The sequence below is a fragment of the Mauremys mutica genome, chromosome 3 (assembly GCF_020497125.1).
Source record: "Mauremys mutica isolate MM-2020 ecotype Southern chromosome 3, ASM2049712v1, whole genome shotgun sequence".
Classification (NCBI taxonomy): Eukaryota; Metazoa; Chordata; order Testudines; family Geoemydidae; genus Mauremys; species Mauremys mutica.
Window position 1 is genome coordinate 207127862 of NC_059074.1, and position 122454 is coordinate 207250315.

Sequence of the window (122454 nt, forward strand, 5' to 3'; positions counted from 1 at the left end):
TTCGTCCACTTCTCCCCAGCTGCAGCGTGGCCAGCCGCCGGCACCAGCTGGGCAGCTCAGCTGAGCTCTGGAGTCGTCCTGCTGCCGCTTTTTGAGAGGCCCGGCAAGGTGTGTGGGGGGGGGTCCTGCTGCAAGCTCCAGGGCTGGTCAGAGGTGAGGTGAGGGGGCAAGTGGGGCAATTGGCCCGGGCCCTGCAGGGGCCCCTGGGCCCTCCCCCGCTTCTCCCACCCCGAAGAGCTGCAGCATGGCCAGCAGCTGGGCAGCTCAGCTGAGCTCTGGGCTGCTGGCAAGGTAAGGGGGCTGCAAGCTCCGGGGCCGTGGGGGGGGGCAAGTGGGGCAATTTGCCCTGGGCCCCTGGCCCCATGAGGATGTCTCCCCCCAGTTACCCCTTCCGCAGAACTGCAGCATGGCCAGCAGCTGAGCAGCTCAGCTGAGCTCCTGAGTCGTCCTACTGCGTTGAGCTGCCGGCAAGGTAAAGGGGGGAGGAGGCTGCAGGTTCTAGGGTTGCCGGGGGGCAAGTGGGGCAATTTGCCCCAGGCCCTTCAGGGGCCCCAGGCCCCACAGGTATGTGTCCCCCTGCCCCACCCCCTCCCCCGCTCCCCCCTCGTTAAATCAGAACTTTTTATAGGGAACCGGTTGTTAAGATTTTGGCAGCTCATCACTGCCCCCAACCCTACTGTGATGAGCTTCTGATGCTACTAAATAATGCAGCCACACCCCAAAAACCCGCCTCTGTTTGGTTTTGCACCTAAACTGAACAGTGTTTCTAACCATGCTGCACAATTGGCCTGCAGTGGGGCAGTCTGGGAACAGGATTACAACATGGCAGGTCCACCTACAATGCAAAACAGGTGAAACCATTTGAGGGTAAAAAAGGTGTGCGGACTGTTACACCAGATGGGCTCGCCCTGTCTATGACTAGAGAAAAAAGCCTGTTCCGTGTAGCCATTCATTGAGGAGACGTCTGGTGTTTTCATCTTGGCGCCTTTAAAGCCAGTCAGCTCTGCAACAGACTGAACTTTGAGGGGGAAAAAACTTTAATAAAGAGCAAACTTTTTTGAGGGTTCACTGTTCCTTTAAAACCAGGCACTTCTGCAACACGCTGAACTTTGAGGTGGAAACAACTTTATTAGCCAGGAAAGGGAACTAGCGCTAAATCTAGGCCTTTGCTCACATTTTATTATCTGGTTTTGCAGTGTCAGCATTTATTCCCACCACTCTCCCTTGTGTTTAGTTGACTCTCTAGTCTCTCTTAACTAAACCTCTTGGTGTATTACAAGGGCACTGTGATTTTACAGGAGCCGTGGTTTAAGGTAAAACGCGGGCCCACGGTGCCTTTGGGGGCAGAGGATCTGGGATTACCTGTGAGTAGCCAGTATCAGGCGCTGGCTATCACAGGGGCACGCGCCAAGGGGACTCAGGTGCACCTCTTGTTGACCGGCCGGGCTAACCCGGGGCTGGCATAGCCCAGAGGAGCAGGCTTGAGTGGCTGACAGGCTGGTGGTGTCGGGGACCTCCCGCCCAGCCACCACAGGCAAGGCGCCATCTCATTAGAGGCAGACGGTAACAAGGTGACTCACAGTTCGAGAACCGTCACAGGGTGAGCAGAGTTACCCACAAGGCCCCGGGGCAGGTTGGGGATGGGGGAATCACAGTTACCCACAAGGCCTTAGGGCAGATTGGGAGGATCACAGCTAGGGTGTCCAGATAGCGAGTGTAAAATATCAGGATGGGGATGGGAGGTAATAGGAGCCTATATAAGAAAAAAACCCCAAAATTAGGACTGTCCCTATAGAATCGGAACATCTGGTCACCCTAATCACAGCTACCTATAAGGCTACGGGGTGGGGCTAGGGGATCACAGCTACCCATAAGGCCTTGAGATGGAAGAGGGATTATAGCTACCCACAAGGCCCTGGGGTGGGGAATGGGGCTTCACAGTTACCCTCAAGCCCTTGGGGCGGGGGTGAGGTTTGCCACTGTAGCTTTGCAGAGGGGCAGTGACAGCTACAGGGTTTAATGTCTCTCCATTCTCAGCTGGCATGACCCAGGCTCGCTCCATTGACGTCCGTGTACACTCGCTGAGGCTGTGGCTCCGATCGCGGCTGAGGAGGCAGTTGGGGGGGCGCGGGGGTCACTCTGATGTGCACACTCCCTATTACTGCCCCTCTCTTGTCTGCTAGGAATGCATGTAAGGGATGACCCAGGCCTTGCTAGGGTGCGGTGGCTGATTCCCTGTCTCTGCTCCCCAGCACACGGGCAGCCCCAGACTCCATCCACCACACCCCCACAGCAGGGCAGCTCCACTTCACCCCTTGGCTGCCACACGACAAAGGGAATCGGCAAGGAGCACGGGGCAGGACCCCCTTGAATGTGTACTGTGCCCTCCTGTTACTGAGGTGCATTGGGTACGATAGAGCTGTATTTACGGCCCTGAGCCAGGGCCCAGTAATGTCGGTGGGCGTCTCTGTGTTGAGCCCTTAGCGACAGCTCAGGCAAAGCCCTGCCTTGCCTTCAGTGGCAGTTTTGCCTGAATAACGCATGCAGGATTTGGCTTCGGCTTCTCGTCTCCTTCAAATAGCAGCGCTCAAAATCGGAGCCCCGGGAGTGAGCTGAAGCTTCTTGGGCCAGTCATGGAGCTTTACCGGCTCGTATTATTATGGGGCAGACCAAATACCACCCATGTCAGGGGAGATTTCCTAAGAGGAGAGAGCCTGTTATAAACAATGTCAGAGAAAGGTGCGGCTCGAACTGGGGGTCAAGACGGCTGTTGGTAAATTGGAGAGGGGTCAGAGAAGAGCCACAAGAATGATAAAGGATTGGAAAACCTGCCTGATAGTGAGAGCCGCGAGGAGCTCAGTCTATTTAGCTGAACAAAGAGAAAGGTGAGGGGAGACTTGGTCACAGTCTGTACGTAGGAGGAACAAATATTTGATGATGGGCTCCTCAAACTAGCAAATAAAAGGGCTAACGAGATACTGTGTCCGGAAGCTTGAAGCTAGAGAAATTCAGACTGGAAAAAAGACGTACATTTGCAGGAGTGAGTAATTAACCAGTGGAACGACTTACCCAGGGTCGGGGTGGATTCTCCATCACGGACAATTTTTCAATCCACAGTGGCTGTTTTTCTAAACAATTGACTCTGGGAGTTATTTGGAGGCTGTTCCATGCCTGTGTTATGCAGGGGGTCAGACTAGATAATGACAGAGGTTGCTTCTGGCCCTGGAATCTATGTACCTAGGAACCCATGTTCCCTGCCATCTCTCCCTCAGCAGGGACTATTCTTGGGGTCTGTTGTGCTTCATGGCACACCCCAGGGATCCCAGGAAATGCTGTGATGCCTGGCTGCTGTGCAAAGGCACAAGGGGGGCTGCACATGTCTTCTCCATGGAGCAGCTGGCCCACTGTGACTAATGGTATGTCTACACTGCAATTAAAAACCCACGTCTGGCCCGTGCCAACTGGCTCCGGCTCACAGGGCTCAGGCTGCTGGGCTGTTTCATTGCAGTGTCGACTTTCAGGCTTGGGCTGCAGCCCGAGCTTCTGGGTACCTCCCACCTCGCAGGGTCCCAGAGCCTGGGCACCATCCCGAGCCCGGACGTCTACACTGCAACGAAACAGCCCCTTAGCCCAAGCCACGGACAAGCTGCAGGTGGTCTAATTGCAGTGTAGACATACCCTAGGTGTCTTATTGAGGAGTTAGAGCTAACTGCATTGTGGGATTTACTTGCAGAACAAGACTCTCCCACCAGCAAGCAAAGTCCTTAGCCATTCATGTAGATTTCCTCCCACAATAGTGACACACACACACACATCTATAGGCAGCACAAATGCCTGCTTCTGAGATTGCTTATTAATAATACCAGTCATTAATACTCGCACACCATTCCAGTGCCTTTCCTCTGAGGATCTCAAAGCACCTAGGAGCAATAATTAATGTTGTCTCACAACCCCCTGAAAAGTAGGGAATTGCCACCTGACTTATTTGCTTCCATTTACAGTTATTTCCTTTGGGCACTGTGGTTTCCTGTTAGGACAAATTGCTGAGAAGGTAACACTGGCTGACACCTCTGGATGGAAAATTGGATCTTCATAAAACAAGACTCTCACGTTGCTCTCTGACCCTGCAGTGAAGTCCTGGCCCCATTGACATCACTGAGAGCTCGGTCATTGACGTCAGGACTTCACTGCATAGGTGTAAATGGGACTGAAGTGGTGTACAGCCCTGGTGCCGGCGCTCTGCACAAGGATGGATTTCAGCACGTGGAGCAGGTGCTGGAAATGGGGCCGGCTAGTCACGGAGGTGAGGGGCGTTTCACTGCACAAGCGGCAGGAGATGTGTGAACTAGCTCAGAGGAACTATAGTTCTAATCAGACCAGAACAACAGAGAAACCTAACGAAAAGAACAATACACAACAAAGCAGCTGTCATAAGAAAACAAAGAGACCTTTATATTTTCCAATAAGTTAGTTCATGCAACCCCTACCACAAGCATATGTGACCATACAGCCAAAGAGCCTTTGGACATGACCAAAAGCTGAGACATTGTGATACGTGGGGAAGAGAAAATGTCGATAGGCTGTGGAGGACTGCTTGAACAAGCTTTCCCCCAAACGATACTGCTTTCAGACAGAAAATACACAATACTGTATAAAAATTAAGATTTATAGATTTATAAAACAAATATCTTTTAAAATTAACATGAAGCGGTGCCAGGCTCCAAATGACCTACATTTACACTGAATTATGTTCTTAATCCTATTAAACCATTGTTTTAGGTACACAAAGTCCGGGTGTCACTGCTGCTTGTCTTAGTCAGCCCGTTTCTCTCTTTGACAGCAGTCTTCAGTGGTAGTAGATGCTGAAGGCATGTAAAATATACAGCAGAGCCGTGATAAAAGCAAAGAACTGAAAGGAAAAATGGAAAGAACATTACTTGGCAATGAAATTACTCTACCGATTTCAGCCTTATGTTAATCTATGTCGTTAGTGACCCCTCCAATGTCCTTTCTTCAGTGGATTTTATGTCCTTAAAGTGATCCTGCCAATCTATTAATGAATAAAATCTCAAACTCAAACCGTGGGAAAGCTCCAGAGCAGAGTTGACTGGAAATCGGAATTTTCTGTCTTTCCTGTCCCCAGTTATGAGGAAAAGGCAAAATATCAAAATTTTTCATGGACCAAAAAGTTAAAAAAAAATTCAATTCAGAAATGTTTTTGTTTTGTATCCACCTGAGCCGCCACAGTGTCTCATGGGAGTTGTAGTTCGGGTGCTTTGTGCCCTGACTTTCCTATGGCTGGATGACATTTCCCATGGTAAACTGCGGCCACGGGATCCTATGAAACACCTCTGCTGTTCGGCCAAAGGGGAGACCACGGTGCATCATGGGAGATGTAGTCTGGCCAGGGAGCCCAGTGGGGAGAATAAGGGCACGAGGCTCCCAACTACAACTCCCATCAAGCACCATGGCAGCTCAGGCAGACTCAGATTAAATGTCACTCTGACATGAAACTAAGTGGTTCAGTTCAGTTTGACAAACCAAACTGTTTCGATTTGGGATGACCTACCTGACCTGAAATATTTGGCTTTGATTTTTCCAACAAAAAAACCCTGAAAAAATTTCAGCAATGTTGAAACTTTCCCATGGAAATTACACAGGAATTAGAGGTGCCTACAAGAAACTGTGGCTAATCAATACTCTAAGCATTCAGCTTACCGAGGCAGCGACATTGATTTGATAGTAACGAGGACTATATTGTGCAAGCACTTCAGTCTCCGAGCGGATTGTTGCATTAGCTTGTAAGACCGCCGCGCTCATATAGAAAATTGCAGTGGCTCCATGATACAGACTATCCTGCAAAACAAGAGACAAAAGAGGAAGGTTTGTGATGTTGAAATACACATTCACAGTGCAGGTACCTCCTCCTCACTTACATGACAGCTGTACTTTCCAGCTCAACAGCATAGCTATGACCCTTCAGCTGTCCGGCGACTGCTTTTCGGTTCTACACAATTGGGAAGGATGATGCCTGCATGACTCAAAAACATCTGGAACAATTTTTCTCAAATGTTCCACAGCAACTAAATCTTCTTTGGGCTGGGACCAGGCATGTGACAGTCAAGCCCAAGAGGAAACATTTTGCACGTCACAAGCAATTTAAAAGAGTTGGTTTAGAATGAAAGTGTCTTCCCAGGCTTGCAGTGAGTGATGCTACACTATTAATAGAAGCAAAAAAAGTACATTAATGGCTTGTTACGTTTTCACAGTTAATAATCACAAAAAGATAGGAAAAGCCCAAGTTAAGGTTCAACAGCATCATTAACTCACCTGTATATTTTATTGTATATGTTTACTAGACATCTGCTTATATGCCCTACATCATCTCGACACACTCTCAGACAATGACATTACCCTCATAGCATCCCTGTAAGGCAGGGAAGTATTGTTAGGCCAATGGACAGATGGGAGCAGAGAGACATACACCAGCTCACCAAGGAACTCTACAGCAGAGCCAGGAATTGAACCCAGATTTCCTGATCTTGTGCCTTAATCACACCACCAACTTTCTCCTTGAGCGTAGTGTTTCAAAGGGCAATATGTTATGTAGCAGGAAACGAGAATAGAAAATGCTGCATATGTTCAATGTAGCTGAGGTGATGCTGCTGCAAGTGTAGATTCTGCATGTTCAACTTGAGGTAAGCAGAATCGACGGGGCATTGTGAGTTCCTACCCTTTCTGCTGCTCTCGTTTGGGCACAGAGGGAGGTGTTTTGCAAGACTGGCTTGGCAGAGCAGTTGCCCATCACGTTACATTGGGATGGCTCATTTCTGCAACAGTGGAAGAACGAAACTCTTTTAAGCAGCAGCTTAGAATCTGCAGGCAAATGCGACCAACGTTGCAAAGGCTCTGAAATCACAGAGCCCAGGCTACTGTTCTATTGGCACCACAGAGTCCCAGTTTTGTCACACCACTGTCTTCAGCTGCTATAGCGCTAGCTCTGCTCAGAAGGACATGGCTAGAGCTTTTGTGTTATTTTCTTTTCTCCTTTCTCTCTCCCATAACTTAAAAATGACTGAAGAGGTTTTCTTCAAACTTGAAAAAAAAACACCACCCCCTTTCAGCCCAAATGATAAGCTATGAGCATGTGAAAATAGATTATAATTAAAACTCTTTTGTAGCCTTAAGTACACCGGGGCACCTCACATCCTGTTATTAACCAACTGGCTTTGTAGCTACAAAGGAAGTACCAAGAGGTTTGGCCCAAACACCAGAGGGTTCAGGTGGCCCTGCATCTACCCTATTTTCTATATTCTAGTTGAATTGCATCAGTTTCACATGCAATGTTAAAAGAAATGTCAGAAGAACCAGTAAGAACATTGCAGAATGACCTGGGATGATTCCATCTGCCGGACCCTTTGTGTGAAAAGATCAGAAAATGCAGAACACATGGAAAGTAGATTCTGGAGTCAACTTTCTGCTTGAGAGGTGAGACCTGAAGCTGAAAGGCAGTCACAGGAATGAGAAGAGCCACCACCGGCAGCAACACCCGGAATAAGTGAGTGTGTTCTTACCACTACTTTCCACGAGTCACTGCTTCTGTGAAATCCAAACAGGTAACACAACAGGAACATCAGGGAGAAGAAAAATGAACTCAGTGAGACGTACATAACCCATCCCTGCAGCATAGGGAAATACACTGTGGTGGCAGCTACGAGGATCCAGACCCAGCATCCAAATATCTGCCAAAAACAAACGAGAAACCCAATGAACTCCATTGAGAGCGCCAGTTTTGTTCTTGTTCATACATTGCATTTCTCATTGTCCCTAGCTTGGTTGTCTCAATATTAAGAGACAATACACCAGGCCTACCAGCTCTGCCCTCATTATTGTTAGTATGACAGCAGTGACAAGAACCTCACTGGTGCCTAGGCCGCATGTGCTGGGTACTGTAGAGACAGCTGGTAAATTATAGTCCCTGCTCCAAAAAGCGTATAGCCTGTGAGTGCTCCTTGGGAGAGGAGTATTGGAATGGCCCCACACAGAGGAGCCATGATAAAGCCACACCCCGTGAGTATGGACTACATTCTTTGTTCCTGATCGCATCAAGCCCAGTAAGAGTTGACCCAACTCTTCAACCAAAACTCAAACTGAGATTTTTTTCCCCCACACAACACAGAGTTAACCTGTGGAACTCCTTGCCAGAGGATGTTGTGAAGGCCAAGACCATAACAGGGTTCAAAAAAGAACTAGATAAGTTCATGGAGGATAAGTCTATCAATGGCTATTAGCCAGGATGGGCAGGGATGGTGTCTCTAGCCTCTGTTTGCCAGAAGCTGGGAATGAGCGACAGGGGATGGATCACTTGATGATTACCTGTTCTGTTCATTCCCTCTGGGGCACCTGGCATTGGCCACTGTCGGAAGACAAGATACTGGGCTAGATGGACCTTTGGTCTGACCCAGTATGGCCGTTCTTATGTTCTTATGGGATGTCTTCCTAAAAGATACATTCTAATTCAGCTACAAGTTATTGGACTCAATAGTGTTCACTTATATAGCAGAGCAGAATAATTCTCTCCACTGCAGGAATCACTGGTGAGATTCTCTGACATACAATATGCAGGTATCAAAGTAGATGGTCACATTGGTCCCTCCTGGCCTTAAAAAGCTATGACTATGAAAAAGTAGACCTGATCCTTTTTCAACATCCAAATCTTGTTTGGTTAACTTTAAAATTATGACTTGCCATTTTCATGTCTCTTTTCGCTTCTAGCCAGGATCAAATGTGGATGGGCTGAAGTACCAAGGAAAAAGCACAAGAACATTGTGACCAGAAGCATCAGCAATTTCACAAGCGATCAGTTCTCCACAAGGTTTCCAGCATAATTTGTCAGAATCAAGAGGTTTGGATAAGCTCTAGTGTCTTTTGGATCTTTACCCCAGCTGGGTCCTCTGCAATTCATCATTGGTGTATGTAACTCTGTGATCCCAATTCAGCCTGTCAGATTTCTGAACTATCCTTGCCAAACTCACAATATGAATGCAAGGAATTTCTCAAGTGAAAACCAGTAGGAGATCTATAATGTCTGCTGAGCAAGAACTGGAACTGGAACAGAGTCATAAAATACCAGGCACTGGCATATACTGCAGAGCAAAAACTTGGAAAGGTTCCTTCCTATGCTACTTTTCCTGGCTGATATCATGCAACCAGCATATCCCGGTAAGAGACTGTGGAGAGGAATTTTATTAAGGGGAAAGGGAGCAAATGCCATGTAGAAACGCGGATGAAATTCATACCAAAGTACAAATGGTATTTCCACTCCCCCACTATACGAAGTAGGATACTGAGATTTGCAGCCCTCTCTCGGATTCAGTGAAGGGGCAATAGATGAAGGGAGATAAACACAATGTACTGCAGGCCTTCAATCACATCCAAGGCTGGATCTTGCTCCCGTTGAAGTCAGTAGCAGTTTTGTCAGTGATTTTGAAGGTTGCTGCAGGGAGCTACGTATGTTGGAAGAGCAGGACATTTTTTTTAGGTGGCTCAATATGGATTTAGAGGCCTGTTGTTAGATATTCATATTTTAAAAACTTGACCAGCAAGCCTTGTTTCTTGAAAGCTAGATCTGGTTGGCCTCTGCCTTAAAGTTCAGAGTCCACTAGTCACAACCTCACAATATTTAATGCCTGACTGGAAAGTGCTTATCTCCTCCATTATTGCGATTTATTATTTGTATTTCGGTAGTGGTTAAAAGCCCTAGTCATGGACCAGCCCCCCGATGTGCTAGGCGCTGGACACACCCAGAACAAGGAGACGGTCTGTGCTCCATGGAGCTCACAGAGATGAGGACAGTGGTCCAAGACGCTGTACAGCATAGCAAAGACTAGAATATGGCGATGACATTTGAACATGAGGGGAATTCAGTGTACTTCCCGGTTATGCTAAACCAGGCCATTTTCAAGCGAAATCGTTTTCGCTGTGAAAGAAGGCTCTGCAAACCGAAGTCTTGTGAAATTTCTTGCAAATGCCAATTTGGAGCTGGGGAGGAAACGGGGTCTATGAAAATGGGCAAAAACTTTCTGCATTTTCACACAGGTCTGTTCCATACGGTCACGAGTTTGTCCCTTCATAGCCTTACCCTCACCCGACTGTGCAATGGGGCGCCGTAGCATGCCGGGCAGTGCTATCCCCCCTAACAATCACTATCCTACCGCCAGCTTTGGCTGCGTGGTCTTGAGGGCCAGCGCTGCTGAGAGCACGTCATTCTTTTGCCAAGCGGTGGTGGATTATGGCTTTGCTCTTTGTGAAGGATGGCTGGGATGATGGAGCCCGACTCGGCACACCCTTCCCCACAGTGGCCGAACGGAGCCGCGAGAATAGTCAACAACAGACAACGTCATGTAGGAAACATTATTCACACCCACAAGGCTCCAGTCCCCGCCCTCAGCTGTCATTTCTTCTACCTGCAGAGCATAAGCTGTGGGAATAAGAGGCCAGGGGCGGCTACGCCTCCCCAAACAGCTGACTCGCTGCCTTTGGAGCGCATTGCCGCCGAAAGGGTGGGTGCCCCGCCCGGGGCCCTGCCTGCCCACCCTGCTCTTCCTCTTCCTGTCCCTGTTCTGCCCGCACGGGAGTCTTGTGGGAGGGGGTGAAGAGGCGCGCGAGCGAGGGGTGAGCAGCCAGCCGGCTCAGCTGCCCAGCTGGTGGGCGGGGAGAGTTTGGGGAAGGGACCAAGAGGTGTGAGTGGCGGGTGGAGAGGGAGACGAGTGGGGCTGGAGCAGGGGCGGGCCTAGGGGCGGGGCCAAGGTCTGGGCACGTGCAACCTCCCCAAATGGAGGAGTCATGTGCCGCCCATGCTGCAGGGTATTCAACGTCCTTTCCAAGCCATCCAGGCTCCTGACTCATAGACTTTAAGGTCAGAAGGGACCATTATGATCATCTAGTCTGACCCCCTGCACAACGCAGGCCACAGAATCTCACCCACCCACTCCTGTAACAAACCCCTAACCTATGTCTGAGTTATTGAAGTCCTCAAATTGTGGTTTAAAGACCTCAAGCTGCAGAGAATCCTCCAGCTAGTGACCCATGCCCCACGCTGCAGAGGAAGGCGAAAACCCCCCAGGGCCTCTGCCAATCTGCCCTGGAGGAAAATTCCTTCCCGACCCCAAATATGGTGATCAGTTAAACCCTGAGCATGTGGGCAAGACTCACCAGCCAGCACCCAGGAAAGAATTCTCTGTAGTAACTCAGATCCCACCCCATCTAACATCCCATCACAGACCACTGGGCATACTTACCTGCTGATAATCAAAGATCAGTTAATTGCCAAAATTAGGCTATCCCATCATACCATCCCCTCCATAAACTTATCAAGCTTTGTCTTGAAGCCAGATGTGTCTTTTGCCCCCACTACTCCCCTTGGAAGGCTGTTCCAGAACTTCACTCCTCTAATGGTTAGAAACCTTTGTCTAATTTCAAGTCTAAACTACAACTGAAAGTCACAAATGTCAGGATCCATCCAGTGCCCATGGAAGTTAATGAAAAGGCTCCCTCTGAGAGCAGGACTGGGCTCACACGGGATGGGAGAAGGGTGCAGTGCTCATGAGTGCCTCTCCCAGGACGTGATCTTTGATTCCTGTGGTCAGCGCCCATCGTGGAGAGAGAACGGGCTTCCAGCGTTCCCTCTGGGGAGGAGACGAATGCTGCTGTTGTGAAATAGCTCTAACATTGTTCTAATCCTGGCCAGCGAGGGCGTCACACTCTGCTATGCACAGGCAGCATAGGTGGGACCATTTATTTATTTATTAGCCATGACAGGCAGTTTAGAGGGGATAATTGCACTTTTCAAGCAGTTGAAACCACTTGACCTTCATCTTTGTGCTGCACAATCCATCCCGAGGCACTGACTAACTGCTCAGAAATGCTGCGCCCGTCATATCTTACTGCTTCCCTAACACACTCTCCCTCCTGGCCGCTCTCTTTCTTCCACACCCACTTCTCCTGCGCCCTCCCACTCGGATCTCCACCCCACCCACTGCTGCACCCAACTTAACAGAGTCAAGCAGATGCTTTTCATTTTTCAGTGGTGAGCAAATCAACCACTTCACAATTTGTTTACTTGTATTCAACTTTCAGGAATGCCCAACTGAATGGAGTAAGACTTGTTCTATAGACCTCTGATGACTATATTAATGAGTCTATGGGTTGATTTATGAACTCTAGATGCCAAGAGATCTTAAACCTTAATTATTCTGGAACTTTCAGATGGAAGAGGAGGGAAAAGATCTGAATCTAGGCACACCGGGTTCCTTACTAAAGGTAAAGGTCTGGAATAAAACCTCAAGAACAGCATCAAACTGGGAGGTGGGTACCATGCATACGTGTTGGCCTTCCCTTGTACAGGCTGCGGAACAGACATTCTGTTATGTTCAGGATAAAATTAAATGTAAGAAAAGAAATAATCTGCCATCGACCCAAGCTTACCAGGTGTCACCCATCTGCCACATGGAGACCCTTGTAGGTCTAATATACTCCAAATCCTCCTGCAATGGCTGTTTCTTTTGGTCACAGGTTCACGCCTGTCAGTTCTTGGATGGACTCTCTCCGCCTAGATCAAGGCTATTATTTTTGTGTAGTTTCAAGTCCTGTGTTTGCTAAGGCCTTTGAACCAGGTCATGTCAATCTGTGGACCTCTTCCTGGGAGTTGAGAACCTCTGCAGTGAAGCACATTCCCCTCCATTATTTCTCAAGCTCGTTGTTCTCTTGCTGTCCAGGGTCGCACATGGAACATTGGCATTTGCCAACTTTTGAGTGCTTGGCTTTGCGACCTTCACGTTCTTGTGACATAGCGTTTGGTGGTGGTGTCTGTAATATTTCATTACAGGGGCTGGGGAGGTATTGAGCTGTGTTATACTGCTGCTACAAAAGCCACAGAGAAAGCAAAATACATCCAAAGACTTGTTACCTGCATTGTTTCAGCATTAGTGACCCTCCTTGTCTTTACTTCCATCAGGAAGCGTCCTTTGACTTACCCAAATCACCAGGAATAGAGTCTCTAACAAGCTCACAATTACATATAACATTTAGGAGCCAGGCGAGTTACACCAGCATCAAAGAGGTGTGAGAGATCTAGATTTCCTTATCTGGTGCATAAGCAATGAGAGACTGATCCGAGGCCCGTTGTAGTCAGTGGAAAGATTCCCATTGACTTCACTCCAGCTTTGGATTGGAGAGTCTTATAGCTTTGTGAAACTCGCACTTGCACTTCACAGAGGCTCAAGGGAGCATTTCTTTGGTTTCAGTCCACAATGGTTCTACATCAAAACATCAAAGTGAAACCCAAGTCAAAACTCCAGTCACCAGGGTGGGATCACATTGAAAGGAACCCCCTGAGCTGGCTTAGGTTCACTCAAAATGCTAACAAAACCCTAGCAAACCTTCCAGTGGGCTTGGTGTGAATCTTCAATTTCTGATCAAACCGAAAAACAGGTGAGCATCAGCACAGCTCTATCGTACTGCATGCGCTTAAGGAGGGTGTCTCTGCCTGAGTGCTTCCCGAGTCGTCATTCTTTTGGGAAAACAGAAGAAAATGGCCAGGTGTGAAACAGATTGTGGGTCTCCCTGCGTAGTACCACCAGGACTGGTTACCACACTGTGCACTCACTTCCTCTGTCCCGTGTTTGCCATAGCTCTCTGGTCACCTGCCGCTTGTAATCCCCTTATCCCAGCCCGTGTTTAAAGACAAAGCAGAACAGACCTGATTTTTGGAAATGTTCTGCTACCATTAAAAGACCAATAGAAATAAGGTGAACTATGGCCTGCAAAATCAGCAGAACCCATTGAAGCAGGAAGGCAATGATGGAGCAGGGCATGTGTCAGATGTGACTCTGAAGTCAATCAACAAGGACGAAATAGGTCACAAGTGAGAGAAGAATACACGGAAGGTCACAGATGAGGTTTTTGGACAAGAAAGTGTAGTTAGTATTTGATGTGATTCAACAGGCCTTGTGTTGCAGAAGGCAGCAGAGGGAACAGCACAATGTAATGGGGTTCAGAGGGAGCTCCCTGGACAATTCATTTGAAGCAATGCCAAGGAGCCGTGTATCCAACTCCTCTTTATTAAGTGGATCAGGCATTATTAGGTTATACAGCAAAGCAACCAGAATTTCTAAGCCCTGGTCTACACACAGCCCCGGGGTCGAACTAGGGTACGCGAATTCAGCTACGTGAATAACGTAGCTGAATTCGAACTACCCTAGTTCGAATGACTTACCCGTCCAGACGCTGCGGAAGCGAACTCCGCGGCTCCAAGGTCGACTCCACCAACTCCTCCTGCCGCGGTGGAGTACCGGAGTCGACTGCGGCGCTTCCGGAGTTCGAACTATCGCATCTAGATCAGACGCGATAGTTCGAACTCCGAGAAGTCGAACTCGCCGCGTCGACCCGCGTGGTAAGTATAAACGTACCCTAAGACCAAACACCTGGAAGGGGGAGCTGTTATGTCCTAGGGGCAGCCGGTGTAGGAAGCAATCACTTGAGGCCAGAGAGCAGACAGCTAACCAAAACCTCCATTTTATTTACAGAAACAGAGAGCTCACTCAGCCGGTTGAAACCGGCTGAGCTATCCCTTAATAGTCTAACTCAGTTGCCATAGTAACAAAACCCATGACAACCAAATACACAACATATTCCTCCCCCCCTAATAAGAACATCCCCTAAATAAAACACACACTAAACTAGAGAAGGAGGGTAGACTGCCTCCATTCCCAGCTAAACCCTGGGGATTATTTTGCCCCATAACCGTGGGTTCGCCCTAACTAAAGATCCAGCCGATGAGGAGGCCTTCTGTCTCTAGGTGGATTACGGCGAACTTCTGGTGTTGTTGCACCCGAAAGTACTAGGGGCTCAGGGTCCGCAGCACGAATAGGTGAGGAGGTGGTATCAGCTCGTGCTGGGCAAAGGGGTATCTCAGCTGCCGGCAGTAATGGAGGAGAACAGTCAGGAACAGGTGACTCATGATTCGGTATCTCTCCAGGAGGGGTGAAGTCAGACCCCTCAACTGCAGATGGGTCCTGAAGACTGGCATGACCTGGCAACAGCTGATCTACATGTCGCCACCAGGTAAGATTCTCTGCAGTCCAGACTGTATAGGAAACAGGTCCTGTTTGAGTGATGACTGTGGCCGGGACCCATTTAGCTCTGGAAGTATAATTCCGAGCCAAAACCGGCTGCCCTGGGCTAAAGGTTCGGTCTTTTGCTCTGGGTGCCCGTCTGATTACTTGATATTGCTGCTGATGTTGCACAGTTTGTCTGGGTTCAGAAGGTTTCAGCAGATCAAAGCAAGTGCGCAGCTGTCGTCCCATCATTAGAAAGGCTGGGGAAGCCTGGGTCGTAGCATGAGGTGTGTTCCTATAGGAAAGTAAGAAGGTATCCAGACGCTTTTGAATGGAGTGTTGTCCCTTTGCTGATTTCAAAGCGTTTTTCATTGTCTGCACAAATCTTTCAGCTAATCCGTTGGTGGACGGATGATATGGTGCTGACGTGATGTGGTGTATCCCATTTGCCTTCATAAAATTTTGAAACTCCTGAGAGACGAACTGCGGTCCGTTGTCGCTCACAAGTTGTTCTGGCAGACCAAAACGACTAAAGAGTCCTCGTAGTTTTTGGATAGTACCCTCTGCAGTAGTGGACTGCATTATAGAGACTTCTGGCCATTTAGAATGGGCATCTACTGACACCAAGAACATGCTTCCTTCAAGGGGGCCAGCAAAGTCAACGTGAATACGTTGCCACGGGTTTTCAGGCCAGTCCCATGGGTGTAGGGGTGCCCACTGGGGTGCATTTCTTACACTCTGACATGACATACAAGCTTTTGCCTTCTCTTCAATAGCACTGTCCAATCTAGGCCACCAAAAATAGCTTCGTGCAATTTCCTTCATGCGCACTATTCCACAGTGACCGGAATGTAGCTCTTCTAACATCTGTGATCTCAGGGGTGGTGGAATAATGACACGCCTCCCCCACAACAAACAACCAGATTGGACCGATAACTCTGTCCACCTGGACATGTAGGGAACAAGGTCGGGTGAGACCGGAGAGGTTTGTCGAGATTTTCCATGCATCACCAGGTCCATAACTTGGGATAATACTGGGTCAACGCGGGTTGCCTTCTTTATCTGAGTAGCAGTGATGGCTGTATTCTCTACCTGTTCAAAGTAGAAGATTTCCTTTTGGGCACTATCTTGATGTTTGACCGGTAAAGGCAACCTTGAGAGGCCATCTGCATTGCCGTGCAGAGTGGATTTCCGATATTTGATTTCATATGTGTGTGCAGAAAGTATCAATGCCCAACGTTGCATACGACTAGCAGCTAATGGGGGAATGCCTGTGTAAGGTCCAAAAATTGATGTCAGAGGTCGATGGTCTGTAAGAAGAGTAAACTTTCGCCCAAACAGGTACTGATGAAACTTCCTAATTCCAAAAACAATTCCTAATGCCTCACATTCGATTTGGGCGTAGTTAGTTTCTGCTTTGCTTAGAGTGCGTGAAGCAAAAGCAATAGGTCTTTCTTCTCCCGAAGGCATTATGTGTGACACGACCGCTCCCACTCCATAAGGGGAAGCATCGCAGGCCAATTGCAGGGGTAAGGATGGATCAAAGTGCGTTAGAACTTCAGAATTTAACAATGCATCCTTAGCTTTGTTAAATGCAACATCACAGTCTTCAGTCCACTTCCAGGCTTTGTTCTGCCCAAGGAGCTCATGAAGTGATTTTAGCAGTGTGGCTAACTGTGAGATGAACTTTCCATAATAGTTCAGTAGTCCTAGAAATGAGCGTAGCTGGCTTACATTTCGAGGTGGGGGAGCCTCCACAATAGCTTTAACTTTTGCAGGGGCCTTATGAAGACCTGCAGAATCGATGATGTGTCCCAAATATTCAACAGAGGGCTTGAAGAATTCACACTTGTCTTTGCGAACTCGTAGGCCATACTCTTCCAGTCTTTGTAGGGTAGCCTCTAAATTCTTTAAGTGATCCTCTTCATTTCTTCCAGTGACCAGGATATCATCCAGATAGCACTGAACTCCTGACAAGCCACACAAGATCTGGTCCATAGCCCTCTGGAACAGGGCGGGAGCCGATGTGATTCCGAAGGGTAGGCGACAGTATCGATAAAGCCCCTTATGAGTCACAATAGTCAACAGCTCTTGGGACTTTTCATCGACGTGCATCTGTAAATATGCTTGACTCAGATCAATCTTACTGAACTTTTGTCCCCCAGCCAGGCCTGCGAAGAGGTTATCGATGCGGGGAAGCGGGTATTGCTCTGCACACAACACTGGGTTGACAGTGACTTTAAAATCACCGCAAATCCAGAGAGAGCCATCTTTCTTCACTATTGGAACGATAGGAGTGGCCCATGAGCTATGGGTAACTGGTATTAGGACTCCATTGGTGACCAGGCGCTCCAGGTCTGCTTCAACTTTTGGCCTGATGGCATATGGCACAGTTCGGGCTTTCAGATATTTTGGTGGACTGCCAGGTTTAATGTTCAATGTCACAGTGATTCCCTTCATACTTCCCAAATCATCTCCAAAAACAGCAGCATGTTTCCTTAGTATAGGGGTTAGACTGGTTTCTTCTTTAGTCATCCGGTGCACTTCTGCCCAGTTCAGCTGAATCTTCCCAAGCCAAGACCTACCCATTAAGGCTGGGTAGTCACCTCTCACCACAAACAGTGGCAATTTAGCCGCCTGTCCATTGAGCTCCACCTTAACATCAATAGTGCCCAGCATGGGCACAGCTTCACCTGTATACGTCTTCAGAACAGTTTTTGTTGCCTTAAGCGGAAGATGCTGTAGCTTTTCCTTATACACAGTCTCAGGAACCAGCGAGACAGCTGCACTGGTGTCTAGTTCCATGCGTATAGGTTTGCCCTCCAATAAGGGGGTTACCCAGTATTCATGTGAGCCCGCTGCCAAAGACAAAACATGCAGTGGCACTTCCTCTTGTGAGGAGGTGTCACCTTGATCATCCTGGGTCTGCTCTAGGGTATGCAAGGTTCCTCTTTTTGTCGGCCAGACCATAGGCCTCCTTTTCTTTTGTTTACAGGCATACTCAATGTGTCCCTTTTTGCCACAGTGTCGACACACCAGGTCCTTACACCAGCATTCTGATGCCTGGTGACCCAGCTTACCACAGCGGTAACATTCTTGACTCTGCACCGTTTTGTGGGTCAGTTCTTGTGACACTTTTTGCACCCTAGGGGATGCACCGATGTATTGTGCCTCCCTTGTAGCCAGTTCCATGGAGACAGCAATATCAACAGCCTTCTGTAATGTAAGCTGAGCCTCTGTCAGTAGGCGCTTCCGTATAGCTTCACTGCAGAGGCCACACACTAACCTGTCACGCAGGGCATCATTTAACATCTCTTTAAATTCACAGTGTTCTGCTAGCTTTTTTAAAATGGCTACAAATTGTACAACTGTTTCATCTTCCTTTTGGTCTCTTTTGTGGAACCTATATCTTTCAACAATTACCAGTGGTTTTGGGGAGAAATGAGACCCAGGATTTCCACAATGTCACTGTAAGATTTAGTCTCAGGCTTAACAGGGTGTAGTAAGCTGCGTAGCAGGGAGTAGGTTTTAGCCCCTACAACAGTTAAGAATATTGGCACCTTCTTCGCTTCTGTAATGTCATTTGCAATACCAAAAAGCTCAAAACGCTCAGTATACACATGCCACTGCTCTGTATTCTCATCAAAAGGCTCCAGGGGCCTGGTCAGAGTAGCCATGATTTTTAGTTTCACTTTCACAGTCAGTGCAAACAAGCAGCTTTTTTTCTTTGTTTGGTCTTTACCTTGACTTCTACTTCCTTCTGTTACTGGAGCAGCACCAGGATCCCACCCTCGTCGCCAGTGTTATGTCCTAGGGGCAGCCGGTGTAGGAAGCAGTCACTTGAGGCCAGAGAGCAGACAGCTAACCAAAACCTCCATTTTATTTACAGAAACAGAGAGCTCACTCAGCCGGTTGAAACCGGCTGAGCTATCCCTTAATAGTCTAACTCAGTTGCCATAGTAACAAAACCCATGACAACCAAATACACAACAGGAGCCTATGGGAGATACCAGCAGAACCACCTAGCTAGCCAGGAACCTTGTTTTACCATTGACTTCAATAGAGCCAGGAGTCCACCCTTTGTCTTGTAGTACAAGCGTTTCACAGGTAACGCTCCAGGCAGTGTTGGCGGGATAATGGTGTAAACCAGAACGTTGCCATCTCTCTCGCTCTTTGAATGTTTGCTTCTAGCAAAACCGCTCAGATCACTGACGTAAACACAATACATACTTCGCAAAGGTGTTCCCAGACTCCTCCCCTGAGCTATGAAAACACTGCCAAGAAAAATCTGACATTGAACTTTTCACTACCACCCCTCCGCCACTGTCACGTTAGTTTGTTTACTCAGGGCTCTCCTTCCATTTCTAGCAATAAAGCCAGAAGCAACTGAAGAGAGGCACTGACCCGCCCTCATGAGCAATCAGACAGGTTTTTCAGGAGGAGAAAGAAATCCATTTCACCTTTAAAAAATATTAAATTCAGAAATCCAGTAGCTCACTGAAACTGTAGATCTAGTGCATCAAAAGCCTTATATTGATCTCAAAGCAACCCATGAGACTTTCATTAGGACCAGGGTGATGTGGGAAGGGAAAGGTTGCAGGTGTCGTGTGTCTGGGATCTGACTTTGATTTCCTTCCTTTCCAGTACTGTCCCAACATACTGTGTCTGCATATTGGATCTTGGGAGGGCAACGTTTCAGCCATTCTGATGGTGCTTTGCACCTGCAGAGTTATAGGGAAGCTGATAGCGCTGCTTAATACAGATACAGATGAACTTTAGAAAAACTTTCCACAGATTGTACTGTAAAGCCAGCGGAGATAGGACCTTTCGGACCCTCCATTCACAGCTGTGAGCCTAGACCCAGAGTTTAAAATAGCCAATCTTCTCCTAAGAAAAGAGATTTTCTGTTTTATCCAGGGGTTGTGGGCTGTCCATATCCCTGGCAGAGCCCTAGAGATTCCCCCATTTATTCACCCCACAGCCACAGTCTCATATCCCAGCCTTATTTTCAGAGGTGTGAACACCTGCGGCTCCCACAGTTCCCCCACTGGGATGCTGAGTGTACAAAAAGGTGTCGTGTGAGGTGAAACACACACACACACACACACAGATACTACATGGTGTCAACCTGTCCCCTCTCTTCTTTTCAGTGTTCCCCTCCACGCTTTATCCAACCTCCCGCTTTCTCTCAGCAACTCCAGCCGCTAGCAGAGTCCTTCCGCCTTCTTCCCCAGGACAGAAGCATGCTGGCGCTGCACACCTCTGCAGCCTCCCTCGTTTTCATGCAGAAAGAATCCCCCCCCGCCAGCTCTCACACACACTCTCTCTGCCTCAGCAGCTCATCCGTTTGCTGTATCCCTAGTAGCTGTCTACGAGGGTGAGTGCGCCCTGGCTTATACCTTCTATCTCTAAGCAAAGGTGGCTTTCTAGTGGGTAGAAGCACAGGGCTGGGAGTCAAATGTGGGTTCACTTCTCAGCTCTGCCACAGACATAGCCTATCTGTGTGACCTTGGGCACATCACTTAATCTCTCTGTGCCTCAGTTCCCCATCTGTACAGTAGGGTTAACTGCACTTCCCTGCCTCCCTGGCATATTACAAACCTTCCCTCAGTAAATGCTTCTGACGTGCCATGGCTCAAAGATGCTCTAGAAGTGCAGGGTAAGATTATTATCGGTGCCAGGTCTTCATAAAGCATATGTTTCTCAACCCACACCCAGCACCTTCAAAAATGAGTTGGGTTTTCTGAGCCACAGCTTTCCTGTTGTATCATTGCCCTCCAGAGAGGGAAGGCGTTTCCGGGAGGTGTGCATAAGGAAGGAATGTGCGTATCACTGACCTGAAGGAGGCTTGCAGGCAGGCGGTCCAGGATTTCATACCAATAAATCCTACAGTCGGTGTGTTTGCTACAATTAGCAGATCTGTGACTACAGGAGCCTGTTCTGAACTGTAGTGCTAAAGGTGGGCCCGACCCTCGGGGAAGAGAAAGCGCCACAGAGAGGATGTCCAAACAACATGCCCGTCACAGAGAAGAGAGTCTGGCTGATGTACAGGGATTCACACTGTGGGTCGTGACCCCCTAGCACAGGTCAAGGGACGTCATGCAAAAATGATAAAATCCAGCAGAATCATTGCCTAATTTACATAATGATGATCAATGGATACACCACAGAAAGCCTAGAAGGATGTGTCCCTTATAGACCACCCTCTTGCCATACCTGGGAATCCTGGCCCGGGGCTCAGGGCAGAGTGCAGGCTGTGTGGGTTGGCCCTTTAAGGCCACCATAGAGTTGTAACCCATAGGGATCCCTGGCTGGCCCCAAAAGGGAACCAACCCTGCCCTCCAAGCTCCAGCTGGCGGCAGGTCAGAATCAAGGCCCTGGAGTCTATTCTCAGGTCTGCCCTGGGGTAACACACCTGTACCTCAGCGACAGCAGTGCCGCTCTAAAATGGATCTAACCACAACTTTACCTCCGGGCTCAATTACTTGTGCCTAAGGTGCTTGGAGATCTTCCGATAAAAGGTCCCAGAGGCATGCAACAGGGTGGTACCAGTCTTTTGCAATCAGCCGGCAGGAACCGGAGAAGGAGGAAAAGAGCAATTCTTCCCTCACACCGACCCCCTTCCATAGTGCTTGCACTGCATTGCCACCAGCCTTGCCGCTGTGGTCACTGGGAGCGCTCGGGTACCACGGTATTCGGTAGTGCTGGACACTGCACCAAGCCCCCTAACGGCAAGCGCCATCCCCGCTCCAGCTGTTAGCGCCATGTGGGCACCTCAAACCCGGGTTCGCCCAGCCCGGACACTCACATGCAGGGTGACACGCACTAAAAGGCCCTTGCTCTCAGTCCGGCAGAGTCACGCCACAAGACACGGGCAGGGTAGCTCTGGCAAAGCAGCTGTGATGAACTGTGGATATCCAAAGGGCATCAGACATTAACCAGCCTGGTCATGACCACATGGCCACAGTCACCCCATCTGCTCTGGCCCGGCCTGCTCCCCACAGGCCCTTGCTCCTCGCGTTAGCCCAATGGGTGTTTGGAGATCTTAGACCCACGTCCATATGAGTCAGGGTTGCAGCGCTCTCCCAAGATATGCTAATCCCCCCAAAACTAAGTTAAACTGGGGTGTTTCATTTGCGAGGCCTCTCTGGGAAGTCTTCACTTTCTTGAGGTCCAGGATTAGGCCCAGGTCATCTGCCACCCTGGGGCACAATGACCCAGCCTACCTGCTCCTTCTGTCTATGGCAACGTGACATAAAAAGACACCCTGTCTCCACCACGTGTGCTGGCTTTGAAGGGTAATGTCCATTTTCTATAGATGGTTCAGTCTGAATGGGATGGAGTAGGGAGACTAAATAAAACAATCAGTAATCACCTAAAGCAGCGTTCTGTTGCTTAAAATGGGTATAGTGCTGCCTAAAATATAGGCAGAGCTGGTCTTGTCTATAGTTACGGTGTCCCGACACTTTCCATTTCCCTGTGTTCCTGAGGACAATGAGGATAAAACAAAATATTGACTAGGTGCTCATGAGTGCCGCCCAGCCTGTGCACTGCATGAGGCAGGGTCCTCTGGGGAAAAACCAGCATGTGATCATGTAATTACAGACTGGATCATCATGGATACACACCTGGGGCCACACTGCACAGACAACCTTAATTCTGGCATTTCCTGACTTCTGAGTCCTTGGTTTGCAGCCTTCATGTTTTTTTGTGTGCATGTCATTATATATTTAGGACCTGAGCCAACTCCTATTGGTGGCCCCGGAAAGACTCCAGTAGGAGTTGGATCAGGCCCTTAGGGCAGGAGTTCTCAAACTGGGGGTCGGGACCCCTCAGGGGGTTGTGAGGTTATTACATGGGGGGGTCATAAGCTATCAGCCTCCACCCCAAACCCCCACGTTGCCTCCAGCATTTATAATGGTGTTAAATATACACAAAAGATTTTTTGTAATTTATAAAGGGGTTGCACTCAGAGGCTTGCTGTGTGAAAGGGTCACCAGGACAAGAGTTTGAGAACCTCTGCTACAGGGTACATCTACCCTGGGTAGACAGACACACGCTAGTGCCGCTTGATCGAGCATGCTAAAAATAGCAGCGTGGATGCTGCAGCACAGGTGGGCGGCGGAGCCGAGCTGCCCGAGTCCGCCCCTGCCCAACCCACTGACGCTGAGTGTGGGCGGCTAGCCCAAGCCACCGCCCAGGCCAAAATGTGCACACGGCTATTTTTAGCACGCTAGATCAAGCGGCACTAGTGCACGTCTGTCGACCCCAGCTGGGAGGCTGGCGCCCAGCTGTAGTGTAGACAGACCCGTAGGTACCTAACGCTTGAAAACCAGACTAGGCTGGTAACATCCCCTGTTATCGAGAGATCCCTGCAATATCGAGGCACACCAAGCTGTCTTAAGGCAGAGCAGTGCCCCGACTGCTCTGTCTGCCAGCACTTCCCACTTTGAATCAACCGTTTTACCCTCGCCGATTTCTGTGTTTTGCTTTCTCGGTGGCTTTTGTAGCCGCAACTCAATAACTCCCTGGCCCTGTAGTGTAATATTACAGACACAAGCGCCCAACGCAATGTCACAAGAGCGTGAAGGTCGCAAAGCCAAGCGTACCGTGCGCGAGTCTGGACAGCAAGAGAACACTGAGCTTGAGGACTAATGGAGGGCGGGGGGATGCTTCACTGCAGGGGTTCTCAACCTTTTAGGGCGCAGCAACTATTTGTAAATGCTACTGGCCTGCCGCCACCCAGTACACAGGCCGGGGTGGGGGGTGAGGGTTGGGTGCTGCCCCTGGGGGTGAAGGCCCAGGGGGTTTGGGTCCTCTCCTCAGGGAGGTGGGTCCTTCCAACCAGGGAGGCCAGGGGGGGAGACAGGAGGGAGGGGTTGCAGAGTCCATCCCACAATCCCTGCAGCAGTGGCTCCTGTGGTTCTGGTCCTGAAGGGATGGCTGAGCTCAGCTCCCCAATCCAGGTGTTGCAACCTCCAGGGTCTCAGCACTGTGTGGGTTTGACCCCATGCCCTGAATTTGGGTGAGAGACATTGCATCCTGGTGCATGGGGTCGCAGCCCCACTCACTCAGATTTGGCCCGGCCGGCCCCCATATCATCATGATGACCCCCGAGCTTGTAGTGATTGGAACGGGGGGGGCGAGCCCAGCCTGCCTAGGGTGACCAGACAGCAAATGTGAAAAATCAGGACAAGGGGTGGGGGGTAATAGGAGCCTATATAAGAAAATGACCCAAAAATTGGGACTGTCCCTATAAAATCAGGACATCTGGTCACCCTAAGCCTGCCCCTCGGGCTCAGAGCTGCAGGAGCCCCCGCGTGACTCTTGGAAACATTCTGGCGACCCAATTTTGGGTTGGGACCCACAGTGAGAAACCCTTCAGCCCCGGCCCCCATCTCTGCATCGATCCCTCTAGGCTCCTAGCCCCTCCGCCCCTCCAAAATCCTGTCTTCGTCATCCCCTTCTGCTCCTGCACCTCTCCCCTGGGCTTCTACCCCTGTTCCAACTCTGCTTCTATCCCCAATGCCCCCGGCCCGTCTCTCTCTCTCCCTCCAGCCCCCGCTCTGCTCATATCCGCTCTCCCCACGCCTGCTCCTATCACTGCTTTCCTAGCTCCCATCCCAGCAAGACACCGTGTCCTCCTCTTCCACAGGGCCTGGTGTCCAGAGGAGGCACTGAGAGCACAGCAAGGCTGTCTCCCCGCTCTCAGTTCCAGGGCCTGGGGCCACAGCCGCCTCCAGCAGCCAGGAGGAGCATCTGTAGGGAAAGTCCTGCTCAGCTCCTCCATTCCTATGATGGTACATGCTCAGTCATCACACACAGGAGCTGGGAGCATGCTCAGGATTGCCCTGGAATCTCCAGGAATTAATCTTTCATTAATGATGATGTCATGTGATGACACCTCCAGGAATACATCCAACCAAAATTGGCAACTCTATACTCAGTGCCAACGGAAGCTTTGGAGAATTTAGGTGTCCAACTCTAACAAGCCTCTTCTGAGCCTTTATGAACTGCAGTTCTCAGGGGCTCATAATCTGGGCCAGCTCTGGCAGATTTTCACCGGGACGGCAATAGGCACCTCCCAGACACCAGCGTGTTCCCCCTGCCACGTTTCAAGTCCCTGCTCCAAAGCACAGAGCTGCTAGAGCTTCCCAGGGTACACCTTTTTTTTTAACACGGGAAAAACCACGTATTTTTCACTAGCCTCGTTCTTGGGAAGGGCAGAATTCTTTTCGCTAAAACTTTCCCATAAAAATCAGTCTGAGGCAGACCCAAGCATGGAAATACTCAGCCCAAATGGTTTGGAAAAGTTATAAACAACTGAACAGGGTCTTATAGCGGAAAACGTTAGGCAACCTTAACTATAAGCATTGATACCAGCTCCACCTACATTCCCACATTTAATGTTTTATACATGGGAAATAGCAATACTGTATTAGGAAGTTTTGACATGGCACAATGACTGTTATAGCAGCTCAAAAGCAACCATTGTGATGAGTCCGTGTAGGCTCCTTTTATCGTACATAACGTGTAATATCCTCTAATATTATGCGTGTTATTGGGTATTATTCACACACCAGTTCAACCCCATTGGGCCCAGTTCACATCTCACACCATTATAAACTGGGAGAAACTCCACTGAAGTCACTGGGAGCAACATCAATTTAAAATTGTTAAGAGAGGAGATGTGAACTCATTGACTTCAGCCAACGTCACTCACTTCTTATGTCTTAAGTTCCTAAAAGCTCATGCTTCAAGGTTTCATCCAGCCACCGGCAGGGGTCAGGAAGGGATTTTTCCCCTACTGTATTCTGGGAGAGTTTTGGTTTTTTTTAATCTCCTTCTTCTGAAGAATTGGAGTTGGCCACAGCTGGAGATGGGACGCTAGCTGGGGAGGCACTGAGGAGGCACTGCACATTCTCTCTCTCTCAGGTGCTTGCCTGGTTGGTTCTGGCTCACAGGCTCAGTATCTAAGTGATCCCCATACGTGGGGTCGGGAAGGAATTTTCCCCAGGTCAGATTGGCAGCGACTTTGGAGGTTTTTGCCCTTCCTTTGCAGCATGGAGTGTGGGTCACTTGCCAGGATCATCTCACTTAAGCATTTCTCTGGGCCTGCACCTGAGTCCCTCCTGGTCTCTGCCTGTCTTACCGTCTAGTGTCCTGTGAGCTGTCATAGTGTGGCCTCATTTCGGCTGTTGGGATGAGTGGGCAAGGGCTGGGTGGTGGTGGTGGCCTGTGAGATACAAGAGGTCAAGCTAGGTGAGCTAGAGGCCTTAAACACTATGACTCTACGTTACTCCTGATCTATAGCGGTGTGAGTGGAATATCAGGCCTTATACATCGTGCCAATGCACAGTAAGAATGTGCGTAGGGTTGGGACTTTAGCTTCTCTCTTCCTGCGTCTCAAAAGGAGAATACCTCCTAAATATGTATACAACACATAATGTGACATTTAAGAACTTCAGAGACGACAGCTATTGTGTACACAGAGCACGGGCGGAAGAACATTCTTTGTCTAGAGATACCTGCTTCTCATCTCCATGAAAGGGGATCCAACCATGGGATAAATCTTAGCCACTCCCACAATATTAGGGTTGGAAGGGGCCTCAGGAGTTCATCTAGTCCAACCCCTTGCTCAAAGCAGTACCAATCCCCAGATTTTTACCCCCCAGTTCCCCAAATGGCCCCCCTCAAGCACTGAACTCACAACGCTGGGTTTAGCAGGCCAATGCTCAAACCACTGAGCTATCCCTCCCCCCTGCTTGCAAATTTGGGGCAATTCAGGTCATTTAAAATAATGTTAAAAGGTGTCCAAAGTCACTAGTTCATACAAAAGAAGCATAACAGTGCCTCTGTTGAGACTGAGCAGCACAAAAGGATTTAAAATGAAAGATAACAAGTGTTGCAATGAAAGGCATGTCATGATTTACCTCAGCAATGCTCAGACCGAGGTTTGCAAGCTCAAAGGGGCTCTTTAATGTATCTCCTGCAGCCCTTTGCAGCACTTGATATTAAAACACCAATTTAATTATTAGCCAGTCTAAGTCATTAACCAATCAGGAGGCTTTTACTATGTTATTAACCAATTGCAGTTGATAATATAATAATACTTGGTCAGTCATTTTGCTGTGAGAATCATATACACGCACGCACACAATACCGGTATTTTCCCTGTCATACTGTTTAAATATGAATATATAGCAGTATAGTAAATGAAAATGAATTCACACTGCTGTGGCTCTTTTGGGTTATGATGATCGCTAATTTAGACCTCAGTGGCTCAGGAGCTGAGTATCACTGATTTACATGCTATTTTAACCGTGTTTTGTTCATGGTACCACAGTCAGCATTCAGTTTCAGCACAAAGCTGATGATAAAGACAAGATGCTGAAGTTTCTAATGGACGTGTCAGCTTATCTTTTCCTATGGCTGTCTGAATATGAAGCTGCAATTAACAGATATGCCACATAATTGTTTGGGTGGGTGGTGCAGGCTCCACGTTATCCATGTAATGACTATAAACAGACCTTAATGACTGTATTGTATATCAAAGTACATCAATTGCCATATGTCAAGAAAATCCCTCACTTCATCACACCATAATCTGACTAGACATACTGGAATGCATGGCCAGGACTCTGGACTCTGGAATATTAAGAAAATCTGCCATCGCTTGCATATGACAGAAGCCGACTGCGTGACTACAACCTTTGATCCCCCAGAAAACTTCAATACACAGAGAAATACAGCCTTGAAGAAGAAAAGACAGACACTTCTTTAACTTCCAAGTTCTGACTTAATACAAAGATAAAACAACTTCTACACCATGCAAGAATGACAAGCTGTTTTCGGTGCTTTCCATTATTTTGGTTGACTCAAGCCCTGAGACAGACCATACGATTTTTAATGCAAGTAGCTGCAGAAGTAAGCTTTCCCTCCACATAGTTTTCTTCCTACCATGGTTGCTTTTTGTGCTAGTTCTGGTTTCCCCCCACCATCACCACCACCACACACAACAATCTGAAATAGCCTTTAGTTTTTGCCATAGCAATCAATCAAAAACGTTCAGTATACTTACTAGCTCTGGTAGGATAAAAGCATATGGCACTGTTCTAAATATTTTTGCTCCAGATGGTATGTCAGGTTCTGTGTGGGTAACAGGTGGAGGGAGATCTTTTGATGCCATCTCTTCTCTGCTTAGACAGGTAGAGGGTCAGCTCCGCTATCCGTGGTTATCTGTGCAACACCATCGGCATGCACAGCTTAAAGTACTATCCCCTGACACGCCCATCTGGATGTAATCAGTAAAACCAGTTCCAGCCCGGCAGGTCATTCCACTCCTTGCAGCCAAAAGAATCATCAGCTACTCTAGGGCTAATTAAACAAAGGACTTGAGTGAGGCAAGTTCACTCCTTGCAAAGTGAATAAAAGCATGAGTGACAAAGTGGGAATGATTTGTAATATTTTGATGATTCTGATATGTGCCTCAGTTTCCTCCTACACCTTGCACAGCTAGCTGGGAGAGAATGGGAGGATTAACTCTGCTGTCAGGGCAAAATACAAGTCATAATGGGTGTGTGTCACCTAGCTGCCTGGGCCATTAAAGAAGATGCTGAAACCAACCCAGATCAACAGAGCATCCAGCAATGAGAGACAACCCAATGACTGAACAACCTACACTGAACAGCCGGAAAACCCAGCAGATGGGACCTGTGCACTGAGCTGGAGAACCAATGGGGAAAACACTAGGTGATGGGGACAAGGAGTGCCCTTTGGAGGGACTCAGGAGCGATCACCTGGGTGGACAAAAGGGATGAGAGAAGGAGCCAGAGAGGGAGACCTGACCATTACCTCATGGCACCAGTTTGACCAGGATAGACTGTGGCGTAACGTCTGCCTCTCTGTGCTAACCCAAAGGACTTTCAGACTCTGTCGCCAGGTGACTAATAAATGGCAACCTCGTTTTGAAAAGGCTGCCTGTGGTGCTGTGAATACTCACTGAGGGAATCGTGCCCTGAAGGGGCACAGTATGAGCTTCGCACAGGACTCCCGCTTGGCTGGATCCACGGCAGGGAGCCAGGGAGCCAGGAATCCCAGGTACCAGAGGCCACAGACCAGACCCCAGGACTCCATAACACCGTGTACTTACACACATATAAGTATGCACCAGGGCCCCAGGAGTTTGCTTGCAAACCAGCAATGCCACAGCAGTGTGTAATCAATGCCTACATCTTCTCCAAGGTTTTGCTGACTCTTAGAAAAGAACAATTAGAGTGGGAAATGTATTAAGATGTATTAAGAAACCCAGTCCATCACCCGGCCAGGGCAGGAACATTCCCTACAGTGCGTTATCTGCTAACTCTCAAAAGTCCCACGTTCTGGGTCTTCCACTCCTCCCACTGAGAGATTATTTCACCCAGGTCTTGCCCCTCCGACGACCCTAAAAAACAGTTCTCACCCTTTGGAGTTTCCAATCTGTTAACGCCCCCCACAGAACTGCCCTCTCCCCTGCACGTTACAGTACATCTGCACTACAAATTAAGGTCTGACTGCAGCACGGGTGGGCATAGCCAGTTTAAATGTAGGTTTCAGAGTAGCAGTCGTGTTAGTCTGTATCCACAAAAAGAACAGGAGGACTTGTGGCACCTTAGAGACTAACAAATTTATTTGAGCATAAGCTTTCGTGAGCTACAGCCCACTTCATCGGATGCATGGAATGAAACATAGAGTGAGGAGCTATATATACACACACAGAGAGCATGAAAAGGTGGGAGCTGTCTTACCAACTCTGAGAGGCCAATTAAGTAAGGAAAAAAAGTTGGCCCAGGTAGCAGTGATAACGAGGCCATGGCAGCACGGATATCAGCCCAGGCTAGCTGCCCCAGGATAAGCCTGCCAGGGACCCTGGGTCCGTAGGTTGCTGGCCCATGCCAGGGGCCACACCACCACATCTTTACTGCTCGTTACCCATGCTAGCAGGATTAAAGCTGGCACAGGTATCCCTACTTGTGTGCTACAATCACCCCATCACACCTTGATTTGCAATACAGACCTACCCTGGGCAGTGCTTACCCAACGTGTGAGACACAAAAACCTACATTATTGAGGTTGCAACATCATGGACTTAAAAGTTGGGAAATGCCAGAGTTAAGGGTTTCTGTGCAACTTTCAAACTCTTGCCCATCTTCTCCAACCGGTCTCTGCCCCACCCCTGGTGCCAGTGCAATCCTTTACCTAGCTAGTCCCAGTGTCCATCCTCGGCTACTCATCCCAGCCCCAGCGTCCTTGCCTAGCAAACACCAGTCCCACCTCTCCGGAAATACCGTCCCAGTCTCCCCCACTCCCGGTCTCACTTTCCTTGCCCAGACAGTGCCAATCCCCTTCAAGCACTTCTGGCTCCTCATCCAATCTTCTCTCCATCCCCTCCCCCCTTGGCTTCTACTCAAGCCCCCGGTCCATGTTTCCCATCCCCCACTGGCTCTCAATCCCAATATCTTTGCCCAGCCAGCCCCAGTTCTCCCCCCACAGCCCAGCTTCTCATCAGATCTGTCTCCCCTCTGACTAGTTCCCAGTCCCGGTCTCCTTGCCCAGCCAATCCCAATCTCCCCTCCACTGGCTCCTAGTCCATCCCCCCTTTCTCAGTCCCAGCCTCCCCCTACCCAAATCCCAGCCCCAGTTTCCATCTTTTACTCCCCTGCCAGCCTCCAGTCTCCCCCTACTCCCCGTCTCCTTGTTCCAGTCTGCTCCGCCTCTCCTCTCCCAGGACTGGCTCTTGTCCCCTCTGCGGTCTGAACAGGCAGCTTCCCTCCTCTGCGTTGCTGGGCCCAGCAGGGGGAGCATTAAGAACAGGCGAGAGAGGCTCCCTGCAATCAGTTCTGATAACCAGCCTGGCCCCCAGCAGCTCAGAGATGCAATTGTGGGGAAAGTCTTGCTGAGCCCTGGACAGAATAGTAGGGACAGTGGGCCAGGGTGCCAAAGAGCAGCCCCTAGCCTATGTCCCCACCCCGCAAGATGCGCCCCCTAAGGCAGGGGGAGGAGCTGGGGCTCCCCACAATGGCCCAGGCTCCCTGGGCAGCTCTTACCACTGCCCAGCTCTGAGAGGGCAGGGACTCAGGGCGAAGAGGAAGCATGGATGGGGCAGGTCTCCTGTTTCTGTATTTTGAAAATAGTTTTGTTGGGGGGAAGATTGTGGAGTGCCAGGGGCAGCCTGCCCCATTACGTGCCCCCTTTCCAATCTCCTCCAAACTGCATTCAGGCTCTGCCCCCAGGCTCCCTGCCCTGCTGGCTGCCCCCTGTTTCCTGGGCACTCCAGCCAGGCCTTGTGCCAGCAGGGAGAGCAGAGAGACTGCCTGGTGCCACGTACTACATCGGCCCTAATGACCAAATGCAGGACTAGACTCAGAACAACTCTGGACAATACCAATAACTGTTAGATGGTGGTAAATGTATTTGTTGGGAAAAGATCAGACAGTCAAGCAAGGAGCTTTTCTAGTAAAAGGCTCTATCCAGCTAAAGGGAAAAGAAATAGGAGAAAAAGTGTTTATTCAACTTTTAAAGTTTCTACTGCAAGTCTGGGCTTCTCCTCATTCTTCCAGGAGTTTAATAGATTAAAAGTTTTTAATTGCGATGGTTACAATAGAAATAAGTAGGTGATTACTTGACACCAAACCCCAAAAGACAAGTATCTGTTTAATGTTGTAAGAGTACAGAGGGTTTATTTATCTTGTTGAGCCCCCGCTTAGCAACAAAACCAACACACCTTTTCTGAGTGTTCTAAAGCACAGTAGGATCCTGCTGCTCATTACCTGGGAATGCATGATGAACACTCATTTCTCAGCCTGATTGACCTTGCTAAACTAGTTCCCTAAGAAAAGTATCTTATTGCTGTTTTCTTTGCGTTCTAATTTACCTGCCCACTTGGGCATTGTGCCTAGATTCCTGCATTTTTTTCATTAAGTAGAGGCCCATATTAAAACTGAAACTAAGAAGTGAACACAGCCATTCTAAATGAACTATAAAAAATATTGTTACATCTAAATAGTTGGCTCAACTTTATAGTCAATGCTTCATTAGTATTATTTGTTATGGGATAAGAGGGAAAGTCCTCTCATGGATCAGAAACTGGTGAAAAGATAGGAAACAAAGGGTAGGAATAAATGGCCAGTTTTCAGAATGGAGAGAGGTAAATAGTGGTGGCCCACGGGGTCTGTACTGGGATCAGTCCTATTCCACATATTCATAAATGATCTGGAAAAAGGGGTAAAAAGTTAGGTGGCAAAATTTGCAGATACAAAATTACTCAAGTATCAGAGGGGTAGTCGTGTTAGTCTGGTTCTGTAGAAGCAGCAAAGAATCCTGTGGCACCTTATAGACTAACAGACGTTTTGCAGCATGAGCTTTCGTGGGTGAATACCCTCTTCTTCGGATGCAAGCAGTCTTTTGCTTTTGCAATTACTCAAATTTACTTTTGCTTTTGCAATTACTCAAGATAGTTAAGTACAAAGCTGCCTGTGAAGAGTTACAAAGGGATCTCACAAAAGTGAGTGACTAGGCAACAAAATGGCAGATGAAACTGAATGTTGATAAATGCAAAGTAATGCACATTGGAAAACATAATCCCAACTATACATACAAAATGATGGGGTCTATATTAGCTGTGATCACTCAAGAAAGAGATCTTGGAGGCATTGTCGCTAGTTCTCAGAAAACACCCATTCAATGCGCAGCGGCAGTCAAAAAAGCAAACAGAATGTTGGGAATCATTCGGAAAGGGATAGATAATAAGACAGAAAATATCATATTGCCTCTATATAAATCCATGGTACGCCCACATCTTGGATACTGTGTGCAGATGTGGTCGCCCCATCTCAATATATTGGAACTGTACAAGGTTCAGAAAAGAGCAACAAAAATGGCTAGGGGTATGAATAGCTTCCATATAAGGAGAGATTAATAAGACTGGGACTTTTCAGCTTGGAAAAGAGACGACTAAGGGGGGATATGATGGAGGTCTATAAAATCATGACTGGGGTGGAGAAAGTGAATGAGGAAGTGTTATTTACTCCTTCTCATAACACAAGAACTAGGGGGTCACCAATTGAAATTAATAGGCAGCAGGTTTAAAACAAACAAAAGGAAGTGTTTCTTCACACAACGTACAGTTAACCTGTGGAACTCTTTGCCAGAGGATGTTGTGAAGGCCAAAGACTATAACAGGGGTCAAAAAAGAACTAGATAAATTCACGGCGGATAGATCCATCAATGGCTATTAGCCAGGATGGGGCGAGATGCAAAACTATGCTCTGAAGTGTCCCTAGCCTCTGTTTGCCAGAAGCTGGGAATGGGCAACAGGGGATGGATCACTTGACGATTACGTGTTCTGTTCATTCCCTCTGAAGCACCTAGCATTGGCTACTGTTGGAAGACAGGATACTGGGCTAGATGGACCTTTGGTCTGACCCAGTATGGCCATTATGTTCGTATTATTCGTATTATTGCAGTGCCTAGGAGCTCCAGGCATAGACCAAGACCCCAAGTTGCTAGGCAGAGAACAAAAAGATTGTCAGCTCTTTGAGGCAGGGACCATCTAAATATAAGTCAAGAGATAAGATGGATACAGACAAAGCCAGACGGGAGTACAAGGAAACAATGAGGCAATATTGGTCTCAGCATGACAGGTTGTAGTCTCAGCACACCAGCAGCCTAGCTGGTTTTTGTAGGCATCAAGGCAAAGGAGAGTTTGAAGGAGGATAATGGGTTACTTTTGCTTCATAACACTCAGCTACACAAAACAGGAGGAGCAATGAATTTCACTGATAACGGTATTCATTTAAAAATGAAAACAAAGCTTTTTTGTAAAATCATGTAGATAAGGAGATAAAATACTTGTTATAAACCATTAGTATATGCTGTGTAAAAAAGAAAGTTTATGACGTGCAAATATTGTGATGTACAATACAATTTGCTTGCAAAATATGCTTTGGACAAACAATAAACCCAGCCCAGGTGGTAATATAATCCTGTCTCATTTTGGTCAGACGATTAGTTATGTTTTTAATTTAGTCTTGTACATGTGACAGTGTAAGTGCCTGAAAGTCCACTCAAACTGAGGCACTGCTCTTCCTCGCTTGTCCTAGGAAGTCGTATGCGATCTCTGAAATATCGAAAGCTTTGTGAACACTTTCTGAGGAGAGCAGAGAGCAGAGTGCACTGTCTTTTTCTTGGTTCCGCTTCAGGAAGTCAGCAATCACTTTCCAGCGTGAGGCTTCAGACTCTTCGTCTGCCCACTTGTGCTCCGGGAGGAAAGTGGACTGGAGAAGAGGGAAGACACAGTCATGGTACACCAGGAAAAACACAGACTTCAGAAATTCTCGGTCTCTCTAAAAATAAGAAAATCAAATTGTTCAGAAAGGCCCCTGCGCAAGCCTGTGCGGTTTGAAAGCATTTCTAGTGAGTCATATATGTACAAAATTAAAATGAGAAGATACAGTAATTCTGCTGACTGTTATTCTGTTCTCAGGAACATCTTTAGATACCCTGTGTTGACAAACCCATGATGCTTCAAAAATTTACTGTCTCATGTAAATGTCAGCAGTGTTGTTACCATGTACACTGATATTTAGTGTGCCTAATCTGGTGTATTTTAAAATGTTTAACCTTAACTTTTCTTGCACTATACTTTAATGTACTAAAATTCAGTGGTGCCAACAAGTACCAACTCTATTTCATGACACTCCTGATAAAACTGCCTTGATACAAATGGGCTCCTTTGTGAAAGGAGCTTAGCTGAAAAAAAGAAATAACATGAAACTGTTAAATGTAAAGGGAAAAACTGTGTGTGTCCTTTAAGATCTACCATATAGAGTCAGTGTCCCTTTTCTTTCCCCCCAAAAAATGTTTTTCCTGTTTGTGTTTTTACATTAGAAATGCCAGGGATTTCCAGTCTTGTCTTCACGGGTTTTGCTGGAAGGAAGTTTATTTATTATGGGGAAAAATGATGTAATCTTTACACAGTATGTCAGGGACCTGATCCAAATCTCCCATTGACGTCAATGACCTTTGGTTCAGGCCCCAACAAACCTACAAAGGGAACCTTTTGATTCTTAGCAATTCAACTTTAAAAGCATGTGGCCTACAGCCAATAAAACATGCATCCTCAGTGCTATTTGTTTACAAAATAAAATAGTCCGTCATACTACACTGACCAAAACCATTAGGGGTATTTACATTTATGGACTATGAGTGTTGCAAAGCAACCCATGATGATCCTATATTAACACTGAGGCAAGCTGGTTATAATTACAAGCTAACATCAGATCCCTTCTTTGTTGGCTTGATACTATACTACAAGGGCTTGGCTACACTTACAAGTTGCAGCGCTGGGAGTTACAGCGCTGGTCATGCAGCTGTGTAGGGCCAGCGCTGCAGTGTGGCCACACTGACAGCTACCAGCGCTGCAGTGTGGCCACACTTGCAGCACTTTCCAGCGCTGTATTGAGAGGTGCATTGTGGGCAGCTATCCCACAGAGCACCTCGTCCCGTTTTGGCGCCGTTTTGGCGCTGAGTATTGTGGGAAGGGGAAGGAAGTGTGTGGGTCATTCCGCTTCCTGTTCCAATGCCCCGTGGTGCATCGCTTCACATCCCAGCATTCTGTCTTTCTGGCAACGTTTGGCGCCATTGTGAGTGTCTGCTCTGTGTGTGAATCGCGATTTCTGTGGGAAATGGAGCCCGAGCTGCTGAGGACTGTGCTGATGAGTGTCGCCAGCACAACACGTTTGGCAGTCGAGCTATTCCTTCAGCTCCAAAGTGACAGCGAGGAGTCTGACGATATCGATATCGATTCTCCTGCCGCGTGTGACACTAAAGTGCTTGTGGCATTCACGGAAATGCTCAGCACCGTTGAACGCCGCTTTTGGGCTCGGGAAACAAGCACTGAGTGGTGGGATCACATCGTCATGGAAGTCTGGGATGACGAGCAGTGGCTGCAGAACTTTCGTATGAGAAAAGCCACTTTCATGGGACTGTGTGCTGAGCTCGCCCCCACTCTGCAGCGCAAGGACACAAGATTGAGAGCTGCCCTAATGGTGGAAAAGCGGGTGGCTATTGCAATCTGGAAGCTGGCAAATCCAGACAGCTACCGGTCGGTCGGGAACCAGTTTGGAGTGGGAAAGTCGACCGTTGGAATCGTTTTGATGCAAGTTTGCAAGGCAATTAATCGCATCCTGCTAAGAAAGACCGTGACTCTGGGGAGCGTGCAGGACATTGTGGATGGCTTTGCACAAATGGGTTTCCCTAACTGTGGAGGGGCAATAGATGGGACGCATATTCCTATTCTGGCCCCCCCCCACCTGGCATCAGAGTACGTTAATCGTAAGGGGTATTTCTCTATGGTTCTCCAGGCGCTTGTGGATCACCGCGGGCGTTTCATTGACATTTACACAGGCTGGCCTGGAAAGGTGCATGATGCACGCATCTTTCGGAACAGTGGCCTGTTCAGGAAGATGCAGGCAGGGACTTTTTTCCCAGACAGGAAGATCACAGTAGGGGACGTCGAAATGCCCATTGTGATCCTTGGAGACCCCGCTTACCCGTTACTGCCTTGGCTCATGAAACCCTATACAGGGAAGCTTGACAGGAACAAGGACCGGTTCAACTACAGGCTGAGCCGGTGCCGAATGACTGTGGAGTGTGCTTTTGGCCGTTTAAAGGCACGCTGGCGTTGCTTGTATGGGAAGCTAGACTTGGGGGAAAGCAGCATCCCCGCGGTTATATCCGCTTGCTGTACCCTCCATAATATTTGTGAAGGGAAGGGTGAAACATTCAGTGAGGCATGGACCACCGAGGTTCAAGTCCTGGAGGCTGAATATGCACAGCCAGAGAGCAGGGCTAATAGAGAGGCCCAGCACAGGGCTTCAAGGATTAGGGATGCCTTGAGGGAAGAATTTGAGGCTGAAAGCCAACAGTAATGTTTGCTGACTTGCATGGGAGTGAATTGCACTGTTTACACTGTTATTCTATTATCCCTAAAATGATTTGCAGTGCCTCTTTCTTTACTGGGCTAAGGTATCTTTCACTATCTGCTATAATAAAGACTGTTTTCAAAGCCAAGAATTGTTTTATTGTAAAGAAAAAAAATTCCTTGACAGACAGACACACAACATTTCATGAACACAAGAGGGAAGGGGTGTGGGTTGGTGAACTGTACAGTCACAAGTTTGCATATGTCCTGTCTGGAGTGCTGTTTAACGAATCCTGCACTTCAGGGTGCATATACTGCATGGTGATGGGGGTTGAGTGCAGAGGGTAAGGGTGGTAGGTATCAGGGCTGGTTGGTGAACGTACAGGTTTTGGAGGCAGCTGGTGGTGGTAAGAAACTGAATGCTGGGGAAAGGCGGTTTGAGCTGACATTGGGGCACAAGGAAAAAAGCTTTGGGACGGGGGGGGGGCTGTGGGGCAGCACGGGACTGCTCTGCCTGCATGGCTACGATAGCCTTGAGAGAGTCCGCTTGGCTCGACAGGATCTCTAGCAGCTGGTTTGTGCTTTTCCTCTTTGCCACAGCGTTTCTACGCCAATGTCTCTGGCGGATCATGCTTTCCTTCTCTCGCCACTCCTTCAACTCCTTTCTCTCTGCAGCAGAGTGATGAAGAACAGTCTTCAGCATGTCCTCTTTGCTCTTTCGGGGATTTTTTCTCAAATTTTGTAGCCTCTGTGCTGTGGAACATCTGCCCACTCCAGGAGTCAAGGTCACTGTAGAAACCCAGAAATGAAACATTTAACAGGGGCAGCATTGTATTCACTATCTCCAGACATGAATTGTTACACTGAGGGAGTTCGCACTTTAACATTCTTTTCCCACACGCATAACACGACAGAAGCCACGAAATGGTGAGTGAGGGGTGCTTATACAGGGAGAAGTGGGGCTTGATTGATAGAGGGGAGCTGGTTGCTTCGGGTAATCTGGAGTGATAGAGGGGTTGAGTGAAGATGCAGCTGCAGGGGTGATCTTCACTATCTACCTTATCTCTTCACTAAAGAGTCTCCCAACATTTTTCACAGGAGTTAATCCTGCAAGATATCTCCCTGCTGCGAGTCACTAGGGGACAGCGGGAGGCTCTTTTACAGCAATGTGGATTCCGCCCGGGACCCTACGCGGCTTGCCTGTGTTCAGAAATGATCCCCCCCCCACTCGCGGAACAGTGGCGCGGACGCGTCAGCGTGACTGGGACAAGAAACACAGTGGCTCTCCCTATAAACCTGCGCAGGCATATTGCCCACGCTCTGGCTGAAACTTTTGCTGAGATAACTGAAGCAGATTACCGCGACGTGATAGACCACATCAACGGGCTATTCCACATCTAGAGGCTGGCATGCATGCAGCCATAACCCCCCTTCCTCTCCAGAAACATTTCCACCCAGAAAATAAAAGCCGCTTACCGTTAACCCGCTCCTCTGCTTGTCCTTCTGCAACTGCTGGCTGCTGCGATTGGGTACTTTCCTCCTGGCTTGAGAAGAGCTCCTGGCTGCATGCCCACTCTGGGGTGTCTTCCCCCATCCCAGTAGCTTCACTCGTGGTTTCCTCACCCCCCCCTCCGCCTCCGCCTCCTGTCCCCCAGCCTGCTCAGAAGTGTCCATCGTTGTCCTGGGATTGGCAGTGGGGTCACCCCCAAGTATCTCGTCCATCTCCCTGTAAAAACGGCAGGTCGTGGGGGCAGCTCCGGATCGGCGATTCCCCTCGTGGGCTTTGTAATAGGCACTCCGCAGCTCCTTAACTTTCACCCTGCATTGTAGTGCGTCCCGATCATGGCCCCTATCCAGCATGGACCTTGATATCTGCTCAAAGATATCGTAATTCCTACGGCCGGAGCGCAGCTGTGCCTGCACTGATTCCTCCCCCCAAACACTGATGAGGTCCATCAGCTCGCCATTGCTCCATGCTGGGGCTCGTTTGCCACGTGGAGGCATGGTCACCTGGAAAGATTAACTGATTGCACTCCACACCTGGCTGCAGCAAACAGGAAGGAGATTTTTAAAATTCCCGGGGCATTTAAAGGGCTGGTCACCTGAGGCAAGAGCAGTAGAGTGCAAACTGATGAGCAGAGTGGCTGAACAGGAATTCTGGGATAACTCCTTATTCCCTGGAGGACACTTAAAGCGCTGGTGAGTGTCCACACCTGCTGAGCAGCGCTGGATCACCAGCGCTGCACTCCTTATACCCCTGCCGGGATGGGTTTTCAGCCAGCGCTGCAACCAGGGAGTTGCAGCGCTGGTTGTGCCCTGCAAGTGTGGACGGGGTGTAATTGCAGCGCTGGAAACCCTCCACCAGCGCTGCAACTTGTAAGTGTAGCCAAGCCCCAAGTGTGGATGAAAAAAGATGGGAAGAACTGCATTTATAGTACTTACTTAATTCTTCTCAACCCATTTCTGTTAATGACAGGAGTCAATTTAGAAGTAAGTACTATAAAAATTGTAATGACAGAAATGATTCCAGCTAGTTACAGCACTGATAGCAATACCTTTGGCTTGGATTAGATTTAATATCTCACAGAGAAAATCTGTTATTACCTTTTCTGATCGCTTTAATGTGCTTTCCTTTTCTGCCCAAGCGCTCTAAAATAAAACACAGAACTTGACATCAGACTGAGTTTGGAAAGCTGTGAAGATGCACGTAAGGTCATTTTTTGAGCTGCAAAAGACATTTCTGTGACTTGATTCAATCCAGTTGATACCTGGAGTATTGTCCTCAGACATCAAAGAGAAGATGAGGCCACAAAGCAGGATGCAGAGCTTTCTGTCACAAATCTGGGATCTGTCCTCCCTCCACCTATCTCTCTAGTCACTGCCATACATTCTCCAGAACAAGCATGTTTAACAGGACAGGACTTGGACTGGAAGGATGAGAGGGAAATGACAGTAGAGAGAGAGAGAGAGAGACCAGGGGGAGGAGAAAAGTTTTTCCTGGAACTTTTAAATACCTCTGGGAGACCAGAGAGTGACCCCTTCCCCCCTCAATACTCTAGTATTCTTCTCACCATCTGGGAAATGTCATGAACCCAAAGAGGACAAAAAGGATTGAAGGAGTAAATAGAGATGCTTTTCCTGTCCCTTTTCTCAAGAGAGAATTATTATGACCATAATTATGGTCATTTCCAGGAGCAGTGGTAATCTGCAGGGAGTTTTGATGAAGTCAGCTCAGTCTATCTCCAAAATCAATGAGATTTAATTGGGGGAATTTTTGCCAAAATCTAGGGAGTTTCAATGGGGAATTTTATAAGAGTTTATTTTTTGTTTAGTTCACATCTGTACTTGGCCATCCTTATGTTTAAGGAATCAAAATGTGTATTAACATTAGTTAAAGGAATGACTGCTGGACCAAATTGTATAGAAACCCCTAACTAGTTAGAACCCCATTAAAAATGATCTAAGGTAAATCATTTTTCAGAAAACAATCCTAACACAGTTTGCGTGTCCAAACAGTGTTATAACATTTAACTTTGGTTCCTTAATTTGGACTGAGGTGAGTGTAGACAAGGAGAAAAACTGAAGACTAAAAATATTTTTTTTGTAAGTTTAAAAAACATTTAAATTGTGACAATTTAAATAAATTCAATTATTTGCAAAATTTTAATTTGCAACTTTATTTTTGAGGAACATCAACTATGTGGCTGAACAGGAAATGCTGCTTCTAAGATGATTAGCAGTCAACTTGCTTAATACCACTTCGAGATGATCAGGGCAGTTCACATCTCAGAGATACTACTACAGTGTGTCTGCAGACTCAGGAAGACGGCAGTGCATTGGTTTACATCTGCAAGATTATATTTACAACTACACAGGTTTACTATTTTTTATTAAAATCCTACATTTGCAGATAACATTGGAATGCCAAATACTTTCTGATACCACAAAAATCTGCATTTTACTTGGTGAGCTTGTCCATTTCTCTGACAGAAGAACACTTGTTTAGTACTGGTTGAATTTAATCAGTTAACAAATTGTGAAAAGCACTAAGTATGAAAAAAAATGAAAGATGTTAGTAAAATTAAATGTCTGCTTTTAAACTGTACTATTTCAATTAATTTGTTCAGTTCTTTCCTTGTAAATGGTTCACCCCATCCCCCTCCCAAAAGAATCTGTCTCCAGACACTATGGGGAAATTTTAAAGTAGTATTTATACATCTTTATGCTTTGCTTCTATCACGTTTACTCATCTACATCATAGTTAAAGAAGGCAATCAAGTACAAGAGGAATGCAGGCTCATCGAATCTGCACACACTTGAAAGAACTGTAGTTTCTCTGTCATTTGCTTTTTCCATTTACTACTGACAAGACAACAAAAAAATCCACACCAAATCACGTGTAATACCTTAAAAGCCTAGAAGTGTCATATCAATATACGATGTATTACATACCCTAAGTGCATCCATAAGGTCAGGCTGCTCCATGAGTTTGGGGAAAGTTGCTAAAATAGGATTACTGATTAAATCTGAAATGGAAAACGATTATCTCTATTATGATTAATGAGATTTTAAATAAGATTACAATTACATCAGCACTATAAATGACTCAGAATTTCAGCGTTAATAAAATATCATTGCACTTTCTCATGATTTTGAATACCTCCGAACACAATGTAAACTATTGTACTGTTCTATTGTATCCACATTTTAAAGGTGAAATATTCAAGGTTTAGGAAATATTAGTAATTTATCATTATCAAAATGTATCAGGAAAATGAAACAACATTGACTACTTTTTACAGAGTTTAACAGGCATTTTAAAATAGACAGTTCAAATATTACTAGCCTGAAATACAAATAAATACTTAATAAACTTTTTAAAAAGACTCTTGAGTAGAAACAAGGGACTCTCTAAAAATGGCTGAGGGAGAAGAGGTTTCATTCAGTTTCCACTGGAAACTGCAAATGAAGTTCCTCCAAACTGAATGGTTATAGAACGTCTATACACTCTAGATACGGTGTGCTATTTTCATTCATACTTCTGAAAATTGGAACATGTAGGTAAAACTGCATACGACGGCAAGAAATATAAGGCAGTTAACACACTGGGCCCCAGATCTTTCTTAAACTGGAGTTAATGACAAATGATTACATTACAAAAACAACACACTGCCTCCTAATTGGCTGAGATCTATTATATTGTGCAAATCTTTAAACTTTTTAGAAAAGTAAAATCTATACAAACTTGGGTGCATGTATTGTACTATATTCTGCTAGGCCTAACTTCTAGTAATTCTGGAAATATTCTCTTCCTGAAAAAGTGACCAGAAGCCGAGAGTACCAACACTACCTTTACCTATCTGACTCTTTTTCACCAGAACAACAATTCTTACCAGCACTTTGCATGCTTATTCTGTCCTTTAGCAGCACATCACTGAGAATTTGTCGATAAAATATCAAGAGATGAATGTAGCACATACTGCCAATTAATGTTTCTGGTAGCAGACTGTTAGAAAGAGAAATAAAAAGTTATAGATTTGTTTCCAAAACAACTCATGCAATGCATTGCCATAAGGTGGAAAACATATTACAGCCAGATCAATGTATGTGAACAAACATATATTATATGAAGTTACAGGTTCACAAAGCCACCACTATGATCATATGCTTTATGCATAGGCTGTGAGAAGCAGTTCGGTGCCACCAATAAATGACTCCGACTGTTTAAAGCAGGAAAAAATTGAGAGCTAGTCAAAAGTATTGTGAGTTTGATTGTGTAAACGGAAGAACAGTCATTAAAATGCACATCTAATTTCAGATTTTCCCCAGGCAGCAATATATTTAAACTCTACACAGGAGACACTTTGGAGAGACTAAATTGTTCTTTAAAGGGTCTGATTCTTCTTCTGATGAAGTCCATGGCAAAACACCCATTGATTACGAAGTGGGAGGATCAAGCCATAATGGCCAAATCAGTTTATAGAGCAACTGCTGCAGTATTGCCAGTCTAAATTCAGATCCCACTTGTAAAGAAGCTTACTCTCCAATACAAAGTATAAATTATGTACGAATCTTGAAATAGTAACCAAGGGCCAAGAGCTCTCCATGTGCCTATACTTAATTCACACACATGCTACATGCTGACCTTCCCCAAAGCACCAAAAAATATTCTCTTGACTTCCAAAGTCTGGGCCAGATCTCCAGTTGGTGTAAATAGCCTTTGCTCCCCTAGCTTCAACCCGATATCAACCCAAAGACTTGTATCAAGTTTGAATCCTTAAGTGCCTCCAGTTTCACACTTTTTTTTTGGCTAAAGAATTCTAGTCCTTCAAACAGAACACCCCAACTCTGTACTTCCAGAGGCAAAGCAGAATGTGAAGCCAATTGTTCTCTATATCATAGTGATGCCACCAAGTAAGCCACCATATCTGCTGTTTTATAGGAGAGTGTGTTTGGCCACTTTCTTCCATTAATGCCAATCCCATTTTTTAGATTCCGCCACTGAACCTGTTCTAGGGAAGGAGGATCTTGTCTTGAGAGAAAAATCACAGTGGGCCAATAATATGTGATAAGTCACTATCAACATTTGTAGTGTTGCTAAGGAAATTAACCCTCATCCTTTGCGGTGGTCTTGTGAGTTCTTTCTGGTCCTGCTTTCGTTAGCAGGTGACTTAGGGTGACCAGACGTCCCGATTTTATCGGGACTGTCCCGATATTTGCTTGTTTGTCCCACGTCCCGACCAATGTTAGGTCGGGACACTGGACAAACAAGCAAAGGCTCCGGAGCCCGAAGGGCTCGCACCCTCCCCTGCCCCGACTCCGCCCCCTCCTTCCCCCATTGGATCCTTCCCCAAATCCTCGCCCCCATCCCCGCCCCATTGTCTCCCTCCCCAAATCCCCGCCTCTTGCCAAGCATGCCATGCCCAGGAGACTCAGGGGAGTGCGGGGCCGGGGTGAGTGTGAGTCTGGCCTGGCCCCGAGCAGGCAGGACTCGGGCGCGGTACCTGGAGGGAGAGTAGGGGGGCGGCCCGTGGGGCTAGGTGGCGGCTGTTCTCCCCACCTGGGCAGGGGACTCGGGAGCAGCCGCTGCTGCAGCTCCCACTGCCGCGGGGGGAGGAAGTGGCCAAGCACGTGGCGCTCGGCGGCTGCGGCTTTGGTGCCCGGGCCCGAACCCCCCGAGCCCGGGCCTGCTGCGGGGCAGCGCGCACACTGCGCTCAGCCCCTGGCCAGTCGCGTCTGGGCTGGCTGCCCAGCTGGTGCAATCCCATGGCGGAGGCATCGGCAGCCCAGTCCCGTTCGTTCCCCTGCAGGACCCGAGCGGGATGCGGGGGGCTGGGGCCTGCTGCCCCCACTCCGAGGCCGCCCGCAGGATTGCACCAGCTGGGCAGCCAGCCCGGACGCGAGTGGCCAGGGGCTGGGTCCCCGCAGCGTGCGCCCTGCTGGGTCCCCGCAGCAGGCCCGGGCTCGGGGGGTTCGTGGGCGCCAGAGCCGCAGCTGCCGAGCTTGGCCAGCGGCCGCTTCCTCCCTGCGCGGCAGTGGGAGCTGCAGCAGCGGCTGCTCCCGAGTCCTGCTGCCCAGGTGGGGAGAACAGCCGCTGCCTGGCCCCGCAGGCCACCCCGTACTCTCCCTCCAGATACCGCGCCTGAGTCCTGCCTGCTCGGGGCCAGGCTGGACTCACACTCACCCCGGCCCCGTGCTCCCCTGAGTCTCCCGGGCCTCCCTCCAGCGCTTGCGGAGGGAGGAGGAATCGGGGGTGGGGGATTTCTTTTTTTTTGCTCTGCCGCCATTTTTTCCCCCTCTGCCCCCGCCCCGCCCCGCCCCCCTGCGTCCCGATATTTGACCTGGGTGATCTGGTCACCCTAAGGTGACTCATTATATAACCCTGTACCACACATTCAGTTCTTTGAGGGGAACATATGTAGCCTCAATGGTCACTGTTTTCTATAGGGATTACACTTCTGGAGTAATCTAGCAGTAATCAACTGCTAGAACAGGGCCTCATCCTCCCTGATTGATCTAACCTCGTTATCTCTAGCTTGCTTCTTGCTTGCTTATGTATACCTGCCCCTGGAAATTTCTACTACTTGCATCCGAAGAAGTGGGTATTCACCCACGAAAGCTCATGCTGCAAAACGTCTGTTAGTCTATAAGGTGCCACAGGATTCTTTGCTGCTTCTACAGAACCAGACTAACATGGCTACCCCTCTGATACTTCTGGAGTAAGCACTCTCCACTAGGGGACCTATAAAGAGGAAGGATGCTCTTGTACTTAAGGCAGTGGACAAGGACTCGGGAGCTAGCTTCAGTTCCCAGTTCTTCAGTTTTCCTTTGTGACCTCAGGGAAGTCACTCAATCTGCCTGATAACAATACTTCCCCAACTCATGAATTGTATGGTTTGATTAACATTTATGGAATATGTGTTTATACTATGGTAATTGAGGCTATACAAGTACATAGACAGAGCGCTTTCTAAAACAAAAAACACAGACAATGCTTGGTAAACAACTTTTTTCAGTTATACATTAAATTAGAATTGATCCACTGACACAAATTATCATGGACAGATCTTCACTTTATTTTTACACACATAGAACACTTACTTCAAGATGCCTTTTGATCGTGTGCTTAATGATCTCAGTTTCACTAGAAGTTGAGGCTGTTTCTTCAGTGTTATCATCTGATGGAAAACACTACTGCTTGCTTAAGACACAAACAGTCAAAATTAGCTTCAAAACATCTGATTTCATTTTTGATGTTTGAGTATTATAAAATGAGAAGGCACATTTAAATATCCACACGGCAAAGTGAAGCTAAGTTTCCAAGTCCACTTTTCAAGCATGAAAAGGAAACTTCCTTTCTAATTCTGAACCAAGAAATAAAATCATTTAAAATTAGGAGATGTTGACTTCAGAATGTGCTAAGTCCACTTGCATAACCTCATGATCTAGGCAGCAAGTACCAAAGAACTTTTTTCTGATTTGTTTTATGTGTAGCCTTGGGTGCATCCTATGCTTGAGAGAGGCATAGCACAGTCAGTGCTTATCTATGAAGGGAAGCTTGGCACCAGTGTATGATTTTTCAGTCAAAGCAGACATATGTTCTATCAGCCTGTTGATCTGGCCCTTGAAACAATGCTGAGAAGGGGAGGGGCAAATGAAACAGAACAAAGAAAGAGAAGAGCAGGTCATTGGTTTGGAGGGAGTCGGGAGTGGCCGAGGTTGTCCACGTCCTGCAACAACAAGGACCTCTGGCAAATTGGGTTTATCACAGCGAAGGAGGAACACTGGGGGCACCCCCTGGTTAAAATATCGACAGTGCATCATTTGAACCCACTTACAGTGAAATTTCATTTACTGCAATGAAGGATATGCACACACACACACTACATATTGCATAACAAGTAACTTATTTAAGGCTGCTAAGTGCAATTCAAAAAACAATACACTATTGTACGCATCCATTTAAACAAACAAATCTCAGCCATTAAAAATCATGGAACTCTTAAGACAAGGTCAGAGTAACATTGACCTAAACAATTATGACACCAGCCAATGTTAACATCAAATTCACTCAGACACATAAACAGAAGAATTCTCCTAGCCAGCATCCAAACAACCTCTCTCTACCCCTTCATTTGGGGTACAATTTAAAGGATAATTTAATGGAAGCTGGGTTGTGCCCTCCACTGCAAAGGTCTATTTAAGAGAATTAGGGCATGGAGAGCTTATTTGGAAGGATATGTTATAAAAGAAAAAGTTTGCCATCTCTTTGAGGTAATCACATTTTGGTGTGAGTTGAAGCCAAGTCTGAATAATGTGGGTTATTACAAAAAAGTGGCAATAAAAATCTATCATCATCTTGCCACATATTTGTTTTACTACCCATCTCTTCCTGCTTGTCTCCATTTGAAGAACATAATTGCAGATACTATAGATAATGCTGATAATACATTGGCATGAATGAAGATCAGTAACAAACTTAGAATAAAGTCAATTTCCTCATTGCTTGTAAAATAAAGCTGTTTATGAGCTCATGACTGCTCTTTTCCCTCTCCCTGCAATTTGCCAAAGGGACTCTGAGGTTCTGAGTGGAGCGTGTAACTATGCTTGACTTTCAGAGGATTTATAAGCTTGCAAGGTTGCAAAATACAGTAACCAACTGATATGTGTCATTTCATTTATGTAATGTACATGTGAAACTGTACCTCTTCTTGATATCGATGGGTCCACCTCAACACCTCTCTCATAGGGTGTGCCACCATTCAAAAGAAGCTCATATGTCCTGCAAATAAACAGTAATATACTGTACTTTAATAAATATAATCAGCGGGAAATGAAAACAATAGCATCACTTTTCTCTGAAAATAAAAACTGGATCTCTTTCCTTTAAAAATAAGAGCGATCTTTGCTTTATTATTAATATTTTAATAGGAGTTGATTTTGCTTAATCACTCACAACAGTTGAAACTCAAGAAGCAAGCCTGAAGATTCTCTTCTACAGTAACAAATAAGCCACATTTGAAAACAAGTACTAGCAATAATTCTCTTAAATGCAAGTCCAAAAGTGTTGTTTAAAATGAAATATAACAAAAAATTAATCATGTTTTAATTCCCAAAAACCTGTATTTCTGCAGTCTGAACAAAGGTCTCTTCTCACTCACATATTCACAAATTGCAGTCTTCATCTTGTGTCAATTGTATTTGTTCATTCAAACAGAAACCAAAGGTATTTATAAAAATACATTTTAATAATGTGAAACTGTTGTGTTGACACTGCTCAATCATTCAAAGATGACACTTCTAATGGATGATTCTAGACTCAACTTTCTGACATTTCTCATGTTTCAATAAATTTGGTAACTTAACAGGCACAAGATTTCTGCTCACTTACTACTTGATACTTCTACTACTACTAGAGAAATTTTAAAATTTGTATAACTTAAGTTAGGCTCCTAAATCCACACTGACTTTGGTGCCTAAAGTCAATCTCGTGAATCCATATTTAATTTAGGCAGCTAAATATTAATTTATGAGTCAAACTTTAGCCATCAAAGCTTGAAAGTTTTCATCCTGAAGATAAACATTTTGTTTCAAAATTCTAGACACTGTATTAACATCACTGTATTAGCAGCAGGGTCTTATGGAAGGGTCACCAATACACTAAGAGAAAAGAAATGAGAAGAAAACTCTTTTCTCTTGCACTGTATGCTTTTTATTGTTAAAAGGAGTATTGACAGAGCAGACAGTAGATTTCTTTTTTTCTTCCATCATCAACTGATGGGAACATCTCACAACTTTTTAAAACAAAACAATCTCCCTCATTCTGTCCCCTTGGATGGGTGGAGTAAACTGCTTGTTTTGATTTGTGTTTAGTTTTGCTAGCAGTGAGAGCAGTGTCAGTCCTTTCTTGTGGTAGTGAATTCCACAGTGTTTTTAAACAAACAAATATTACCCTGTAGCATTTTGAAGCACTAAGGACCTATAAGTTACAGGATGAGGGACTCCATCCTGAGAAGCAGTGATTCTGAAAATGATTTGGGAGTCATGGTGGATAATCAGCTGAACATGAGCTCCTGGTGCGATGCTGGGGCCAAAAGGGATAATGCCATCCTGGGATACATAAACCGGGGAATCTTGAGTAGGAGTAGAGAGGTTGTTTTACCTCTGTGTTTGGCACTGGTGTGACCACTGCTGGAATCCTGTGCCCAGTTCTGGTGCCCACAGTTCAAGAATGATGTTGATAAACTGGAGACGGCTCAGAAAAGTGCCACAAGACCAATTAAAGGATTGGAGAAAATGCTTTATAGAGTCCTAGCGCTTAAGGCCAGAAGGGACTTCTTTATATCACAGATCTCTAATCTGACCTCCAGTATATCACAGGCCACTAACCACCACCCAGCACCTGCACACTAAACCCAACAACTGAAATTGGACCAAACTATTACAGCCCACAGAAGACTAGACCAATATGTGCCACAGGCAGAGAATAGGAGGGACCAAGGTCACCACAATGGCACAAAAATGATTAAGTTAGATATACCTAGATAATCCTGGCATATGACCCACACCAACACTCTGCAGAGGAAGGCCACTGCAATCCCATCTAGACGGAAATTTCTTCCTGACTGTAAGGATCCACAGACTAGAACCCTCATTTGCAGAGCCTGAGACGGCTAACATCCTCACAGTGCCACTGGGGGGCCATGTAGAGCCCTAGCCAGGGAGCATGGGGAGTAGGAGCCACAGGAAGTACCGCCCAAAGAATCCAGAGTGACACTACTCTGCAGACCTCTGATTGGCCAATCGCACTATTTAACCCTGGAGGGTGCCCCAGGAAGCTGTCTGGGCAACGCACACAGACTTCTGGCCTGGTGCAACTCCAAACCTCACCTCAACTCCTAATCTCCAGTCTCCGACCCCAGCTCAACTCTGACTCTTGCCTCCTGACTCCAGCCGGTGCTATCTCTGATCTCCAGTCTCTGATGCCAGACTGACTCTGATTCCAACACTTGGCTTATGGAACCCAGTCTTAGCGATTCCCCAACCCCTGCTCACCAACTACATTTCTTGATGTGTGAACCCCAGCTCAGCTGTGACTGCTGAACCAGACTGCCCTTGCCCTGGTCCCCTACACTGACCCCACTTATGGTGATCAGTTAGCCCCAGAGCCTGTGACCAAGAACCAGCCAGCCAAGCATTGAGAGAGAGAGAGAAATGCTTGATGCCACCTCAGAGCCATGACACACCCTGTCCAGTGTTCCATCTCCAGCAGTGGCCATCTCTGATCCTTCAAAGGAAGGAGACCAAAGAACCCAGAATACATTGGGGGGGATAGAGGGAAAGAATCCCTTCTTGATCCCTACAGGTGGCTGGCTGAAGCCCTGATGCATAAGCTTTTGGAATATTAGACATAAACCTGTAAACAAAAGACATAATGATAGGAGTTCAATCTATTCAATTTAACAAAGAGAATGTTAAGGGGTGACTTGATCACAATTTATAAGTACCTGCATGGGGAACAAAAATTTAACAATGGTCTTTTCAGTCCAGCAGACAAAGATTTAACAAGATCTAAAGGCTGGAAGTTGAAGCTAGACAAACTCAGACTGCAAACAAGGTGCAGAATTTTAAGTGAGGTTAATTAACCATTGGTACAACTTACCAAGGGTTGTGTGGATTTGCCATCACTGACCATTTTAAAATCAAGATTGGATATTTTTCTGAAACAAATTCTCTAGTTCCAACAGGAATTAATCCAGAGAAGTTCTATGGACTAGATGATCACAGTGGTCCCTTCTGGCTTTATAGACTATGGATCTATGAAAAAGTTAAAGTGACCAAATTGATTTTCACTGTCTAAGCCAAGATAAATGCAAAAATATAAACTGAGTGTCAATGGGATTAATAAATTGGATTTTTAATTTTTTTCCACTTAACCTAATATCTGTGTAGTAATCTAGACAAAAAACAATCATTCTGTAAACAAAGATTTGCAAAATACACTTGCATTCCAGTTTTTGGATACTTAATTTTGAGCCTTTGAGGGGTGGATAGTTAGGACAAAAACATGCTGATTGGAAGTTCCAGCATCACCTGAATATTAGAATCCCAAATCTGATTAACTTTTCTACAATTAAATACACATGCCCTTATATATACAGTTAATACATGTGAAATTCCAGCTCTACTGCTAACTGCAACAAAAAATTTTACATAAAAAATGCAAGCAAAAGAATGAGTTAAAAAAAAATCCTCATACTCTGAGAGGAAAATACAGCCAACTTACTTGGAAGAAACTGGAATTCCACTGGAGTCGAAGAGTTTTAGAAATGCCCAACCACAGCTTAACTCTCCTCTTTCACCAGTTGACTAGAAAGTAAGAGAAGAATAAAACTTATTATTCTGCCAGCTAAAAATAGAAAACCTAAGAGATGAATGACATTTTGTGGAACCACAGATAAAAGATCTTCCTTCAAAATATGAAAGGTTCCAGAACTATGTAAATATACCTTGAAAATTTCAGGGGATTGGGTATTGATCACAACATTTTTGAGTGTCTTTTGCCCTAACCTTGTGTGTGTTATGCATGTGTTTGAATGCAACCAAAAAGTGAAATAGAGATTATGGGCCTGATTTTCAAATAAAGGTTGGGCAGGAATTAGACAATTGCGCAGGTACTACCACATGAAAATATCTGTCCAATTGTGTGTCCGAAGTTACCCTTAGTCTACGGTGAACTTAAAAAAATACAAACAACAAATCCACTCGCCCACAGGCCTTTGAAATTACATTACCAGACAAACAACAACCACCACCAGTTAAACTGGAGTTGAGGTTGAGAATTCATAACAGTAATTTAAGAGTTACAAAACCTTACCAAAATGTTGTAATTTATAAAAAACAAGCTTTAGAAAGCCAGGAAATGCAAAGATAAGAAAGAAAGCAAGACATTAAAGACTTGCCTACACAGCGCCAGCAAAGCACACTGGGTTAACATGACTAGGTTAACACAAACTAGGTACCTTTTAGAGCACACCGGCAGGGTCTACATGGGGAGGGTAGAGTGCAACACATTACTGCACTTCACATATCTCACCCCTCTGGCACACTTTGCTGCACCATGTAGACAAGCCCTCAATAAGGAAATGCATAGTTGTAAAGCCTCCAAACAACCTTTAGTGATGCACTGAGAAAAAAAATTAATTGAGTGAAGCTTATCAAACTATAACAACCATTTTTATAAAAGCAGCAAAGAGTCCTGTGGCACCTTATAGACTAACAGACGTATTGGAGCATGAGCTTTCGTGGGCGAATACCCACTTCGTTGGATGCACCATTTTTATAATATCAGTGACCACAAACACTAGAATATTTTACTTGTAATGGAGGCAGCGTTGCTTGGTGGATAGAACACTGGACTGGGACTCAGGACTCCTGAGTCCCATTCCTAGCTCCATCACTGGCCTGCTGGGTGACCCTGGGGGAGTCACTTTGCCTCTCTGTGCCTCAATTTCCCCATGTGTAAAATGGAGATACTGATCCCTACCTTCTTTGTAAAATGTGCTTTGAAATCAACAGATGGAAAGTGTTATACAAGAGCTAGGTATTATTAAGACCAACAGGGTGTTTGCACAAACTCTAGCCCTTGTACAACCATATTCTAGACACACATCCTTAATAAAATCCTGACTAGACAAATAGCATAATGAAGGCCCATCATTCCCCAACAGGCCCCTCCAGACCGCCAATGACCAAAAGACACAGAGCTAGTCTATTTATATAGACAATTCTCCTCGACCTAGACCATGAAATTATAACTGTGATTTTTCTCCTGTAGCAGGTAATGTGGTGACTCAGCAGAATGGAACTATATGACCCATGTTGAACTTGCTATATTCTGCCCTGAAACAATGGCAAAAAGTACTGTTAGACAGAGGAACAAGTGATTCTTCAGAGCCAATATTTCATGAACCATCCGAAATGAAAGCGAAGAATCTCTGCTTTCCAGTGGTGTAATTATTTGTTTTTATATCTCAGAGTTCACGGGGGCTCATGCCTTTGATAACTGGCTCTCTGCACACACCCTCTAGTTTCAATCCTTATAAGTACCAAATCAGACAGATAGTAACCACTAGAGCTAGTAACCAGTATGTTGTACATTTTTGAAAGAGTTTGCAATTTCAGCTTTCAAATTATATAAAAGATTATTCTTAAACAATTTGATTATGAGCTAGTAATCATGCCAAAATTGGAAGGCAATGGGGAAAGCAAGATGATAACCAGAATGATAAGAAATTTGTCCTTAATATTCACAATGCATGTCAGATCTTTGGAAGACCAGTAAAAATGCTTTCAGGACAAGTAAAACTTTCTGACGACCAGTGATCAGAAAAAGAAAGTGTTCTGATCGCTAAACAAGGAGCGAAAACTACCTTTCTATTCCTCCACAGATGCTAGTGGGTGGGGTGAGATGGATGTTATACCTTTTCTGTGGATTAATAGGACTTCAGTTTCCACTGCTGTCAATCTAACATTTGACTAGCACTAAAAATCACTTAAAAAAAAACTAGTAAAGCCAAGGAAAAATAAAAAACGAAAAGTTTTCTATTGTACTATGATTGTTTGATGTTGAGATTCTGGAAGTTAATAATAAAACATTCAGTTCTGAAAATGTATCCATCTTTATATGCTTACATTGCGAATATAAGTGATGCCAAGTTCAAATAATATACCAATGTCTGGAGATGAAGAATTGGACCTGATGAAACAGTCACCATCAAGCAGGCTAGGTAAGATGCCTGTTACCTAATAAATTAAAACAAAAATAAGATGTGAGTGTAGATCTTCAAGATTCCAATTTTTAAAAAAGTCTGAACACATTGATTCTAGGATCTTCTGTAAAAGACTCAATCTCATTATTCATCACTTTCTTTTAACTAAAAAGATTCAATTTAAGGCAAAAAATACTATTCTCATTCTGTTTTTCCATAAAATGCTGCTAATCTGTAAAAGTAACTCCCTTAGTAATGATAGGCTCTCAAAGCATTTTACAAATAAGAGACGATTTTGCACACCAGAGAAACACAGCCACCACTGGGTTTAACATACAGCAGTTCTTTGACAGCGTACAGTGATCCTACACAACATCAGTTTAAGGCAGGTTATCAGTCATAAGCTGTGATAACGAAAATACAAAGGAAGTTTATTCACAGCAGCACTCTCCTGCTTTCCATTGCTAATAACACATTCTAGTGTTCATGTTTATACTGATTCCAAGCACAGAGTGCCACCTGCTGAATAACTAACACCCGCTCCTCACAGCACTTCCTTGGTACACACACAACTTTATTTGGCAGGATTTGATTTAAATTGACAGTTGTTGTCAAATGTCGATTTCAACTTCACACTGAAATCGACAAAAAAAATTATCCATAGGCAACAGCCAGCACAAGTACATCCTCCCCCGTGCACCTTGTGCCTGCGAGAATGGCATATCACCGGCCCCACAGCAGCACAGAGCTCTCTGCTGCCCTGCTGTCATGGGACCACAGAGCTGCATGGCTACAGAGCTGGTGACAATGGATCCCTGCAGTCGCAAGGTGTGGGGAAGGCTATGGTCTTGGCCGGCCAGAGCAGAGACCCCTGGCCAGGCCCGGGAGGAGAAGGACAAGCCCTCAGCCATGGGGGAGGCCATCCTGCTGCTGAGTGGCTCCTCCCAAACCTCAACACTATCCTCCATTAATTTCCCACAACTGTAAAAATAAAAATAATTAAGAATTGAAAAAAATAATAAAAATCAATGTTGTTGAAACTGAAAAAAAATGGAATTCTGCCAAGCCTACACCTAACCCAGCCCTGATTAGCTAACAGAACCTTAATGATTCCCCTCTGAGGCAGTGCAGCTGCGGGCCTTACAACATTTACTGTATCTTAGCTATACCGTACTTGTGACCTTAGGCATGTCACTTCATCTGTGTGCATCAGTCTTTCCATAGGCAAAGCAGGAATTACAATGCATGCCCACTTTTGTAGAAGGTTTTGAGATCTATGGGTGGAGACTGCCAGGTATTATCACCAACATCAAACTGACCCAAACTGAAAATGTATTGGTCAGATCTGTTGGCCGAGAGAAACTGCAACAGTGTTGACTTAAGTGAGCGAACAGAGATGCGGTGTTAGGGCCCAATCCTGCAAACACTACCAAGCATTGTGCTTTATCACCATGAAGTTGCTGGGATTACTGGGTACTAAGTACTGTACTCGATAGCAAGCGTTTGCAAGATACGGCCCTTCACTCAGAGCTAATGCTTTGGAGGGCTAAATGCCTCAGGCACAGTACAGATTAGTCCCATTTTTACCTTTCTAATATATGGAGAAAATGTAAGAAGACTAAAAGTGAGATGAACCTATTGGCTGACAACATCTAAGTATGCTGTATTACAACTAGCAGATTCACACACATACTGGCCAAGTCCATTTGCTGTGCTATATACCTACCCGTGGAGAGAAGGTCCATGTTTTGGGATTTTTAGGTTGCCATGTAGCTCTAACTGTATGAATGTTACTCAGTACCTAAAATGAGATAGGAAATTATGGTGGGGAAAATATTAAAAACTAGTTTTCTGGAAAATTATGTAGCTCTAAGAAAATACAGGATCATGCAAGGCTAGTCCAGCACTCTGCATTGCAATGCAGGATCAGACCATGTCTGTCCTTCACCCTTCTTAGCTAGGATATGTTAAGAACACTGCAGAGGAATCACATTCCCTGAAAGAAGAATCACCAAGCACAGCACAGCCTCTCTAGCAATACTTTTAGAAATTTAGCAGCAGCTGCAGAAGGTGCAATGCGACACTGCCTCGGTCATGAACATATCTGATTTGATGTAGGGGTGAGAATAGTGGGGTGAAATGAATGAGGAGAGTCCTCTGAACTCTGAGGACTCCACAGAGGTTGGTGGCAGATTATAAAAGATTTTCAGAATTTTGAAACTCTGGATTATAAGATTTTTATTCATCTGGATTTAAGAAACTAATGTTTTGTCTATAATTTATACAATGGTATAAGTATGCTTGGTGCTTTTTAGACAAACAATCAAATTTGCATTGAGAATTTCTTTACTAAAATAACGTGAATTTACAGAAAGCTCTTTTTAAAAAAATAAAGGCTCTGAAATTAGCCCAGTCATAGTAAGTTTATATATTTCATTTTCATATTACTTTTTCAGAGGTGTGTAAACTGCAATTAAGATGAAAGTACAATTGTACTCCAAAAAGTGACTGTAAAAAATAGCACATACTCAGCAGATCTGTTTCTTGTGTGTAAAAATGGGTTAAATAAAATTGGGGATCTAGGGTAAAATTTTCAAAAGAACCTAGGTGACTTAGAAGTTAAGTCCCATTTTCAAAAGTGACTGAGGCACTTAGAAGTCCAAGTCCCGTTGACTTTCAGTGAGACTTGGGCTCCTAAATTATACAAGATCATAGAAGATTAGGGTTGGAAGAGACCTCAGGAGGTCATCTAGTCCAACCTCCTGCTCAAAGCAGGACCAACACCAACTAAATCATCCCAGCCAGGGCTTTGTCAAGCTGGGCCTTAAAAACCTCTAAGTATGGAGATTCCACTACCTCCCTAGGTAACCAATTCCAGTGCTTTACCATCCTACCAGTGAAACAGTGTTTCCTAATATCCCACCTAGACCTCCCCCACTGCAACTTGAGACCATTGCTCCTTGTTCTGTCATCTGTTATCATGGAGAACAGCCAAGATCCATCCTCTTTGGAACCCCCCTTCAGGTAGTTGAAGGCTGCTATCAAATCCCCGCTCACTCTTCTCTTCTGCAGACTAAATAAGCCCAGTTCCCTCAACCTCTCCTCATAAGTCATGTGCCACGTTTCAGTCACTTTTAAAAATGGAACTTAACCTCCTCCATCATTTAGGCACTTTTGAAAATTTTACCCATAATAAGAGGCAGCCCAATTGTGATCATTTTAAATCCATTCAGAAATCCCTTAAATATATCATGTTTTAACCTCACTGTTTCTGGAACGTTACATTTTATTGCATCAGAGCAACTCACCCTGTTACCATCAAAAAGACAGAGTCGAACATGCCTACTGAGAACCTGTATGCTCACTCCTGGAAGAGGAATCATTTTACAACTCCATAAAGTTAAAATCAGTGATACTCGAGTTGGTCTTGGCAGAATCTGTGAAGCAGACAAAATAATAAAACAGAGAATTAAATCTACATGGTCCTCCTAAAAACAGTATAATTATGTGTTTTAGAGAGAGAGAGAGAGTGAGTGTGTGTTTAGGGCTTGTGACAGGTGTCTGGAGACTGGATTACTCTATCCACAGAACAGGTATAGCACAAGGGCAACAGCAAAGCTTTTCTGCAATATCTCAACCCTTTTGTGCAGAGCCCCCCTCTAGGGGACAACAGTCAGTCTCCAGGCCATTCAGCTCTTGGCTGTTCTGCTCAGACAACAAGTGTGCTAACTAACGTTAAGTGTGATGGTGCTTTTATGAACACAGGTCTACCAGGGTCTGGCTTGAGACCAGTTCTATTTCACCTCCATCAAGTTATCACAAAGTATTTTTATAAAAAGCCATCTAACAAGCCCTGGCAAAAAGCACTGTCAAGTTACAAAGCCACAATGAGTCCTGTGGCACCTTAAAGACTAACAGATGTATTGGAGCATAAGCTTATAGTTAAGGTTGGACACAGGCCACTTATTTGCACAACACAGATTGTTTTTAATAATGACAAACATCTGAAGCTTATCCACCATGCCACAGTAGGCAGGATACACCACCTCTACCCACTAACCCTTCAGTTTTGTCCATAGACCCACACTGCAGATACAGGCCAAGTTCAACACTCTTCCATGTACATCTGGAACATGTACATGTGTCCTATAATGTACCATCAGACAAGACACAGGGCTGAGAACATCCTGTCTATCCACTGTAAGCTGGAATGGTTGGTGCAGATCATCTCTTGTTATGACAATGACATTGTATTGTAATTCACATCCATAATGTGGAAGATGCAAGTTAATTTAATGTGGCAAAGAGTAGGTTCTCCCACTGATAACAAGATAAGCAAAGACCCAGGAGGAAGTCTGGCATTTCAATTTTCTGAGCTACTCTCTTCTAAATGTCTGGCTTACACGCATTTTTGCCACTACAATATTCAAATGATGTTGCAAAGTTATGTTAGAAAATGAATCAAAACCTCACAGTGAAAAACAACTACTTAACTGAACCGAGGGATTTCACAATGTCAGACAAAAGTTTAAGATCTAACTAAAAGATTAGTTCAGCCTTGTACAGCTGTTTCACCTGGAAGACAGGAAAACAACAGGTATGCTCAGCTGGAATTGGCTCTTATCTAGGGTCTGACATCACATGTTTCTTTTGATGTTCTGGCTGTCAGCTAGTAGGATGAGATAATATCTACTGCCTGGAATGCCCTGGCGTGACATAGAAGAATGTTAACATTTATCTCACTTCAATATTTACGAACAACATGGTATTTGTTTTCTGGGCTCTGGACGTCTTCATCTAAAGACTCTGGTCATCTATCCTAAAAGCGACAGCATTCAGAACTTTATCAACAGAAATTACTTACAGTGTCTTTTTCAGGGTTCCACACTAGGTCTTTGAAAGCCAGTTGTGAAGGAGTCAATTCAGGCTGTATGAAGTAACTGGCTTGAAACTGATTTCCTAGAAAAACAACGTTTTAACATTTTATTATATTGTTTACACTCACTCACCCATCTCTCCTAATGGCATAGATTCAATTTAGTTATAGATTTCACCATTACAGGGAAACATCCATCTATGGAACACAGCATTTTCTACCCACACCATCTTATTTCTTAGGATAAAAGGAAATCAAAAAGTACAATTAATAAAAAACATTGCTATCAACATTCTTCAAGTGCCCTCTCGAGCTTAAAGGAATTAAATCCACAATTAAGCTATGGCTATAGAAACTGTGGCAGGGGTTTTAGTATTCTTATTCTACACTGCCTACAGGAACTGTCTTAGAGATTTCTCCCCTTCCAGGGGTGAAATCATCAAGGTCACAGGGAGTTTTGCCATTAACTTCAATGGGGCCAGGATTTCACCCCAGATGAATAAAGAAAGAAACTAAGAAGACTCTTACGCACTACTGAGTCATATACAACCAGTATGGGCAACCAATCATGAATAATTTAAAATGAAAGAGACTGTTCTTAACAGACTAGTAATTTGGATCAGAAACTCATCACAGATGATAATGGATCCTGCACTGCAATTACTGCAAGAGAATCTTACCTTCTTCTAAGAGCTGGGAGAGAGTTGATGGTCGGAATCCTGCAGGAACAGCTCCCAAGGTTGCCAACACATCAATAGTATTATTCTGCTCAAAACATAAGGTTTTTTTTTTCTAAATTTGCTGCAATTTTCACTAACTACCAACTATCTTATGTCCTTATCCTAACTTCCAATCCCAAGCCAGGCAATCACAAAGGAAAACACACAAACCTTGGGATTCAGTCACCTGTTCCCCTAAGGTATTTAAGAGCTATTTTGGCCTCTCAGCACAAAACATCCTCAGACTGATCTCATGGATGATCAGACACACACCCTCCCATTTTGCTATACCACACTGACAGACCTCGCTTTGTCGAGAAATAGCGTAGCCATGAATTACACTGACATTGCAACATTAAGGTAATATCATAAGAAATATACCCACCTCTGTGATAGCTTTTCTAACAGCACTCCAGTGAGAATCTGTTCTGTAGGTAGGGAGGGAAATAAAAGGATACCATAAAGCAAAACAATATGAATGCATTTCCAGCATACGGATGCATAATGAACAATTACTATATCTATAAAACACATGTATCTGTTGCTGAATGATGGAAATCTAGTACATCAGGTGGATGTGCCCATCAACAGGTAGCTGGGAAACACATTACTATTTTGCACTCTGTGGAGTGGTTTATGAAGCTGGGACAGCAGCCACTCTTTGGTTTTATGAGGGGGAAAAAAAAAACCTAGTAAAGAAAGAAATGACTGGAAGTTGAAAGCAAAGTTCAAACTGGAAATCTACCCAATAAATTCAGCTGCCCCTGTACTGGAAAAGCCATTGCTACAGACCAAGAGAAACATAACTGACAAAGTATTGCATTTCAAATAATTTACCACCCCTATTAAAAAAAATAAAGATGACAAGGAGGGGGTTACATTTCACCTCATTTTCTCCAATACAACCTCATTTTACCTTTTTTTAATTTCGGTTTTATCTGCTGTTTCATCAACCACCTCTATGTCTTCCTCACTTTCCTCTTCACTTGGCTCTTGGCCAACTCCTTTATTGCACGTCTGTAATTCAGGGTTAAAGTTGTCAAGTGTTTTACCTACTTCATAGTTCAGACTTTAAAAACAGTCTGAGCACTCATCATGATGTCTCACTAGCTCAGAAGAGGAGCTTAGCTGGTTTTAATGGTCAGGGAACAAAATGACTGACGTCTACAGGGTACCATGAGAATATGATGTGATCCTTGGTTCTGCAGCTAAAGTCAATAAGTTTACATTTTTTATGGCAGCAAGTTTTTGCCTCTTAAAATAGTAAACAATAGAGCTCATTTCCAGAGCAAGCCTCCTCAGAGAGGAAAATGCACCTGAACCTCAAAATACAAAGTAACCATAGCTACTTGATGTGCTGTGATTTGGCCCTGCAAGGCTCTCTCACAAGAGAGAACCACCCCTGCAATGCAACAAGACACAAAAGGTCAGACTTCAGGACAGGACTCAATCTACCCAAGTGGGTTATCTAAACGCAAATATGTGCATCATGTTTTCTCATTACACATCTACCCAATTTAAGTGCACAAATGCCATGTATGCACCTAAATAAGCCTCATAGGGCATGAAAACTTTGGCACAAAGTTAAAAGGAGCTTTTGAAAGTGTTCTTTAAGCCCAGAATATGAATTACTCTATAGCACTACTAGGTATTCACAGCTGCCCTTACATGTCAAAGCTCATGTTTCAAGGGGTCTGCTTTTGTTTACAAAAAATTAACAGCAATATAATTTATCTTTGTGAAGTGAGAAAAAATGCTTTGCTAACCATCTGTAGCTTTATACACTCTCACCCATCATATTTCTGATGTACAAATACAAAGGAAGAAGATGGAAGCATACTAACCATGAGATAGGTTTTAGGAACAAGGCCTCTCTCCCCTTTGGAATTTGTAGCAATCCACCAACCATCAGGCTTTTTGTCAAGTATGAGCAACACTTCACCTTTCTTCAGTAATGTGGGGCGGGCGGAGAGAGAGAAGAAAAGAGACAAATGCATTGATATTCAGATGTTTAAAAATTACTCATGGAACAACTGTCGGCCACATTCTGTCTTTAGAATAAAATGCAACTGCCTTTTAATTTGTTCTTAAATCTAATATTTATCTAGGACTGGTTTACCCTGATGATTTCATATTCTGGTTTATCATGAATTCTTTGAAACAACTGCAGTTTTAGTGAACTAGTTTACTTTTTCCTGATATCCAGTGGTGGTAAAAGCTCAACTTTATTTTTAGATAAGAAACAAAATTTAGAAGGCATTTCAGTAGAGTTACAGGCCAAGCATTCAGAATATGCCTCCAAGGTTTCCTCTTGCTCAGCCGCTCTTGAAGGCACAGTAGATTTTGGGGAAATGTAAACAAAGATACTTAACCTTACAGATTCCAGCCACAAAGGCTCCTTTCAGAGCTCATCTATCAAATATGCTCCTGAGTCAAAAGGAGTGGTTGCTAGATGGTTCTTCACACTCAAATGGCCAGAAACAAGAGACGGAGGCCCAAACACCTATGTGCCACATGGCAGCTCATAGCCCCACCATGCTAGTTCGTGCTTTGGCATTCTCCAGTTTGTTAAAGTGTTTTTAAAAGCATGGACTGGTTTCACTGTTAAGTGTGCATCTGTAAGGAGTTTTCTTGACTGCTTTGCTCCAAACAGTAGTCTGAAAAAGCTTCATCACAACATTTCCAACCAGAGATTACTAACCACACACACACTGCTCTTTAACAAAGATAAGATACAGCCCAGCCCCAAATAGTTCACAATCTCAGACAGAACATATGACAGCACATGAGATAAAGGAGGTGTTGGTGAGTCTTTTGTTAAGACCAGTGTAGAAAGGATTCATAAGAAAATGGATATTAAAGGAGTATGGAGGAATGCTCAGTGGACAAAAATAAGACCCCAAGTTTAAGGGAACATGAAAGGCACAATGGCAAGAGTGGGAAAAGGAAACAAAGGGAGCAACAAAGAAAGAGAATTAAGAGGGACATAGGAAGGGCTGAGATTTATGCAGAGATCTGAAGATGTGCATAAGGAGCTTGAATTTGATGTGGAAAAAAAATAAGCAGCAAGTGCAGGGAACTGGATGTGGTCAGAGCAGCTGGATACGAGGATTACTCCAGAAGCACTATTTTGTATAGACAGGATAGTCTGACAAGATGGCGTGTCTAGAACAGTGGTTCTCAAACTTCTGTACTGGTGACCCCTTTCACACAGCAAGCTCTGAATGAGATTCCCCCTTATAAATTAAAAACACTTTAAAAATATTTAACACCATTATAAATGCTGGAAGCGAAGCCGGGCTTGGGGTGGAGGCTGACAGCTCGAGACCCCCCACCAAATAACCTCACCATCCCCCAAGGGGTCACGACCCCCAGTTCAAGAACCCCTGTTCTAGAAGAAGAGATGGGCAATTGGAAATGAGGGACTGGAGAGAGCATTGGATTTGCATTAATTTTTTTAATCAGAGTTCTGAGCCATCAATACACACAGTCGTTTGATATTCAGAGGATGCAGTATGTGTTCAGACACATTTTATAATATTTTCAAAGATATATGTACCTTAAACGTGAGATCCCCTTCCTGCTGAGCAACAAAATCACCAACCGTGATACATTCTTTAATTGTTGGTTGATCTTCCAATTCATCGTCATCATCCTCTTCTTCATCCTCCTCCTCTTCAGCATCTTCCTCCCCACTACTTTCTTCATCCTCATCCTCCTCTTCCTCATTTTCCTGTTCTGTTTGAGGACTATTTTGACATTTCCCATCTCTGCACAAGACAAACGATACCCCACGTTTACCACAATTTCTTATTTTAATGGATCATCTCCAGATTATTCTACAGAATATAAATGAGAATTACCGGTACTTTCCTTGTCATTTCGCATCTCTGAAGTTACCTTGCAGCAGGGTTCTCATTCCTGGGTCCCAGCTTCCTAGCACAAGAGGCAGAAATTCCCAGACTCTAAAGGTATGCAGTGGTCCCTATGGCCAGGGGTTGCAGTCCAGAAGATAAACGCCCTTTCCCAACCCCTGATGGTTACATTCTAATCTGGACCTAACCACAACCCTTGGAATCTTCTAGTCAGATCCTTCTTGTCTGCAGTCAACAAAACTGCTCCCTACAGGAGCTGTGCATCTTCAGCCACCATTCTGGCTCTTCAGCCTGCGCAGTGCCTACCTGCTTACACTATTCTTTTATGTGCCTCTCCCTGCCTTTCAGTCAGTCTGGCCCTTTTTATGTTTTGGTTTATTTTTCTCTCCCCAAATTCTTGAGCCTCAATTTTCCTTGAGCGCAAAGAGGGCTCTCGCCTCCAGGGACCCCAGAGAAACCTCCTTCCCATGGCACAGCTCTCCAGTTTAGCAACTTGTGCTTCCACTGGTGCCTCTTTCTTCTTGGTGCTAGAACGTTTGGGGCATAGAGAAGAAAGGTTTTCTCTGAGGGAATAGGTGAGCAGTGGCCCATGCTTCAATGTCTGGAAGGGACATACTATAAAAAGACAAAAATGAAAAGGCTATGAATGCTATAGTGACCACATTTCAGAACAGTTTATATGGAATTTTTTGGTATTTTATCTTCAGCTTCTCTCATACGAGAATGAGTCTGTTTCAGCTGTACAAATGAATACAGCTAATTAAATGAATAGGCTAATTAAAATGTATTTGCCTGTTTATACTACTTACACAGTGTAACCCTTGGTCACGTTGTCCTGACTCAGGACTGCAGCAAGTTTCTGGAGCTGCTGAGAGAGTTTTAACAATTGTTTTTCTTCCTCCTCTTTTCTCTGATTATAATTCCCCACAGGTGCAGGCTCATCAGTCTAAAAAAGAAGAATACACCCAACTGCTGAAGGAGTCAAATGAAGCTAAACCCTCAGCTAAATTGTGTTTGCTAATCATCTATGCCAGAATGTACAAATGGAGTTAGGCACCAAAATACTTGTTTTGGCACCACTGCAATGCACAACCACCACCAAATCCTGCAGGTGCCTAAATTCACTCAGCACCTAAGTTTTTGCAGTAAAAGTTCCTTAGGCACCTACGTTTCCACCTCTGGGCTTGTGCAGTACTGCCTCCCTCTAAGCATCTGGGCACCTATCTTCTGCCTAAGCCTCAGAACAATTCACAAACCAGGGGAAGATAAGTATTCAGCCACCTACGTCATATGCAGGGCCTGATCCAGTAGGCATGCCCAGAGGCCACCTACCGGATCAGGCCCTCCGGTGAGTTAACTAGAACAGCCAGAGGTGGGCAGGGGAGGGGGACGGAGAAGGAGGAGTATTAGGATTAAATGCATTCAGGCCTTAGCGCTCTCAGCTACTTTTAACGTCTTGTTTCATCAGTATGTTCTAGCTTCTTGCCTTGATATCATTTAAGTAACTAAGCATGGGGATGGCCATTTTCCCATTTCCTGTTTAGATAATATCAGTCCTGAAATCTATTACTATGCAGTTCCTTAACATTTTTCTAGATCTTTCATCTAGCCAAGAGGGGGGTGAAAATCTATATTCTTATTCTGCAATTCCATGATTTTTTTCCTATTAAAAAAACCCACTGGAATATTAAGTAGTGCTAAGAAACTCTTCAACCACAGAACTTTCATTATAAGGCATGCAGAAAAATATATCATGATTTAATATTAGACTAATCCCAAAGGACCTCAGTCAAGATCAGAGCCCAGACTAGCTGCTATACAAAAAGTTAGGGATGGTGCCTGTCCTGAAGAATTTACAATCTAAGAATATTACCATTCTCTGAACATTCTGTACAATTTATTTTGGGAAAATAGGAAATGCTTTAACCTCTCAACTTACTTTTTTCAAGTTTTGAAGAACAGATGTATTTTCATCCACTGATTTCTTCAACTCCATACATCTATATTGAAAACAAATGACAAAGGTTGTATGATCTCTTCTGCTGTATAAATGACTAAAACTGTGTACAATTTCTGAAACGTGTAAGTTAGCCCCCTGAACCTGAAAACACTTATGTACATATGTAACTTTACAAACATGAATAGTCCCACTGAAGTCAATAGGGCTACTCAAGTGCACAAAGTTAAGCATGTAAGTGTTTGCAAGACCATAGGCGAAGGAGCTTTTCACAGGTGCAAGGACCTGGATTCATCCAGGATCCGGACCTTAGATTTTAAGCTCCTTAGAACAGGAACTTTGCCTTCCTAAATTCTCTGTGTGCATCTACGGTGCTACGTAAATAATAGCATAAGAAGAAACGGGTATTTGCCTCGTGGTAGGCTAAAGCCAACATCATCTGACACACAAGCAGAAAGAAATTACAACTTAAAAAAAATGTTTTTTTAAAAGAGAGCAAGCCACATGGCATCCATATGTCTTTTTCCACACAATGGAGCCACATATGGAGGTGCCTCAGAACTTTGGCTGGAATAATTTCCACAAGAACTGCATTATGACTAGAGAGAGAAATGATGGCTGGACTCAGCCCATGATATTGCAATACATGTGAAATTCATTTACTCAAGCTCTCTTTCCTATGAACAGAGCTACATTTCTCTGCTACAGTTTTGTGCTACCTTTTCTCTGAGCAAAGTGGTCAATCCACTGCACAGAAGATATACTATGCCTGCCAGGGCTAACCACCACAAATAGAACACTATCATACTATCAATTTCAAACTTCTTGTTTTCTCTTGCACAGTATAAACCTGTCAAAAAGACATCATTTTAGCACATCAAAATAAAAATGTGTTTAAAGGGGTCTCATTGTATTATTAAAAATATTTTGATTCTGTCCTGAGCAAATGTACTTGTTTAACAAATATTTTATCTCATATATTTTACGGAAGGGTGCACTGGAAGTGTAGGCCCCAATTCTGCACTGTGGAGCACACAAGCCAACTGCTTGCACCTGCATCAAATCCTGCTGACTCCCATGGGGCACACGCAGGTGCAGCAATCTGCCTGTGCCCTACACAACAAGATTGGGGCCTTGCTCTGTTAAATAATAAGGAATAACCTTACACTTGAGCTACAGCCTTTACGGCAGAAATTCTATCCCGCAATTATCACATTCTCTGAACATAAAAAAATATTTTTAAAGTTAAGTAGCATAAGGCCTTTTTGAGACTTGTTCATTTCTAAAAGGCTGATTTTAAATCTTCACTGCATACGTGAATAGTTCTCAATGACTCTTTCTCGTGTGGACAGTTGAATAGGTTTTTTCAAAACTCTTTTTGAAAGAAAAAAAATGGTTCTGTGGATGTGTAGAAAAACTTGATAGTAAGTTTTAGGCTATATAATGGCACTGATGCAGAATGTGATCTGCACAGTACTGCAACTAGGTTGTTTATCAATACACACAAGGTAAAAACGTCAAACCCAACTGTACTGCACCACAGTGTCACAGGTGGATTATCTTCTCTTTTTTAACAGAAAATTAAATGTAAAAGGCTTCTAGTAAAATATTAAAAATCTAAGATTCATGGGGCAGCCTTAACTCACTCATACACATATAATATGCCATTTTTAAGTCCTTTATTATTTATGTAGTACCATAGGTGTCCACTAATAGTGCACACAGTCAAGTACTAATTAGGCCTCTGAATCCCTGATCCTGCAAATACTTCTGCATGTGCTTAATTTTGCTAAGGGTAGTCCTATTGATTTCAGTGGGACTACCCACCGTATAAAGTTAAGCACATGCGTAACAGTTTGCAGGATCAGGACCTAAATGTGTATAATATATTTGTTTATGCATATGTTCAGTGTGCGAGAATTAACATCAACCTCTCGTATTTTGCCCTTTCCAATCCATTGTCTGACTTGGGAGTCCAAAGCAAAGGAAAGGTACATAGGAAGGACAGTATATTATCCTCATTTTACAGGTGGGGAAAAGAGGAACAAAAAGGTGAAACAGCTTGACCAAGGCTGCATAGGAGGTCAGTGGCAGAACTGGGACTAAAACCCATGTCTCCTGGCTCCCAGCCCACTAGTCTACTCTGCCAGCCAGTAATTAATTTATATGGGCATCCCTCCACATCACTGAAGATGAATTTATCAGCAAAATTGATTAGGAAAATTTCTATCAAAACCAGCTGCAGTTATCTCTCAGTGATAAACTGATTAGCCATGAGATAGCTAATAGTGCATCACACAAATGTTACCCCCTCAGCCTAGATTTCAGATATAGCAGTGTGCTTCACCTCTATGCAGTATGTACCGTTAGGGTTAATTACCTCTGAAAAAGGTACTTTCTTTTCGCAGGGTCTAGGGGCCCCCTCTCCTTGCTGTCAGCAAGCAATGCATCCACCTGCATGGTAAGAGTCCAGCATTCAGAGGCGCACAGCACTGGGCAGACAGGCTCAGTGGCTCGGATATCAAAGAACAGTTGTTCCCAACCCCCACCCACAACATCGGGGGCACCACTTACTCTACCCAGACTGGATCCCACCAACCTCACCAGGAGGGGGCACCGCTCCCCCTCCCCAGACTGGATCCCCCCAGCCACCTCTCCAGCCGGGAGCACTGCCCCTCCTGCCCAGACTATATCCCCCACGCCCCGCCAACAGGGGGCGCCGCTCCCCCTGCCCAGACTGGAGCCCCCACGCCCCGCCAACAGGGGGCACCGCTCCCCCTGCCCAGACTGGATCCCCCCAGCCACCTCTCCAGCCGGGAGCACTGCCCCTCCTGCCCAGACTATATCCCCCACACCCCGCCGGCAGGGGGCGCCGCTCCCCCTGCCCAGACTGGAGCCCCCACACCCCGCCAACAGGGGGCGCCGCTCCCCCTGCCCAGACTGGAGCCCCCACGCCCCGCCGGCAGGGGGCGCCGCTCCCCCTGCCCAGACTGGATCCCCCCAGCCACCTCTCCAGCAGGGAGCACTGCCCCTCTTGCCCAGACTAGATCCCCCACCCTGCCAGCAGGGGGCGCCGCTCCCCCTGCCCAGACTGGAGCCCCCACGCCCTGCCGGCAGAGGGAGCTGCCCCCCCCGATTGGATCCCCCAACCCCACCAGCAGGGGGCGCCGCTCCCCCTGCCCAGACTGGAGCCCCCACGCCCCGCCGGCAGAGGGAGCTGCGCCCCCGATTGGATCCCCCCAACCCCACCAGCAGGGGGCGCCGCTCCCCCTGCCCAGAGTGGAACCCTCCATGCCCCGCCAGTAGGGGGCTCCGCTCCCCCTACCCAGACTGGATTCCCTCCCGCCCCCACCGCGCCAGCAGGGGGCGCCGCTCCCCCTGCCCAGAGTGGATTCCCCCCGCCGCACGGACAGGGGGCGCCGCTCCCCGCGCTGTAGCTTCGGGGCGGGGGTGCGCGGGACGGGCGGTACCTGCTGCCGCAGCTCGCGGCCCCGCCGTTGAGCCCCCTGCAGCGGGCTCCGACCCCTCCGCGCGGACATCGTCGCTAAGGAGACGAACGCTTGGGCGCTAAGAATTGTCGTCATCGCCGCGCGTCCCGAACATCAGAGGGCGGTGGAGACAGGGGCGAACTACACGTCCCAGCATGCAATGGGGCTGGCATGCTTCTCCTCATTCCTGAATCACCGGCAAAGACTACACGCCCCAGAATGCACTGGGGCCCGAAAGTCCCCCTCCCCCGCACCAGTGCATGCTGGGAGCTGTAGTCTGCGCGGGCCTAGCTCTCCACGTTGTGTGGCTAGGTTAGCTGGAGGGATTGGGGCTGTAAGTTTGTAACCAGTGGGTGCTCCTGATTTCACCTCCTAGGCGGCTGTGGGTGCACACGCGCACACACACACACACACACATATATATATATATATATATATATCCCCCCATTGATGACTGAAAGGTAAAGGGAGGCAAAGAAAAATGCTGCTTGAGAATGTCTAGAGATATTCAAACGAGCATGAGCTTTCGTGGGTGAATGCCCACTTCATCTGATGTACATGTACACGCATCCGACGAAGTGGGTATTCACCCACAAAAGCTCATGCTCCAATACATCTGTTAGTCTATAAGGTGCCACAGGACGCTGCTGCTTTTACAGATCCAGACTAACACGGCTACCCCTCTGATATTAGAGACATTCAGTGAGTAATGATTGCCACAACTGAGACAATTTAAATAGCTGTACATTTGCAAACATGCTCAGAAATAAACATCTATGTTATCCCCAAAAATTATACAAAATAAAAATTAAATTCTGCCAAACTTCTTTGTTGTTATTGCCATACCATAGCACTTAAGAGTTCCACTCATGGACCCACCATACTACAAAATGAGACTTCAGTCTGCATAGCACAGCTGTGTTGCAGGCAGAAATTCTAGCCATGCACCTGTTGGAATTCTTCTCTCACACCCACTGAGCCACGGAAGAAGCAATTTAATTTTCTCCGTAGCCTTTTCACATTAATTTGACATATTCAGAGGAATTTTTTTCCTAGCAGGTGATTGCTCTGAACATGGCGTCCCTCTGAACTCTTTAAACAGCTCATGCACTTCAGTATTTGCTGTTTGTTTCCAAAGTATTAGATAAGGATATGCAGCAGAGATCTACATAGAATTAAGTGTTATCAAGTTACAGCATGTACTTGATATCAAAACAATCACATGCACTTTCCACATGAGGGTTTACTGTTTTTCTTTATTTTAATGATTTTTTCAAAACACTTTTAGGGTTATTGACAAGGCGTGAGGAAAAAAATCATTTGTAATCATATTAAAATGATTAGTTACACTGATGTATGCAACATCAGCTTTAGAAAAAACTATGTTGATATATCCAAAGAATTATTCAAGGCACTATATAGAAATCCCAAATTGTCATGTCTACCATCTACCTTTTCACCTTTTCCAGAAAAAAAAATACTACGTACACATTAAAAACATAAATAATCCATTGCAAAAAAAATTAAAGCACCCAGGATTTTTTTATTACTAAATATAAGTACAATTATATTTTAACATGTCAGTAAGTGCAAAGTTTGAGCTAGCACCTGAACCATGTCTTGCAATGAATGACATTAAAATACCTGACCTCAGCTCCATTTTGCACAGGATGCCCACAAGTGTATGCCATATCACCACTAAATCAGACTGATACAGCATTACACAAAAAACTTCTGTAACCAAGCTACATCTCAGCTATAAGGACACAAGATTTCCAACTTGGGTAAGTCAATATTTCAAGATTCTGAATGGCATTGTTACACAGCAGCTGGGTTCGTTGACCCCCTATGTTAGAAGGCATGGGAACTCTGACAGAAGATGTTAGTTAAAAACCTTTTTATTCATTGTGACTAATTCTGGGTATAAGTGAAGTGAGAGTGGCCCCCTGATCAGGGGAATCTAAGCCAGTGTTTCCCAAATGGTGGGTCTCAGGAAGATTCTATATGGATCACTGTGTCCAGGACCAGGTTTACTCATCACTGGGCCTTGAACTAGGCAAACATACACTTTACCAGCCAGGTGCAGAGAGGAGGGGACTGGAGAGTGAGGCTGTCCCACACTCATCCCACAGTGGTGGCTTCTGTCCTGGGCGGCTGGGCCTGGCTCCCCAGTCTGGGGATTGCAACCAGACACATGGGGTCGCAGAGCCACTGGCAGCCCTCCAAACCTGAGTGGTGCTGACACGCTGTGTACCAGGTTGTAACACCTGGAGCAGAGAGCTAGAGCTAGAGCTAAGCCTAGTGCCGCAGAACTAGAGCCGCTCTCCAACCCCCCTTGCCCCGGCTTCCCCTCTGCACTGGGCCGGGATTCACATTGCAGTGCAAGGACAGAGGGTGCATATATGTAAGGGTGGGTTGCAAAAAAGAAGACAAAATGCAGCCGGTGGGTCACCTTAGTAAACAGTTTGGGAATCAATGGTCTAAGCCTCGCCAAGCCTGGGAAGAAGGCATGGGCAGAATCTGTTTGGGCTTTTTCCTCTTTTTGCATTAGCTTTTTAATAAAGTCAAAGCTAAGGGCAGGGAATGAATTCTGAACCTACATAGCTTTTAACTATTTTGGCACAATGTGGGGTTGGCATCTGCCTATAACATAAAAGGAGAACAAGATAGAAACACTTTAAATATGTGTTGATTAGGAGATTTATTTTTGGAGGGGAAAGCTGTGCACGTATGCATGGAAGTAACAGCAAGATAGGGATGGCTGACATATATGTAGCATGAGGCCCAGCAAAATTAATGAAAAAGGAAGTCCCAAGGATTTTAATTCATGATGTCCAGCATCTTTGCTGGAAGTGATGCCGTGGCGTAGAAAGGGCTGATGTATTCTTAGTTATGGAGTTGGTAAGAGACCTAGACATTGAAATTCAGCAAAAATAGAGAATTCTGACAAGAACCCCAGCATTATTGATTTAATATACGAATTTATCTTATCAGTGTACACTAGTATGCTTTTGCCTTAATCTTTTTGACCGACCCTTTTGGGTTGTATACTTTCAAAGTTCTAAAATGTTTAAGGTCAGAATCTTTACATGTTTTCACTCCCCACTTAACAGATACTTTATTACAAATTACTAGTAAGTAATTAAATTATATAATTTTTAGTTTAATTTATTACAATGTAAGGGGTCAAATGTAGCTCCGGACGAGCCTTAAGAATCACAAAGCAAAACAGACACAAACATCCCTTAAAAACATAATGTGACAGGTTTGCACAGTCATAATACATATGAATTAATTAAGTTCACCCCATAACATTTTGGAGGATAGGTTATTCTGATACATGTGAAGATAATTTTTACTGATGTCAGTTTGGGCAAATGAGATTGTATGATACCACAGATGCCTTCTTTTTTAGAATATGGTTGCTTTTCAAAACATTTGTTTTTAAAGTCCATCTTTTAAACTGTGTTTAGATACAAATGCAGCAGGAGTCCATTTATTTTCATTCAGTTGTCAGCTTTCATCTGTATAAGGCTGTTAAAAGAAAGTAAAAAATTACAAATTGCACATAATTTCATGTTGGTTTTTTTTAATTTAAATTGCAAAGGTGGTCAAAACAAGGTTCAGTCAGATTATAATGTATTAAAAATAAAAGAAGAAAATCAGAAGTAAGAGAGATATTAAAAAGGGGCAGACAGAACATTGAGTAACCAAAGGGAAAGGGACAAAACCAATATATGATGTCAAAAATATGAAGGTAGAAAGACTTCATTAAAATTTACCCAAAATCATTGGCGTTCCCTCAAAATTTCATTAGCAAAAAAATTCCATTATTGGACATTTTTGGTGCGAACAAAAATGTTTCCAGATATGTACCAATACAAGCCTATAGTCCCTAACAGCTACATCTCCTCAGTGCTACATCTGCTCACAACCAAAAACCAACATTTATGCGAGAGCAAAGGTAAATCAATCTATTTACAGCACCATTATAATATTTCAGTTATTAAGAGACAAGTTTGTGAAAATCAAGTTTAGTATATGGTAGTTAAATAGTAGGTCTCGATGCTGTTAGCACTTTGAGTATTTCCAGATTGTCATTTAGATTTAGGGACTACAATAAAGCAACCTTGATTGTCAGGAATTTAGTGTGTTCTGTAATAAACTATGTTGCAATAGTCAAATATATGATCTATTTACATTTAATACCTGACTGAGATAATTTCACTACATTTTGAAGCAGAGGAGAGTCAAAGATGTACATGAGTGCCAGCAGTGCATTCCCATGTCAGGCTACATGGAAACTTGAAAATGGGAGCTCTGTTGCATTTCAAACCCTTGCTGACAGAAGCAGCTTTGAGTTTTCAAATGGTCACATCTCAGGGACATCTTTGTCCAAATACCAACCCTCCCCTTTCCACCCTCTCTGCACCCCCCCGCCCCAAAAACAGTGTATCCCCTATCAGAGTTCCACACATGCAAACGTTTCAAATACTGGTTTAAGTTTTTTTGGGGAGCGGGAGAGGTAGATGTATCTATTTTTAAAACCAGGCTCCCAATAGAAAACTAGCCTGAACTAAACAGTATCTGAAGTGAGATGCAATAGTCTTCTCTGTATTCAGTAATACAAAACAAAAACCCACAATGCCCTCCCCTACGCAAAGATCAAATAAAACAAGTTTTATATATGGGAGCTGTGTAAGGTTGGAGGGACACAATCCTTCTTCCCCCGAGGAGGCAGAAGTTGATTCTTTATTCCTGGTTCCTTTTACTTGGTACCAGTTCCTTACCAAATGGTTATGTGGTTCCTTATTCAAAGGTCAAAATTACTTGACATTTCTAAAAATGTAATCTTACATTGATATGTTTTTCATCAAATTAGCATGACTGGGTGTGATAAAAAATTCCTAATTACTTCATTATTAATGAATTAAATAATTAAGGCACTGGGTTTTGACTGGCTGTACGTGACAAAATTAGTCTCAAATCACCCCACATGATTCATCCCTGCTGCCATTAGACTGTTCTGAAGTAGTTGGGACATGCCACTCATCAACCTGATGCTTAGTTCCTGTGCAGTATGCTCTGAGACATCATGCCCTCACTCCACTTCCATAGTGTACTTATGGCTTAAATAAGAAACTGGATTTTTAATTGACTGTACATGACAAAAGGTGTCTCCGGTCACCCCAAGAAATACATCCCTGCAACTGTTAGACTGTTGTGAAGGAGCAGGAACATGCCATTCCCTACCTAGGCCAAAACGTTGTTGTTCTCACATTTCTCCCTTCCACTTCCATATTGTAAATAGGGCTTGAATAAGGAACTGCATGTGACAGATAAGTCTCAGTTCTTGTGATAACTGGGCCTACCTGTATTGTTAGCTCAACTGTGAGAAGTCTGTGAGATCTTACGAACTTTCACTATAACCTTTAACCACAAATATTGATGGGAAAAGATGCAAAAAGGAGACAACTGAATTAATCCAAACAAAGCTTACTAATATAATTCAAGGACTGTGTTAAGATCATTCCTGGTAAACGAACACAGTGTGGAACCAGAAATCAATAGACGAAAATTAATGTATCAGAAATTAAACCTAACTGGTGAACAAAACAATGAGGTAATGGGCTATTAAGGCTATATTTATTAAAAAAAAAAAAGCTTCTTGATTTCCTCACCAAAGTAGCAGCTGTCTGCCAACAACCACTGCCACAAGATTTACCATGATGGCTGCCACTCCCACCATCTCCCGGGATCTACTGTAACACCGTTGAGGCCTTCATCATCCTGATCCTGAGATCTGTCCTGATCAGGCTGGGACAGAAAGTGGGACTGAGATGGCATTGCCTCCTGCACTGGCTATGGCTAAATCCCAAAACATCACCTGGAAGACTGTTTCCCCTCCCACATGTCCTTTTCCTTCCCCACCTTATTTCATCTCTTTCCTATTCCTCTCTTTTTCCTTCTGTCTAATAATAGCCTGGCTTAGCCACCTAAGTCTATGTACAGTAGAACCTCAGAGTTACAAACTAACGGGTCAACCACACACCTCATTTAGAAACGGAAATATGGAATCAGGCAACAGCAGAGACACACAAAAAAAGCAAATTCAGTACAGTACTGTGTTAAACATAATTAACAAAAGGGAAAGTTGTTAAAGATTTGACAAGGTTAGGAAACTTTCTGTGCTTGTTTCATTTAAATTAAGATGGCTAAAAGCAGCATTTTTCTTCTGCATTGTAGTTTCAAAGCTGAATGTTCAGTTGTAAACTTTTAAAAGAACAACCATAATGTTTTGTTCAGAGTTATGAACATTTCAGAGTTACAGCCTCCATTCCCAAGGTTTTTGTAACGCTGAGGTTCTACTGTATTTTGTTGTAAGCCTGTTACCAGAAAGAGGCAGCTAAAAGCAATGCCTTCACCCCAATACCCATACAAGTTTGCTAGGTCTTAGAGTGGCTAATAATTGTGATAAGCCCCTTACTCAAGAAAAAATCCTACACATTTAAAAACAAAATATTTATATGGCAAATTGTCAGTGTTTACAGATAGTAAATTATTCCCTAGTATTAGGGAATGAGAACAAGATGACTGTCTCAAGGAAACTGGCTCCAGAAGGAGGGGGGCTTTGATGTTGAGGGACCAACAGAAATTCAGGACACATCTACACTGCAAAGAAAACCATGTAACAGCGAGGCTCAGCACCCAGGGCACTTGATTTGGGATCATGCTACAGGGCTACAAACAACAGTGTAGGCATTCAGCTCAGGCTGGAGCCTGGGCTAGGAAACCCAGAGGGGGTTAAGTCTCCAAGCTGGAGCAGGAACGTCTACACTGTTACTTTTAGCCTGATCCAAGCCCCAATGAGTGGATTCCACAGCCGAGACTCACTGCTGTGGGTATCGTTTTTTGCCATGCAGACGTACCCTCAGGCCCCGATCTGCGCACACTTACACAAGCGCTTCACTTTGCTTTACACCAGGGGTTCTCAAAATGGGGTCGGGACCCCCAAGGGGCTTGCGAGGTTATTACAGGAGGGGGCCGTGAGCTGTCAGCCTCCACCCCAAATCCTATTTTAACACCATTATGAATGCTGGAGGCAAATATATAAAAAGGTGTTTTTAATTTATAAGGGTGGGGGGGGGGGTTGCACTCAGAGGCTTGCTCTCTGAAAGGGGTCACCAGTGCAGAAGTTTGAGAGCCACTGCGATACACGGAGTGTTACGCCACCCCGCAGAGGCTGGCCGCCTCTACACCAGAGAGAGCTGCAGTCCTACCGCGTTCACACACACCTGGCTCGGGCCCTGACACGGGTGAGGCCCAGCGGGGCCGATCGCACCCGGGGCGTGGCCGGGACCCAGGGCGCCGCTCCGCCCGGGACGGGGCCGCCCAAGGTCACGGCCCCGCCGCAGCCCGCTCAGGCCACGTCCAGCTTCTTCTGCGTGGCCTCCAGCAGCCCCTGCAGCCGCCGCTTCCTCCAGGCCAGGAAGCGCCTGCGCATGCGCTGGGCCTGCCAGCCCACCAGCACGCCCGAGGCGAAGGCCAGCACCAGCGCCAGCTGCACCGGCCGCTCCCGCAGCGCCTCCGAGCCCAGCGCCATGCTCCGCCGGCCGCGCTACGGCGGCCCCGCACGCCCAAACTGCCACGGCGCGCGCTCCGCGCCTCCCCGAGGCGTCGGCACGCGCCTGCCTGTCGGGCCCCGCCCCGCGGCTGGCCTCGAGTCCCGCGCGCCGCCACGTGGCGGGAGCGGCTCGTGCACACGATGCGCCCCGGCGGTCCTGTGCAGCCAGGCCCAGCTCTGGCTGAGGTGGCTCCTGAGGGGGGGAGCTCTGGCCGCGGGGGCTTTTGCTGTTTGGGAGAGGATGCCCTTTTGGGCGGGTGGGGTGGGGAGGGGACTTTAACATCTGGGCTGAAGGGATTGTCTTAAATGTCTTGCTTCCCAGCCTTGGGAGCAACTGCTTTGGCAAGCAGAGCAATGGAACAAGTTACAGCTCTTAGTGCTAGTGTATCAGGCTCTCTGCAAATTCAGGCAGACACCACTGCATGAGTTACACCGGAGTCACATTTTCAGACATGGGAGCTAGAAAGATAAATTTTGTAAAACAAAATTTTTATTTCATCCCTGTTTTCAAACCCAAAATGCAGACCAATGATTCTTGGTCCATTAGCACCACCCATTTAACACATAAATAAATCCGGATTACTTCAGAGGTGAGCATTCCTTCATTGGGTCAGGTGTCCTTTTTCCTTTAGATAGCACATGCAAGGTGAAGGCAATTGCTTTCTAGCTGGCTGTTGCTTGGTCCACCTAAGAAACGTGGTGAGCCAGATTCTCCATTGGCATAACTCCAATGAGTGTAATGGAGTAGCATGAGCAGGTAATCTGTTTTAATGTCTGCAGAGGATTCTGTCAACACCTTGGATTGATAGGATGCAGCTATCATTTTTGACATGACAGTTTCACAATGTAAGATTCTTGTTAGATTCAAGGCTGCTGTTGGATCCAAGGACGCTCAGAGAAGCTGGGGCATGGCCCAAAGCACATTTTCTTATCTGTACTTGATTAAATGGATGTGACCTTCCTTTCAGACATGGGCCTACTATTACTCACACATTTAATCAATTTAAACCCAGACTACAAGCTTCCAGAGTCTGCTGGGGACGGGTGAAACTATGTAGGGTTCTGCCCGCACGGCCAGAAAGCCCCTCCACACACTATCAGTCACTTTTCCCACTGTTGGTCACTTTCCATAATGTGGGAGTTCTCTGGCTCTTAGTTTTTTTGTGTTTCCTTCCCTCAGGCTTTTAGATTGTTCCTGAATCTATGCCACGGGGTGAACAGACAGAAGGAGGGCACTCTCACTCTGGATCAGAAAGGGCAGAGCAGATTAGCTGGTGCATCTGGACAGAGGTGAAGGAAGGTGGTGGTGCTGTGTTCTTAACGTTTTTTCATTGGCTGGTCATTCGCCTTGTCTATTTAGAATTTAAACCTTTGTGGCAGGGACTATGTGTTTGTATAGCATATAGCACATGTTGGGTGCTGCAGCAATATAATATATGGGGGTACACTGCACTGTCAGGTTCTCCTGCAATACCTACTTTCACACATCACCGGTATCAGCACCCTAGCTCTAATATTTGAGCACATCATACACATGAATTAACTTAACTCTTGTCAGGGCAGGACTGTGCTATTAACCCCTTTTACAGATGGTGAAACTGAGGCAGAAAGAAAGCAAAGTGACTTGCCTAAGGTCACACAGGGAGTCTGTGGCAGAGCTAGTAATAAAGTTCTGATTTCCTGAGACCCAGTCCAGTGCCTTCACCACGAGGCCTTGGGCCTCTCTGCCTAGGGCTAAGCATTAAGTCCACAGCTCCCCAAACATGTAAATTAAGTCAGTTCCTGTCACATGGAACAGAGTGTACAGGAACTGGGGGCTCATCCCAAAAGAGATTGCACAGGAATAGCAATAAGGCTAATTATCCATTGGAATAATTTACCAAGGGTCATGGTGGATTCTCCATCACTGGTAATTTTTAAATCCAAATTGGATGTTTCTCTGAAAGATATGCTCTAGTTCAAAAGGAATTATGTTGGGGGAGTTCTATTGCCAGTGTTTTACAGGAGGTCAGACTAGATGATCACAAAGGTCCCTTCTGGCCTTGAAATCTATTGAACAAGCCAACTCTAAAAGGAGCAGAGAATAGCAAGCTGGCCAGTGAGGACAAAATAAGGTAGCTCAGGAGAGAGTGCAAGAGTAGCATAATAAGAAAGCTATTACCAATTTAAAGAAGTAAACCACTAGAAATAACCCCACATCACTTTTTGCAAGATTAAGAATGTTAATTTGGAATGGATGTCCTGGCCAAATTCCAACTCAAGTAATCACCCTCTGCGCAAGGTAAGGGTCTGATCCTCTAGCTGTTTGACACTTGGAATTTCCACTATGGTGAACAGGAATCAGCCAATAGCTATAGAAATAGCCTTCTGTTCTTTCTGAGTTGCAATTGCGCAATATGCTCTCACACCCCTATACAGTGTCACAGAAACACACACTGACATCCATGGGGGCCGGATTGGGCCTAAAACTAGACAACAAAAATATTTAACAGCGTTGCTTCACTTTCTTCAGACACCCCGTGCCTGAGTTTTCAAGGAGATTTAACTGTAAGGAGAAACTGAAGAGATAGTAGCAGGGATTATAACAAGGTGCTTTTGAGCTTCAGGGATCAAAAACAAGCCAGAATTTCAAACTAAGAAAATTTTGTGACCTGTAACTCAGATTGATAACATGGAAGTATTCTTTATATACTTTCAGAGTAAATTTGACAATTTTCAGGCCAAATCTTCTGAACCAAAGTTGTTGGAGATCAAAAAATGGGTTTGATAATGGAAGCCGGCTACAACCTTAAGTATAGAGAGTCTGCCACCTCTCCAATACCAGACCTCTCCAGACTGCTGAATCCAGACACTCCCAGACTCTGGGGAAGTTCAGATTTGTTTTCAAACTTGGCGGCTTGGGCACATCTCCTAGATAAGTATTGTCAAAAGCGGCATAATGAGCAATTCACTCAATTCAGTTATCTAAAAAGTGTCTAATTTCATTTTGCATTTACTACATATCCGACCCTGTATTATCTCTGTCCCTGCATAGATAAATGCTTTCTCAGCAGACCAAAGGCATAGACTGCTTATGGAAATACCAAACAATGACATAGAAACAGGAGGGAGGGAAACCTCTGACTGCAAGCTGAGCTTCCTTTTCCTTTCTGCTGACACCACACTTAGCAGAGGGGCCTTCTGCAGAGGAAGGGAGAACTGAGAGCAGGAACTGATTAAGCCTGAATGTGATCCAGATTTACCACAAACCCAAGACAGCAAATCCACGCATGCATTTCCTCTGGATTTGGTGGAGTCAATATAAATAACACCAACAATTTAGGTGACAATTAAGGTTTCATCAGGACAGACTCCACTGACCCAAAACTTCTGATTTTCATGCTTTTAAAGTTAATCACAGAGTCGGAGTTTAAAGCCAGAAGGGACCACAGATCATCTTGCCTGACCTCCTGCACATCACAGGTCACTAAACCCCACCCAGTTACCCATACAGTGAGCACAATAACCTGGATTAGACAGAAGTATTACAGCCATCCAGAGACTAAACGACTATGTGCCACATGCAGAGAATAGGTGGGACTGAGGCGCACCAGTGCCCAAGCCACTGCAATGCCAGGGAATTGATTTGGTGAGATATACCTAGGAGAAATTGACCTGCATTCCTTGCCACCTTCACATCACCTACAACACTATTGAAAATACACTCCAATATAAGGTTGTCACTTCCATCTCCAACAGATACTGAAAAGCAATACATACCCAGACTTCATCAAGCTTGCAGTCTAAATGCAAAACCTTAATGGTGACCTGATGCACTCTCCTCATATCAAAAGATCAGCACATCTGACCATCACACAGTCCATGCATGCGGGAAGTTTCATAGGTTTCTAGATTAAGGCCAGAAGGCACAAAGTATGATAATTCAGTCTGTTTGCATAATACAGCCCACAGAGTTTCAGCCAGTAGTTCCTGCATCAAGCCCATAATTTCTGTTTGAGCTATAGCCTGTCTTTTAGAAAGATATCCAGTGTTGATTTGAGGACTCCAAGGGATTGAGAATCCACCATATCCCTTGGGGAGTTGTTCTAATGGTTTAATTACTCTCACTGTTAGATCTTTGTACCATGTTTCTACTCTGAATTTGTCTCACTTCAACTTCCAGCCATGGGACTTAATTATACCTTTTCTTCTAGATTGAAGAGTACTTTGATACCCAATTTCTGCTCCCATTAAGGGCCTAATAGATCATGATCGAATCACTTCTTAAGATTCTCTTGGATAAACTAAATAAATTGAGCTCTTTTAGTCCGTCACTGTAAAATAAATTTCCCAGACCTCAGATTATTTCTTGTAGCATTTATATAGTGGCATTATGATTTTTTCTATCTTATCTATTCCTTTCCTTGTGGTTCCTCACACCGTTACCTTTTCTGACTGCTGCTGCACATTGAGCAGATGTTTTCAAAGAACTATCCATGATGATTCCAAGATCTTTTTCTTGAGTGGTAACAGCTAATTTAGACCTCATCATTTTGTATGTATACTTGGAATTGTTTTTTCCAATGTGCATTACTTTGCAATTATCAACACCGAATTTCATCTCCCATTTCATTGCCCAGTCACCCAGCATAGTTAGATCCCTTTTTTACCTCTTTTCAGTCAGCTTTGAAGTTAACTATCTTGAGTTATTTAGTATTACCTGCAAGCTTTACCTCTTCACTTTTACCCCCTTTCTAGATCATTTATGAATATGTTCAACAGCACAGATCCCAGTACAGATCCTTGAGGGATCCTGCTAGTCACCATTTTCCATTGTGAAAACTGACCATTTACTCCTACCCTTTGTTTCCTATCTTTGAAGCAGTTACTGATCCATGAGAGGGCCTTCCCTCTTATCCCAGGACTGCTTACTTTACTAAAGAGCCTTTGGTATGGGAGCTTGTCAGAGGCTTTCTGAAAGTCCAAGTACACTACATCCACTGGATCACCCTTGTCCACATGCTTGTTGTCATCCTCAAAGAATTCTAATAGAATAGGTGAAGCATGATTTCCGTACAAAAGCTATGTTGACTCTTCCCCAACTTACCATGTTCATCAATGTATGTGACAATTCTATCCTCTACTATAGTTTAAATCAGTTGCCTAGTACTGAAGGAAGACGTACCGGCTTGTAATTGCCAGGATCACACCTGTAGAGCCCTGCTCGGATACAAAATTGGTCCGCGGATATCCGCAGATTTACAGGGCTCTACACATCTGACGCCTTTTTTCAAAAATACAGATACATACAGCGAGTTCATAGTATCAAGCAGAATTAATAATTTATAGATAGACAGACTTCCCAGATCATCACACTGATACATGTTCTAATATTCCTTCTTATTGTCCTTAACTCTACTGGACATAGATTTTTCAGTCATACATTTAGCTTCCCTATCGCTGTTTGCATTTCATAACTGCTAATTGATCATAATTGCAAGCAACTTCCCCTATTTTCCCCATTACATAAAAATTCCTAGACAGTGGGGTCTAGTGGATAAAGTGCTGGACTGTGACTCAGGAGACCTAAGCCCAACTTTGCCACCAGTCTTGGGCAAGTCACTTCATCTCCCTGTGCCTTAACTTCTCCATTGGTAAAATGTAAAGTGCTTTGAAATCTACTGATGAAAAGCACTATGTAGGAGATAGGGATTATTATTGTTTACATTTCTGCCTTAACATTGCTGAGGCTGCCTTTTAAGTTTTGTGTGTGAGTTTGATGAAGTTGTACAACCCTGAAGCTGCTCCTGCTTAAGGGTCAGCCAGCACCACAAAGTCACAGCTCCAGCGCAGTTGATAATGGGGCCTATTGTTTGAACACGTATGACAGAATGTTTCCTTGTATTAGTGTGTGTTGCCTTGCCTTAGTGTTTGACTCTGTGTATGTGTTGTGACGGGAGCGAGAGAATAATGTGTGTTAGAGGGACTGCATGTGTGTTTTGTCATGTGTGAGTGCTTGTTCCATGTGTGTGTGTGTCCTTATCTGGGTATGAGAGTTTGCTCTGTGTGTGTGTTTCTTCTCTGTTGTCCAAGGTGATTAGGTGGATCAGTGTGTAAGGGTATGTCACTTTCTTGTGTCCATGTCAGTATAAGCCTCCTTCATCCTATCTGTCTGTACCCCTCTTCCTCAGCCTCCTCATCTATCTCTGGCTTTTCTCCCTCTGTCCATCTGTTCCTTGACGCCTCTTCCCCTCAACCCACCTTTTTGTCTCTGTCCTGACCCTGACTGGGATCTCCTGTCCGACCATGGCTGCCCCCATCTGTCTGTCCATCCGGCCCTGGCAGACCCCAGCTGCTGGCAGGGCCGCCCGGGTGGGGAGGTAAGAGGAGCAATTTGCCCCAGGTCCCAGGCCCCGCAGGGGCCCCCATGAGAGTTTTTCAGGCCCCTGGAGCGGGGTCCTTCACTCGCTCCGAGGGCCCCGTAACACTCTCACGGGGCCCAGGCCCCTGGAGCTTCTTCCGCTCCGGGTCTTCGGTGGCAATTCGGCAGCGGGGGGTGGGGCGATGTCCTTCCGCTCCGGGACCCGCCACCGAAGGGCCGGGTCTTTGGTGGCAAAGACCCCAGGCCCCCTGAATCCTCTGAGCGGCCCTTGTCTGTCCGTCTGGCCCTGGCTGAGTTCCTCCCTGGGCTCTCCCCCGTGTCCCTGGCTGCCATCCCCTCCCCCACAGTCTGTGCCTGGCCAGAATCCCCTCCCTCCAGTCAGTCTGTCCGTCCGTCCATCCCCGGCCGGGCTCCCCCTTTATGTCCGTCTGTCCCCGGCCGCCATCCCCTCCCCCCCAGTCTGTCTGTCCGTCCCCGGCCGGGCCCCCCCGAGCCCGGTGCCCCGCCGGGCTGCCCGCGGGCTGGGAGCTGTTTCCGCCGCCCGGAGTCACGTGCGGGCGGGGTTAAAGCTCGCGGCGGGGCTCGCCCGGGATGGAGCTAGCGGGGCCCTGAGCGGAGCCGGCCCGGCCATGTCCGCCGCAGCCCGGGACCCGCCGCTCGCGCAGGAGGTAACGGGGCTCGGCGGGCGGCGGCAGCCCGGGTGCCGGGGCCTTTCGCGGGGTGCAGGGTCCCCCCGGGGCTGGGCTCCGCGTGTCCCCCCCGGCCGCTGCCTTGCAAGCCTGTCCCTGGGCGGGTGCCTGCCCGCTCCCTCCCCGGAGCCTGGATGGGCAGGTCTGCACCCCCCATGCACGCTGGGCAGCAGGGAGGGGCTCTTTGGCTATAAACCCCCCCTGCTCCTTCCCCTTTGCAGGACAAAGCTGGCAGCCTGCCCTTCGCCCCTGCAAAGGGTCTGCCCTAACCTCCGGGCGAGGGGCCACCTGCAGGGTGTGTCCGCTGGCCACGCTCCCCTGCCTGCTCTTGGCAAGAGGGGGAAGCCCTCTCTCTACCCTTCGACCCCCTCTCGGGTAGTCTAGGGGCGCAGGGCTAGCCATGGCCTGTCAGGAGGGAGAGGGGCCTCAGCAGCTTCAGCTGCTCTTGTAGCTTTATTCCCTGTTTAAGAAATTGGACGGAGACCTCTCGGTCAGTGGGTGGGGATGCTGGTGTATTTTAAAAATCAGTTGCCCATGGGATCGCAGGAAGGTGATGGAGAAGACAAAGGCCCTTTCTATATGGCAAAATGTTTGGTCTTTTAACTGCATTTACTATCTGACATCTGGTTACAGCGCTTGGCTCCTGAACTGGCTAGAGCAGGGCTTTATTTCGTAGGGAATGTCTGCACTGCAGTTATGAGGTGTGACTGCAGCTTGTGTAGCCATATACCTAAACCAGTTTTAATCTTTAGTTGGATACTGAGAGCAGTGAAGCCACCATAGCATGGGTCTCAGCGTGCACTGTACAAGACCTGGGGCCCTTGGTAATTACGCAGGCAGCTAGCTTGTGCTGAAGCCTCGGACACTGCAGCTTTTCTGCTCCAGAACCTGAGCTAGCTAATGTTAGCTTGGGTCTGTCTCCATGAGCCGCTGTTACGCCCATGATTGTGGTGTAGACGTACCCATAGGGTAGCGGGTATCTTAACCATGTTACAGAAATCTACAGAAATGGATCTGTAGTGTAGGCAGGTTGTTTGACACCTCTACAGTCAACACAATTCAGCACATCAGCAGTGCTTTTTCTGACACAACTGTGTTAGCTTGTCTGTTTCTTCCCCTCTGTACAGTGGTGTTTGTATCAATGCATGCTGGGAAATTCTGTGTAACTATTGCATATTGCCTCAGTTGCTGCGCAAGAAGCAGTGGATGTGTGGGTGTTCTCCACGCAGCACAGTGTATTTTGGAATGGCTTCCTACATAGGGATGACCTGGGAGACAGAGGAATGGCTAAGCTGTCTGCACAGATGTTGATTTTGGGGTCCTGTCTACTCAGTGGAGTAGGCTGAGACCCAATTCATGGCCTAAGAGTTATGTTACAGCCCTGGTCACGAACAGAGTTGAAATACAGTCCAGAGACATGGTTAGAAACCATTTGTTCACCATACTTATGTATCTATGTGTGGACATGAGCTGTGTGTTGTCAACTATGTTATAAACTCCCTCTGGGGAAAAAAAACAAACACCACTAGAGCAGGTGGGTTTAAAGAGCATAGAAACGAAGAGCAGGTGTCTGGGAGCAAAGAGGCTTCCTTTGGCACTGCTGCAGTTCCCCATGAGAGCCACTAGATGTCAACAGGTTCCTTTAAGCAGTTTCTTGAGAAGAAAGACCCTCAATAATGGCATTTTAATAGTTAAGCCATTAAACAACAGTGAACACTGTGGGTACTGTAAAGTCCTGTTAGAGTACAGACTTGCAGACACAGCCAAAACTTCCTCTCGTGCCCTCTGAACTAGAGAACCTGTGTTATTGCTTTTCCATGCCACATTAACGAGGCAGATGACTACCTGGCTCAGCTGCCAAAGTGCAAGCTGCCAACCTGACTCTTCCTTGTTTAAAGGTGACCCAGAACGCCGCTGAGCATTGGCTAAACAAACTCAGTATGGAGCTACTCCATCTGTGTGTTAAATACTTGCACTGAAATCTTCTTTCTTTGAGAAAAGCATGATAAGCGAATCAGCCCCTCTGTTCTGAGTCATTCATGCAATGACACAATTGACAGAAACTAAAGGGGTACTGTATTGTAAATAGTGTGTGTATGGTACAAATGCAGTGAGAGGGTAGGGTGATAAGTCACATGTTTCCAGGAAACAGAATTCAGGTGTTTGGAATCTATCCTAGAATGGCAGGAATCCTAGGTAGCTCATCCCTTTGAGAACTCCACCTCCGCTGTTGGCTACAAGAGAAGGAAAAAACAAACATATGCTAATCTCCTCAATGGAGAGAGAAGAATAAAGTGCCCTCTGCACACAGCACTTCCCTGGCAAAGTACTCCTAAAGTTATTAGACAGTTACTAACCACCAGGTGACCTCACCTAAAGCTCTCCTTGCGTTGTATATTTCTAGCAATTTTAAATGTATAGTAAATAATCATACAACTTTTTTGTTCTGCAGTGAACTTTGGGTTTGTCACCCAATATGAATAGGGGTGAGGAGAAGGCTGTATGTTTGCCTGTGCTTTTATAAATTAGAATATATTTCTGAATCTGCATGTCATGAAGTCTCTTTATAGCACCGTTGTTCAGAGCACCACTTATATTAATCTTCATCTAAATTGAATGTCTCAGGGTAAAAAGTTGCTTCCTTGGAAGGTCTCTTTGGAATTGTGTCTTTAAATGTAAGAGTGTCAAATTCTGACTGAATTAAACTGTGTCACATTCTCCCCACCCCCATCAACAGGACCTTCTCCTGGCAGCAGCTTATGTTTATGATGCTCAATATAATAGAAACATTCCATTTGAAACCTCACCGCAAGCAGTCAGGTAAGAAAACACTCTAACATCCAGTACAACAATATTCTGTGTGAAGAATTAAAATATTTAACTGGGAAACTATCTTCACTTAATTGGGATGAGGGGGATGCTGGATACAAAGAAAATTTGGATTTAAATCAAGTTAATTTATTCACTAAAGCTCGGCTTCCACAAATGTTTATGCACATGCTTAATCTAGTAGCAAAGAATGTAGGCTATGCTGATATTTTTAGCACGCTAGCTGGAATGCAGGTAGTGCGCATCTGTTTTCCCGAGCTGAGGAGATGCTGTCCGCTCCAGTGGTGACATAGCTTAAGGGGAAGGGCTAGTTATAAAGAAGAGGCAACTTTACCAAGTTTTTGTGTTTAACATTTTATTCTGAAACTGAATTGAAGAACACAGGTCCTGAGTCTTACCTGTCCTCTGAACAGTTAGGAAGTTTCCAATATACACAAGAACTTGGCTAAATGAACTAGCTCGCTCAGGAAAGTGCTTTACAGGGACAATTCTTACAAAATCTCAGCAAATAACTGGTTTTTTTTGTGTGACTTAATGAGGCCTTGCAAGATGGAATGGGTTCCCTAGGGAGGTGGTGGAACCTCCCTCCTTAGAGGTTTTTAAAGACCTGGCTTGACAAAGACCTGGCTGGGATGATTTAGTTGGGGTTGGTCCTGCTTTGAGCAGGGGGAGGGACTAGATGACCTCCTGAGGTCTCTTCCTACCCTGATATTCTAGGATTCCATGCAGATTGTATGTGTCCCAGTAGTCTTTGGGTCAGTGGTGGGTCGCATGTGGCCCAGGGCTGCTGGTTGCCCACCACTGCTTTGGGTGTTCACGGGCTACCATTGTGTACTGTCGGAAGTCCTAACCTACTTCTGTTGGATTGGAAGGGCTTGTATTCTTTTCCCCGCTGTAAATTTGCTGTATCAATGCACATGTACTAGTGCCTTAACTCTTAATCTCTGTGGTTTGCCTCCCCAGACTTTACTATCTCTATAACCATTGGACTATGCAAGCAGCCACCTACTTCTTTATCTTTGTAGACCTTTTCCTTGCTGTGTTTGAAGATCCTGCTGTGTACCCATTCCCTTTCTTGGTAAGCATTTGGGTAAAAGGAACAACAGCTTTGTTCTGTTGATGGATGGAGAAAGTTCATGTCTTCTATAATACTCCAGTTTGTCGTATAAAGGAGTATTTCTCTGCTTGCATTCAGTAGAGGAGGCTACTGGATTTTTTGTTTGTTTGTTTTTATAGTAATATCAGTGATCCCTGGTACTGCTGAATTAATCTAATCTTCAGAACTCTATGGGAGCATAGCAAATATAATCCTGTGCAAACAAGGAATGGCTCTCTCATCAATGTGTGCAAGCCCTGTTAATGGTGCTGAGTGCTGTGCATCCATCAGCAGTACCATGGAGTGCCCCTCCGCTCCACCACCAGGTTCAAAACATTGTTGGCTCACTTTCAGTATTCTCTGCTTTCTGCCATGCTTCCCCCTATGCACAGAACATCTTCCTGAGCTGGTTGCAAGGCCACTAATCTCGCCTCATTCCTCTCCCTCCTGGAGATGCACTTTATCCTGCAAACTCTTCAAGAAACTGGCCAGTGAAGACACTTAACTATTTTATTCCTTTATTTTAAACAAATGTCTGTCTTCCCTCACACTGTGTGCCTAGCCGTTTTTGAGTAACTAGTCTTCTATTAATTCTGGCCTAACGCCCTTTCTGCGGTCCTGTCACGTCCAAGGTTGGCTTGTGGCAGGGATTATGTCTCGAGCTGCATTGTGAGATGCTTGTCAACACTAAATAATAATCTTAATGGTGCGCTATCTGCTCGGGGTTCTTGTGTATTACATCAGGGAGGGCAGTGTGGCCTAAGGGATAGAGCAATTAGACTGGGACTTCAGAGACCTGGTATCTGTCCCAGCTTGGTCATTGTTGGGCAACTTGGAGAAAGTCACTTCCCCTCTCTGTAAACTGGGGATAATGATACTGGGCCTCCTTTTGTAAGGTGCTTTGAGATCTATGGATGAAAAGTTCTCTAGAAGAGCTAGGGGTTCTATTTCCAGAATAGAATTCCATACTGCACTGGCATCATATACCTTGACAGACATCCGTCCCAAATCCTGCATACGTGAAAATCTACGAGCTCCCTAAGATGCCACCCTAATTAAATTCCTAGTGTTACACGAGAAGCACCAAAAAATTAGTGGCCAACATTGAATAGGTGACTTTTTTTTTTTCTTTTTACAGTGAAAGACAGTTTAAAAAAAAAAAGCTCAATCAACAGCAAATTCCCAGTGAAAACCACTCTGATACCTCCTCCTCTCCGTTTTTCTTGTTACTCCCTCTGGCTCACTGTCTGAACTTGTCTGGTGGCAGGTAGAGAATAATGCAGCTAAAGAGACGATATTGGGGCAGTCTAGCAAGACAGTTGTTTTGGCTTAAACTTTTTGTCCTCCCTTTGCAGGCCACCTCGCTGGTGGAAGTATTGTGCCTTTTGGTGTTCTTCAGCCGACTGGTGCACTTTGCCAAAGTCACCCCTCGCAATGTGTTTTGGAAGGATACAAAGAATATCTGCATCATGATAGCAATACTGGTGAGTTACAGCCGTGGTCACTGTGACGTGAAGGAATTAGGTGTGCGAAGCTAGATCTTCTGTAGACTTCCACTTCCATTGTGACAAGGATTGTGTGAAATGATGGGGCTGGTTGATAGCCAGGTCTACAAACAGCCTGTTCTTCCCATTTGTACAGCTCCAATGTGTCCCCCTCTTCTCTTAATAGATCAGTTTCAGAGCATGACTTACAACAGAGGCACAGTTTCTGGAATTCTGTTGAAAGAAAATGTGGCAAGAGCAATTTTTTTTTTATTATATGTGCATTGTCAGTCTTGATGTCATAACATGGTCTAATCTACTGAAACTTGCATCTCCTGTAGGAGATAACACTACCTCATGAAACTGTGGTCTCTTAATTATCAAAGAGCAGGTCCCTGTGTTACAATGAGTGGTAGACCAAACCCTTTCCTGTGAATTGTTGCTGCTCTTTCTTCCACAGGTGACCTTAATTGACCTGATTATATATGGGGCACTTAAAATCTCGAACATAAACAGCATTAGATGGTCAAGATTCCTGAGGCCCATTTTCTTAATAAACTTTGCAGAAAGTCGCCAGGTAAGCAACACTTGGTCATCACACGAATGGGTTTGGGTGGTGGTTGTCTGAAGTTGCCTGCTGATATCTTGGAGTAAGAGCATTTGACAGAGTGGCTGTAAGAGAGCCTTCTACGGAAGCCAATGAGAGTCTATGGCTTTTTTCTTTTTTTTTTTTCCTTACCGTGTCTGCCAAGGCTCTCTTCAAAGATACCCTTGTGGTTGGTCAGCATGAGCATTATTGGGTGTGTGCAAACACACCCCTCTTTCCCTTTGGTGTGAATCCAAAATGCTTCTAGAGCTTCATTGTCCCCAACGATCAAGCTCTTGGTGTCTGGCTGTGGCAGAGCAGAGGGAGTGTGACACAGAACTCTTGTGTTCTGTGCTGTGACAGAGGGAGAATAGGGTGCATATCGGCAGGGTTTCTCTCCTGCACTGAGTGAAGATCTCTTTGACAGCCAAGCGAGAAGAAAGTGACTCCTGCAGGCAGCAGTTCCATGGCTTTGGAATGGTGGAAATAATGGAGAATTGCAAGTAGCTTCAAAAGTGTGTGTGTGTGTGTGTGTGTGTGTGTGATATCCTTCTGCCTATGCAGTGACTTACCTAATCACAGCTGGCTCTGCGGACAGAATTGAAAAGCTTCTGGCTGGAACCTGAATCTTTGCATGGTCCCAACTTCTTTGGGGTCAGTTCACTTTGTCTGGATTCTTAATTTAAGTTCATGTGCTAATTATTCTTCCCTAACCTTGCTTCTGTTGCCTGCTCTGCTCATTTGTCAAAAATTACTTGTTTCTAGAACCCTTCTAGGCGAACGAGATCACAGCTGTGCTAATTACGTTGTCATCTCAACTGCATAGGCTGCCCAGACTTCGCTTGTTCACTCCTGTGTCATGAACAGACTGGATCACTGCCTTGACAATCAAGGCACCCCCTTTTGAAGTGGGGAGACAGCAGATTCTTAAAATGAGAGCATGGGACCGGCAGCCTGGAGTTACAGGTTCTAATCCCAGTTCTGCCTCTGAGTTACCATGTGATCTCAAATTGTCTGGCTGTGTAAATATGGACAATACCTACTTGGTAGGGATTTGGAGGGTTGTCCAAGATTTGTTGACACAGCTCTTCCTCCTCAGGCAGTGCAGGTGGATTGCTACTGTAGAGCAGTACTGAAGCCAGGCTGTCTGTCTGTGGAGGCTTATTAGTGTGGCAGTGACTAACGTGGAAGAAAGGGCTTCAGGGACTTGACGGGCAGTGGTGACTGCCACATGTGAATAGTAGGACCAGGGGAGCTAGCATCTTAAAACTTGGCCTGTTCTGTTCAGCTTCTTGAACTGTGCCCATCACCATGGTATCTGAGTACTCTCTAACCAGCAAAATGGCAGATGGGATTATTTCTTCTAACGTGCACTTTGCACATAGCATTGCATTTCCAACTATACATACAAAATGATGGGGTCTAAATTAGCTGTTACCGCTAAGAAAGATCTTGGAGTCAAAAAAGCTAACAAGGTTGGGAGCCAGTATGAAAGGGATGGATAATAAAAGAAGAATATCATAACACCACTATACAAATTCATGGTACACCCATATTTTGAATACTTCCTGCAGTTCTGGTTGCCCCATATAAAAAAAGACCTTAGAAGTAGAAAAGGTGCAGAGAAGGGCAACAAAAATGATTAGGGGTATGGAACAGCTTCCACATGAGGAGAGGTTAAATAGACTGGGACTGTTCGGCTTAGAAAAGAGATGACTGAGGGAGGGATGTCCTAGAGGTCTGTAAAATCATGAATGGTGTGGAGAAAGTGAGGGCAGTGGATATTTACCCCTTCACGTAGCACACGAACCAGGGGTCACCCAATAACATATATTTAGCAGGTTTAAAGGAAACATAAGGAAGTACTTCTTCAATCAACACAGTCAACTCGTGGAACTCACTGCCAGGGGATGTTGTGAAGGCCAAAAGTATAACTGGGTTAAAAGAACTAGGGCCATCAATGACTATTAACATAGATGATCAGGGACACAACCTCATGCTCTGGGTGTACCTAAACCTCTGACTGCCAGAAGCTGAGTGTACAAGTGGAGATAGATCACTTGATAATTGCCCTGTTCTGTTGTCTCTGGCCACTGTCAGAAGTCAGGCTAGGCCACATGCACCATTGGTCTGACCCGCAAGGCCAGTCTTATAACTTAACATCTGTCTTGTGTGGTCCCGTCTCCATTCCTCTCTCCCCCAAGGGAAATCTCCATGTTTTTGTGTAATCTTTCATCCCGCCTACTCTGATTTAGAATACAGCTCAGTTCAGCTGTGGCTCATGAAGTGACCTACACATGGTTAATGTTGAACAACTCTTCCTCTGCCTGCCAGGAAGCTGTTGGGTGAGAGGCCGACTTGCTTTATGAGCTTGGCGTATTTAGTGTCTTAGAGGAGGCTTTGTCTACACTAGCACTTTTGTCGGTCACGGAAGTGGTGGTGGTGGGGAAATGTAAGTTTCACTGACAAAAGTACCAGTGTGGACAGTGTTATGCTGGTGGGAGAGCTCTCTCCCGCCGGCATAGAGTGGCTACACGGGAGACCTTAGAGCAGCACAGCTGCCCCGCTGTAAGACGTGTTGTGTAGACATAGCCTTACGCACTTGTCTGTGCCATAATACAGGCATCTGGGTAAAAGCTTTTCTAAGAGTTGTATGGAGCAATGACTTTCGTGAGGATGAGTTTAAAGTTGATGCAGTCCAAGACCTTTTGATGACTGACTGGCAGAGTCTGACAATGTTTGTTCGACTTCAGCGACTGAATTGTGCATGGGAACATCTTTGGGCGGGTGTGAGATGAGAACTGTTGCTTCCCCTTTTCAACAGGGTGTGTCTGCTGTACATAGGTGGGGACTCCTCTTCTGTCTCTTGGGGACAGGGGAAGAAGGCCCTGGTATCTTCCCAGGCTCTGCCTACATGAGATGCCATGCAGATTGTGCATGCTCAGTTGGCCAACAAGCCCATGGAACCCAGAGAAGACTCGTCCATGGCAGTGCTTGTCTATACCAAGTGTGAAGTTGTCTAATACTGCTAGTAGAAATGTGTTGGCTCATAAGTTTCCTGTCATGTGGCATTTTCCTGGTGGAACATACCCTTACAGCAGACTGTGCCGATCTTCCTAGGATCATTGCCCCCTCCTTACTTACGCACTTCATACACAGTAAAATAGCTAACAATATTATTAATTAAATCATTGTCATGGGACACCTGGGGCATTACCTCATTGAAACAAATGAGACATTGCGGGGCCTCTCAAAGCTATTTTCTCAGGCTGCCTGAAGACTCAGGCAGATATTGTTGCACCAGCTTATGCTTGGTTCATCTTTGGATGCTGGAAGGCTCCCTTTGTAAACATAAGGGCTAGAGACTTAGCTTTGACGTTCTGGGGATCAAGATGGCATCCTCCAAGAACCAGGCAGCCAATCTGGCTTGGCCAGGCCCAGTTTGGGCCCTAGAGGAACAGGTTGTGTAAAGACCACAGAGTGGAGTTTACTGTTGGGCATCGTTAATTGGTGGCTAGATCACTTTCTGTCAATGGAAAGAATGCCTGTCTCCTGCTCTGCCTGATCATGGGGGAGGAGGCGCTACAAACTCCGGTGTGAAAGCCATGGGGAAAGCTGACGCAGTTCATTTTCTAAATGCTCCCTGTTGTCTTGGCAGATCCGGAGAGTGTTCCGCAGTATACGAAACACACTGCCAGAGATCACATACGTCTTCCTGCTCTTCATGTTCAGCGTCCTCATGTTCTCTCTCATGGCTCTGAAGCTGTTCGGTGACAGGTGAGAGCACTTTTCGTTCTGGAGTTCCCTGTGTGGTGGGTTTCAAGCTTTGGATCCAAGGGAATCTGCCAGCTCCAAATCCTGCAGATGATGAAGTATGGCGGGGGTTCCAGAACTGCTGAGCAACCATGACTGGCTTTATCATCTGTGGGTATTGGGTACTTCCAAAAAATAAGGCCATAGGGAGTCTGACTGCAGTGTCAACCACCCTGCAATAGCTGTGTGTCAGTGACTTGGTATCTGTGTGTGTAATTTCATGGTGCCTCTTCCTTTTCAGGAATCTCCGGACAGTGGAAGGATCTCCATATTTTACAAACTACCTAGAAATCGTATTTGATCTGTATGTGCTGGTGACGACAGCCAACAGCCCTGACGTCATGTACGTACCCAGCCTGGCATCTGCAGAGCAATCTAGGTGCAGCAACCTATCTTTGGGCAGCCGGGAAGCGCAGCATAGCGCATAGAACTGGAGCAGCAGTCTAGAGTCCAATCCAGAGCTCGCTGCAGTAGAAGGAAAGACATGCAGAGTCTGTCACCATATTTAACGTAAAAGGATTTCTCTGTTTTCTGGGTCTTTAAATCACAGATGATATAATCTAGGCAATGAGGAAGTCTCAAACAGCACAGTACTTGTAACAGCCTCTGGGCACTGTGTGATTTGACTGGCTTGGATGGACTCTGCATGTGGGGAGGTGGGAGCATTTAGCCTTGTCCTGATGGTGAGTGGCCTGACTTGCCCCTCGCCCTGTAACCTGTACCGCAGTGGGGACTATCATCACCTCTAGGCAGCACCCAAACCCTGGTGAGGGTTTTGTGGCTTTTTAGCCTTTTAATTCAGAGTTGCATTTACCAGTGAGAGTATTTCTTTCTCTCTCTCTCTCTCTCTCTCTCTCTTCCCTCCCCCACACCAGGAGCTGCATTCATTGAACCAATAGCCTTGGGAACAAGAGAGCTGGAGAGGACAGCAGCATGGGGTGTCTGTCCTCTGCTGTCCACCCAAAGGCCAAATTCTATACTCCCCTTATCCACGTTATTAGCAGTTGCAAATGAGCACCCGTGGGAAGAATTTTGACTCGGAGAACATGCGGCTTGTGATTCTTATGGTGTGATTGACTTGCTGAATTTCAGACTGACCTGTTCCAACGCTGCTTTCAGTCTCATGCCTATAAGGTGCAATGTATCCTGAGACAGCCTTTTGGAAGCTGTCCCAGAGGTTTTGTTGCTATATATGAATCCCGGCTTTCACTATAAAATGACTAAAGCCACTCTCGCCCCATCTAGGATGCCGGCGTTTGACTTCAGTTGGTGGTATTCCCTGTTCTTCATAACCTATGTAGTAATCAACACCTACCTCTTCATGTCTGTCTTCCTGGCTGTTGTGTACAACAATTACAGGAAACATTTAAAGGTAAAGTGTGCGAGGAAGAGCATCTCCTGAACTGGGCATAGCAATAACATGACTCTACCCATCTCTGCATGGAGTGTTCTGCTTTAACAACATCTGTTTCCTCCTCTGGTCCTCCGAGTCGCAAGTGTTTGTGAATCCAGTGCAGACTGCTTTGTGGAGTGAGTCCGACTCCCAGCAGTAGGCCACCAAATCAGTGGGACAGTGATTTTTGTGCTAACCAAAACCCCACTTGATGTTTTCTATCTAGTAACCCTTCTTACGGCACAGCTGTAAGGTGCTGGCATTATGGCAAATCTCCTGTTACAGCCTAGTAGTGGGGTTGTGCTGCAACATTGTTCAGTGGTGGGGGCAGAGAGAGGGGAGAGACCCACAGAGCATCTGTGAGGAAAGTCTCCTCGAGGCAACGTCCCACAGCCAGCCACTCATCCTTTCCAGGGGACAGCACGACTAATTGGTTGCTGATTCTGAACCATCCTTTAGAGCTGTTTAATGAGGTTTCCATATGTCACTTAATGGTTCTACTAGCACCCAGAGACCCCATGGCATTAGGCTCAGTATAAACATGGCCCTGTCCTGAAGAGCTTACAGTCAAAGAAGACCAGGTGGGGAGAAGAGGGAAGCTCTCTAGGCAGGGCCTGTCCCCCTGTTCTGTGCCTGTCTGCCCAGCGCCTTGTACCACGGGGTCCTGGCCCATGCCTGGGGCTCATGGCTGCTTCTTATTTTTATTGCACTAATACACAATACAGAATGACTTAATGCTGCTAGTGCCACAACCACCACTTGTTTTGAATTCTCACAGTAAATGCCTGGTGTGTGCGCTCATCAATAGACTGGGTGCAGTCCTCTTTGCACACTGTTCCTGCTAAACATTAGGAAAACCTCCCTTCCAGAATGTCTCTACCTGGAAGATAGCTGCCACCCAGCAGCAACTCTGCATAGTGTGTGTTTGCTCTGTAACATACCCTTAAGGCACTGGCAGGAGGACAAAGCAGAGGATGCAATATTCAATCAGAGTGGCGTAGATCTTCCCTCTTCCAGTAGCACCCACTACATTTTGGGGTAAATGAGGACACGATAAGCATGTCTAGTGCCTGCCATTAAAGGGCTAATGCTAAAAGTTCCACTGACCTTTCATAAACAGACTAACCTTCCTCTCTTGTACACAAGGTCTCCTGCCAAATGCACTAACAGGAGGCCACAAAAACCATCCCTGCATGCTGTCTGTTGGGCAGACTGCCTAGCGGAGGTAGGAAGTTGGCTGCCTCTTCTGCCCAAATTCCGGGAGCTTGCTGTTGGCAGGATCATCTCCCATCTGTGTACCACAGAAATCAGACGGGTAGCTGCCACTTTCCGAGGCCTCACTTGTTAGTGTTGATGTGATGTCTAAATCGATTCCCTCCTCTTCTCTTCTACTCCAGCTTGAGGGCCTTCCAGTCCATAATAAAGCCCTTGTGACTCACCCCTCCATGCTGTTCATTACATACCAACACTCTTCCCACTCCCCCAGTTGCACACCATCCTTCAAGGCCTAGTATAAGCCATCTAGGTTTTTAACCTGTTAAGAGGTGTCCCATGGGAGCAAACTGTTGCTATGGATCCCACCTTGATATGTCTGGGAAGTTTTTGATAGACTGAGCAGGAAATAGGGGCTAGTGACCACTCTACAGCGGAGGACAGGGCAGGACTTTCCTGGTAGCCTGCTGCAACTGCTCCACAGCTGGCCAGATGAGTCACTCTTGACTATTGGTCATTCTCTGCTTCTCTGGCTGAATGGAGCATTGTCAGCTGGGAACTTTTGCTCTCGGTTCATTTCCTGTAGAGTCCTCCTTGGCAGTCTAGTATAGACATGCAAGAACAAATCTGGCATTCATGAATATCCCAAAACTACATTAAGTTTAAAAATAAGTGTGAGATGGGAGGGAAATAAACCCACCCTCTGGGTATCTGAAATCCATTGTCTCCTCCAGAATGAGATCCGCAAACTTGCTTACATGAAGCGTCACAAGATGATAGAAGCCTTCAACATCCTAAAGGTCAAGGAGGGCACAGAGTATGTTGTTCAAGAAGCCCAGTGGAAGGAACTCGTCAAACTAGTGGCCCCAGATATCAGCACTTCCCATCGAGAGCTCCTGTTGAGAGTATCCGATGAGGAACAAAAAGGTTATGTAGGTGAGTAGCAGTAAACCAACGCTTGTTGGGGAGGCATTACTGAAGTAGGGGAGGACCTTTTGGCTTAAGCAGTGAGATGTATATTTTCAATGTACCATATGTAACCAACCTGAAGTGAATGCTGAAAATCTACCCATCCGGTCACTTGGCTTTGTGTGACTGGTGACACTCTCAACCAGGCATATCCTGCTACCTCACTTATCTAAGCTTGTAGCATTCAGTTTCTTTTCACACATTCTTAGGCCACTTTGTTTCCATGCACAGAGTGTCTTGGAGCCTTCATGACCTCAAATTTAAAACTCCTACATGATAAATGTGTAGGAGACTCTCCAAAGATGTTTGGCATAAAAAAATTCTTTCCATACAGATGAGGAAATCTGATTTTTGCCATGGCTTTATCAGGGATATAAATTCTCCTGCCGCCAGGCATGAGCCAGACTCTCAGTGAAGGGGGTTAAGAAAATAACCTGTGATGGGGGGGAAGTTTTCCTGCTGTGGGGTTTCTCGTGCCTTCCTCTTGAGCATCTTGTTCTACCCACTACTAGAGACAGGATTTTGGGAAAGATGGAGCTCTTATCTGATGCAGTCTGGAAATTCCTTTGCACTTTAAATGTGCTTCCAGATTTCCAGCCTCTGTCTAGGAACAAACCTACAAGGGGGGGCTACTAAAAAGCCAGCATTTATTTGTCAGCAAATTCCTCAGTTATCACCTGTTAAATAGAAAAATGTTATTTGCAACCACTTACGTTAATGAATAGTGATTGCTTAACTGTGGATGTGTGATCTGACCACTACGTGTTTGCCTAAAGATTGGCCGCCTTGATGAGGTTTAAAATTTTCGCAAGTAAGGAGTGAAATGAGTCCTATAGATGTGATTTCTTTCTTTCTCTCTTCCCTCCCTCCGCCCCCCCCCAGCAAGTCTCTTTACAACTTCATGCCACAGCTCCCTGCACAGGTGAAGAGGGCTCCTAGCTAGTATGAAGCTAGCATGGCTGAAGGAAGCTCCTTTTGTGCCTGGGGGGTCGAGTCCTGTGTGTTCTCTGTGTGTTGCAGTGTGCGTGTGGGCAGAGTGAAGTACAGTACTGCTTTTTCACATAAGGCCTGTATTTCTGCAAATATGAAATGCTGCCATTTATTATGCATGTAGGCTAATTGGCATCTTTCCTGTCCACAACAGACAAAAAATCTTTTGTGCGTCTGGCAGACCTTCTGAACATCCAGGTGATTGCAATGAGGATACAAACCCACCCCCTGGAACACTGGATGCCCCATGTGTATAACTCAGCAGTGAGCCTATTCATACGTAGCATGGTTCAACACAAGTAAGTCTGTCTCTGCCCTCACAATGAGCATCTCATAATGATGCTGCAAAGCAGCATTTACCTCTGGACAAGTGTTCACCTGGATGGCAGGCTGGAAAATGCCAGCCCTGCGAGGGGAATGCTACAGGTGGGATTTTTTTCAGAAGTGCGCAGTCTTAGCATAACTCTGCTCCCACTTGAGTCAACGGGAGTTTGATCCTTAACTTGAGTAGGAGTTAGACCAATGCTGAATGCTACTGAAAACCCCCGTCTTCACGTTCCAGTCCCTTTAACTCAGTCGTGCTATAAGCACTGAATGATATCACAAGTATTCTACAGCAGATCTGCTGTATGTTCTGGCTTGAAAATAAAGTCTTGCTCAAAAGGAGTCTGAATTCAGGTATGAAAACCTATAATAACCCAGCAGTCTCTGTAGTAAAGTGGTATTGCGCTCCGTTTCACCGACCTCTATTAAATTGGAATCAAGAGCTAATTTAGGGCTCAATCTGATGTTTAATTTTCTCCAATTCCTTTCTACTCTTCTGGGCATCTCACATCTATTTATGAGCGCTGTTTGATTTGATGCAGACTGAACTTCCAACATCACTGAAAGCTAGATCTTGTCAACAACTGAATATACACACTTGCAGTAACTGGCTTCTCAGATATAAGGTTAAGTTACATCAGCTCTCCTAAATTCTCCATCAGGAAAAAGGCTGTTTAAACTGAAACACTGGCTGATATATGGCAAAGCTGGTTTTGTAACTGGGAAATGGGGATGTGGATGGGAGGGTTGTGAGGCTTTCTTGGAACATCCAGAACTGTGTCTCGCCTTGTTACCTCTCTGCCTCAGCATCAAAGAAATCTGCTGGTGCTAAACTTTGACAGCTCCCTGCCATTCCCAGTTTAACTGGCTCCATAGATTCCTCAGGACTCTGCCAGGCTTAACTTTGCCTTGCAGGTTAGGCCTTGGTGTGTATCGGTTCCGAAACTGGAGAAGTGTCTCCCTGCAACATCCAGTCCCGTCGCTGGACACTCACAAATTAGCAAGTTCACTGTCTCCTTAGAGACTGTGTACATACTAGCTTGCTTGATTTAACCAGGAATTCACACTTTGCTTAATATAACAGCACTGATTTGTGCTTATGATAAAACAAGAAGTTGTTTAACCGAGAACTGAAAGGAAGACTAAGCAACACTAAAAGCAGAAATGGTTACAAATATGACAGATGTATAACACTCTTCAAGTCACTAAAACTTAACCGGCTACAATCCTTGACTAAGATGATAAAGCTATCTAAGGCACCCGTTCAGCAGCACCCACCCGCATGGTAGGGGATCCACCATTCATGGATACAAAGAATGCTGGCCTCCTAAGTGATGGATAACAGAAACATCTTTTTGCTTCTCCTGATATTCACCAGAGTCAGGATGGATCACTGGGGTGCAGATGGGAGTGTGTTTCCATGCTGATTTCAGAACCTCCTATTAATTTGTTCTTCCTGTTTTTATCTCTGATGCAAATGAACTGCCCATTGAACATGGTCATGCCAGAGACAGTTCCCATTAGAGATGGAGGTAACTGTCCTTCCTCTTGTCTGGAAGAAAACCTGGTTTTCTGTTTGTTTGTTTGTTTGATCAGACTTTAAAGCATAGTATCAGCAAGCATCTGTAATTCCTTATCTAATGTTTAATATATGTATTTTGCAATGATATTAATCACTAGTGTGCCTGGCTTTCATTTGAAATCTTAAACAACATTCAGAACTACACAACAGTGCGGCTCTCTCTGCCAGTTTGCACTGAAGGGCTCTTAAGGTCACAGGGGAGTCTTCTGAGGGATATTTTATATATTTTAAACCTTCATAGGCAGGAGCAAACAAACTCTTTCTTTTTTTATTTTTCCCTCCCACTTCTTGCAGGGGCTTTGTTTGGACTTACGATGTAATCATTCTAATAAACGCCGTATTCATTGCTTTGGATGAGGAAAACCCCTTGATTTCCTATGCAGAGTGGGTTTTCCTGTCTTTATATATCCTTGAGATCCTCCTGAAAGTGTATACTTATGAACCCAGGGCATTCTTTGCAAAGACCCAGTTCTGGAACTGGTAAGTAGGGCGCTGAGTTGCGGTGGTTTGAGGGCAGAGGGGATATAGGAAGAATGTCTTGCAACTTTCTTCTCTTTGCAGCCAAAGACACTTTTTACATTCAGCCTCTTACTCGAATTAGATTCTTCTTGTAAAAACAACCAGCACTAGATTAGTAAAGTTCATACTTGCATAACCAGCATATAACTAAAGCGATTGCCAATGTGAGATGGCAAGATAAATGCTCTAAACTCAAACTGGAGTACAAGATGAGAAAACTGGACTGGTTTCTTGGTACCAGAGTGGGGGCGGGGGGGGGGGGGTGGCTTGCCTTTAAAAAGGAATGTACATTTTCAACAATTGGGTTTGTGCTGCTTTTTTTAATACTACTGCAGGAAGGTCTGGAAGTGGGGTGATAGCTCTTGTGTGTACCCTCTTTGCCCTAAAAATATTGGGACTGTCAAGCCTTGGCTGTCACTGACTTGCTGGCAGACCCATTGGGGCTTGTAGGTATAAGAGCTTTATCAGACTTTAAATCAAAAGTGGGGTGGGACTTAAATACCTGTTAATAGAAACAGCCCTTAGTTCCAACAGTCAATACAAGAATCCCCTCACCCCTCTCATTAGCTGGGTGGTTCTCCCCCTGTGATACTGGAACCTACTAGTTTTCCAGTTGTCCAGAGACTTGTAGCACAGACTGGGCCTGAAATTCTAATGTAAACAAAGTAGTAAAGAACATTCTAGGTCTCTTATCCACTGCAAAGCAGCAATAACCAAAGAAGCGTAAGCCATTCTCCCCCCACCCCCACCCCACACACACACACCTTGCAGGTCATCTTTGCAAACCATATGTCCAATGTAGAAACTTTGCTTAGTCCTGGATGGCTGTTTCAGTGCATGAAGTAACACAAGGAGCCTTGACTGGGTCTGGGGCTGCTGTGCTAGGTGTTCTGTACAAACTCAGAATAAAATACAGTCCCTGCCCCAAAGAGGTCACAGTCCAGCCGTTTAGGGCCCAAACCTGCAAACGCTTCAGCACATGAATAGTTCCTCTGGCTTGGTAGGAATCCTTGTGTGCTTAACTTTAAGCACACGTTTGAGTGTTTGCAGATGAAGGCCTTGTATTGTGTCCATCACTATTAATATCTAAATGCCTGCACTGCACTTCCATGTGCAATAGAATTATCTGTGTAATAGAATTCTTTCCATCAACACTAGGTTTGATACCTCCATCATTATCGCTGCTCTAATAGCTACGATTCTCAATGCTTCACTTAAATCAGGTAAGAACAGCATTATGCTTTAAACCTTCTGTGGCATTAGCAGGCTGTTAATTTCTCAGGCACTTGTAGCTTATGTGGTGGGCTTTTTGTTTTTCTTTTAGATTTATCTCCTAATATTACTCTCAACTCATGGTTTCCATTGAAACTTATGAAGAATTCTGCATGTTTTTGGGGAAGGGGGAAGTATAAAAAAACTTAAACAACAATCGGGGGAAGAATGAACCCATAATCTGTACCCTTTCAGTAGGTAACATTGTTTAGATTACAACATAGTTTTTGTTCGTTCCAGCTATGTATGTAATAGCGATGAAAGGTATCCATTTAAATTAAATACTACCTCTTATGTTGGAGGGGGGCAGAAACAAACCCCTTTGTTTTATTTTGGGTTTTGAAATACAAACCACCCATCCCTGTCAGAATCTGAAGTGTCATGTACCAGAATTGTGCACACATCTTTGAGGATGATAGAAATAGAACATCTTGTGATGCACAACCATCTCAGGGCTCTGTCTCATTCTGCTATTGTACTGTGACTGATGGGGGACACTTTCTGTGCTTTGCCTAGTGATTTAATTAGCCTTTGTCTTAAGCAAACAGGGAAGTATTGGAGATCATGTATGCTAAAAGCTGCTGGTGCTGCTTTCTTCCTCAGCAAGTCAATACAATAGCCAGCAAGTGCTGGATATTGTCTTCATACTGAGAGTCCTCCGTCTCATCAGGATTGTGGATAGCATTCAAAGGTAAAGAATGTAATGGGGCTGCAGCCCTCTACCACTGCATTGAGCTGATCCAGAGGCTGGCAGGGGACCGGGTCTCCCAGCCAGCTAACATCTGCTCAGCTGAGTAGATCGAGCCCTTGGTGACACACACAAGCAATACTGGTGTAGCTGGCTGTATCCATGCTGCCCTATGGCTTTACAAGGGCTGCACAGCTTTACAAAGGGGTTTTGATACCAGTGTAGTCAGTCTCATTCCCATATGGGAATAAGTTGTACTAGAATAAGGCACCTTTATCCTGGCATAAACTCTGTCCTTGCTAAAGGATTTTACCACTACGTTGGTGACACATCATCTCCAGCCCAACAAAGTTTGTACCAATGGAACTCAAGTGTAGACCAGGCTTAAGGGCCGCTAGCAGCTCTCTTCTCAAACAGGAATAAGCCCCACCACTCACTCAGACACCTAAGCGAGAGCCCACTAGAGCAGACCAAGCACTGCCCCTGTGAAGTGGGGAAGCCACACAAGGCTGCCCAGCAGCGGGCAGGCAGGCAGGCAGACGGTGTTAAACAGGATCAAGCCTACACCCCAGCCCCATTCTGCATTAATGTGGGACAGTGGCAGAGAAATGGCACCAACAACCAGCAGAGGCAAATGGGCCAGTGATCTCTGAGATCTGCCACCACTTTTCTCTCTCTCATGCCCCTGCAAAACAAAATGGTGCCTCTTTGAACAATGGAGTCCCCTAACTATCAGGAATTCCTGGAATATCTCTTTAAATAAATGTCTGAACCTGCGGGGGGTCTCATGAATTGTCTTGTTCTAGATTCCGGGTCATCATGAATACGCTCATAAACATTGTGCCGACGATGCTGACCTTTGGTGGGCTGGCTCTGGTAAGCACCCTGGACACTAACTCTGAAGTGCAGCAGTTCCTGCTGTAGCATGACCTTGTCTTCCTTAGAATTCCGATTTTATCTTCAAAAGGCAAACTATAAAGCTTCAGAGCGGTCACTCTCAGGCCAGAGTCAAGGCTGCATGTGTGGACCTGAATATTTTCAGGATTATTTATGCATAAAGCTATTTAGCAGGATCTGGTTCTCCCTAGCTGCCAGTTCAGGATATATAATATTCTGCTTGATGCTGCAGTGCTTTTCTCCCCTCCCCCCCACCCCCAAAATAATAAAATTAGATGATAAATTGGAAAAACCCACCTCCATCAACTTAGATTCCAGTTCAAAGTTCTTCTCCCTCTGTGCTTAGTTTATTTGTAAACCTTGTATAGAATCACTACTTCCTGGACTGAGTCTCTGTTAATCTTCTAGTACCAGCCATCCTCAAAAAGGGTCTTGGAGAGAAGCCACAGTTGGCTCAAGTGGCCCAGTATTTAGGTACAGAATCTGGGAAGTGCATTGGGGAATGTGCATTGGGGAATTTGATAGTGGAATCCTAGCTGCTTCTGTACTCTGCTGGGTAAAGCTGTCATGTGACATTCCCATCTCTCTCCCTAGGTGGTTTACTACATGTTTGCTATCATCGGCATGGAACTATTCCAGGGGAAAATCCAGTTCTTTCCCAGGAATTCCACTGCCCATCATGCCCTGGAGTGCGGAAACCCTGCCTTAAAAGATTCTCTGTTTGCTCGAGCCAAATACTGCAAGAACAACTTCAATGACATCACATCTTCATTCGTTGTTCTGATGGAGCTAACTGTCGTCAATCAGTGGCATGATATCCTTTCCGTATCTATAACACAGGGTCCGATCCAGAGCCCACAGAAGTCAATGGAAAAACACCCCCACACCATTGACTTCAATGGGGTCAAAATGGAGAAAGAAATGAGCTCTTAATTCCCTTCAGTAAAGTTTTTAACTAGGAAGTGTCACCAAGGGAAGCTCAAATGTGTCTTGTCTTGTCGTCATCCTGACTGTCCCAAGCAGGGTGTTCTCAGCAGGGAGATGTTCCCTATCTGTCCTAGTCCTTAACTTTATACTTCTTGCCAATGGGTTTGCCCTGGTCACTCATCAGGCTGCCAAGCTGTACTTCATTGCCTTCCACATTGTGGTGGTGATCATGATCATAAAGTAAGTTCAGTGACATTTCCATCTGTTTGCGGGCGGGGAAGCAAGGGGCTGAGAGCCACAGCAGGCTGAAGGCCTGAGGTAATATGTTCATGAGGCTCTTACTGCCTGGTGGCTGCAGCTCTGCTTTGTGGTTGGGATGATACGCTTGGGCTCTGGGTTACGGTGGTTTCCCTGCAAATGCCTCCCGCTGATGGATGCATGAAGAGGTACTGAGACGGGGGACACCTTACTGATGAAAAGGGCGATTTCTCCTCCTTAGAAGATGAAACAGACACGTCAGGAAGGAAGGCAGGATTGTGTCTCCCCCGTGGAGGAAGGATTGGGGATGCTTTGGGGAGGGGAGAGGCAGCAAGCCCTAAATGAGTCTCATGGACAACAGCACTTAACTCTGTAAAGTGCTGCTTGGGGCTGGAATCTTAAAGAATAAGAATTAAACTGTCTAGCTGCAAATCTAACTGGGACTCTGCGGGTTCCTCCATCCCTGTTCAGTGCCAGGCCATGAAGACATGTTGGGAGGGGAGGGGGGTTGTCTTTGGCAAATAGCAAGGGTTATCTATTGCTCTGGGGGCATTTCCACGGTATGTAGGCACTGAGAGATGTGTACTGATGGGCCATGAATTCCACAGTCTGCTATGGCAGAAATCCATTAATAATGCGCGGGCTTGTTCTGCAAAAACATTGGGCATGTTACTAATAAAAGGCAGGATTATACAAACAGCATGTCTTTCCCCTCCCGCCCCCTTCAGTATTCTCATAGCATTTATCCTAGAAGCTTTCTTTGTGGAGTACTCCCTGGAAAAGAGCGAAGTAGAAACTGCCATTGAGAGGAAAATTCAAGAGCTGGGAGTAGGAATCCAAGAGTAAGTAAACTACAGGGGAAAGGTGGTACTTTGGGGGTGGGTCTCTCAACACCTCCAGTTACTGATGGAAAGTGTAATGGGATTGTCCTTAGTGATCTGCACCTGAGAAATACAAGAGTTGAGGCATCTGATCTAGGTTTCCAGAGTCTCCTGGGTGAGTTCAGTTCCATTTCGTAGCCTCCCCACCATTGTGGTGATCAGATGCCTTTGAAAAGGAACAGGTGACTCTTCTGCATAGGCTCTCTTACCTACACTCCTCCCCTTTCTCTCACATTCCCTCCCGCGCGCACAGATCCGTTGCCTGCCTTTGGCAGAGAGGGGTGTTCAGGGAGCTACTTTAGTGAAATCAGTAAAACAGCCTCGGGCTGCTCTAGATACTGTATTCAGAGACAGTCCGGTTTCCCCCATTAGACAGGCTGCAGTGGGCATCTGGGCTCTGATTGAAGGTGTGATGTTAGTTCCTTTAACCCTAGCCTAGAACATGGCTTGGGCAGAGGAGTGTGAACTCAGGCAGCTGACTTGTCCCATAAGGGGCTAACAGCTAAAATGAGACCTTCTCTGGACAGACGTCTCTGCTAATTCCCAGTCGCGGGGTGGGAGGCAGACAGGCACCTGCTCCTTGCTGTAAGAGGCCGGCATTTCACTGACCCGTTGAAAGTCTGTCAATAGCAGCAGTTGGTCGTATGTTAGAATGGGAAAAGGTTGCTTTCTCCTTCTCCCTTCTCTCCTGACAGAGGTGTGGGGGTTCTGCTCCTGCATCGCAGGGTCTGCTCCATTGATTCTGAGCCATGCTCCACTTTGCATGCAGAGCGACCTTTGGGGGAGGGACTGCTGGGGCTCCAAGCCCCAATAGCAAGAGCCTGGGAGAGCCAGTCCAGTCCATGGACTTGTGGAGAGCACTGGAGTGCATTTTTAAGTGGCTTCATAGGGATATATTTTTTTTATTTAAAGGGAAGAACTACGTGATGGTAAACTAATAGACAACATGGAAACCAGTGAGAATGACCTTGGAGGGGAAGAAATAACCAAGAAAAAGTCTAAAGGGCTGATGTTTAAAATAGCTTCTAAAAGTAAGTCCATTCCCAAAGGCTCTTCTCTGGGGAACAAATCCACTGCTGAATTCTCTGCTTGTCTGTCAAGTCTCTCTTGAGATTACAAATATTCCAGGGTGGTGAACTGCAGCTGGAAGACCCCTGGGGCTGGCAAACAGATTTACTGAATTGCTGTGAATTGGCATGAATCGGCCCACAGCAATGAGTCAGTGAGTGCGCCCTCACAGGCTATTGTGGGGTGTGTGTTAGGTGCAGTGTGCCTCTACCTAACTGAGCCCCTCTCCAATAGCCTACTCGTGCACAGTCGCCATTACAGGATGGCATGTTAACTTGACCATTTAAAAAAGAAAGCTTAGTGGGACTCTAGGAGAAGCCACTTCTGGTGAGATGAGCTGTTCAAAACCTTAATTCTCCCCTGATCGCCTCAAACACAGATTTCCAGGGCACTCCAGGTCCCAAGGCAGGGAGGGGAGCCACCCTGCATTGGGGTGGCAGGGGAAGCTGATATAGGTGTAGCTGTCTCTCTGCAGCTAAAACCCACCTAGAGACTTCATCAAAATCCCCTTTAAATGGCAGCCTGGGATCAAGGAGTCTCTTTAGGAATATTTCCAACCCTCAGATATCTTCTCGTCCATGAAGTATGATGGGCACTGGCAGTGCTTAATTTTTGCCGGGGCTCTTGGCTTGGCAGTTCATAGCCCCGGCAACTCTATGCTTGCTGCGTCAGTTATGAAAGTAAAAAATTGTTTGAGCCCCCAGCACCTCTTTCATCTGAGCACGCCCACGTTTGTGATTAAATATGGCACCATCAGGCCCAACAGCCAATCCGAATGTATTTTGGGGCTTTTGGCATCCCCAGTCAGATTCTAATAGTGTTTATGCTGTTTTTATTATAGCACTTTCTTTGTCAAGCTTCTGGGCTTTACAGCACGAGCTCGTTGCCTGCAGTAGCTACTTACACAAGGAACAGTCTTGGTGGTTCAGCTTCTCCAGATGTTAGGAAGCCTCTTTGTTGCTGCTTTCTCCTTGTATCCACTTCACTTTTATCCTGGCTGAGGCTCTTTGGTAACTCTTTGCAACTCTTACCACTTGGTTTAATGCTCATCCTTCCCTCCCAGAAACTCTCTCCCTGTATCTTGGCTGTTTCCTAGTGAATCCAGTTGAAGCTCACTATAAGCCTGGAGTCCCTGTTTTAACACACAAACTGATTGAAAGCCTGAGTCTAGAGGCCTCATATGGAGCTCCCTACTTCTTCAAGTGTTCTATCAAAACTGCTTCATTTAAAAAAAAAATCCCTTGAAAGGGCAGCAGTTAATGAAAACTGTTTGCTTTTTCACTGTGGATTTGTTCAGGATGTTCAAATAGTTATTGGACGAAGTACTAGAAAATGTGTTGTAGGGACCAGTCCTACAGAGGGAGGTTCTCACATGTATGTTTTTACATTGGTAAATAACACATGCTGATTGAAAGAGCTGCCTTTGTTTGTTGGGGGATGTAAACCGGCAGGGTAGACACCTCAGTGACTTGTCACCCAGTGAGGAACAGATCACCAAAATGACTCGACCACTCAGCCTTTGAGCATAAAGTAAATCAAGGGACTAGCTAACTAGCCTAGGTCAGTATAGAAACCAATGTATTTTTTTTCTTTTCTCAGGGTACAGGACAGTTGATGCTTTGCTTCAGCGTATGTTTGAGGCAGAGATACTACCAGAAGATGATGGGCCATCAGTGGAAGAAATCTTAAACCTCTCCCCTACTGATCTTTACCCAAAGAATCCCACCTTTGACAGCGCTGCATAGTGTGGAGAACAGAAGGGAACAGAAGTGGAAACACTAGCTGTCTCTCTTACTTCTTAAGAGATCTCTGCTCTGACTCCAGCTCATACAACTTTGGCACTGTCATGTACAAGATCCTTAGAGTTTTAGAGCAAGTCTGCACAATGATGCTCTTCTGCACATTTGACGGGTTATATTTAAAGTGGCAGCAAACTGGTCGCACGCTGGGTCAGATTTGGTCAGTTTTACCGGGAGTAAAAGTCCACAGAAATCCTGGAAAGGAAAGTATTTCCTAAAGGGAAAGCTCATGGAGTGTTAAGAAAAGTGTGTATCTTACTTAGAGATCATGCTACCTAAAACTATTGTAGCATTACATATATTGTTTAAAACTCTGACCTTGTTAAGGAATATTTAGCTACTTATAACTGGAAACTTTCTAGTACAGTGACTTTAGATGCATTACCAGTCAAGACTATGGATAAATGTGTAAGCTAAAATAAAAATGATACAAGAGGCAGTTTGGCACAAAGCTACTATTTCGTGTGCTATTTCACTCGCCCTTGCCAGGACCTGTGTTCAAAGGGCTAATTAACCATGGCAGCTAAGTGGGGGGTGGGCAGAGGTTGCCTAGTACCTTAACGTTTCTTAGCTGCTAATATTCTATAGCTGTGAGCAAATCCAAATAGCCTGAAACACTGTTCTTCAGAGGGGTGTGTGCAGATGAGCCTCTCACTCATTCTCTAGAGGCTCCACTTTTATCAGAAAAGGCTCTAGCTGTTCTGGTTGCAAAGAAATAGTCATGTCATGATCTCCAGACTTAATTGATGCAGAGATGTCTGCCTGAGTTTGCAAAGAGCCTCAAACCATTCTTTATTAAAGCACATGAGGAAGTATCCCGCTGTAAAGAGACACCTACTCTACTCTGAGTAAGCAAGCACTCACTTGGGGCAAGCCTGTATCAATACAGTGTTGGTGAGAAGGAAGGTATAGTTGGTTTCACTTTCATACAGGGGCCACACAGCTTTCCAGGACTTGCCCTAAGAGTGGAAGGAAACAGGAACAGGTTCTTCACCAGTAGTTTGTGGAGGGAGTTGCCTGTGTACATTGATGCTTGTGGGATGGGGGAGGCGCTCACCAACTTTGGGTTCTGTCTGGCAATGCACAATCTCCCTCTTCTACCCCCAAACATTTGAAGTTACAAAAGGGGACAACTGGTCCCCGAATGCCTCTGTTCCTTCTGCTAACTCACAAAGGTCTGAGCCCAGAACAGTGCCCGAGGGCAAGGAGGGAGGCTGGTGAGATTGTGCAGTGCTGTGCTTTCATGCTGCAGTTGCAAATGAAGAATCCTTACATCTCTGGGAGGGGGAAGGAGGAGGTAGTGCTCACAAAGGCAGTGTTAGGTGCTCTGTTCAGAGTCTGGAGGCTTAACCTGGGAGCCAGAAGCTGGATTGCCTTTCACAGCAGTCTAGCGAGAACCAGGAGGGGTGCTCGACTGGATCTGTGACTACCCTATCACTAGAAAGCCGGCTGTAATGATTCACATTCAGCTTTGAGTTACACCACCTTCAAGAGAGAACCCAGTTCTAAGCCCCCTAACTTCTACTCAACACAAACACAGTGTTCGCAGAGGGAGGTGTTTTACTACTGGATTGTTTAACACAAAGATGCTGAAGCTTCACAACAGAGATAACTTCCAACACTATCAGTGGGAATGAATGAATCTCTCATCTATATAAATAATGAACATTTTTGGTTACTTATAAAGTACAAAGGGAAATGAAACCAAGCAGGATTCTTGTTTTGACACAGAACATTCATATGGGGTACAGGGGAAGAGACTGGGTCTATCCAACAGCAAAAACCTAACAACCCTCCCCTGAATTCAAGTCCAGAAGAAGCTGCATTAAAGTGTATTAAGCATGATCCTAGAGAGAGAAAAGCATATTTTTCTGACTTGGACTCATCTGGCAATGATTTTTTTTTCCCCTTCTGATAAGTTACTTTATTTACAACCATTTGAAAAATAGAAATAGCCCTAAATTCTCATCCTAGCTTTTTCCCAACCATTTAACTTGTCCTGTGTGAATAGCTTCATTTCCTTTCAGACACATGTATACACAGTATATTGACTGAAGCAGTTGCTACTCCTACTATTCTTGTCCTTGGGAAGGTGTTTCCTTTATTTGATTTCAGACAGCTAGAAAGCAGAACAGAACTCCTCTTGTTTCCCGACTGGTAGATTTTGAAGGAGCAGGTATTTGTGCATAGAATCCTGAACGTAACTTTCCTTTCACTTTTTTGGGGGTAAGTCCTTGAACAATATTGCTCACCTGTCACTGAACAAGGGTAGAGAAGATCATCTTCTGAGAAGCAGTCATACAGAAGAGTTTCTGGCAGATTTTAGATGAATAATCTTGGTCCTGCTAACAAATGGATAAGCAGCGCAAAGACATCCTGCTGCTACTATAAATCCTAAACTGCACCAAGCACAAAATATAGACCAGCTGTATCCATGTTCCACATCATCAGGAAGCCTATATATGAATGCTGGTAGGCGGTTTAGATCATATGATATACTTGCTGCATAAGTGCACAGAGAAATAGTGCAAAATATTCCTGCAAACAAAACATTCTCAGGGTTAGTAGAGTTATACAGCCTGAGATAAATAAAAGAGCAAACACATCCCTGTTAAACAATAGTTCATATAATCAAAAGACTAGGCAAAAGCTGTTTTCTTACTTGGATAGAACATGTGGTATTAATGCTGGCAGTTACAATGTTTCAGGGTCTTATCTGACTATAGAAGTCTTTGAGCATTGGCTCCATATTTTAATTATGAACTTAATGTAACTTCTTGTAGTTCCTGTAAGTTCTTGTAATTGGAAAAAAGCTCTCAGTTTATACAAGTGGTTTAAGGTTTGCTGCAGTTGTTACCCCAGGAGAATGCTTTTAGAGCAGGGGTGTTAAGTGCCCTGCATGTGGATTCATGAGGCCTGCTTAACATATTCAGATTGGAGACTCCTCTTCTTGCACCCCTTAAAATCCGGGGCTGAGAGCAGCCCCATCGCACCTCACAAGATCCATGGTGGGCTGGCTGAGGCAATAGTTTTGTATGCACTTGACAAAATCTAGTCTGGGCATGTATGTAATTTACTCAACCATGCATCCCCAGCCAGCCTTCCCCAGCACAGCTCTGATATGAGTGAGCTGCTTGTCTCTCAGCCACTCCACATCTGTCTGCAGGAGCTGTTTCCCTGTCCAGAGTGTCCCTCCTGGGTTGGCAGCAATCTATTGGGCTAGATGTTTCACTATGCAGTGAAATTAGCTATACACATACAGCCACAATACATTTTTCCTTAGGCTTGCACTTTACAAATTTATGGAATAAAATCTATGGTGCTTAAAATTAACAAGTTTACGAAATAAAATCTACATGCTCAGTATGTGGTTTTCAGAGGTTTATAATTTGGTCAAATCAATATACATTTCCTCCAGACCAGGAAAAATAATTTCTTCTTATTAAGGGCTTTTCCCACAATGAATTTAACCTTTCCTATCCTTTGCCATTTTTGCTATTTGCAAAAAAAAATGGCAAAGACCTTTATTTTTAATAATACGAACTAAATAACACCTGGTCACCTTCACTCTGAAAAAACAGCTGAACACTTTCCCTCAAACTTCCCCAAAAAGTTCATTTTTAGGAAAAGGCCAATGATGGAAAATGGTAACCTGAGGGGTGAAAGTTTCAAGAAGTTATAAATGACTTGGACAAAAATAAAATTGTTACACTGACTTAACTAAACAACTGCTGCTTTTGTTGTAATTTAGACTTCTCCTTTGTTGTTTTAAGGCCAGAGTTAAGAAGAAGGAATGGGGGGGAGGGGAACCTATTCCCTAGTCTTCCCCACTAACATGAAGTTAGGGATAGATTTTGCCGTTAGACCCAGTCTTGTGCAAAAGAAGGGGTGTAAACTGCACCCCTCCAGGAGTAGCCCTGCCAGACGTTGTAACTCAAACACAATTTAGTCTCAGCCTCCCTCTTTGCTTTGGAAAGAAATCATTTCCCAGCAAATTATGACACCCTCCCATGCTGTCTCAGGTTTGCTGGCTGGTAAATTGAAGGCAAGGGACCAACGCTCTGCCCACTCTTCCCCATCCACATGCTCAAGCAGGGAAGTAAGCAATGGCACCATGCCCACTTGCCCCTGCACACCTGGTCCTAGAGTTTGCAGTCTGTGTAAGCGCTGTAATGAAGTGCTCTTACCTCTTCTTTCTCCCAGGCACAGGTATGCAGGTGTGAAGGACTATCTTTTTATTCCCTTTTTTGGAAGAAGAAATTAAATGGTCCCTTTCTGTATTCATACAATATTCAGAAAAATCTTGCCTGCTTTTTTGACGTCTGCCCGAATAGCTGCAGTGGAAAGTCAGTTCTAACTGGAAAGATCAAAGGAAGGTGTTCTCTGCTGATGGATAACAAGCACAGTCTGCCAAAGAGAAACCTAATCAAGGGCTTTGTTTGTAATTAGTACACAAAGATGGCACAATACCTGTCATAAGGAATAGAAGGCCTGCCACGTGCTGCGTGAGGCTTTCCTCCCAAAAGAAACTGACTGCCGCTACGATGCATCCACAGAGAAGAACAGCAGCTGCCATGCCCAGAAAACCAGCCGTGATTCTTCTTAAATCTGCTTCCATATCAGAAGTAGAGCAGAGATTAAACACCACCCTTTTGCTGAGAGCAAAAAAGAGAGTGGCAAGGAACTATTTACAAGCCCTGTTGGCAAATGCAAGGTAATGCATATTGGAAGAATCTTTCGAGCCACTCATAGGCAAATCTGGGTTCTAAATTAATTGTAACCACTCAGGAAGAAGATGTGGGCTCCAGAGTAGATAGCTGACTAAACAAACAACCCTCCTCAGTGGGTAGCAATGGTTAAAAGAGCAAACAACATGTTTAGATGCAGATGCAATGGAACAGAAAGTAATACTGAAAGTGTTCTAATGTCACTACCTGCACCAACGATGTAACCTGACCTGGAATACCAGTTCTGGTCACTCTATCTTAGAGAACAAGTGGTTCAGAGACAGACAACAAGAAGGATTAGGGGCATGAAAAAAAATTAACTTTAGAGTGAGAATGAAACGATTGGGATTGTTTAGACAGGAAAGGAATAAGAGGGGACTTGACAGAGGTATAGAATCTAGTGAGCTGTACAGAAAAATTAAACCAGGGGTTGGTTCCTATTTACCCTTTCTCATAACACAGAATGAGGAGCTATCTAATGAAATTGCGAGGCAACAAATCTAAAATAGATAGAAACAAATACATTTTTACATATTGCGCAGTTAGCCTGTAGAACTCATTGCCACAAATTATAATTTAGGCCAAGAGTTTACCAGGAATCAAAAAAAGACTGACCAACTATATAAATAACAAGAACATCCAGAGCTACATCAGATGAGATTTAAAATTAAAAAAAGATTTAGACGGGATATAAACAGCTGTGCTTCAGGGCATAAGCCAACTTGTAAAGGATGGGGGCTAGGAAGATATTTACCTGTAGGTAGGTTATTCCATATATGCTTACTATGGGATTTCTTATGCCTTCCTTTGAAGCATCTGATACTGGCCACTGGCCAGAGAGAAGTTACTGGACTAGACAGAGCCCTGATCTGATTCAGCATGGCAAACCCTATCTACAGACCAGCGCGTTCTCTTGCTTTTTCATGTGAAACACTGACAGAATTATGGAGAAACTTGTGCGTCCCCAGATGAGAGCTGACAATTCGTGTACTTACGAAGCAGATGCCACTCATCTTGCTGGATGGTCTTGGTTAAGTTGAATGGAATGTTTCGTAAGCGCATTGGCTGGGAGAAGTGGTATTTGACAGCTGTGCATCTCTGAACAATACCTTCAGGAAAGGAAGAAAGAGACTTCATTAACCTGCCGGCTAAAAACCAAGCAGGTTCCCCCAGAGAACACTGTGTTAAACATTGACAGCTAGGCTGAAAATTGTCTTTTAATACAATTAGTCCACACTTCCTTCTCCCCATTTGCTCTCCCTGTGCCCACAGCTTCTACCCTGCACTTCCAGTTCTGAACACCCAGTGCCCCCTCTCCCTACAAATGGCAGAAGCTTGATACTAGTGAGAGATGTGCAAGCTCCTCAGTCTGGGAGAGTTCACGCGCGCATGGATGTGCACCCACCCACCCGCTACTCTGTGTTCACTCTGGGGCCTTTTCCTAAGCAGCCCTCTCCCCCCACGAGACGCTGGAGGGGACCCAGACCCACAAGGACCCAGGAACATGGGATCAAATTTTCAAATGCACCTAAGTGATTTAGGAGCTTAAGTCCATTTTTCAAAAGAGATGCAGGCAATTAGGTGCCCTAATCTCACTGAAAGTCAATGGGATACAGACGGGACATTGACACCTAGCAACCAATGACTCTTGGATAAGGACTTCCCCATCTCTCCTTAGAGAACAACAACCCCCCAGCTTGAGATCAAAGGACTGGAGAGGTACAAGGTTGGGTGATAAGTGTTGGCTGCTGGAAGGAGTTGGGACTCACCTGGGTCTGACGAAGGAGGTCAGACACAGAGTGAGACCTTGAATCAAGGGGTTCCCTACAGCTTGGCTGGGCTCTGGGGTAACCAGAGCTTTAACCTTCAGTTCTCTACACTACCCTAAGGACTTCCTATGCTGTGTCCAGATGACTAATAAACCCGGCTGTTTGGACAACGCTGGGTGAGCATCGCTGCAAATAATGGTCGAGGTGCATGAATCCTGCAGAGTGGACATGTCTCCGTCAGGGATCTGTCTCAGCTGGACTCGCTGAATGGAGCTCACGGTATGAAGCAGAGGCTCTGCAGGCCCAGAGTCCAGTCTAAGGAGGCAGTGAAGCCATGTGGCTTACCCTGGAGGAAAAGGGAGACCCCTAAGGGGTCTGGCACACTGAAGGGGTTCCTCCTAGAGACTGATCCAAAGCTGGGGACATAGCACCGATCCTGTGAATCTGTGATGGGTGGGAAAACATATGATGCACCCGTCACAGTATGTAGCAGCTGCTTCTCCTGTGTGCGCTCCCACAGCACATGCAGAGGCACCCTGTTTGGCTATGCTCTCAGCAGAACAAATGCCTACAAGATCCACCACTGGCGGTGTTCCCTGGCACTCCCCAAAAAGGGCTGTTGCTTTAACAGCCAGTACCCAGGGCTGGTGCAATCATTGAGGCAAACTAGGCGGCCGCCTAGTGGTGGAGGGCACCTAAAAGCCAGCTCAGGCGAGAAGGTGGAGTGGAGGTGAGCTGGGGTGGGGGGCGGGGAGGGCTGCCCACGGTAACGGGGGGGGGTGCACAGGGGAACAGCTCCTCGCCCCAGATCACCTCCACTCTGCCTCCTCCGCTGAGCACACAGCCCCCACTCTAAGTCTCCTCCACTCTGCCCCGCAAGCCTGGCAGGGGAGGAGAATTAGAGCAGCACCGGCTTGCTCAGCGGAGGAGAGCTGGGGTGGGCTCCCTGGTCGGGGTTAGCTGCGGCGGAAGGGGCTACCTGCCGTGGAGGGGGGACGGGGTTAGCTGTCGTGGGGGGGAGCTTTCAAAGGGGGGTAGCTGCTGTGAGGGGGGCTCCCCGGGTGGAGGGGTGGGTTAGCTGCCGCGGCGGGTGGGGTTAGCTGCCGCGGGGGGGCCCTCCTTGGGTGGGAGGGGCAGGTGGGCATGGTTAGCTGCCACTGGGGCGTTGGGCGGGGTTAGCTGGGGGGGCGCAAAGTGGGAGTTTTGCCTAGGGTGCGAAACTTCCTTGCATGGGCCCTGCCAGTACCTGGCCCCCTACAGATAACCCCGTGTTTGCTTTGCAACAAGGCAATCTGGCTCCATTGCAAGGAAGCTGAAGTGCCCAGTGTACTGCCCTGACACGCAGTTGCATGGCTGTTCTTAGAGTCTTATCGTGCAAGGTGCTGGGCGCTCTCACTGATTTCACTTGGGGCTTGGAGTAATCAGCACTTGGCAGGATCCAGCCCTTATCCTCTAAGCTCAGTGACATTGTGACAGGTTGCATAGCACCACTGAAAGGCTTTGTGACAGAGAAACCATGAGCAATTCTGTGGTATTTGTGAGGCAAACCCGCAGCTGGACCAGGGCTGCTTGCTCACCAACGCATTCCGTAAGCTGCACCTGCAGCGACTCAGCCCCAGACACACTGCAGCAGCCTGTCCCTGGGCAGGGCCTGGGTCAGATGCATCTGTCTTGTCTATTTAGATTGTCAGCTCTTTGGGGCAGGGAGTGTTTCTTCTTTGCGGGGCTCTGTGCATTTCCCACTTGTGGGCTAATGCGCCCTGCTTCAAGTGCACATGCCAAGAGGAGAGGGAGTCAATCCCACAGGCGTGAATGCACAGAGGGAACTCCCAAAGAACAAGAGTTACCAGTAAGTAACCTTTCTTTACTGTGTGTGTTTGTGTGTGTGCATACAGTGTCCAGCACAAAGGAAGCCTGCTCTTGGTCAGGGCCTCAAGATACTATTGCAATATAAATAATAATGACACTAAACTGGTTACACCAGGAGCTGAAAGTGAATCGCCCAGGAAAGGGATGGAGTAAGACTCCCCCCCTCGCCAAGGGCATCATGGACAGGTCAGAGGACAGCCAGGCTAGTGGGAGAGGTGCTGAATTGTAGGAAGCATGAGAGCTGCAGGGCAATGGAGTCAAGGAAGGAGATGGCTGAACCCAATATGTAAACTTTGTCTCACATCCTCAGAGGTGGTTAGGGGCCCAACTCTCATCGGTTTCACTGAGAGTCAGGTGCCTAAATACCTTGGAGGATCTGGAACCTTCCTTGTGAACCCTTTCTACCAGCACCTAGCCAGTGAGGTGACGTGACCTCAGTCCTTTTAGTTTAATTTACTATTAAAACAGATTAAACCCTTTTAACTAAACGGAGACAGCATATGAAAAATAATGGGCTGCAAGGTCATGATCTGAATTTAACTATGCTGCAAAGGTGAAGGTGTTTTTTCTGAAGAGGTAAGCAACTGTAAATGCATTTGTTACTCAGGGTATGGCAGCACTTTCAGGTGGCTGTGTAGTTGCGGCACCAGCGCTAGGAGAGAGGGGAATAGCTCCCAGCGCTGGGGCACTGTCTACACTGGCACGTTACAGCACTGAAACTTACATCACTCGGGGGGGGGTGTTTTTTCACACCCCTGAGTGAGAAAGTTTCAGCACTGTAAAATGGCAGTGTAGACAAGGCCTATCACAGTTAATATGAGTCTCAGGAAAGAGGCCTATGCCTGAGAGAGAGGTGATGTTTCTGGAAAGGAAAAAGTTACCTGTCTGCAGATACAATGATTATGTGCTTAGGTTAGAGTTCAACTCTATGGGAATATCGATAAAAGGTCCTCTCATGCTAGTCAAGAGTTAACGGGATGGACACACCAGTGTAAAACTGGAGAGTGAGAGGAAATGCAGGGCCTTTGTGATTGTACATATTAATATTGAAACATACTCTCTGGGACATTTTGAGATGGATCCTGAGCTGGTGTATATCTTCATATTTGCACTGAAGTCAATGGAGGGATGCCAATTTACACCAGCTGAGCTGGCCCTTGGACTTTAATCAGAAGCCAAGAATGTTGTCTGCAGAGAACAAAATGTCATTTTGGTTATAAACAGAAACATGGGGAATGGGTTATGAGCAGGGCTGGCCCTGAAAATACAACATCCATCCCAGGGAAGGTATTTGCATGTGCTCTAGGGTGTAGCTGACTCCAAATCCAAAATGTTATCCCTAAAGGCACAAGCAATGAAATGTCACAATGAGTCTGCTGAGTATAAGCATAAGAACACTTAAAGCAATATCTATTTTTTGCATTTCTCTACTAATTTGCAACTGTACTGCTTGGCTTAAGATGGTATGAATTGCAGCACTTAAATGTGCATCTTCATTGCCATAATGAAAGCTATTTACTTTATTCTCAGGCCGATCTGGTAAATGAAATTTTGTGTCTTCCGAGGCACACCTCTGAAATGTTTCATTAAGTTACAGATATTTTGTGCAACATTCACTGCACGTAATGTTAACAATATAACTACCCTGTTCCTCTACACAAGTGGCTACAGAAGATAAAGTGATGCCTCCCACCCTTTTGAGCATGAAATAGTGTATTACACATTATTTGTTGCTGTAATTAAAAGGTTTATTATCTACTTATATAATATCAAAGTTAAATATTAGGAAAAACAAAACTAACCAACCAAATAAAAAACCTGCATTAAGTCAATATGTGTAGTTTGAAAATGTTTAATCTATTGCTGCAACATAAAACAAATATCTTTGTTTCCCAGTATGTACTAAAGAAGAATATTAGCCCATGTCTATGTGACAAAAGGCTTGGCTGTTTTACAAAGGTCTAATTTAACAGGTGACAATAAAGGGAGGAAGCAGAAAAGTCACATCTCAGATTGGGGTGACAAATGATGCAAATGTCTATTGACTATTCCTTTTAATTTCTGAAGGGACAGAGGTGTTATTATCTGGGCTACATTTCTTTTTTTCACTAAGGAGGAACAGAGGTTCTACTAGAGGACCAGTGCAGATTTTTACACAAAGAGGAGATGTACAGGAGGCCTTTGAAGGCTGCTTCAGGTACAAAGAGAAGTAACAAAAAATGGCCTGCTTAATATTAGACAGCATATACTCAGACGTACACAGTAGCATAACTGTGGGAGCAGCAGAAGAGCAGCTACTGTAGAGAGTAGCCAGCTACTCCTGCACATAAAGCATTGGTAGCCAATGACTTTTACTAAATCCATGACTTACTAAAAATACCTGTGACTAAAACATAGCCTTAATTATCACTCATCAACACTCAGACAATACTCTATGCCCATGTATCCTCCCTCTCGCCCCCGCCCCCCCGACACAGCAGACTGAGGGGGAGGAGGCGAGAGGGTGGCTCGTGCCAGCGTATTTGTGTCAGTGGAGGGGAAGCCGAGCGTATGGTGCCATTTTATATGTTGGCATAACCTCTCAAACATCCCTCATTTTGAAGCATGTCATTCACTGCAGGCTGAAAAATAACTTTATCCCATGCAAAGCTGGTGCCCTTCACTGTCATTACTGAAAATTATTAACATCAGAAATAAAGAACCATAAGGACGAGGTTATGGGAAGAGGCATATACAGTAAAGGAAGGAGTCCTACTGCAATTTAAGTTGCTTGCATGAATAATTGTTGTGTGTTTCATCCTGAGTCTGTGTCACACGCTGTCTCCCCACAGGTGGGCCTGGCTAGCGTGGGAGTATGCTCATTGGTGGTAAAAAGAGCATATATGGTGCCAGCATGTCAGAGGGAACAGGAAGGAGAGGCAAAACGGTCTAGAGAAGGGGAGCCTACTCCCTGTATATTCTGGGGCTGGGAGAGGAGAAAAGGAGTGCATGGTGCCCCCACACTGGAGGGAGAGAAAGGGATACATGGTGTGGGTGCACTGTGGGGGCTGAGCGCACTGGAGTCCCAGTACTGGAGATGGAGAAAGGGTTTATAGTGCCTGCGTATGGGGCAGGACTGAAGAGAAAGAGTGGTGCCTTAGTACCTGAAAGTGCATTGCGGGGGGAACGCAAGCTGTTACATGGTTCCTTTGCACCTGGGAGTGTACAGTGCCCATGCGCTGCGGGGGGAAGTGAGGTGCATGGTGCCCATGTACCGATATAAAGGTGTGCATGGTTCTTGTGCACTGGAGTAACTGGAATGCATGGTACCTGTGCATGGGAGAAGAGGAGGTATGTGGACCCTGTGCATGAGTGGAGTACCTGATGCACTGAGAGAGAGAAGAGATGCATGGTGCATTACGGGGCACATGGTGCACATGTAGTAGGAGAAGTTCTTGTGCTTTAAAGAGTAAGGGAGGTGTATGACACATTGGGGGATGCACGGTTCCTATGCACTGAGGGATGAGGGGGGTGCATAGTGCACCATGCCTGTGTACTGGTGGGTGAGAGGATGCAAGGTGCATGTGGATTGGTGGGTAAGGAGGTGCATAGTTTATTAAGGGGTGCATAATCCATAGTACCCATGCATAGGGGATGTGGGTGCATGGTGCATTAAGGGTGCACAGTGCCAATGCATTGCTAGATCAGGGGATACATGGTATTTGGATGCGCATAGTGCCTGGGCAGTGATGGCACAGTGCGGTGGTGTTGGGGGTGCCAGGCACACACTGGCCGTGCAGGGGGTGGTGTTGGGGGTGCCGGGTGCATCCTGGCTATGCACGGGGTGGTGTTGGGGGTGCCGGGCGCACAGTGGCTGTGCAGGGGAGGGGGAGGTGCCAGGTGCATAGTGGCCGTGCGGGGGGTGGAGGTGCCAGGCACACACTGGCCGTGCAGGGGGTGGGGGTGCCAGGCACACAGTGGCCGTGCAGGGGGTGGCAGTGGGGGTGCCAGGCGCACAGTGGCCGTGCAGGGGGGGCCAGGCACACACTGGCCGTGCAGGGGGTGGCAGTGGGGGTGCCAGGCGCACATTGGCCGTGCAGGGGGTGGCGGTGCCAGGCACACACTGGCCGTGCAGGGGGTGGCGGTGCCAGGCGCACACTGGTCGTGCAGGGGTGCCAGGCGGTGGGGGTGCCAGGCGCACAGTGGCCGTGCAGGGGGTGGCAGGTGCACAGTGGCCGTGCAGGGGGTGGCGGTGCGGGTGCCAGGCGCACAGTGGCCGTGCAGGGGGTGGCGGGTGCACAGTGGCCGTGCAGGGGGTGGCGGTGCCAGGCGCACAGTGGCTGTGCAGGGGGTGGCGGGTGCACAGTGGCCATGCAGGGGGTGGCGGTGGCGGTGCCAGGCGCACACTGGCCGTGCAGGGGGTGGCGGTGCCAGGCACACACTGGCCGTGCAGGGGGTGGCGGTACCAGGCGCACTGTGGCCGTGCAGGGGGTGACGGTGGCGGTGCCGGGCGCACACTGGCCGTACAGGGGGTGGCGGTGGCGGTGCCAGGCGCACACTGGCCGTGCAGGGGGTGACGGTGGGGATGCCAGGCGCACAGTGGCCGTGCAGGGGGTGGCGGTGCCAGGCGCACAGTGGCCGTGCAGGGGGTGGCACTGGCGGTGCCAGGCGCACAGTGGCCGTGCAGGGGGTGCCAAGCACACACTGGCCGTGCAGGGGGTGACGGTGGGGATGCCAGGCGCACAGTGGCCGTGCAGGGGGTGCCAGGCGCACACTGGCCGTGCAGGGGGTGGCAGTGGCGGTGCCAGGCGCACAGTGGCCGTGCAGGGGGTGCCAGGCGCACAGTGGCCGTGCAGGGGGTGCCTGGTGCACAGTGGCCGTGCAGGGGGTGGCGGGCGCACAGTGGCCGTGCAGGGGGTGATGGTGGGGATGCCAGGCGCACAGTGGCCGTGCAGGGGGTGGCGGTGGCGGTGCCAGGCGCACACTGGCCGTGCAGGGGGTGACGGTGGCGGTGCCAGGCGTACACTGGCCGTGCAGGGGGTGGCGGTGGCGGTGCCAGGCGCACACTGGCCGTGCAGGGGGTGACGGTGGCGGTGCCAGGCGCACACTGGCCGTGCAGGGGGTGACGGTGGCGGTGCCAGGCGCACACTGGCCGTGCAGGGGGTGGCGGGCGCACAGTGGCCGTGCACGGGGTGGCGGTGCCAGGCGCACAGTGGCCGTGCAGGGGGTGACGGTGGCGGTGCCAGGCGCACAGTGGCCGTGCAGGGGGTGGCGGGCGCACAGTGGCCGTGCAGGGGGTGGCGGTGGCGGTGCCAGGCGCACAGTGGCCGTGCAGAGGGTGGCGGTGGCGGTGCCAGGCGCACAGTGGCCGTGCAGGGGGTGGCGGTGGCGGTGCCAGGCGCACAGTGGCCGTGCAGGGGGTGCCTGGCGCACAGTGGCCGCACGGAGGGTGCCCGCTGCCCCGCGCCGCGCTCGCTCACCTCTCTCCACCAGGCTGTCCAGGTCCGGGTCGATGCCCCGGGAGTAGCATTTCCTCCACAGGCCGGCGTGGGTGGCGAAGAGCGGGCGGGCGCAGCCGGACTGCAGCACGCCCAGCCCCGGCAGCGCGGGCCAGCGAGCGGGCTCCGGGCCGGCGGGGGGCGGCCCGGCGCGGCGGGGCAGGCGGCGGCGCAGGGGCAGGGGCGGCAGGCGGGGGCGCGGGGCGCGGCGCTCGCAGCCGGCGCGGTGCCGCCGGGGGTCGGTCTCGTACCAGTGGTCGGTGAGGAGGGCGCTGAGCAGCAGCCCCAGGGCGCACAGGCTGAGGCACAGGCTGAGCGCGCTGACCAGCGCCCGCCTGCGCCCCATCGCGCCGCCCGCCGCCCTCACGCCGCCGGGCGCCCGCCGCCACAGCCCGGCCACATGCCGGCTGCAGCACAAAGGACAGCGGCGCCGCCGCACCGGCCCCCGCGCGGCCGCCAGGGGGAGCCGGGCTGCTCCCTCCGAGCCCGGCTCCGCCCCGCACCGGCCCCCCGCGCCGCCCCCTGCCCAGAGCCATCACGGGCCCGCCCGGTTCCCGCGCTCTGCGCCCCGGGATGGGGGGGGGGGCCGGGACCAGCCCCAGGGTCCCCCCACCCGTGGCTGTCTGAGGGGGGGAGTCACAGGGTCCCTCCACCCGTGGGTGTGTGAGGGGCGGAGTCACAGGCCCCCCCCCTTGGGTGTGTGAGGGATGGAGTCACAGGGTCCCTCCACCTGTGGGCATGTGAGGGGCAGAGTCACAGGATCCTCTCCCATAGGTGTGTAAGGGGTGAAGTCACAGGGTTCTCCCCACCCGTGGGTGTGTCAGGGGTGGAGTCACAGGGTCCCTCCACCTGCGGGCATGTGAGGGGCAGAGTCACAGGATCCTCTCCCATAGGTGTGTAAGGGGTGAAGTCACAGGGCCCCCCACCCTTGGGTGTGTGAGGGGTGGAGTCACAGGGTTCCCCTTTGGGTTTGTGAGGGGCAAAGTCACAGGGTCCTCCCAGTGAGTGTGTTAGAAAGTAGTCATAGGGTCCCCTCTCACAGGGTCTCTCTCCATGGGTGTGTGAGGGGAACTCACGGCTGGGAGGAG

General features: G+C 46.3%; 5 protein-coding genes across 7 annotated transcripts; 1 reads left to right on the forward strand and 4 right to left on the reverse strand.

Annotated features, from left to right (window-relative positions):
- Nucleotides 1-4651: 4651 nt before the first annotated feature.
- MALL (mal, T cell differentiation protein like) lies at nt 4652-28335 on the reverse strand. The gene is made up of 4 exons (XM_045008447.1): nt 28198-28335; nt 7575-7742; nt 5719-5856; nt 4652-4909 (listed from the first exon to the last, which is right to left on the reverse strand). The coding sequence occupies exons 1-4, from the start codon at nt 28303-28305 to the stop codon at nt 4847-4849; spliced, it is 477 nt and encodes a 158-aa protein (XP_044864382.1). The 5' UTR covers nt 28306-28335; the 3' UTR covers nt 4652-4846.
- A 5158-nt stretch (nt 28336-33493) lies between these two features.
- NPHP1 (nephrocystin 1) lies at nt 33494-68359 on the reverse strand. Of its 2 annotated transcripts, none has more exons than XM_045011973.1 (20): nt 68246-68359; nt 67156-67229; nt 64758-64818; nt 63628-63764; nt 62503-62713; nt 60788-60889; nt 59860-59960; nt 59329-59371; nt 58905-58989; nt 58213-58307; nt 56657-56785; nt 55075-55149; nt 53272-53382; nt 50864-50946; nt 47283-47359; nt 45679-45778; nt 42471-42583; nt 41530-41603; nt 39682-39726; nt 33494-34498 (listed from the first exon to the last, which is right to left on the reverse strand). In XM_045011973.1, the coding sequence occupies exons 1-20, from the start codon at nt 68357-68359 to the stop codon at nt 34220-34222; spliced, it is 2109 nt and encodes a 702-aa protein (XP_044867908.1). In that variant the 3' UTR covers nt 33494-34219. The 2 variants fall into 2 exon arrangements, with proteins under 2 accessions (XP_044867908.1, XP_044867909.1); XM_045011974.1 differs by having other exon boundaries at nt 33494-34429; nt 68246-68355.
- A 1427-nt stretch (nt 68360-69786) lies between these two features.
- MTLN (mitoregulin) lies at nt 69787-75889 on the reverse strand. The gene is made up of 2 exons (XM_045011888.1): nt 75559-75889; nt 69787-71797 (listed from the first exon to the last, which is right to left on the reverse strand). The coding sequence occupies exon 1, from the start codon at nt 75864-75866 to the stop codon at nt 75684-75686; it is 183 nt and encodes a 60-aa protein (XP_044867823.1). The 5' UTR covers nt 75867-75889; the 3' UTR covers nt 69787-71797; nt 75559-75683.
- A 1167-nt stretch (nt 75890-77056) lies between these two features.
- On the forward strand, nt 77057-107960 carry LOC123367349 (two pore calcium channel protein 1-like). Of its 2 annotated transcripts, none has more exons than XM_045011527.1 (19): nt 77057-77177; nt 85675-85757; nt 86730-86844; nt 88218-88346; nt 88807-88923; nt 92591-92709; nt 92987-93088; nt 93991-94117; nt 96085-96286; nt 97464-97608; nt 99510-99695; nt 100893-100957; nt 101610-101697; nt 102501-102570; nt 103186-103405; nt 103668-103758; nt 104505-104618; nt 105570-105688; nt 107325-107960. In XM_045011527.1, the coding sequence occupies exons 1-19, from the start codon at nt 77091-77093 to the stop codon at nt 107468-107470; spliced, it is 2325 nt and encodes a 774-aa protein (XP_044867462.1). In that variant the 5' UTR covers nt 77057-77090; the 3' UTR covers nt 107471-107960. The 2 variants fall into 2 exon arrangements, with proteins under 2 accessions (XP_044867462.1, XP_044867463.1); XM_045011528.1 differs by lacking the exon at nt 77057-77177 and adding an exon at nt 82780-82916.
- A 1120-nt stretch (nt 107961-109080) lies between these two features.
- Nucleotides 109081-121428, reverse strand: TMEM178A (transmembrane protein 178A). The gene is made up of 5 exons (XM_045010963.1): nt 121349-121428; nt 116947-117077; nt 113247-113360; nt 111995-112132; nt 109081-110062 (listed from the first exon to the last, which is right to left on the reverse strand). Exons 3-5 carry the CDS (start codon nt 113311-113313, stop codon nt 109821-109823), a joined length of 447 nt encoding a protein of 148 aa, XP_044866898.1. The 5' UTR covers nt 113314-113360; nt 116947-117077; nt 121349-121428; the 3' UTR covers nt 109081-109820.
- Nucleotides 121429-122454: the final 1026 nt, after the last annotated feature.

What these genes read in the sequence shown, in the direction of transcription:
- MALL (XM_045008447.1), bottom strand. Translation starts at nt 28,305, where the DNA reads ATGGCATCAAAAGATCTCCCTCCACCTGTTACCCACACAGAACCTGAC. An exon ending in CTTTTATCCTACCAGAGCTA is followed by an intron (nt 7,743 to 28,197) that starts GTAAGTATACTG and finishes TGTTTTTGGCAG; the next exon opens with ATATTTGGATGCTGGGTCTG. An exon ending in AAATCAATGTCGCTGCCTCG is followed by an intron (nt 4,910 to 5,718) that starts GTAAGCTGAATG and finishes TTTTCCTTTCAG; the next exon opens with TTCTTTGCTTTTATCACGGC.
- NPHP1 (XM_045011973.1), bottom strand. Translation starts at nt 68,359, where the DNA reads ATGACGACAATTCTTAGCGCCCAAGCGTTCGTCTCCTTAGCGACGATG. An exon ending in GCCGCGAGCTGCGGCAGCAG is followed by an intron (nt 67,230 to 68,245) that starts GTACCGCCCGTC and finishes CTTACCATGCAG; the next exon opens with GTGGATGCATTGCTTGCTGA. An exon ending in CTCCCAGCTCTTAGAAGAAG is followed by an intron (nt 58,308 to 58,904) that starts GTAAGATTCTCT and finishes TTGTTTTTCTAG; the next exon opens with GAAATCAGTTTCAAGCCAGT.
- MTLN (XM_045011888.1), bottom strand. Translation starts at nt 75,866, where the DNA reads ATGGCGCTGGGCTCGGAGGCGCTGCGGGAGCGGCCGGTGCAGCTGGCG.
- LOC123367349 (XM_045011527.1), top strand. Translation starts at nt 77,091, where the DNA reads ATGCCACGGGGTGAACAGACAGAAGGAGGGCACTCTCACTCTGGATCA. An exon ending in GCATCATGATAGCAATACTG is followed by an intron (nt 88,347 to 88,806) that starts GTGAGTTACAGC and finishes TTTCTTCCACAG; the next exon opens with GTGACCTTAATTGACCTGAT. An exon ending in AAGACCCAGTTCTGGAACTG is followed by an intron (nt 99,696 to 100,892) that starts GTAAGTAGGGCG and finishes CATCAACACTAG; the next exon opens with GTTTGATACCTCCATCATTA.
- TMEM178A (XM_045010963.1), bottom strand. Translation starts at nt 113,313, where the DNA reads ATGCGCTTACGAAACATTCCATTCAACTTAACCAAGACCATCCAGCAA. An exon ending in AGATGAGTGGCATCTGCTTC is followed by an intron (nt 112,133 to 113,246) that starts GTAAGTACACGA and finishes ATATGGAAGCAG; the next exon opens with ATTTAAGAAGAATCACGGCT. An exon ending in CCTTCTATTCCTTATGACAG is followed by an intron (nt 110,063 to 111,994) that starts GTATTGTGCCAT and finishes TTTTGTTTGCAG; the next exon opens with GAATATTTTGCACTATTTCT.